The sequence below is a fragment of the Lathamus discolor genome, chromosome 9, assembly GCF_037157495.1.
Source record: "Lathamus discolor isolate bLatDis1 chromosome 9, bLatDis1.hap1, whole genome shotgun sequence".
In the NCBI taxonomy this organism is placed as follows: Eukaryota; Metazoa; Chordata; class Aves; order Psittaciformes; family Psittacidae; genus Lathamus; species Lathamus discolor.
In genome coordinates this window covers 16,760,553-16,904,731 of record NC_088892.1, presented here as the reverse complement: position 1 = coordinate 16,904,731, position 144,179 = coordinate 16,760,553, and the positions used below count along the sequence as shown (strand labels likewise).

Here is a 144,179-nt window from a genome sequence, read left to right as displayed (position 1 = left end):
TGAAAATGGATTAGAGCCATAAAATAATGAAGCACACAAGACACAGGTATGGTCTAGTCGTCTTTTCTAATTTCGGCAAAATGTACTGTAACAAAACAATATAAAACACTTCAGTAATACTCAAAAGTTTTTAATTCAGACAGAGTAATTATCAAAGGGACTTGACATAAATAGTGTCTATTAAATCTCAGTAGTTAATGCCTTTCTGGAGACTTGTGTGAAAACATTGCCAAGATATTGTGTCCATGCACTTAACATTCATAAGCAAGAAAAATGCGTTTGGCAAAAATATGAAATGGAGTACTGCTGAATTAAAATATACTGAATTTCATATAATTACCATAGAGGTGAATCAATGCAAGAATTATGTTAGCTGTAGTTCTCTCCAGTTGGAATTGTGTTCTGGAATTTCAAATAACTTATGGCTTGTTCAGTGACCCATGTTTTGTGGCATAGACTAAGTGTGAACAATGAAGAAAGCTAGTTTTCTATGCAGTATACAAATTCTACTCCAGGTATATTGTTAGTATTTATTATTGGTATTTACCAAACTGATCATTTTTTGGTAATTAAGGGACAGGTATGTAATAATGCAAGTTTATGAATGGGGTAGACTTAAGAATTGTGCCTTGAATAGCAGATCTCTTTTGGATGTTACTTCCCATCTTAACATAAGCTGACTGCTGGTTCATCTCTTTGCAGAATTGGATGAACTTTCTGTTCACCCTTTGAGGGCTAGACAGGGCTATGAAGAGTTCACATTCATGGGCTGAACTGAGACACAGACTCAACATTAGAACTGTCTTGCCTTTGAAGTTAGAAATAGCCGTTAAAATTATTCTAATAAGTTACCAAAAGCTTTAGTTTTTTGGTATTTTAATTCAGAGTAGTAGTAGTATTTAGTATTTTAGTTCAGAGAGTAAGACTGGCCTTTCGTAGCAATCATTTAGAGTGTTGCCATATACCATGCATTGACATCCATCAATGAGTAGTCTCAGGAAAAAAGATATTTAAATTCTCTTGTCTGAAACTAGACTGGGAAAAAATATCTAAGGATCTTGTAATGTACTGCAGCTGCTAGTGAGAGCCAGACTGGAGTGAGTCCAAAGTAAATAGAAATCCACATATTAAAATCCACAGGTCATTTTCTCCATTTCCTTATTTCCTTCCATACCTACATCCACATTTATTGCTCCACATTACTTATTAACAGTTACAGTCCCTATATGTGCACTTCAGTCTGGATTAGAAATGTATTTTGGCAGTGAATATCTCAGTCGTCCCTACATCCTGTGCTTAACTGCATTCTTTACGATGAAACTAAAGATACAATCCAGAGACATACCTGATATACTCCAACATTCAGTAAACAGGATGAATTGAATATTGCAATAAAATGTCTGTCTAAACTAGGACATCACAGAAGTATTCCAGAGTAAAAGCCACGAGTTATGTGCACTGTGGACATCGAGTCCTTAGCACCAACAGACTTGCTCTTCTGTATCTAGTCTGATGAAACATAGGCACAGCCAAGTAAAGCTGAGAAAGACCTTTGTAAACTTTGTGCATCATCTTGGCAATCCAGAACATTTGCTTACAGATTTTAAATTTGAATCTGACATTTTATTTCCTCAGTAAAATGTATAAAATAAAGCAGGAACAATATGCTCATCTTCATACTCATAAGGAAATGAGAGAGCACAGACACTGAGTTATTTTCTTCTTGAAGAGCTTGCTTGTAGCAAGCATATGGACAATATCCTGCATGTGTAAGCAAGACCTAGCAATTGTAGGATTGTCTGTTTGATCTTTTCCCTTCTCTTTTGATCTTCTCTGATTTGTTAATTTGAACATTTTGACATTTGACATAATTTTGACATTTGAAAACGTCTCTTTTTTTCTCTCATGTTTATAGTTTAAATATTAAGTGGTGTGGGTGGAGAGGTGAGGCAGTGGCACAATGACCATGGCAGGAAACACCAGTCATGTGTTATCTGATTCCAAAAGCTTTTATTTTAAAGAAGAAATTAATGTAAAAATGGTACTTGAAAAGAACTGAACCAAAAAAAAACCACGCAATTCTGTGCTCCAGTGTTTACTTAAGTATTATGATTAGTGAGCTACTTGGTGGTTTCCCCCTTCATAACTGCAGCTTGTGGTAAATATAATAAATGATTTCCAATTAAGGACTAGCAGAACTCATGACAAGAGAAATTTCTATCAATTTATTACAATTAAGTCTCTTTACACTGGAATAAACAATGTAGAACATAAAAATATTGTGTCAAGAGTATATGCTTAATTAAACTTTCATTAGCTAGGTAATTTAATAGGTATGATTTTTCTTGGTTTTGACAGTTTTTAACTCTGTATTTGTAGAAAAAACAAACTTTCAGCAAATCCCAGTATTCCAGTTCTGGTTCATTTTAACAGCTGAATGAGTTGGAGATCTTAATATGCTACTCATTCTTATTAGTCTGTAAGGAGGAGATTGGTCTACAACAAATCTTGGTTGCCTGATGTAATATGTAATAGGCAACAACTTTACTACACTGAACAGGAATGATTGGGATTTAAGCCGTTGTAAGACTAAAGAGTAAGACTAAGCATCTGGATTCAAAAATCCAGTCTGTGATTTATATTTGCTGATGAGCAATAATAAATGTTGTACGCATGATGATCATAATCTTGAGTACTTTGTAGAACAAAGCATTGTTGCAAGAATCTGTCCTCTGAGAAGTAATGACTTCAGTCTAAACCAGAAAGAAATAGAAAAACTGCTGTGTTGAGTCATGATGCTTTAAAATACAGTATTTTCATTAGATTAAAAATAACTGCATTTAAACTCAGATTTCTGGCTTACTGCTCATGTTGGGTTAATAAAAATAGACTGCAGCGATAACAAGCACTGATTATGATTTATCTCTTCACCTGATCAAATTCTAAAAGAAGTCCAATGTAATTTCTGTGGTATAATCTAGGAAGCTTATTTCTGGAGGTCCAGCTTTTCTTGATGAAATGATGTTAAATACTGTATGTGATAGTACAAATTTTTTTACTTGCAGTCTTTTCTTCAGAAGAATATTGAATCAAAAAATGTGGCAGTACATAATTTGTTTAATGTATACATATCTATATGTAAAGGAGTGTTTGCTAAAGTGATACTTTGGAAGTTTGCAAAAATTATTCCATGGATTTATTTATTTTTTCTTTTTTTTTTTTTAATCAACTGTGGCTGTTTAGTGAATGTGAAACCTGTAGTACATCTAACAGGTTGGCAGTAGGGGTTTTTTTGTTTCTTTCCTTTTCTTGAACTACAGATTCTAGTAGAGCTGCACTTATCGCCTGCACCTTTCTATACCCAGGCAAAGGTAAGAAGAGCAAAGGGGACTCAACTTTTCTGTGGTTTCTTGCTGAGTAAATGACATAGGTAAGAAAACTGGGGTGCAGAAGTCACCATATCTATGCAGACAACATATTAAGGTGAAACAGATATTTTTTTCTGAGTATACATTTCTAAATATGTAAATTCAAATGTAATTTTTAATTAGATCAGCAGTGCGGCAACATTTGATGTGTTAGGAAAATCAGGCACTGAAGATAAGTGTTTTTTTCCAGTATGTTCATTTTGATGTTTTTTTTCAGCAAGTTCAAATCCATGGTTGCTGACAAAGTATTAGCTATCTGAATTAATTCAGGTACCTATGATCAGCTTTTCTATTGTAACATGCATGCTCTTCTGTTTTTAAGATCATGGGTATGTGTTGGAGAAGCAATGAGTGGATTTATATCTAGTGAAGTGCTCTGTAACGAATAAATATGAACATAGGGAAAAACCAAAGGTGAATGACAAGGGAAGGAGAGAAATCAAACACGACAGTAAGGGAACCATATGAAATGAAGGAAAAATACCCACTCATCAACCTATCATGTTAGCTTTAAATTGCCAGACCAAAACATGGGTAATCACAGAAATGATAGCAATGGGACCTTTCTGACTCAAAATTCAAGTGGAAATAGTGTGCCTCTAGCTTTTAGCTCACTATTATTATGGCTTCATTCTTGACCTTCAGATTTTGCTTATTCATGGCCTTCTGTGTCAGACACCCCTATAGAAAGCAATGTGACTTCCAAATTTCAGCTTCATTGCTAGAGAGGTTTTAAAGCCTGTGTGTCTGAACTCTTTGTTAAAGCAAAATTTAAATGAAATAGCAAGGAACTGTACCTTAGTGCTTCTATAAAGTTTTACCAGCTCTAAAATATGGGTGAGGACTTCTTGATTTTTACAAGCTATCTAGTAGTTCCCAAACGAATCAGTATTGACTACATTCTTACTAATAAGCAAATAATGAATATAAATTTGTTTAGGGGTACTTGTGTTAAAATGTGTCTATGCATAAGAGTACAGAGCTTCTCTCAATGGCAAGAGCATACTCAGTCAGAAAATCTCTTCCTTGATCTTATATTTGAGCTTTCCAATCCCCAGGTTCCTCAGCATGTTGAGAAATACTTCTAGAATTTGCAGTACTCCTGGATTCTTCTCCAATACAGTTTTTTTTACAGTTCAGGTGTGAGCAAGGACATATTGTCTGAAATTTTCATAGACTAGGCTGCTCCATTAAGCATTACATGCATGTTTGTTGCCTTTCCATTTTGAGCATTTTAAATCCATTATAATGTTTTTCCTTTCCCATTAGTGAGTATTTCTGTGAGTGGATACAGAAGGAGCCCCTTAGGAGACCATGTATGCTTCTCATCTTGTACTTCAGCAGAAACTGGCTTCTTATAAACATACAAATAGGATTAAAGCAGAATGCTCCAAGAAAAATGTCAGTGTTTTCACTGAATTTAAATTATTTTCTCCTAATTCTAAAATGAATGTGTACAGCTGTAGGAATAAGTGCTCTGCCATGGCTAGGAACCCATTTGGTGAAAAATCGTTGTTCCTAAAACACAATACAAAGTGGTAGAGATAGGGAACAAAAAGCAAAATGTGAAAAACTATTCTGACAAAAAATCATCCCCTCCTATTATCTATCATAATACAATGAAGATAATTAGTAAAAATGGAGGAAAGAGATTTATGAAGTATAAATGTTAGCTTAAAAACAATTAGCAGTAAACGGGCCATTAATAAATGTGGTTTGTCTGACTGAGAAGCATAATCTTTTCTAAAATAGAGGGGGAATAATGCTACCTTAATTGATAATTGAACTTTATGAAAGGGATTCTACAGCATCTTCAACTACTATATTAGCTATATATATCAGATTGAACATTTTTGTCAGGAGCAGATCTGCAGAGAAAAACGGGTAGTGTGAATCTCCTAATATGTGGTTCATGATTATTTTACTGTGGTCTGTGTCTAGTCCAGTCTGAATACTATAGATAGTAATAGAAGGGTGTCTTCCTGTTTAGTTTCCTTTAAGAAAAGTTTACAGCATGGGAGGCATGCAAACAGACAGGGTTTTTTTTTTTTGTCCTGGGATGTTCTTTTAAGGATAAATTTAGTAAATAGGTAATTTTCTTATCTGTAAAATTTTGAAGAGATATTTACAGTATTATGTATGTAGGAATATAGTTTACATGAAAAGGGAAAAAAAAAGTTAATATTTTGGTTAAACTGTAAAATCTGTTAGTTTGCTTTTACCATAGAGAAGATAAAGAAGAAATGAAAAACTGTAAAGGTTACAAATTTAAACACATAATGACCCTCCTTATAGATGTTTTTGCCTATGTTGATCAAGATACTGTCTTGTTTTGATTAGAAGATAAATTGGTGACATGTCAGTGTAAGGATTGATTAAATACCGGAATTACTGTTTGAAAGTCTTTCAAAATGCTCACTTTTTCTAATTTGAAGATTATTATTGCATGTAGAGCTTTAAAATAATTTTAAAAACTGAGTTGATAAAGCTAATATAACAGAATTTTTGTGTCACTTTCATTTATAAGTGACTGAACGAAGGTAACAGAAACCTTAGAAGGTTATATGCTGTATTGTGAACTTTTATTTATTTTTTTTTTTTTTTAAATGTTAAGGGGGTTTTCTGGTGCCTTCATTAAGCAGCCATTTTGATCTCAAGTGTCTCCCACTGATTTTTGTTTTAATTATGTCTTTTGACATAAATATATATTAGAAATAAGTAAGATTCAAAGAATGGTCATGAAAATTGAAAGAAAATTCTTCTGTGGGAGAAATCCAGGAAGGATTACCAAGAAACAAGCTAAAGAAAATGAAAAACATTGGGTGTATTTGTGTTGCTCTTTATAAATATGAGGAAGAGAGCAGTTAAGTAACCTAAAAATCAAAATTCTAAACTGTGTGTGAGTAGAATAAAAATATTGGGAAGGTCTCTATAACTCTAGAAAGGGGGCTAAGGAAGGACAGCTAAATTGCATAATCCTTGTGCTGGTAATCACTACCACAGAAAATCTCCCTGGAGTAAAATCCTGGTTCTCTGCATATATTGCCTAATATGTTCAGAGATTTTTATTTTTTTTTTCTAAAGACATGTTTGTTTATAAGCAATATTTACACTATCCTGATTTAGAAAGCAGTTTCCTTCTCCAAAACGGTGACTCAGTGCAGTATCTCATCTAAGATAGATTTGGGAGCAGAAGCAGGGTCTCTACTGTGAAAATCCAAACCTTGGGGTTTTTTTTAAACTGCAATCAATACCCCTTGAAAAGGAGTGTGAAAACTAAATAAATAGAATTTCAAAGTCTGTCTGCTCTGTACAGTCATTCTGTTACTAGTCTGTAATTTCAATGAAGCCTTTCTGCTAGCCATAAAACTGTAAATAAAGTGCTTGCATTCATGATCATACCATTATTCCTTCTTCTCTTTAGTAGCACATAAGGGAGGATTGATGCCTTGGAATGCATGATACCTGGATGTTTTAGTTGATTTTCCTTTATTTGCTTTCATTTCTCTCTATTTGAGACAACTCTTGCTTAGAACACAGCCTGGGATTAAGGTCTGTGCTTTGCTTGCAGAAGTTGTGCTTTTGAAATGTAGCATATGAAAGACTGCTGTAATTTCACACTGTAAAACTATAAAATGCTGGTGCTTCTTTAGGGATATCTTTCCAGATTAATTAGAAATTTATGGTAGGATAAGAAATGCAGGCAATTTTTGTGTGATGCTCAGAATGAAGGTGGGTACTAGCCTAAAATTAGTTTTCCTTGAAGGTATTTTCAGCATTAGTCCTGAATAGGTATTGTTAATTCCTATTAAACAGTTCACCTCAGTGAAGGTATTCCAAATAGCAGTTGTCACTTCTGGAAGCAATTCAGCATATATGTTGAAGTAGGTGAGAGCTAGTTTAATTTATTGTAAGTCTCTTGTTTACTCTGTGCAATTGTCACCTGCAGTTCTGGTCTCTCATGTGGCATGTTATTGCTGAAAAGAGAAGGAACACTCAAAAAAAGCCTTGCGCTTTTCCTTTTTATTCACCTTGGGAATCTCGGCCCAGGGTAAATGAGGGTCTTAAATTCTTCCGAAGGAAAACATGGGTTTGAGCAATATAATCCACAGAGCTATAAATGTAAATTTTCTGTTCTGAACAGGAATGAGAAAGGTGTATCCAGTGTCTGGTTATCTAAGACCTGACAAAAGGAAGTATACAAATTATCAAGAGAGGCTGCAATATTTAACTTTATGGTTCCAAGACTGTTTGTATTCATTTATGCTTATTTCAGATCTTACTGTCATATCCTTTTTCACATATGGTACCATATAATATTTTTTTATAGTGGCATTGTTAACACAACTGCTGTCTGTTCAGTTAGCAAATAGTTGGGTAGGAGGACACGTGTGTGATGAACCTCCATTTCCTCATTTACTTTTCTTGTTACAGGGTACTTCTCCTTATTCAAGCTGAGTTAATAGAAAAGTGGGAGAATGACTGCTTACTATGTGCAAATTTGCACATAATCTCTCCTTGATGTTTACTCTGTCTACACAGTAAACATCTGTCATGTTACAGGCTAAATAAAATGTATTCTGATTTTTCTTTTTTTTTAATCTTTTATTATGTTTTGTCTCTATACGTTCACATATTATGCACCATGATGTTCTCTAAAGCTGTTATGGGAGAACGACCGACTGTGGTCAACTATCACATAATAACATCAAAGAGAGGAAGATGTACGAGTGTATGGTGTAGCTTACTTGTAATTAATACCAGCATTGAATAGTCATTCTTAGTACATATTACTGATAGGGCTGTTCTTTACAAAAGCCTTTGTTTTCAGGGAAGGAGCATCTGATAATTGTATATTGATCTCTCACAGAAACAGTCTGTTTATCTATTTTGGGGTTTGGATTTTTTTTCCCAGGCAATAAGAAAGCTTAAAGAACTTACTTAAAGGCATTGTACCATTTTTGGAATTCAGAAGAGATGGCACATGTACTTAACAGCAGCTGAACACCTGCAAAGTTACATTCCTTCAATATCTAATGAGCTTATTGCTGCATGACTTTGAAGTAGAAAACTTTGTTTGAAGTCACTTCATTTACTTTTAAGTAGTCTTTCATGGCTGAAAATATTATAGCATTGAACACAGGGCTTTTGAGAGTCAACAGTTGTAGAAAGCTAGTATTTTGTATGTACAGTAGTATATGCTGACTCACAAGATTTTCAGCTTATATATTCTAAGGTGGTTTGGTCTCACATGGACCTGTAATTTTCAGAGGAGAATATTTTTATTTCAGTGGGAAAAAATAAATTGTGTCTAGTCATATTTCTTGGGCTGCTAGAACATGCTGCAAAACAAATCGGTGTAAGGAACTAAAGGTGGATGGTTAGAAGGAATGTTCTTGCAGCTATGCAGTCTAACATCACGTGAGCTTTATAACATGGATATCTTTACTTGGGTATTAAAAGAAACTGATAGTTAACTGCTATGGATGATGCTGCCATGTATAGCAGAACCTGGAGGCCGTATTCTGAACATGATTGTTACATGTGACTCCAGCTATTGAGGAAGAGGACTGCACAGGATAGTAGTGTTTAGTATAATTGTAAAGAGCGAATGCTACAAAGTTCTCTCTGTAGCTTCATCCCAAGCTCTGCAGAGCTGATGAGATAATGCAGGTACTATAGCAAGTGACAGAATTTTAATTACTTGTACTTAGCAGAAAAATTTAAGACCTAACCCTTGCTGTGATGTCATCTGAACCAGCAGACACTCACTGTGGTTTGGACAGGCAGCAAGCAGGAACACATTGCAAATTTTAATATGTTAGGGATCATTAAGTTGATTGTGTCAATTTGTTAAAGTGCCAGGTAATGATTTTACAGGTAATTAGACTTTAACAGGCAGAAACAAATTTATGTCCTTCTTGGTTTTATGATGTATGTAATGATAGATACACTATCATACAAGCTGTTGTTTTTAGGTACACAACATTTCTTAATGTCCTAAAGCAAATGAAATATTGCATGTCAGGAACTGATCAGTGACTGTATAAAACACATTAGTAGCTTTTCTTCTTTTAGCTACTTTTAATCAAAGCTCATTCATCATGTCATAGAAAGATGGAATGTCTCAGGTTATTCTTGCTGCATGGAGAAATGGCAGTGAACCTTTAAGGTCAAGAGGAAAAGACAGTAGTTACAGGTTATTACAATTGTTTTTCTATAGCTGATCCTCACACTGGTGTAGTAGATTTTGTTTGGTTTACTTCTCAGTGTGTAAATACAGAGTAGATAGGGAAAAACTTGAAAAGGATTTTGTGGTTTCATTTACCTGTGTTTCCGTAGCAGTTTGTCTGTTCGCTGTTTTCTAGCCTTTGTGTACCAGAATCACAATAAACCACAAGTATTTTTTTAAAGGATAGCATTTATGGGAGGTAGTAACAATTAGTTCCTGCTACTGTTCTCACAGTTTCACATCCTAGGTGATGATTACAGCCAGCTTCTTAACTCTAGAAATCAGACTAATAGTAATTATTAGCCAGTATTAACCAAGAAGTCTGTATGTGGAGATTCCTTTGCAGTTTCTCCTGGCCCCATGAATATTACCTCACAAAAAATGTGGTACAGAAATCGGGCAGTGATTACTTTTCTTCGTGCAACAGTTCAGATTTGGAGGTTAATTAAAGATGGTGCAATAAACCTGCTTCAGCTTTCAGCTGTGTTCCATTTTTTGCTGCAGGAAGACTACATGAGTAGAGACTGTAGATGGTCCAAACATTTTTCATTGATTAGACAAAAATCTGGGGTTTGTTATGTTTGGCTTTTAATAGCACTGAGCTTCCTGTCAATCAGCTCTATTGTTAGTTGAATTGATTACTACTAAAATGTGGAGCTGTAGTCTGCATGATGCTGCCTGTTGTCTGACACTTCAGAAATTAGTTATTTACTTCAGTGAATTCTTATATGTAATTACAGTGTTTCTATTCATGACAATATGGCTAAAAATGTGTCACATCATTGGAAGAGCTATTTTAAGAGGCGAATAACTGAATGGTAGTTTATTTTGGGCCAAAACTGAGTAAAAGTATAATCTTAGTGTCCTCCCTGTGACAGCTACAAGACAACTACTCCTGTTCCTTTGTAAAATTCGGAGGACACAGTAGCTGTTTACTTGAGCCTGGAAATAATACAGTTCTGTAAGTCTACCTACAAAAGGGCTAGAAATAAACCAGAGGTTTTGTGTTTCAGCCCTGAATGGATCTGCTTCTTTGCTGGAATACTGTCATCTTTTTGCAGGGGCCTAATTTAGTTTTTTCTGGTGCTCTACCATTAAAGTGGAATAAAGTGGTAAGCGGTCACAGAATCAGAGAAGTGTTAGGGTTGGAAGGGACCTCTGGAAACCGTATAAACCCCTGGCACTTTTTTAGTATATGCAGTTTTAGAAAACATCTTTTAATGTCTGATCTAAGCATAGCACTGCTCATTTTAGAGTAAAATTGGTTTTAACAGATTTTTATAAATATATATAATAAAAATATAAAATAAATGTGATTTAGGTCGATTTAAACTTCAGCTTATGTGTATCCAGTCACAAAACAGTGTGAGCTGAGCTGTGGTTTTAGTCAAGGGAGTTGGTTGTTCTCAGTGAAACATCTAGGAATGGAGCCTATTCTATATTAGATATCAAATAAACATGTACAAAATACCAGCTTACTGTTAATTACCAGCTTTACAAAATTTCAGCAACTTCTGTTTTTTCAATTGAAAAAATTCTCTTTGAAGCAACCCTATCATACAACTTTTTCAGCAAATAAGAACTGAATTCAGATCTTCATTTTAATATGAAGATACATTGAAAATTATAGAAATAACTGAGGTTTTCTATAAACTTTTACTGCAACAGATGATGGAAGCATTCCTGTCATTCATAATTCTGAGATAGAAACAAATTTATGATTAGTTATTTGTCAATAGTAGCTGGGGAGCTGTTTGTCTTTATTACCCTAAATCTGGCCACTACTTTTGTCCACAAGAAAGGACTTACATTACACAGTAGGAATAATATATGCAATTTTTACCATTTGTGCTTAAATGTACTAATTCATTTGCAGTGCATTTTAAATTACACCAAAAGAACAGAACTACACATAATTTCTATTAGTTCCATGATGAGTAATTATCTCTGAGATCATAGCCTACAGCTAAACTCTGCAACCCAATATTATTCAAATATTTTAAACATGGGATTATTATGATTTTGAGGCTACACACGTGAGCCTGTGTCCCAGTTAAACTAATGTTTCTCTGTGTTTGATCATTCCTTATCTGGATGCCACCTGATTTTATGATGAAACCAAAATGAATGGCATTATTAGCTGTGATCACAGCAGAAGATTAAGCTTTTATGTAGTGGGGTGAAGACTTTGTAAATATGGTAGTTTGATCCCTGCATGGATTCACATCTAACCAGTGGGAATGCATATAGCTATGTTCTTCATTTAGCTGTCAAGTGATATTACTTGAAGTTTGCTGTCCTGGTTTCAGCTGATAGAGTTAATGTTCTTCTTAGTAGCTGGTGCAGTACTGTGTAATCTGAGGACAGTGCTGATAACACACTGATGTGATCAAGGACTTTTCAGTCTCTCATGCTCTGCCAGTGAGGAGGGGCACGGAAGCCAGGAGAGAGCAGAGACAGGACACTTCACCCAAACTAGCCAAAGGGGTATTCCATACCAGAGCATGTCATGCCCAGTTTATAAACAAGAGGGAGTTAGCGTGGAAGGGACCAATCGCTGCTCAGGTCGGGCTGGGTATCAGTCGGCAGGTGGTGAGCAATTGTGTTGTGCATCACTTGTGTTTGTTGGTTATGGGGTTTTTTTATTCCTTTCCCCTTGTTCTATATTCTCTTCCCTTGTTGTTCCCCTCATTATTATTATTATTATTGGTAGTAATAGTATTATACTTCAGTTATTAGGCTGTTCTTATCTCAACCCATTTACATTGTTTCGATTCTCCTCCCCATACTGCCTGGATGAGTCTACATCCCTGGATATTTTCAAACCTCATCTGGTTTTGCTCCTGAAAAACATGGCCTAACCTTGAGTCTAACTGAGTCCCTGAGTACAGGACCTCTTCCAACCTGAAGTATTCTCTCAGGGTAAGAAATAAAACCAAAAGAATTCCCATCAAGTTAGTGGTCAGGTGCTAACATCCACTAGGAATGTTGTTTACTTAAATGCAAAATTATTTTTGACTACTGGTTTCCACACTTCCCAGCCACTGAACATCACTAATGGCCTGAATTACTTCTGGAGTTATTTAAAAGGGTTTTTAGATTGCTAGGTACCCTTAACATTAAAATGCTTAATGTCCGGACTGTTAGGTAGCAGAGAACTGAACTACCTCGTACAAGTCATCATGTATTTTTCTTCATAAACATTGAGAAGTAAGCTTTGTTGTGTTGTCATCTGGTTAGTTCTCTTTTTCCGTCTTTTATTCAATCACAATAATATAATTCATAGTTCTATAACTTCACATTATTCAGCTATATAGAATGTGCATCTACTTAAGATTACGAAAGAGAAACTGCTTTGAGTAATTACATTGACTTAATTTATCATTTTGTAGTCACAAATTCTTATGTTTAAATGAGTATATGCTTGACCAATTACTTTTATAACTTAGAATTTCCTATGTCCAGAGGCACCAGATAACTGCTGTAGTTTGTGTCTCAATTCATTTATAAACACTACAATATCTGTAAGGTAATATCTATGTACGTATGTGCCACAGGGCCAAATGCTATCTTCTGCCTGTAGTAGTCATAAGGCTGTCACCAACCAGCTGGAAATTCACTGTAACCCTTTCACTCACTAACAAACAGGGTAATCTGGTGTGCATCAGAATGACAAACTACAATGTTAATAAAGTTACCAAGTCAAATGCAAGGATCTCACCTTTTTTAATGGTATGATTACGAGATGGCATAAAGTGGTATTGGCTATTAGGTTCTTACCAAGGTGATTTCTTCTGCAAATTACGGTTTGAGAAGCAGTCCCTTAACCTTTCATAATTCAGAAATAATTTCAAAATCCTAAGAGAAAATTATGAAGGTATTTTATATTCTTGGTGGTGGGGAGCAGGAAGACTTATCAAATGATGATCATCTCATGCAAAAGTCAAAATGCAGTGAGAAAATCTGTATTTGGACACCAGATGCCTCTGAGAGTTACAGGCTGGTTTTCATAGTCAATGTAGCAAAAAGGGGGGAAAAAAAAGAGAAAGCCTACTGCCTTTGGTCACAGAGCAGTCAGGCAATAAAATATAAGGAGGCTGTGATATCTTGCTTTAATTTATGGCTTTTAAGTTTAATGTGTGTTTAGCATTTTGCTAGAATATAAAGTGTTCCAATATCTTTTCTTGCATATTTGACCTTTGGGCTAACAGTGAAGCATTGATGAATCATGAACTCACTGACTTTATCTGACAGGTCTGACTTATTTTCTCCTTCAATATTCTTTTCTTCTAGTTGTTACAAATTATTGCATGTCCTGGGAATGTCTGGATTTCTGGCATTTAGATTTTAATCAGTCCCTTCTCCCTTTCTTCTGACAGCACCATTAAGGGTAGACATTCTTCTACCTCTGTGTTAATGCTGCCCTTTGTAAGTGTTCTTTGTTTACTGAATGGGAGAAAAAATGATCTGTGTTTTTATTTGAGCTGACACTTTGCTATGTGTTACTGCTTATACACTCATCCCATTGTATCTGCATTGTCACTGATAGCTGCCTGCTCTGTGGCATGAAGTTTCATTTGTAAATTGGAACACACAAGGACTTGCAATTTCCTCCTGTTTTCAGAAGAACATAGAATAAAGAGATATATTTTTATGATTTATAATAGAATTTTGATGAGTTATTACTTGAAGTATTTTAAGAGATTTAACTTGCTAACAATCTTATTCTGTATCATATCCATGGAACAAGGCCTTTCTTTAAGCACAATACAGTCAAAACATCCTGTGCTGAAGAGCTTATGATGTGAATAATATGAAACTATTTACCAAGGATATTGGCTATTTATTTAAGCTATCAAATTTAAGAAATCTACAGTTCATAGAAATCTAAATTTGTGAGAAGTCATTTTTAAGAAATCCTCTGATGTACTCATCTTTGCATAATATGCTACTCAAGTTCAGCCTTTGCTTGCTATTTTTGATAGTAAAAATATTTTGTGAAATAAATTGTAAGCATGTACATTTCCTGCAGTTAATTTCAGATTCTATAATAATTAAGACGTTGAGGAAGGAGGATGACACAGTCTTCATTACAAAAGCCATCACAGCATATTTCTTGGTGGGGAATGTTTTAATGTGCTGAGGGATATACAGTTGTAAAAACTACTATTATTTGAGTTGCTGTTATACATGCATAATGCAGTCATGTTCTATTTTATGTGATATAAAATTCAAATGTTAACTTGAGACTGTGGAGTGTGGGGGAGGCTCGTGTCAATTATACCATAATCAGCAAGTATTGTGGTGTCCTCCCACATGCACAGAGCACAGCACAATGTATTCTGCTGCGTGAATAGACTCCAAGTAGCTGCGGTTATTTGCAGAGTGCTATAGCTGCATCAACTTTCACTCCACAATTAGGGTTTTATTTTTCTAATTTCATCACATAATTGACAGTAAAAAGTACTAGGAATGAATAGGGTATTATAGGAAATATAGAGAAAGAAGCACAAGCCAGTATTTCTATAGCAATTTTAAAAGGTCACATGAACATTTAACATGGGTTTTACTCTCAGGCAGAAGCCCTGTGCGTATAATGCAAATGTTATAAAATGTGTAGGAAAGGCATGTTTTAGTCAGGAAGTAAATTGTTTGATAATTGGAAGATCCACTGAGTAAACATCAGGGAAAATACGTTCTCAGAAAAAAAGGTTTTGCCTATTTATAGCCATTTTTCAAAGGCATCACACAAAAGATGCCTATAGGTACAAGAAACTTTCACATCCAGCAGAAATAGCTGTTCTTATCTCTAGCAAATCTGAGGTTCAGAATGGGCTTTTACATCTACTTCAGAAAGATTATTTCTTTACCTAAGCTTATGGTTTCCAAGTAGCATTGGTTTGCTATGGTTACACAGGCAGTATTGAAAACATGATCAGGGACTAATCTGATCTGGTGCTTTGCTATCTGGGATTCCTGACTTTCCCCTTTCACTTCATTCAGGGCTTCCAACAGCCTTGAAGTTTGTCTTAGATTTGTAGTCGAGGCTGAGTTTTTTGCTTCCTCCAGCCTCAGCGTAACAGTCTCCAGCCGTCTGTCTTTGCTAAATCTCCCAGAAGGGGTTGTTAAAAGGATTCTGCAGCATAGTCCCTGTGTTGTGCTTTAGGGATTTATCACTGGCTCCCAAGAAAAGGAAGAGAAGGATAGGCAAGGGAATCATTTGAAAAGGGTTGTGTGATTTACTGTTGTGTGATTTACTGCTGAAAGAGTAGGAAGAAAATGTACTGCTAGAGCCGAAGAATAATGTCAAGGATTCCTAGAGATTTTCTATGTTTTGGTTTTAATCTGTGAATTCTTTTTTATGTTTAGTTGTTATGCAATTACCAGACGTACTTCAAAAGTTCAACAGTTTTAAATTTTCTGTAGTTTTCACTGTCTGTATAGAGAATCACTGTGTACTCAGAGAGAAACCATAATAGCTCAGAAAGCTGTATAGTGATTTCTTCATAGTACTTGCTAAAGGTAACTAGTTTAAGATCTAAGCAAATTAGAAATTATATTCGGGATTGCCTAGTGAATGTGAAATAGGCTGATCTTAAGCATTTCATGGTTAGAGCTCTTATTAACTGCATTTGGTTAAGTCAGTTATTTGATAAATTTTACTGAAATTAACATCAAGCTCTGACACATTCGGTGTAAAGAGGTAAGTGGGCTCCCAGGAAGGTGCTCACATGCCAGCTACATCTCATATGCAAGTTCTGCCTACAAAGTTTAAACTCATTTATTCACCGTGATGAGTTGATCTGAATTGATTAGGAGTAAATGTGAACAATCAGGTTATCTTCTTACTGAGTACCTAGTTCTGCGGCCCTGTGGATAGATACCAAAGATCTACTGTTGTAATGATGCCAACAGCCCTGATACCATAGCAGTTATTATACAATTGCGCAAAACAAGGTTTAAGCTATTTTAAAGAATTTTTATCTGGGTTTTTGCCTCAGAATGCTAAAAGAGATGTCAGGAAAATCCTGTCCTTTATACAGATTTGAAAGATAATTGGAAATGATAAAAGAAAATGGAGAAGCACTCATTTACAAGAACATGGAGGAAGAAACTGGTGCAGAGGCATGATGAATGGAATAGGAACAGTAGTGTGTGTAGGCATTTAAGACTCTGACTGTTCCAGATTATTGAAAACTGTAATAACAATTTCCTGGTATTTAAGGTAGCTAGGATTGCTGCTACACAGCATTCTAGCAGAAATTGTCTGGAATAAACCAATCTCTGTTTATCACTTGCTAATAAAATACACATTAAAAAAAAATTAGAGAACACTCCATCTCAAGGAAAAATCTAAATAGACATCAGATATCAGTTTATTTTCTTGAGGGAAAGGGATGATAACATTCAGAGACTATTGTAAACGTTTCATTTTGTAGCTATTCCTATTGCTAGACTTTCAGAAAGCTTAGAGCTTTGTTATCAGAAAAAGATGTAGTGAACTGAGGAGTTTGTGTGCATGGTAAATGTGTACATCAGAGAAGTTACTACATTGAAATAAAGCTTCATTCCGCTGATTAATTGCCACTTGAGGCATGTGTAAATCTGCACGTGAGAGCAAGATGCATACTGACCAGGAAACACAAAGTTTCCTCTGTTAAATACGGTTATCTCCCAGCGAGAGTGAGTTATGGTATCACCAGGGGATTTCAACTGAAAACATGAAGATACTGCATAAATCTAAAGCACAATCAGGTTCTTCACAGAGTAAGGGCAAGCAATAATCCCCATAATGGCTCTTCCAAAGATCTGCAACATACATTACTTCATAAGTCTCACTTCCATAAAAACAGATTCATAAAGTGAAATGTCATTTCCTTATGTAATTATTTTTTAATGTAATTTTAAAGCAGCCATGTCCTAACAAGTCACGCTTTCAGTGTAATTAACAAGTGACCATATTTTGCATCTAACTATTGTGGACCTGCTGTATTAAATTCAGTTTATGATAGGTGTTTCTCTGAAAATGAAAGTGGAAACATATGGGTTGTATAACTATAGAAATATAGGGCTGAGAGAAACCTCAAGAATCATTTATGCCTGAGAGTACTATGTAGACCTCAAGATTTGGTCACCCTCTGTTTAAATCCTGTTGCAGGCTTTGCTGCAGCTGATCTTTAGTTAGGTCTTTTAGAAAAACAGAGAGCTGCTTTTGAAAAGCATCTCAAAATGATTGGGTGGATACATTTCTGGAGGGAGCCTTTGTTATAATGTTTAAAAACAAGTGCTCTTTTTATCCAAGTCATATATTGACCAAAGCATGTTAAAACTATTAAATAAGGCACTTACTAAAAAGCCCTCAGAATTAGTTTAAAAACTGATTAATTAGACCCATGCTGTGATGGCATTACTGTTATGATATTAGTTCCAACTGAAGCCCTGTTACACTGCAGTACTTTCATTAGTTGCTCTGTGTAAATTAACTGGGAAAGAATGCCGTATGTTTTCAATGATTGAATAAATTTAATGGGAAAGAAGGAGTTCTTTTCTTTTAGACTCTAAGAGTTAGTGGTAGAATATGTAGCATGCATAAAATTGGCTTTGTAATCATTTTCATTTGCAGAAGATTGGTTTACAATAATTTATCTTTGTGAAGGGCTTATAATCAACTAGAACTTAGATTTACATAAGGTTAGAGTTATTTTGTAAAATACCTGTAATACAATGTACAGCATAGTACGTTTTGATGGGCACTATTAGCTAGATTCTGTGACTTGAATCTGAGTTGGAAAAAGCTTCTATTGAGAAAGGTGCTATAAAAATGAATTAACTGGTGCCAGTGACTGACAGCAGCTAAAAGAGCTTCCATCTTAAATCTGTCTGCTTTGGTAGCCTGAGATGTACTGAAAGATAGAACTGTAAAATTGTGCAAATGTTCAACTTAAAACAAATCTCAGCTCTTCAAGTATGCTAATGAAAAATAACTAAATATCAGAAATACATATGACTAGCTGTAGAAAGAGGTTTCAATAAGTAAATTATAATGCAGATCAGAAATAGTGATTAGTTTTTCTTAATTTTACTTATTTCTAGGCATTAAACACCTGTCTGTGTATTTTCTTGATTAGATTGTAGAGTTTTCCATGTTAAATGTGACTTACTCTTGTGTGAATAATATAAAACTTCAAATCATTCATTCTGGAGCTTTTCATGTGATATATAGAAATTTACATATATTCTTTGTGAAAACTGCAACTTTATGTCCAGCTCATGTAGACCTCCATGATACCTTCTGTACTTTTTGGATACAAGAAATTAGCACTAAAGCATGTTACTTTGAAATTCAGTATTTTTAATTTAGTTTTCACATATCTTCCTGGTCAAACTAAAGGGTAAGTAAGTTAATATTCATCATCATTTAAATTCCCTCTCTATTTATACGTAATTAGGTGATGAGAGAAACTAATCTAACAAGGCTGAATGCAGAATAATATACTTAATTATAAAAATGGAAAAATACTGGAAATTCAAAACAGCTCTATCCTCTGGCCCCTTCCAGTCTTCTACTGGGCTCAAGTACAGTGGCTGCTGAATCAATGTAGTGTAATCATTGCTCTATTTCTTTTCTGTATCTGTAGATTGTCTGCGATATAGGAGCTACATGAGATTTGGAGTTAGACAACCACTGATAACAATTCATACCCAGCCTATATCTAAGTTAATTTTCATAGGTCTCTAACATGTTGTGAAGCTGTCATGAAAAATACTGGCACCACTGGAATGTATGAGATTCCTACAGGTAGAAGGCTGGCTGGTGAGATTGTAAAATTTGACAGCATTGCATGAGATGCCTATTTCCACCCTGCAGCTGCAGGTTGCATTACTGCAGACATGTTCTAACTTGCTGGCACAGTAAACACAAGGATCAGTGAAGCAGACTGGCTCGTACTATAGAGGGATGGCTCACTTGCTGCTTGGCCTAAATGCAGTGTTCTGATCTTGTTTTCCCACTCATGTTTTATCATGGAATCCCATGTGACCAAGTGCATCATGGCACTGACTCTGGACTTGCATTTTTATTGTGGCTGCTAGTTCTGATCAGTACCCTACAGCTGGTACTCTGGGCAGTGATTCCAAAGTCCAAGGCCAGTACCTAAACTCCTGCTGATTATGTTTAGGCTTGTTAAAAGCATGCTACTTTGTCTCAGAAACTCTGTATCTTCTTTCAAAAAAAACCAAACAAGCATAAACTATCCAGTAAGTGGGTTTTAATCATTTTGAAGCTTTTATACCATCCTGAATTACATTTTCATTCTGATCAAGACTATTGTAGTACAAGCAGAAACAGATGGAGTTTTGGTAGTGATCCAGGCTGCAGATGTAGTCAAAGGCCATCTCTGACTTGCATCACGGAGGCATTTAGCCTAACCAGATTGCATGATGAATTATTTTACCTAAAATGCAGTGGCTTGATTCTCACATGGCGATGATCCCCCTTCTGTCCCAAGAGTTATCTGTCTAGTTCCAAGGATTAGTCATCTTTCTACCCTCATGGTCTGTTCCAATGAGTCAAAAATCCACAAAGGAGGCTGGTGCCTCTTCCTTTCTGAGATCATACACCACTTACCTCCTGGGTCTTCTTAAGAATTATCCTTATTGAAGATAATTTTTGCTTTCTTTGCAGTCTTTGGTGTTGAGGATTCAGTAAAATACCCTTAAAAAAAAAAAAAACACCCAAAAAACCAACAACATTTAATGAACATAAGGCATATTCAAGATCGAAAGGGAAACTCAAGTGAAAACTCAAATACCATTTTAATAATCAATTTTATTCTGGTTAAGAAGAGGTATGACTGACTATCTAATCCATTTAGAAAACCAAGTTCTCCTACTTGCCTTTTGGAGGAGTTCTTTTTTCTGTCGTTTCAAATTTAAATGCTGCATTTAACACAACATTATATATTCACTGTATTATTTTACATATTATTTATATATGCAGTATAAAATTCAGTTGTGTATTAAAAACAGTTCACTGGATGTCTGAGGGGCACTATCTTCATGCTACCTCATTTCAAATGGTTATCACCACTGTTTTCTGTATTCCTCTATGTTAGCAATTTTTGTAATCCTTTCCAGTAGGTAGCTTCTAAAGATTAGAAGTGTTTTTTTCAGTCTAAAGTAGTCAAATGAAAATATTGCATTTAAAATGAATTGTGCATTCTCTGTCCAGAAACTGTATTGTACCACTTGAATTAATGGTGAAAAGTGGTTGCTGTGATTATTGTATAACTAACAAAAGAAGAGAGAAAGAAAATTGCAGCAGTTACTCAGGAGGATTGCTGGAATATTACAAGGAGCTGTAACCACCTTTTACTTCACTGTAGCCCTTGCATAAAAACATCAAGGGATAATAAACTATCAGCATTTAAGTAAAGTTGACAGATGATGCACTTCTGTTGGCACTCATATAGATGCAGCAGGGCATGCAGCTTGACCTGGGCAAAGAGCATCATCCAGTGGGGGTGGAGGGAAAGAAACTCCCTGTAAAATGAAATGGGAATGGCAGAGCTTAACAGCTGCAGTGTTAGAAAAGACAAAGATTATATTTTTTTTCAACTGAGAGAAATATTAGATTGGTCATTTACTGAAGATAGGAATCTGGTTGTTTTAACAGTAAAATAATGTGGCTTACTTGCTCAAAATACAGCTAGGCACAAACTTTTGATTTCAGGTCAGGAAGAAGTTAAACTGAGTACTACAGAGCTTTAAAACTGAAGAAGAGACTGACAAATAGCATTACATATTGGAAATCTTTTTGATAACTTCAGTGGTTTGGGACTTCCTGGGAAGGTTTTACAGGTAACAGATATTCCCACTGTTTCATTTTGGGAGACATGCTTCTGTGATGAAGAGCTACCCTGGATGAAAAAAAAAAGGGGGGGGGGAGGGGGAAGGGGGGAACGCAAAAGAAAAACCCCAAACAGAACAAAACACAGCTATCTTTTCTAGTGGCAAAGCAGCAAAATGAAGTATAGACGTGTGTGTGTGTGCATACATTAACACAGACACACGCATCCTAACTATTCTGTGATTCTATGATTATATGATGTCAATTAAAAATACTTTTTTAGTATTCTGTTATGCGGCAGCTGTTGCTACTGGGTAAATTATTCCATTACTTTATTTGTTACAAGGACTTGCATTTCAGAAGAGTACATGCATTTAGTAGTAATGTGCTAGTTTCAGTTAGCCTCTGTAGCATAGCTTTATCAGAGAAACAAAGGCAGATTTGGGATTCTCGCTACTACTTCACTATCTTTCACTCATGTGGTTTTGGCCTTTTGTGTGTCCACCACCACCCAAGGTGGGCTGTAGTTCACGCAGCTCTACATGTCAAATACTGCTTTTTGCAGCACCCTGCTACCACCCCGCCTTTCCCCTGCCAACATTCCCACCCAAATGGCTGTCTCTGTGGCACATGATATAGTGGGATGGTACCTTTTCACTTCTGACATGGAAGATGCATGAAGCCAGATAAAGACGGGTTTCTTTCTGGATCTTAGCAAGATGGCTTCTGTCCTATGGCACTTGCAGTATTTCTTTTTATTAAGTAACAAAATGTTGCTGTTGTTGAAACTGTATAGAAATGTGTTAATGTTGAAATGCGTTAACAGTCTAAATATCCAAATAAATGCTGAGGAAGCTCCTGGAAGGTGAATCTCTTTGCAAACCTAATTTGGGCACAAAACTTGCAACATTGAACTTTTGTAAGAATGGCTTAGACTAACCTATTCCATCTCTATTTTAAAAATAATTTTAAAATAGGTTAAATAATTTAATTATGTTATTATTCAATAATTTGTTCTGAGGATATCTCACTCCTAATAGTTATAGAGTGAATATCTGTGATTTTTATTAGAGTCAAAGAAGTATGGAGTCAACCTTCAGGGATGGAAGAAGATGATTACTGATAATAACCTTGTCTAGTTCCCTGTCAACACTCAAGTATTTCATCAGAAATTTGTAGGGTTTTGTTAACTTTAAATATTCAATGGATCATTTTCCCTCATGGCCTTCAGAGAAAGAATTCCACACTGTAGGAAGTCTAACATACCTGTTTTGTCTTATGTAACTGAACATATGAACTAAGGCTGTAAATATTTCCCAGCTTGAAAATCCTTTAAAACCCTTCGACTTTGTTATTCCACTCTTTATTCATTGTTAGCTGAGCATTTTTAATGAATTCAGTGTTTTCTTTGGTGACGATCTTTCTTTCTCCCTCACTACATTTTTTACAGTGTCTCCCATTCCATGGTTTGTTGGGGCATTGTGGCAGTGGTGGTGGGGTTGTAGCGTTTTTTGTCGGTTTGTTTGGTTGTTTTGGGTTTTTTTTGTTTGTATGATAGTTATTAAAATTCATCATACAAATTTCCCTTAAAGCTATGGCAAAAAAATCCACCATAATTCTTCTTTATGAGCATCAACATCATAATTATTTCTTTCACGGCTGTTAATAGAAAGGCAGACTTACATTCTTTTGCATGTATATACTGGTAAATAAGGGTGTTTGGAAAAACTAAGTAAATATCACTGATTTGGTCTCTTCCAAATGGAGACACCTTTCCTGTCATGTTTTTGTTGTGTGTTTCTATAGTAGTAATGCTTAGAGCTCAGCCCTAAAGATGAGGCAATTTGGGAAAAATGTTCCCATTGTTAGTTTTCCAATTAAAAACTGACAGTCATACTTCTGGTTAGCTGTCAGTTGTCTGTTGGTTTACCTTGGTGGTATCTGTGGTTTGATGTTATATCAGTAGGGTTGGTGTTCTGCATAGTACTGTTGAGACCAATCTGTGGATTTTGATACTTCATCTAGCTCATATCCTGATAACTTGCCTATACCTTCTATATGGTTTGCTGCCTATTCTATCCAGATGACAGAGACTGTGAAACTGAACTTCTTAATGAAGACCACGATGTTCAAACTCATATTTTCTAATTGTGCAAATATCTGTTTAGAGACAATTAAAATGGGACTGCATCCCAAGGGCAACCTTGAAACATGTGTGTGCATCAGCTTCCTAGCATGAACCATCTGAGAACAATCCCAGTGATGGTTCGTGTTCAAATTTTACATCCTGAAAATCATTATAAATGCTCCTGTGAGAGTATTATGTGGAACAGGCTCACCTTTAGGGATGCTTATTTGTGTGTCATATTTAGACATAATCAAGTAAAGACTTTGAATCAGAATTTGAATAATTCTGTAGTCATTGCATTTCTCATAGAAGCGAATGTGCACTGTAAGTCTGATTCTGAAACTTCCATTGTTGTAACTAATTTTTGTAGGTAATTCTGTGGAAAGAGGAAGTAGAGCTGCTTGAAACTTTGTAGATCTTGGGTGTTAAGAAATCTTGAACTAAATATTGTTGGAGTGGTCACTTATGTAGCTGCACAGTGTCTTGCCCTGATGAAAGGGCCAAGGTTTTTAGTGCTTGTTCATATTACCTTTTTGCTGCAATACGCTGTATGGTTAAGCTTTAGTACAATCTTCACTTAGAGAAAATGGATGGGTTTTGTTACTGTTCCTATTCTGCCACCAAGTAATAGGAGAGTGCAGAGGTGCCCCCCAGATATTAGACCATTCTGTTGCTTTCTGATAGATACTCTGAGTAATGGTGGTAGGTTCTGAAAGCTCATTTTATCTCTACTTGCATCTCACCTTGATCCACCTAGGCAGCAGTTATTTAATTCAAGAGCCAATTTTACCTTAATACTGGGAAAAACTTAAGGGATTATTTTATGCCCTTTACCTAGTAGGGAGCTGGCTGGGCTGGGTGTTGACTGAGCGTTGTTGTTGCTCCAGTCTCACCCAATCTATCAGTTGCTTCCCAATTGCTAAAAGTCTGAAATGAAGAACTATAAATTACTTTTGTTTCTTTCACCATTTCCTAGTGTTGAATCAGGAGTGATTTATGAACTGCAGCATGTAACACTATGGAGCAAATACCCATAGAAAAGTCCTTCTGTTATTGGTTTTTTTGGCATAGGCTAAGGCAATGGCAATGCTGCTGTAGTCTGAGTGTCCTGCTAATGCATAACTGGGTGAATCAAGCTAACAGTGGTATTGCTACTTTTCTGTTATTATCTCTGCATTCATTTTTGTAAGGAACAAGAGGAAGGATCAAAAGTGGTTAAAAAAAAAAGAAAGGCCTTTGATTCACTAAAATTGCAACATAGAACATGCTATCAAAGGATATGAAAATCTAGTTTTGAATGAAGATAATAAAATTCACCTTTCTCTTCAACTTTAAAAAAAAGGTAAAAAAAGTAAACAAAGACAGCAGTTGGAATAAGCAGAAGAAAGTAGAAAGAATCCCAGTACCAGATAAAAAATCTAAAGTCTTATTAAAAGCAAAAGCTCTCATTTAATCACTGTTGCCATCTTTTTACCAAATATTCTAGTAGTTTGGCTTATACCACCATCTACTGGACACCAGATGGAAGTGTTCGGCTCATTCTGCATATTCACGGCTAAAACATAAAAAACCTTTTAAGAAATGCTGCGGTGTCCATAAGGCTTTCATATACATCTCTGATTCTGACCTGACAGTAGATTTAGGAATAGATTTTTAAAATCTCATTTACATTGGCATAAAAGTGAAAATTGGATATATAAAAGTTGTTCCTTGTTCAGGCAGATGCTTTTGGAAACCAGCCACTCATATTTCCATGTGCACTTTGGAAGCTGGTAATCATCACCCATCCCTGGAAATTTGGATGGAAGCATTAAAAGTTAGTGTGTATTGCAGGTTCTCTGTGGCACTTGCTCAGTTGATAACTCATAGAAATATTCCTTAGCATTCACATCCTGCATGTGCCACATCTAAAGAATGGTGTTCTAGTGTTAACAACCTATTTTACCCTTTTGTGTTTTCAATAAACTGAAATAGAGACATGTATAAATTAAAATGCCAAGCCTTTAGACAAATTTGTGCAGAATTTACAATCAGTTACTACGAATTTGTGGGTTTGGCAACCATTTTCACTCACTGCACATGAGAAATTGAATGATGCAGTACTGAGTTCTGTATGACTAGGAAGGGAATTAGGTAATTCTGCTGATGTATGGATGTATTTGCCGTGAGCTGTGAAGCTTATATAAGCACATTCCAACCCTCCAAGCAAATATAAGTCCCTGTGATGTCACTTCATCCTTTGGACTGGTAACATAGAGAGAATTCCCAGCTCTGGCTGTTACTGCCTGTCCTTTTCCTCCCCCTTCCCAAGACAGACCTTTCATTCCAGAAGGAGAAGCAGAATGAAACCAGTAATCAGCCTTCTGAAAAATCTCTACCAGCAAAGTAGTTTGTCACTTTAAAATGTTGGCCAGAATAAGGTAGGAATTGTGGCAGTAATTTCTCTGTAAATACAGCCTTTCTGTTGTACCTTTTCATGGGTTCGGCATGATCAGGGGATAATTTTTCCCCAGGCAGCAGTCCTGGGTGTTACTTCTCTCTGTTTGCAGCCTGGGACATTTGTCATCTTGGCTCTGATATTCCTGAAGACTCAGGGTTTGAGCACTATGCCTCCTTTTGAATGGGAGGATGTAAGCCATATTACAGTGCTCATCAGAGTTCAAGAGTGGATTAAACTGTCACCACAGATAGAACCACTATGACTTCAGAAGATCCCCTTGAATTAAAGTCAGTAATTCATTAAAGGAAATGGAAGCCTTTGTTATGGACTTTAATTTCCATGTTGCTAAACCCACAAATGAGTCTGTGAGAGTTCATTCACTACTGTGCATGAGTAGCTTATTCGCATCTCTCAGCTCCATCCCCTGGCCTGTGCCTTGGAAATTTATAAAATGACGGCAGTGCACAAGCCTCTTATTGCTGTGGCTGATTCCCCATAATAGTTTCTATAGTGATAACTTCAGGGTTCCATGGTAATGGACACAGCCAATTAATTTCCTGACTATCTTCTTCCTTGAATAGCTTTACTAATGCCAAAACTAAATGTCAAATAGGAAAATCTTCTAGTTTGTCCCTCTAGCCTAGTACCAGTAGATAAGCATAAAATCTAAGCCAAACATTCCATCTCTGGAGATTTCACATATGACTAATTACAGTTTGGAAGCATATATGCTTTTAATTAATCTCTATTTTTTAACAGACAGGAAATACTAAGGACCACAGTGGTGAGTACCCTTAGGATATCAAGCTGTGAATTGGACTCTAGAAGTTGATCTGATAAGCGAGGAGGGAGTACTTGAGTACTTCCTCCATGCTTTACTTTGAGAACGTAATCTGGTGTCAGGTGTTGAAAGAACTGGAGGGTATTCCTGCAGTCACACACCTCCCTAGCAATTTGTCCTGTGGCGGATCATGAAGATTTGGCATGATAATGTCCTATCCAGTAGCAGTTTTGACATTTTGCAGTGGGAAATCATACCAGCCGGACACTGTACCAGATTTGTAGCTAAATTGTTATTCCGTGTGATAACTGCTATTGCTTCCTATTTGTCATTGCACCGGGCTTGTACATGCATCACTCTGACAGGTGCTCTTTATGGCAGTGTTTCTGGAACTAGGTCAAGGAGGTTGATGGGTAATTTGTGCTTGGGAGACCAGAAAGCATGGTAATGGGAAAGGAGGTGATTTTGAGTGGTTCTGTCCAACAGTTCATTGATCTGCTGGTGCAGATTACGATACAGCATTTTTACAGGCACAAAGCTTCCATCCCCGCATACAGCGTTTTTTTGTGAAATGAAAAAAAAAAAGCCAAAAGAACTGTTCACTGATTCATAACTTGAATGTTTGGGGTTTTTAAAAAAATTCTTTCTAAATAAAATGAAATACATAATAAAGAAGGTTGTGGGGTTTTTAATCTCTAGGTTGAGTGCAAGGATTTCTTCTAAAAGAGTCGTCAAAATATACTAAAAAACCCCTCTTGTTTCACTACTAAAATTTTAGGCATTCATTATGGCTACAATAAAAATAGAGATATCACAGAGTACATGGAAATTGAGTTAATGACCCTTAATGTGAAGCTACATTGTAAAGTTGGTCAGGATGTGTGGGTGATTTGCATATAAGTGACAGTCAATAAGAAGATAATTGTTCACTAGTAATTTCAGACTTACATTAGTAGTATTCACACATTCTAAGTTTTAAATGTGCAGTTGATTAAGTAGGATCAGTCTGCAAAGCCCTTCTGTTTAAAAGGATCAAGTTTGAAGAATTAAGTCTTTCATCAAATGATTAGTTGGATCATTTGTAATGGCAGCAAAGTTGATTGACATTTGCAGTTCCAAGCAGTGAAAGGTATGAGAGGTTTAAAAGCTGATAAATACTCTTCAGACATTGCCTTCCTATAAGACTGGCCAGTGGACAGCTATGCTGGCTTAGTTTCCGTAATACCTACCTTTACCTTAATCCCAGTGAAGCCATGTGTAAATATATATGGCTCTCATCAAACTTCAGTAATTGAGCTTTAGCCCTTACAGAAGACAGTAAGGGCATCCTGCAGTATAATAATATGGACCTAAAGAAGCAATTATTTACATCCTGTGCAGAAGCATCAGCTGATTGTGCTTGTCTGTGGGAAAGTCAATACAGCAGAAATTCCCTGGCCTGCCACTTTTCACAGGGCTGGGCATCATCACAAACAGTGAGTTTTACTGCTGGCAAAAAACCTCCTTTCCTTTCCTATTTCCTTTTCCCTTTTCAGATCATCGTATAGGCTGTGAACTGAAAATGTTACAGGTTGGAAGATGGGTAAGATGGTCTTACCATGTGGACCAGTATCTTGTACTGAGTGTGATTAAAATTCAGAATGATTCTTGAAGATAAAAGTAGCAAATACTAACTTTTTGGTGTCCACAGCTGGTGCTTCTGTTTTCTTTCATTGGTTGTTACTGACTTGAAGTGATTTACCAAGCAAGTTAGGCAAACAACCTTGAAATGTTACTAATGAATTTCTGAGTACATGAAGAATATCATCAAAACTGCACTACAAATATAAATAAACATTCCATGAAGACTTTGTTTTGTCTTTCATACTGCATTTTTGCTCCTGGGGAAACTCTTAGAAGAAAAGCACAGAATCCTCAGAGAGGCTCACAGCATGTAGGAACAGATTGCTTAGTGGAGCAGAACCAGTATTTGTTCACTTGTTGTCATGTGTCATCCCTCTTTTGGGAGCCTCAGAGTTCAGATGTGCTCCCCAGCTCCACTGCAACATGCCAGAAGGTGGCAGGGTGTTTGCTGAAAATGCTTATGCCTCTTTGGAGTCCTTTGATACATGTTTCCCAAATGACCTTTGCAAATCTTCTGAAGGCATGTATTGTTTTAAACAGTATGTGAGGTTTTAAAATCTAAAGCCCAGAAACCTTTTAGGCAGTCCTTTAGCCAGGATTTAAGGGTACCCCTCTCTGTAAGAAGTGAGTGCCTTGTTGCGCTGCTAGAATAATTCATGCTCACCTCTATCATATGACAAGTTTTAAGATTGAAAGTATAGATTTATGTAAAACAGGGGTCTACAGTAATGAAACAACTTTAGAGAAGATAAAATGCATTAACGGGCTAGACTTAAAGACTCTTTGTGGCTGCTTTCACATCTCGGAGTTTATTTGCACTCATCTTACTGCAGGTTAAACTTAAATCTCCTCTGAGATTTCTAGTGTTCAAAGTAGCTGCTGCTTTGACAGAAAATCAGAGAATGGTTTATGGAGCAAAAGTAATGAGCCCTCTTTTAAGCTGCCTGACCTGGAATGCACCAGTCTCTCTTACTTCCCAGCTACAAAAGCTTCCTCCCTCTTTCCTCCAGATCAGACTCAGGAAGGAGTCATGTCCTTCCCTGTCTTCTAGGAAGTCTTTGATTCCCATATCCATTGCATGGTTTGCTTAATGTATCCAGATTCTAGGAAGGTGGGTTTGATTTGTTTGGGTTTTCTTTTTAATCTTACTGACAAGTTTACAGAAACACATTGATAGAACTGTTGTACCGACTCCTCAATAGCATACAAAGAAAAGATTGCAAATGTTGGAATTTTTATTTTGAGACATACCCTTTCTTTCCTCTACATGATTTAAAGATATTGGATACCTTGAAAGGACCCTTGCCTACCATGCTAACAAGGCTGTCATAAACATGGAAGTGCAAATGTAGGTGGTTTGAGCTGTCACTAAAACTGAATCTCATTTTGTTTTGGTTAAAAAACTTGTGTTCTTTTAAGAGCTAATAAAAGTAACTTGATAATTATCTGTCTTGGGAAAAGAGAAACCAATTCATAACTTGATCAGGGGGTTTTGTGGGGTTTTGTTTGTGTGGGGTTTTTTTGTGTTCTGTTTTGTTTTTATTTGCTTAATGAAACCTTATTTTTTTTTATGAAAGAGAAATAGGAAACTTATAAATACTAAGAATATCCTGGTCTACTAATTTATGCTGTTTAAACACTTGGAATTAAACTGTTGTTATTGAAAGTACTGCAGTAAGCTATCTGTGACAGAAATAGCCTATCCTTTTAAATGTAAAGGAGAACCAAAACAAATTACCCAGGATAAATATATATTTTACCTGTTGAGACCTTGGTTTTATTAAGCATGTCTGAAAGTACAGAGAGTATTGATCACATGTAAATGAACCACAGGTACTGAGTATATGTTAGACACTTAACTGCCTTGAAAAGGTAACACAAAATAGTTTACATCCTTCTACATGGGCAATGTGATACTTTAATAATCTATTAATTTCCAGAACTGTACTTACACCAAAATGTATATGACAGAAGCCTGTGTCATCTTGATATATATCTTGCTGCCAGAAGAAATAGGCAGTTGCATCCTTCCCCAGATACCCAAAGGGAAGTTTGGAAGGGGTTTCTAAAATGGGCTGGTTCTATTACTTTTAAAATATATTATTCAAATTGGAATGGAATTTTTGATATTCAACATTTTAAAAATTACATTGTTGTAGTGATAGCATGGCCTTGAAAGTATTTTATACTTTGTCATATAAACAGCATCGGTAAATAGGTCATTAAATAAAGCTTTATAAAGTATGGTCCAGCAGAAGATAATACAGGTGCAAAACTGACTGGCGCTGTTACCTAGTCTGTTTTTCACCATCAAAATAAGACATAGAATAACAGCATCTGGCTCATGCCCCTTCTGTTCATTGTGTTTCATAATTAATGATGTGTACAACAGAATAAAACAATATTAAATATAGTATCTCATACATATGTGCTATTTCTCCCAGAAATCTGTTTTGCCAGCATTGGAGAGGGCACACCAGCCTAGACACCCTTGACATGGACTTAGGTTGGACCTAGTTCAGCTGTTCCTATATGCCAAATGTGTGAAGTGCACAGCACCGCACTTCAACAGAATCAATCAGTGAAAGACAGATAGTTGAGGAACAGTTGGCCAAATAGTATCTCACACACACAAGAATGATGTAGAGATTATTTTATTTTGCAAAACATGAGTCTCAAATTTATCTGTACTGCAGAAAGTCATATTTTGTGACTGCACTTATAACCGGCCTGCAAGGTTTAGCATTTCTGAACCAGATTATACAGCCTTGCCTATCTTTCAAGAAAGGTGTCTAGCAATTGGAGAGAATCCAGGAGAGAGCAGGAGTCATTAAATGCCAAGAAAATATGATCTACGCTATAAAATTGGTGTAATTTAGCAATTAAAATGGAGAAGCCCGAAAAGGAGATACAACAGATTCAGACATCTTAATAACAGCTAATTACTCTATAGCCATGGCCTACCCTTTACAATTCCCTATGAACCAGTATCCTCATCTGTTATGGCCATTGCTTTATCAGCTCACCTTGATCTCTGAGGCTGGTTGTTGGTTTTGTCCATAGAAGGTATCTTTACATTTATGTAATTTATGTACATTTGTGTATTTGCATTTATGTACATTTATGTCTTTATATGTATCTATAAAGTGACAGTGCAGCAAAATCATGATTAATTTATATGTATTTTCACTTGAGATATTATAATAAAATAAAACTTTCAGGACTGTTGTAATGAGAAGTAATCAAATCTTTAATTTTCAATATTAATATAAATTTTTGCATTTAATCACCAGGAGTTCAAGATTCATGGCTAACCTACTAGCAGAATCACTGTTCCTCAAAAGAAGAGCTTCAGAAATCATAATGAAGGAATCAAAGGGCATACTCTGAATAAGGTAAGTGGAATGAATGAATCTCTCAAACTTTGGTGATCAGAAACCATTTTATTATATCTAAGACATATAGTATAATGCATGTCAGAACAGAACATAAATTCCTTTGACATAAAATTATACTATTTAATGAAAACGAGCTACAGATGGATGGAAACTTCTACTGAATGCTCTGTCAACCCTTGCCATTCTGAGAAGAGTTGGCAACAATAAATATGGAGGAAAAGTGATGATCTTTCTACTCAATTTTACACATCATTTACTGTACTTGTACTGATTTCCTTTTAAAAAATGGACGTTTTCCAATGTCACATGCAGTGTTTTGGAGAAAAAGCTAGTCTCTAAGTTGTTGGAGCTGTTCAAAGTGAGCACTTTGGCCAATACTGGGCCCACCAAATCAGTAGGTTATCTTCCCTAATACAGTTACATACTTTCTTAATGAGAATTTATATAATTTAGTTTCAACAATGCTACGTATTATAGGTCACATGTGGAAACTGCCTGTTTCATAAAGCAACTCAATAGATTTAATTTTATTTGTTACATAAAGAAAGATTTACCAGTGAGAGAGCTTGTGCTCAGCATGGCTTATTTTGTGCTGGAAAAATGAACCGTTAAGTGCCAGGTAGTTTTTGAATACATAAAGTACATTTTTTGTGTGACCCTTAAATCTCATTTTAATAAGCAAAATCTTGAGATGTTCTCATGCCCTGTTACAGCTACTACTATGGTAGCTATCTGTGAGTTCTCAGAGTGCTTGAGGTATACTCCTAAGTATAATTATTTGTATTTATAGTATTGCTGATTGAATATTATTATGTGGGAAGGAAAGACAAAAGTCTAACTTTACCATGTCTGCATTTTTTTCAAAGCCATAAAAATTGCATATGCAATGAGTATATTTTTCACATAGCCTGGGTAAGGTAAGGGCTCAAAAACAACGTTACAAAGCATTTAAATACATTTAGTTACTTCTAAACCCAGTTATTTTTTTAATATTTCAATATTAAATATTTCAATATTGGAAATAGCTCAGTTTTAAACTGTTTTTATTTCTTAAGGCCAAAATGTCAGGGGAAAAAAAAAAAAAGTGTTTTGGGAAGTCCATTTTAATCTGGATACCTACTGATCACATTTATTATGTGCTTGAGCATGGGTTTTTTTATAGAACTGCTTGAAGCTTTTATGAAATGTTGATGTTAGTACTTCAGCTCACTCAATTTAATTTTATTCTCTCAACAGTTCCAGTAATGTCAACTTTATATGCATGTCAGTGCATCCTTCATGAAATTGTTGAGCAGTCTTGTGATTCTGAACTTGAGATAAATCCTCTGCCATGTGTGTCTTTGTGTAGAGACATGTGGGTCAATAATTAATGAAAACAAAATAAAACTACTACTGACAGGTGGGCTTTGAAAAGCGATCTTTGTGATAAATATAAACTTCAGTAGCTATCTCACCATTGATTCACAGAGTCTTTGTTAGCATCAAAAAATATTTGCTTGAGGCCCTAGAGAATCTTTTACACCTTGGCTTTGTCAAGTTGGAAAATATATTTACATACAACATTTATTTGAAGCTTGAGAAGGCTGAGAAAGATAAAACATTCCTTTGGATTTAGTTTGCTTTCTGTATTTTGATTTGATTTTAATTTCTCTAGTACACTGTTGGGGAGCAAGGGGAGGAAAGTTAAGGGTTTCTTTTATAGTTACTTATTTCTGCACAATGTTTTCCTTTTAAAATGACAGTGCAACTATGATTTAGCCTTACAAAAAATAGAGGGAAAAAAAGAAGTGTTCTGAACTGCCTTACCATTTAATGACCAGTCATTAATGTTAGATGTTAATTTGTTAGTCATTAATAATAGATGTAAATCTATGAAAATGTAGAATTGAAATCACTACAACAAACTTTGGATATTTTAAGAACAGAACTGACTTTAGGTCCTCTCACTCTCTTATCTGTCCAGGTCATCTAATAACCAACATATCTGCTACAGATACAGGTCTGCTCTGGAGGTTATATCTTATCCAGGGTAACATTCAGTTATTTTACCACTCAGCATTTATTAAATTTTCTCAGTTTGATGGGTTGGTTTTTTTTTCTCTTCTTTCTCCTGTATGATTTTGTAAGTACCTTTGGCAGCTGAAAAAACATAATTTTTCTTGCTTCTAAAAGTTTAAATTTGTTTCTTTTTTTTTTTTTTTTTATTTGTTCACATGAATATTTGAAAAATAATGAATGACAGATTTTAATTCACAGATTACATTTATACATCGTATTTACAGCACAAAGCTCTTGGGTAGAAAATATTGCATGTTACCCATGTGGGTTTGTTCATCAATCTGTATGCATAATGCCTGTCAGTATCAAGATTTTTGGTTCATTTATATTCCTGAGAAATGAATGGGGTAACTGACTCATAGTTTTGCCTTTCATAGTAATTTCTACACTGAAATTTAAAGCAGCTTATTCGGTTTTGTTAAAGTAGAATTCTCAATGTGCAGTTCAGCAGAGGACAAAAACAGATTTCAAAGCATGGTCATTTCTGTGACTTTACAAAAATCTACCATGAACTAGGAAAGCATTAGGCAAGCACTCAGATTTTGACTGCATTGTAATTTATGCCAATAGAAGGTCTGCATTAGCATCAGTGAGCTACAGCTAAGTGCTAAGGTCAGTTGTGCATTTTATACTTCAGCTGCAGAGGAAGAATTTTATTGCTTTTCATAGTCATGGTGCAGTGAAAAAGGTGCTTTATGATGCCACAGACAATTAATTGAGGTGCATTACCTAGAAACTAAAAAGGTCACACATGGAACATAATTGACACCTCATAACCCCTATTAATGATTACAGAAATGCAAATTAGTACTTTTCAGTTTCCAATGAGTAGCATAACTTCTCCAGCTTTGAATTATGTTTCCATTTGCTTACAATCTTTACTCTTAAAAATGTTTAATTTACCTTTTTTATAAAAAATAACCTAAGTCTACATTAAAAAATCTGCATTATATAAATTATACTATTAATAAAAAAGTCTATTAAACTGCAATTATATTTCTATGTAATAGACATAGAGTAAGAGCGAACTGATACAAATATAGGATTAACACACTTAATGGTTCAGTAACCTGCCTTTAAGGCTCCATCTGTTAATATTTTTTCTGTCCTGTGGGATTTCAGAGCAATGTTTGCCCTTCCTTGTGAAGACAGACTTGAAAATCTAACAGCATTTCAGGTACTGAATTATAAACTATAGGTTTATTTAAAAGCTGTGATGGTTTTATTGTTGCTGTCTACAAAAAGAGCAATCCTAACACAGGAGGATGGGGGACATTAACTAAGAGTTAGCTACTAAACTTGCTCCAACCTTTCTGTCCAGTTATGGGTGGCCACTTATAAGGTTAGTACACCAGAGATCGGATCCTATTGATTTCACTATTACTAATACTACAGCTTATTGGTACTTTCTGGTGCTTGTACTAAGCCTTTAGAATCACAGCATGACATGATATTTCATCGCCGAACTCTGAGAGTTCCTCTCCTTGTAGGCTGTACATTTTTAACACCAACCAAGACCAAAGAAACATTTGGGGGAGTGTGAAAATTCTTTCAAGTAGGAATTTTTTGTAATTTTTTTTTTAATTTTCTTTAATACCTTGATGTAGTTCCACCTGAAAATTAGATCATTTGCTGTTTTTCTGAAGTAAAGAATCTGAAGGAGTAAGATTAGAGCACTTTGCTTTTACACTTGAGCCAAGAGGTATGCTTCCAGGGAAGTATGTTGGTCTTTAAAGTCCAGAACATTTCCTATACCTTTCAAGTATGCACAGAGGCAGTAAGTTTTGTACCAAGGAGGAACAAAAAAAAGCAAGTTTTGTTCTGAAAATAAAATAGTGCAATAATGGAAATTCATTGAAATTGAACTTCATAGACTCTCAAAGGAGACCTATACTTTGAAATTAGATCAGGTTGCTCATGGACATGGCCATACAACAGAGACATTTTTTCATACAGGTTTCAGAGAGAATGGGTGAGCACTGGCGCAGGTTGCCTACAGTGGCTGTGTCATCTCTATCATTGCAGGTATTCAAAATCTGACTGGACACAGCAACCTGCTCTAGGTGACCCTGCTTTGAGGCAGCAAACTCTAAAGGTTTCTTTCGACTTCAGGGATTCTGTAGTTTCCACCCCAGCCCCCCTATTCCTGGACAGTCTGCATTAAGACACAAATATCACCTTTCTTAATGTTTGTTTCATTGGTGATTCAAACTTGTATCTGCCACTACTTGGTGCCAGCTAACTAACTAAGTTTTCGGCGTCTTTGTCTTTCATAAAGTTTGGCTCCTTTTCTCCTGCATTCCCACTGATGTCATTAGATTGCAGCAGACCTAAATGTAGTCCCCAGGCACCTTCCTTATGAGCCTATGGGCACTGCAGACATAGTAAAACAAATGTAAAGACCAGTGTGGCCTTTCTTGAACTTTCTTAATTTTTCCCAAGAGCCCCTGAGAACTGATCAGCCACATCCAGCTCTCCATCCTGATCTGTGCTATCAGTAATTAAAGGCTATGGAGTCCAGACTTCCCAACTTTATTCTCAGAATTTAAAAAGACAAGTGGGTTTCAAGTACTGCTTGTATCTGTGTATTGAAGAGCACTTCACTCTTTCAGAGCACTTTACTCTTTCAGAGCACTGGTTTGCTGGTCTCACATGTGGTATGTAATCTTTGTTCTGCAAAGAGGATCTTTGCACCAAGTTTTTAAGTGTTGTGAACCGATATAGCTGTATACAGCCTGAATAAGCAATAGTGCTGAGAAACTCCCTAATTGTGGCTATAAAGATAATCTTTAGCAGTTTCTGACCTTTTCAAATTTTTACCTTGCAGAAGCATTTTAAAATGAAACCATTGATTTATTTGCTTTTCCCAGATGACTGGTGTGTTGATTTATAAAGTCATTTGATGGCAGATTTTTTTCTAAGGACATCTAAAATACAGGGCTGTGCTAGAAACTCTTCATTGTTTACAGCTTTAAAAATTGCAATAAAATTAACACTTTAAGGCAGTTAGCCATCTTATAATAAGAGTTTTAATCTTTCCTTTGTAGCTATCTATATTATGATGCAGTGTGAATGTTGAAGATGAGTGATGCAGAACCGTAACCTCAATGACTGGTAAATAGTGCAGAACTGGTGTTCCATGGCTCATTTCCCATTTGATTCATTGTCTTGGTTTTTTCCCTTTATTTAAAAGTCAAGAAAAAAATCTCCTTTCATCCATTCCTTCTGTTTAAGACCATAAATACCGTTTGCTTGTACTGTACAATGTAAGAGCATGGTGGTGATGAAGGCAACTAAGGAGTTTCCCTAACAGAAGTGGAAGTTTTTGGAGACCTAAAGTGCCTACTTTCTTGTGGCACTAAGCTTTACTCTTTTCTTTTTTTCAAAACAAAAGGCTACTGATGTTCCGTGGCCATTCCAGCTCTTAACAGGTATAAAAATAAATAGTAGGCTTAGAATCATGGCCTGGTGTGATAGTAATAGTCTTCCTAATAACAGGTATACTGAAACATAATTTTGTTTAATAAACATGACAGAGATTTCATGATGGTTTGAATTGAGTCAGTTATATCATGATCGTCCAGTTACTGGAAGTCAGTCCAAATAAATATGCGGTACAAAGCTCCGCTTTTTCTGTAAAATGTTACATGTTTCAGTATCCTAATTAGCATTTGAAGTTTCAATATGAGTTATCTTCCCAACCAAGTCCCTTTTCTCATTAGCATTTTGAGTAGATGTTCACCCCTTCCCTCCCCCAAATAGAAGTCCACTGTAAAATTCCCATATGGAAACAGAACTATCCTTTTGTAAGAGCTGTATGCATCTTTTTTTTTTTTTTTCGAGAAATATAATTTCCTGCTGTTAAGTCTGTTACTATTGAGACACATAACAAGCTTTTAAACTTTAAAAAAATATAAAAGTAATGGATATGCAGTAAGGGATATGGTGTATTTTTGTTTCTTCAAAATGCTGCTTCAGACCTACTTCAAATCTATATAATGCAAACCTCATTTCTCTTGCATTTGAATGCAGTTTATTCCCTCCCTCTTCCTTTATGCTATCAGCCATACAGTCTGCTGTTTGTGATATTCTTTTCAAGTGGAAATTAAATTACTGATACCATAATTCAATACCATATTTAAAAATTGATTTGCTTTGTAAAAATAGCTTGGTGTGGCATTACAGATATACTGGCTAGACTGTGTGACTTTCTGAGATATCGCCTGCGGGAGGCTAAAAATAAAACTTTTCTGCACTGAATTACAAGACTGTTGTGCATGCCATTAGACAGAGGTGAAATGCCAGGAGTTTCAAGTTGTAAGGAGTTGTAAAGATGTAACGTTTATTGCAATACAAACTTTTCCTAAGACTGAAATGCAAGCAAATCCCAAAGTCACTCATTTAGAAAGGTTGCAGAGTATATTTAATGTTCTCTTGCTTTTATTGAATGGTTTCAGTCACACGGTTCAGTATCTCAGCTTGAATAATTTATTATTCTCATATTGCTTAACAAAATATTAGAATTCCAAAGGCATATCATAGAATCATAGAATAGTTTGGGTTGGGAAGGACCTTAAGATTATCTAGTTTAAACCCCCCTGCCATGGGCAGGGACATCTCACACTAAACCATCCCACACAAGGCTTCATCCAGCCTGGCCCTGAACACTGCCGGGGATGGAGCACTCACAACCTCCCTGGGCAACCCATTCCAATGCCTCACCACCCTTATAGTAAAGAACTTCTTCCTTATATCCAATCCTTCCTTAAATCCAAGTTTGAACCCATTACCCCTTGTCCTATCACTACAGTCCCTAATGAAGAGTACCTCCCCAGCATCCCTATAGGCCCCCTTCAGATACTGGAAGGCTGCTATTAGGTCCCCACGCAGCCTTCTCTTCTCCAGGCTGAACAGCCCCAACTTTCTCAGCCTGTCTTCATACGGGAGGTGCTCCAGTTCCCTGATCATTCTCGTGGCCTCCTCTGAACTTGTTCCAACAGTTCTATGTCCTTTTTGTGTTGAGGACACCAGAACTGCACACAATACTCCAAGTGAGGTCCCATGAGAGCAGAGGGGAAGGATCCCTTCCTTTGACCTGCTGGTCATGCTGCTTTTGATGCAGCCCAGGATACAGTTGGCTTTCTGGGCTGCGAGCGCACGCTGCCGGCTCATGTTCATTTTCTTATCGACCAGCACCCCCCAAGTCCTTCTCTGCAGGGCTGCTCTGAATCTCTTCTTTGCCCAACCTGTAGCTGTGCCTGGGATTGCTCCGACCCAGGTGTAGGACCTTGCACTTGTCATGGTTGAACTTCATGAGGTTGGCATCAGCCCACCTCACAAGCGTGTCGAGGTCCCTCTGGATGGCATTCCTTCCCTCCAGTGTATCGATTGAACCACACAGCTTGGTGTCATCGGCAAACTTGCTGAGGGCGCACTCAATCCCACTGTCCATGTCACCGACAAAGATGTTGAACAAGACCGGTCCCAACAGCAGTCCCTGAGGGACACCGCTCGTTACTGGTCTTCAGCCTGACACTGAGCCATTGACCACAACTCTTTGTGTGCGGCCATCCAGCCAGTTCTTTATCCACCGAGTGGTCCATCTGTCAAGCTGATGTCTCCAGTTTAGAGACAAGGATGTTGTGTGGGACAGTGTCGAACGCTTTGCACAAGTCCAGGTAGATGACATCAACTGCTCTACCCCTGTCCATCAGTTCCATAGCCCCACCATAGAAGGCCACCAAATTGGTCAGGCAGGATTTCCCCTTAGTGAAGCCATGCTGGCTGTCACCAAGCACCTTGTTGTTTTTCATGTGCCTGAGCATGCCTTCCAGGATAATCTGCTCCAAGATTTTGCCCGGCAGAGAGGTGAGACTGACTGGTCTGTAATTCCCTGGGTACTGTCATATTTTTGTATGTGTTGGTTCTCCTCAAATAATTTGTTTGCTTGTTTGTTCTTGTTTGATTCTTGTTAGTTCTCCATGGTGAGAGACTGGGTTTCATTTTTTTTGTTCCTCTGGCAGTCACAGTTTCAGAGGACTATAAGCTTAATTTAGGACTTTACACCTAAATAATGTTTTGGAGATTCACCACACTGCTTGCCTTTTTTTAATTTTTATTTTTAAACAGCATTGGTAAAAAAGTTGATGACTGTGAAAAGTAATATACTTCTTTCATTCTCTAGTAATGTCCACTTGCTTCCTATGAAAGTTGCAGAAGGGGAGAAATGCATGAAATCAAAGCAAATATCTTAGGCAGAATATAGTATCATAGAATTGTTTGGTCTGGAAGCGATCTCAAAGCTTAGCTAGTTCCAGCTCCCTGCCCCAGGCGGGGACACCTTCCACTAGACCAGGCAGCTCCAAGCCCCATCAAAACTGGCCTTGAACACTGCCAGGGATGGAGCTGCCACAGCCTTCCTGGAAAACTGTTCACTGCCTCACCACCCTCACAGTGTAGAATTTTTCCTAATATCTAATCTAAATGTGTCCTCTTTCATCTTAAATCCATTACACCTTGTCCTGTCACTACCTGCCATTGTAAAAAGTCCCTCTCCATATTTCCTATAGGCTCCCTTCAGATATTGGAAAGCTGCTATAAAGAAGCAAACTTTAAAAAAAAATATATATAAAAAAATTAGGAAACTGAAATATAGCATCTAATGATTAGTTTTTCAAGATTCAAAAATATATTTGTATTTCTCTTCCTTATCCATCTGGAAACTATGATATTGTGTGTTTAGCTCAAAAGAGTGTTTAAAACTCAATAGGAGGAAGTTATAGGAGAGAAATGTTGGTGATATAAAATTTTGGAGTACTAAATAGAACAAGAAACAAAAACGTTCATGATAACGTGTAAAAAGTGCCATGGAATTGCTGTCATATACTGTACTACGTATAGGTATGTATATACACATTATACATACCTATCTATCCAGGTGCATTTCTTTCAGATCATTAATTTTGTTTTATCGATTCCTCCCTTTTTATTCAGCCTCATCTCACATACACATCGCTATTTTCAACAATATCATTACTGTGAGAGAGAGAATTTTTAGAGACCATGATGTGGTCTTTGAGAAATGGAGAAGGTCTTTTAACACTGTGTCGTGGTTTAAACCAATCCACACAGGTCGTCCACTCACCCCCCCCCCGACCCTCCCCACTCCCGGAGGGATGGGGAGGAAAATCAGGAGAATGTAACTCCCACGGGTTGAGATAAGAACAGCCCAGTAACTAAGGTATAACACAAACCACTGCTGCTACCACCAATGATAATATTGATAAGAGAAAATAACAAGAGAATACGATACCACCGCCGAACGAGTTCGACCCCCCCGAAGAGCCAGAGCCTGCCCCTTCCGGGTAACTTCCAGTTCCCCCTCCAGGCATGACGTGCTATGGTATGGAATACCTCCTTGGCTAGTTCGGGTCAGGTGTCCTGTCTCTGCTTCCTCCCGGCCTCCCTCGTCCCCAGCAGAGCATGAGACTCACAGAGTCCTTGGCCAGAATAAACATTACCTAGCAACAATTAAAAACAATCGGTATTATCAGCTCTCTGCCCAGGCTGGAAGTCAAAACACAGAGCTTGCACCAGTTACTAAGAAGGAGCAAAACGGCTCCTGGTAAACCCAGGACACACTGCTATTGGAAAAAAGTGATTTTGTTGACTTAATTCCCTGGTTTTGGGAATTAAGTCCAGCTAGGGGCAGGAAGGCTCATCGTGTTAACATACACTCAATTTCCCCTAGGAAAACTATAGGAAACACTACCAGATATGTGCAGTTTGGGGATGGACTTGCCGTATGAACATTTTAAAGAAAGCTGCTTCTCTTTAGTTTCAGTTCAGTTAGAAACTTCCATGTCGGTTGAGCTTTGCTTGTTTATGGTTCAGAAGCACCAATATGAAACTAGTAAGTAGCTCAAGATTTCCTAAGTTAAAGTGAAATTTCAGCAAGATTTTCATAGTGTAATAACAGAAATTACAAGTCTTAGACTAAAGAATTAGCCTGCATCCACAGAAGGACGACACAAGACCTCAGTCATAATGACCTGCATTCACAACTGCAGAAATAGGACAGCCATCCCCTATTCTTACCAGCTGATCTATACAGTAATAGATAACTATTTTACAGAAATAAAGATGGCACATTTTAATATGGGTTATAATTAATACCTACAGTCTACCCATATCTGAAGCCTGGAAACATGGGCCACATACCTACTTATAGATGAGAGTTTTGGTACTTAATCAGTTCTAGTCATAGTTTATCCTTGTAGCAGGCTAGGTTTTGAAACACTGAGAACTGAATAAATAAAGTCCTTATTTTACTGCTGCAGTATCTAGAAATGGGTCTGGCAGTAGGCTGCAAAGAAAAATAACAGTGTCACCACATTAGAATGCATGTCTGCCAGGCACTTTATTTTAAAGTTAAGTTCTTGTTTTCTGAAGTGCATCTATGCATTCCATAGGTCATGAAACTTAGAAAATAAAACCTATTTACCAAAAGGGTAAGCATGTTATGATGTATATAATGGAGATTTATTTCTCCGTGAACCACAGAGCCTGAACTTATTTTACTTAACAGCAGTGTATAATAGAAAAGCAAAGGAACTCTTTACAGTGGAAAAAAGAAACTTTTAATACACCACCCAGAAAATATGCTTTAATTTTCAAATCACTTTTAGATTCTTGCAGTGACCCTTGAAGTCTTGATCCTAGCAATATGTAAGGTATTAAAAAAGTGCTTTTAACTATTGCTCCTAAAAAGTTGTTTGCTATTTCCCTTTGGAGGGATTACATCCATCGCATTGCACTGTTTCTCATTCATTGTGCTGAAGTGCAGTACTTGATGTATCTGATGTTGCATGTCCAAAATGGGCACTTGGGAAATAACTGAGAAAGATTTTGAATGCAGTGTTTTATTACAGACTGGTTTGGAAAGTCATTGGGTATTTTTTGCTTTGGTTTTTATTTTGATTCTGATGTACTCAATAGCTTCCTCTGGAAGCCTACAACTCTAGAATCTGACAAACAAGAAGTTAGTTGCAACATCAGATCAACATCTTGTTACTTGTATTTATCAGTCAGTATCCAAGGACAATTCTACAAAATCCTGTTTACACTCTTACAAGTATCTGTTCTCCAATGAGAATCTGAGGATGAACCATTTAACTCTCCAGTACATTTAGAAACAAATAGGCAATAGTTTGAGTTGTAGTTAACTTTTTATCTTTCTTTAAAACATGTCCCATTGGTTGAGGTTGGATGTGAGATACCGTGGGGCCCATAACAAATTCCTCCCTTGTTTGTCTGCTTACTTTAATGACATTTTGCCAACCATTTTGAGGTGATACATGCATACATATACTATGTGAGAAAAAGAAGGGGGTTGCCTCTGTAGTTACTATGAGGGAAAAAAAGTGATCAGACTGAAGATATTTCAAAGTTGTTTCCCTGGGAAGACTTTGTTTTAAATAGTAATAGAGTTATATAGGTAAACCATGGGACTATAAAGCTTTCAAGGTAGTGACAATTTTTGAAGTTTCCCAAAATTATTCCTGAAATAACTGTAGGGTTTTTTGTAAAAAAAAAAAAGAGAAAGGCTTGACTAAATGAAGTGAATGTAAAGTGAATTCACAGAGGCTGGTGTTTAAAATTGAAGAAAATTCTTTTGCTTTTGAGTTTTCCTGGTTTTAAACCAAGAATCAGTTAAGGCCCTTAAATCCTCTGTGGCTACATGAAATAAAAACGCCTTGGTGATTAATCATCACGAATTTTATCTTCACTGCTATGTCTGCATGCCAGGTAATTGAAATATGAATATATATACAATGTTTATCCATAAAATAATAAGTACAGAGTGAAGCACATTCCAAACACCGCATTGCTTTCTGATCTGGCAAAATTATTCAGTTGGCAGGAAGAAAATGGGAAACAAGGCTGTAACAAATACTCTTGAATAGTCTTAGGGCTTCATTGCTTCTGCTTTGCTTCGTAGTCCTCTTACTTCAGTGTAGGAAATCATCAGATGAGATTTTGCATTGTTTTTTGTTGTATTTAAAGGATGAAATGAAGTTTGAGAGGCTCCTCAGAGTTCTAATCTATTTCCTCTAGTTTTCTTTTTCAGTTTTTTTTTCCTGCTCTTTAGTGTCTGTTTTGGCTCCTGACCTATTCTTGCCAATCTTTCTCTTTTTTGTAGAATATTGTTAATGAAGTGTGTACAATGTTGCTTGGGAAGAAAAAGCCACAGTAATTTTTCTTTATTTATAAAATGTGTTTGATTCCATCTAGCAGCTGCAGGCCCCTTTTTTCACAAATGTATCTGATTGCTTAGTGTGATTAAAATGAATTTTTCTTTATATGGCAAAACCAGTTTTTCCCAACTGTGAATCTGACAAGCACATGTTTTTGAGTACCAGTTTAATACTTAAAGTTGTAAAGACACAATCATCACAAGACTTTTTATTTACTATTGTTCAATACCAACAGAGTAGAGTGAAAGAAACTAATGAGGTCTTTGATAATCAATTCTTATCAGAAATTTCTTGGGCAGAGTGTCTTTTTTCAATTATCATCAGTTGTTCAGTAGCTGTACACACAGGCACTTTTTTCATCTAGAAGTGCTGATTTTATCTTTATTTTAAGAAAGATTAACTTATATTTGAATGCTTGAAATTAAAACTGTTCCTACTTGGACTGCTTTCTTGACAACTGGCGTTATTTTATCTCGCATGGTTCTACATGTAAGCGCTGTCATATAACTACTGAGCTCCATCTTTAGAAGGAAAAACTCAAAGGTAGGAAAACCAGGAAACTGGCATATAAAGGTTTGGGGAATTTGAGGCCAGGATATTTATTATTAAGGAGTGTGTGAGAATCGAATAGCAGGTAATGGTAGAAGAGCCTAGCTGTTCTCTAGGGAAATGGTTCTTCCAAATTTTGGAAGAAATGGGAAGAAAGCTCCTGGTTGATGATGAGAAGGAGGAGGGGACAGGGAGGGAGGGAAAGACAGACACTGAGATGCAGATGTAAACGGGTGCATCCAAATACTAGCACAGTTGTAATTATTGAGGCAATGTTGAGGAGGGAAGGGGGGGACTGGTAGTAGTGTCCAAAAAAAACAAAAGCAAACTTTGACATATAATACTGGTGGTTCATATCAGATTATTAACACATTTTAATTTCCCTAGGTAGGGTGTAGGCAAAAAATTCTGAGCTCAAACTTACCTTGAATTGACAGAACAAGTCAGTAATAAATAGTTACCTTTTGATTAAGTATGGCAGAGAAAAGGGTAGTTTTCAAGTAGTGTTATACTTCACTGTTGTTTGTTTTTTTTAATATATATTTAGAGCTGTCTTATAAACTGTATAAAGCTGATTATAAACTGGTCTCTCTAGAAAGGAAAGAGAGAAAATGTTCATAATGTGAATTATGAAGAAATAATTCAAACTATTTTTTTAATGTAGCTCAGAATTTCCTTCTGAATTCAAGAAGTAATATCACAGAATTGTGTATTAATACTAGGTGATAGGGAGAAATAATTTGCATGTATAAAAGCAAATTGCAGCCCAGTAGTTTTTCAGAGAGGTGAGATAAGACTGTTGGAGAATCCTAGGAAATTTGCATCCAATATCCGGGAACAGTGTTTCTGTTCACTGCTTGCAGAAGATGGATGATACCCTGCTTTACACCTTATAGACAGAAATGTTAGGATTATGTGGAGTTTCCTTATCTTTCTTTCAGAGCACATTGTATTTACCTCTGTCCCCTTTATGACTCTCCTAATATGGAAAACTGGGAAATAAAAATACCCCAAAACCACATGTTATATTTATGGTTACATTTATGATTGGCCTTGCTTAGAAAATATGTCCCTTCTCTAAAAGGCAGAGATATAGAGTTTATACCCACCCCCCACCCCCCCACCCCCTCACCCCCCCCCCCCCCCCCCCCAGGGGACTGCATCTCAGATGTGTCTGGGTTAAATCAGGGAAAGGTATGTGGGTTAGCTGGCTACTTGATGTGAGCTGATCAGCTGACTGGAAAATACAGACTTCATCAATCTGTCCACGTGACACTGGTTTTCACGTTGAGCTTTTGCAACTGAAGAAATGGTTCTCATGATTTGTGTTTAGCAAACTTAAAGCCAAGTAACTCTTTCAATGTGCCAAAACCACAGAACAGGCACAGGGCGAGCGGTACAACTGTTGCATTGAAAATACTTACAAAAAGTTGCTTTGCTGTAACTTTGATGCCAAAATTGCTCTTAAGAGGTCAGTAGCATGTGTGTTTGTGCTATGTGTGTGGTGAAAGTGTAGGAATGGTAGACATTTTCACTGCAAGATGTGGCAGGCTCTTGAGATAATGAAATAGAGAAGAGTTTATTTGTATTTAAAGGATAAATATTACTGCAGGGTAGCCTCATATTCTTTTAGTGAGAGCTGGGATTCTCTAAAAATTGTCGCATATCACCATCTTCTGAGCAAACCCTGTACTGCAATCTGTTAACAATTCATGAGCTGCAGTGGTCTCACTATACACTTAAGCAACATGAGAAAACTTCTGTAGTCAGTACCTGACATTTCAAGTACTAAATTATGATGAAACTTGCATCAATTTTTCTGAAAAAAAGGGCTTGTGTTGTTAAGAAATGGGTCTGTGTTCAAAAGTTTGGTGTCTTCTCTGACTGTGAAAAATTCACTGACAAGCAAAAGTAATTCCAAGGAAATCCACAATGAGAAAATCCAATGCAGAAAATGTAGCATGTGTGACCCTGTTGATAGAAAAAAATCTCATGTTTACTGCATAGATTAAAAAAATGCTGGCAAAGTTCATATAAGCTTTGAACATAGGCTGTTCAATCCCTGGCTTCTGCAGTTCTAAGACATCAGTTGCGATTGTGGTTTAGCAAAATTGTTCTATGCAAGAAGTGAAAAATCATACTTTTTGCCTAGGTTTACTTTGTATTTTCATTTAATATTATAAAATATTTTCAGGGTTATATATTTGGTAATAAATTGCAGGGATATTGCAGTATTTTTGTAATAATCTTTTTGCAGTAGAATTAGAGAGATACCTATGATGCTTTAAAGGTTGAAAATTATGTGGCCAGAGGGGTTGCAGTTTTATAATTGCACACAAATTGAAGGGGGTATGGAAAACCAAGAGTAAAATAACCCAGAAAACACATTCAAGGAAATTACATCAGATGGCATTGTATACATATAAACCTGAAAGCAATATGCATACAAAATTGTAAAGCTCAAAAGAAAGGTATCTTTTCAGAAGAAAAGGGAGGGCCTAGTTAAAAATATATATTCCGTTGTGAAATTTACTCAGGGAAAGGGACAGCTTCCTTTTATCAACTTTATCTATGGAACATGAGACAGAGCAATAATCTGCTAAAAGAGCATCAATCTGTCACCTGACAATTCAAAGACGTTCTGATTTATTATTTGGTCTATGTGTCAAGGTTGGATTGTTGTGTTTTGGTTTGTTTTCTATATGTTTTTCTGCCTACATTTAAAGAACAAAAGAATGTGAGAAGCTGCCTCTCCAACTGATCAGGGAATGCCACCTACATTACATATACAAGAAGGGAAAACAAAGAGTAAATATAAGATGAAGAAATCCTGCCCTGAAAAGCCCAAATTCTTACATCCACCTAGATGATACTTTGGTTTTGTGTCCCATTTCGTACAGACTTGCCCTCAATTATCCTGGTCTTTATACCCAGTCCTTATTCCTCAACACTTCATGTATCTTACTGTCTTAGGTTCTTTTGATTCTCCTCCCCATCCCTCCGGGAGCAGGGGGAGGAAGAAGGAGAGGGAGTGAGTGAGCGGCTGCATGGTTCTGAGTTACTGACTGGGCTTAAACCAGGACACTTTCAAAATGCAGAAATTATTTAGTCTAAACCCTAGAGTATTTTATTAATAATTCTGTCAATTTAGACTTTTTTTTGCCATTGAATTTGACTAAACCGGATTCATTCTCTCCAAAACAGAACTGAAGTTGGCTTGTATTAAGCTTCCTGCCAGAGTAACATGCAAGCACACTTTCAGATATAGTTTTTCTGTTGTTAAATATGAAATATTAATCTATACTTAAATACCATGTTTGAAAGATCATTCCTGGACAGTCTTTCCCAAAGGAGTTGTTCAAGAAGTAAGTGGTGATGTATTATTTTCTTAGTCACATGTGATTGGCTTGTGAAAATCTTGATAACATTACATTAGTGCCACCCTCTTCTGTACACTCCAGAAACAACATTGTTCATATACAGAACAGAGTTTTAAATTCTTTTCATGAATGTAGAATTGCGATGGGGAATAAAAGTCCTCAGATGCGGGCATGAAAATGTGTGTAGCCATTAATGACTGTGTGCCAGTGATGTAGTGGAGCTCTATTGAAAAGTAGGAATAGTTGAATGTAGCATTTTGTTGTCAGGTTTCTTTGGCAAGAGGTGAAGTCAGCAGAGATAAAAACAATATAATTTTACTGTGAAGAAAGCAGATCTTCATCTTTCTGTGGGGAAGTGGCAGTGAAAGGATTTCTGTTCTGATGAAATTCCCCCCATTCTTTGTAATAGGAAATAGGGAATAAAAGGTGAGACTGGGATTTCAACTGTAGGTACTCAGCATACAACCTCTTAAAAGTAACGGTGGTGACTGTTAGAGAAATTTAGTTTAATCTCTCCAGGAGTAAGCTCTAATCAACAAAATGAAATTTTCTCATGGGAAGGACCCATGCTGAAATGTGCAAATGGATTCAGTGTAGTTTATTTTTGTGTTGTCTGGGGTCAGAGAAAATGAGCCGATTTTAGATACTGAAGCCCAGGTATTTAGCATGACGCTAACATCCTGCACCCCACCTCTGAATGAGTCTAGGGTCAGGTGGGAAGCAAAAGGTACATCATGTACAGAAATATACATGTCAAAAGAGGTAGGATTAGCCTCACATGACACTTCATTGATTCCCTTTGAGTAGATTACCCTGAACATTCTTTTCTGACACATGCAGCCAACTGTCTCCTTTCATGTTAAAAGATTCATTTTCACTATTCAACCAAACTGGTTAAGCTGAACCTTCAGTCTTTCCCAGAATTGATTTTGTGGGGTGTTATTCCTGGTTCCCATTCATTATGTTATATAACATGCCTTTACTGGTCAAGTTCATGTAGAAAGTATCACCCAGTACAAAAGGAAAAAGGGTTTAAGGGCCAGCGATTAAAAAGAAAGAAAACACAATAATTTGGACAGGAAAGAAACATCACAAATAATAATCTTTCTGACAGCCAGAGTCATGGTAGAAGCACAGAGCAGTGGAAGGTGAGAGGTAAGAGAGGATGACTGCTTCCCACACTTGGCAAGCCAGCTGTGTGTGCAGCTGTCAGGGTACCTAACAGCCAAAGATGCTACATAACTGCTGCACCTACTCATGTTTGGAGAAACAGAGGAAATGTGAAGGGATGACACCTAATCAGAGAATCTAGTGTTTCCTCTCACCTAATAATGTCTAAACATCTCCAAATTCTGTCCAGTTTTCTTTTCTTCTATTTTCCTGTTAGGTGTCCAGTTTCCTCTTGCAGATTGCTAATTTCCTTTCACATGATTTTTCACTGCTGTACAAATATTATGGAAGAAAAAAACCTAAAACTTTAGTACTAAAAACACTGAGGAACTGCTTTCTCTCAAATTCAGTTGTGCCGTATTATTGGTTGAATTGAAGTATCTACTCAAATTTTAGTTGGATGTTTTCTGGAGCTTAAGATTTCTATCTCAAGATAATTCTTGTCATCATTTCATCTGAAAATATATTATTTTGAAATTAATTCAGGATGTGTGTAATAGTCCTCTTATGCTTTACAAGTTGAAATGAACTTTATACCAACAGCTCCAAACAGGCTTACCAGCCTGTGTACAACCTACTTCCCAGCTGGACATTTGCACATAAAGCTAACATGTAAAGAAACATCATCTCTTTTGCTTTCCATGGCACCTTAATAGCAGATCTCTCAGTATCACCTCTTCAGACAGAGATTGAAGCTTGAATCTTCACTCAAGCAGAGGGACATGCAGAATTAGTTGTCTACAAGTGGCTTCCAAATCTATTTTTTCCCATGCTGACTGCATTATGAAGTCGCGTTCAGATTGCACTGCCTTTTCTCTGCTTCATACCCTTCCCATCTTTTCCCATTTCCTTTTATCCCTACTTATCTTTCTGTTTTCTCTAAGATACAGTCCTAAACTTAAAATTTAGAAGGTGTACTGGTTACCACAACCTTGCCATAGAATTTAGTAGACCATCTCATCCCATCACACATGCCAGTATTCACCTATTCTGCCTCAGGGGCTGTGGTTCTTGGTAGGAAGAGCTACCGAATTTATCAAATTGATAAATGTTGCTTCATGCTGCAAGCTAAGAGGATGCTACAATTTTTCTTAAACTATTTTTTAAATAAAACCTCATAACTTGATTTCTTTAGAGAGCAGTAAAGAAATACAAAAAGGGTAATTTTCTTCTAATACTGTTTTTGAGACTTATGGAAATGGTAGTATATTCGAAGATATGTTTAAGGGGATTATTTACGTCTAGGTGTTTTTCCGAAGTGTCTGATGCCTTGTTTACTGAGAAAGCATTTAAGAAGATCTGCAAGTTGAAAAAGGAGAGAAAAGGAGAGGAAATCCATGTCATCTCTGTAGCTGTAACATTTGCAAGCCATGTGGCTCTCAGGCTGGTCCTGTGCATTTGTGTTAAGGTACTCACCCAGTTTCTGTTCTTCAAAACTGACTTCTGTGCTTGAGTCTTCATTTTCTTTCCTTACTGCGGACTTGATTAGGTTTTAAGATATGGCTTTATATGTTGTAAACCACTCTACTAGTTAAAAACCCATGCCTGCTTTCTCTCACTTGAGGCTGTGTGCCTACTATAACCCCAAGCAAAATTCAAATTCCATGCAAAGGCTCTATTAGAAAGATGGTGTTGGGAGTTTAGCAGTGTTTATTCTGACTTAGATATTAGAAAGAAGTTCTTCCCTGTGAGGGTGCTGAGGCTCTGGCACAGGTTGCCCAGAGAAGCTGTGGCTGCCCCATCCCGGCCAGTGTTCAAGGCCAGGTTGAGCAGGGCTTGGAGCAACCTCATCTAGTGAAAGGTGTTTGTGACTGTGGCAGGGGGTTGAAAATTGCTGAATGTTAAGGTCCCTTCCAAACGAAACTATTCTATGATTCTGTGGTTCTATTTGCTTCTTGCAAGTATCTTGAAATTAGTTGTACATTAGTTGTATAATTTGTATTTTAGAGTTTTAAAACTGGGCATCTTAATATCAGTGCTTTCCAAGCAAGAGTAGAATAAAGTAAGTTATACTGGTTACTGGAAACAGTGATGTGCTGTTACAGGAGAACATCCGATAAGCTTTATTTAGAACCTGATTGATAAGCAATAGTGACCCCCCCCACACTCTGATCCACACAAGACTTCTTCTAAATATATACACACAAGTGTTTATATGAAAGAGTATACAAGGCTGTTGAGTGACCAAAGCAGGGATAGCAATGAATAGATCAGAAATGTTAGGATTTTTATTACTAATGCTTAAAAGTTAATATTTGCTGCAAAAAGGGGTTCTAGGTGGGTGGTCAGACAGGTTCCTTATAGAGCAAGGGGGAAGAAAGAGAAAATTAACATCCACCATACATTCACAAATGTCTTATGCAGATTCACTGTGAAGTTTGGTGGCCAGCAACCTTGCATTTGCTTCAGAATGTTGATTTGGTGGGAAGTAAAAATACCTTCTTCTGATGTGAATTCTCTAAGCTATGCTTCACTAGCTGGTTTAGGGTTTGTTCCCCATTTGCTTGGCTGTTTGTGTTGGTTTAAGGTAGGGAAGGGGTTTTTGTGTTGGTTTCATTTATTTGTTTTATTTTGGGTTTTGATTGTTTTTTCCCCTCCACAAAAACAAATACAGAATGAAAATAGTCATTAAAGCAAGTTTGTTTCCTGGACTGCCAAGCTAGCAAGAGATTGTTTCGGTCTAAACATTCACAAGTACATGAAGGTAGTTCTAAGCTGATACACTGATAAGTTTCTTTGTAGGACAATTTCATGTAATAGCCCCAAAGGAAATAATCTTCAGATGTCATGTACTTTCAGCCCTCTGCAGGCAATCAGTTCAGGTTGCCAAAGGCAGGGATGAGGGTGAGCCCCTTTCATAGAAAAGGGCCTCCTGATGTGTGCTAGAAGGAAGGTAAATTTTGTTTTATGTGGACCAGATGCAGTTAGGAAGTAAGGACAGTAAGACAGGATCTTTTCTTCTTTTAGAGTACAGAAATGAGATTTATACTTCTGTGTTTTCAGTTCTTAATAAATGTAAAATAAACCCCACCAAACTATTAAAACATAGTCTAACTTTTCTTAGCAGAGAAAGTAGTTTATTTGACCATAGCATGCTATATATAAACAATTGATTTTTCAAGTTAAAAATGTTTTTTCCTTTTATAAATATGCTTATGAGATTTCATCTTTAGAAGCATTTAATAGGATTAATAGTATATTTTCTTTTTAATATTATATTGCTGAATTCAGAAAACACAGTATTCTATCTGAAAAGTTGGTCTACATGTTCAGAGAATTTTCATCTGTCCTGAATTTTCTAACAAAACAACAACATAACACTGAAGTCGGTAGTGTCCAAATATTGTGCTTCACAGCATAGAATATCTTACATACATTCTTTTTCCTAAAATACACTTTCAGCATTTGATATTATAAAAAAATGAAATTAATGAGAAACAAATCAACCTTCATTAGAAATTGGCACACAAAAAGAAAACATCATGCATGTGGAATATTAACTGCTGTTTTGAGGTGATTCTTTCCCTGTTTACTCTTGATTCTTAACATTCCCTTAATTTCAAATAAAACATTAACATGCTCATATAAATGGTATAGAACATTACACAGTGGATATGTTGGGGGGGGTTTCTTACCATATTTCAACTGTACATGAGAGAAAGCTGGTAATCTTCAGCTGAGGTCAAAGATTGTCATATCAATATGATATAAAAATTTAATTTTGTAAGTCATATTCAAGGAATGTAATTATGTGATTGTTTTTAAAATTTAGTGCATGGTGATTATCTCAATTAGTTTAACACATACTGACAGATGGTTAGTGGGCAAAGACAAATCCATGAATAACCTGATACCCTAATCAGCATTAAAATATCACATATCTATGCACTGTGAAAATGATTGCAAATTATGTTAGCATTGTGTTGACAAAAGAGATCTCTTTCTGTTGGCACACTTAATAACATAAAGATACCTTAGGCCTACTACTTCTTACACCATTCAATTTAATATAATGCTAAAAATGGATATTCTGTTACAGTACTAACAATGCCGGGAGGTTGAATAGCAACCAGATTCTATGTTTCTCTGATATGTTTTTAAAGTTAATTTAGTAATTTAATTTCTTAAAATAGAAATGAAGTTACTTCTGCAGAGAATATACTGCTGCCAGTGATACTGATGGGCAAATATTTCCTTCTGTGCTGTTCTTGGTTGAAGGTTTTTCTCTCTTATTCATTTTCATTTACATAAAGTATAAAAGCTCTTTTTATCAACATTATCATAACTGCCACCATAGAAAAAAGTTTATGAAATCTTATGCACCCGTTTATCACTTTACTATCACAGTTTATAAATAATAGATACGCTTTTGTAACAAACCTGAACCATTTAAACATACTATTGATTTTTTTTTTAATGTATTAGGCATAATAAAATAATTCAGTTATGCAAAATTCTCTGATTTCTGTAATGTGGGAAGACACTTTTGTGCTCTAATAGTGTAATGGCTCAGAGATAAGTTTTCTCTGTCATGGAGGGCTGCTAAGATTAAGATTTATATAGTCTGTACTGCGTTTTGGAATGTTTCTTATCTTCCGGACTTCACAAAACTCCACTCAGTCTAGTTTCACAATATTTATAGTCTTCAAGGCAACTTCACAACAACAACACATGCTCCAGCCCTTCCAATATTGACAGGAACTTCCTAAAAAACAAAAAACAAAAACAAAAAAAAACAAACAAAAACAAACAAAAACAAACAAACATTTTTAGTAACTCCTATGGACAGGACTAGAAGGAATTATTTGCAGATTAAAGTAAATCAGTTTGTTTATTCAAATTACTGTACTGAAAAAGAACCCTATATAAGATTGAACCAGGGCTCTAAAAACGCAGTTTGGGCTTTTGGGGAAAGGCTTTAGCAGCCTCTCAGAGTTAGAGGAGTGTAGGATGGTGGTGTTGCTCTTAACTTCTGTAAAAGTCCCTTGTATCCTGTGTTCTGAAACCACAAACTGTGTAGCCACGAAAGCATCACGACAGTTGGAGATATTTCCTCTTGGTCTCAATGGTGGTGGCCATAAACATAAAAATTTGGAAGTGTCTCCAGCAGAGGGCATTGCCCACAAACACATGACAGCTCCAACAGCTGTACATTTAAGCACTTCAAGCGCAAAATCATTTGTGCAGCCTGGATCACAAGCCCATGTACTGCTTCCACCCTTTAATCTGAAAACTCTCACACAGTTATTTCACAGGAGAGGCAACCAATGTTTTATGAAGCCCAACTACATTATTACTGCATCCTAATATAACATTTGTCACAAAGCCAGTGATAATTTTGCAATTTTTTTTTTTTTTTTGTCCATTATTTGGACAGAATTCTTCCCATCTGTGGGAAAAATTATTATTATTTCTTAGACAATTCTTTGCATTACCTCTGTCCACTCATTATTTTGGGCATCATAGGACTCCACTGTATCCAGGTACGTATGTCCGTCATAGCCACCAACAGCATATAATCTGTCCCCCAGAGGACAAATTCCAACAGCATCCCGAGGTACACTCAAGGGGGCCACTGTTGTCCAAGCATCTGTTTTAGGATCATACCTAGGATGTTTTATAATAAAATTTAGAAAAATAAGTTGTAGAAACATATTTCAAATTTGAATGACTGATATTTGCTTACTTTCTGCTACACTGTAGTTCAGTTTACACCATGAGCTAATATAGATAATTGAGTGATGTGATTACATATTTTGCCACCAGAGGGGTCTTCAAGCACATGAAAAATGCCCATATGTTCACTTTCTGATTACAGTCTCTTCATTTCTATCAAAGAATCAGAACATTTTTAACATAAATGAGGGCTGAAAGGATGATAACATGGCCGTCAGTTGACTCAGTGAAGCTAATTTTAATATATTCTGTTTTCTTACTCCTTAAAGATTTCTGTTTTTTCTTTGCATCAATATTGATTTTATTTCTGATTTGTATCCAGTCAACTTCCACTGTAAGTTCAAGTGAATTCCAGAGTAGGTCCAGGTTTACACTATGTAATTGGGAACAGAACTGAGCTATTGTTGTCACAACAGGGAGTACCTACTTCTTGTTTGCCTTTCTTGCCCCCAAATGACAGTAGTGTCAATAGATGATCTTTTGAGGTCCCTTCCAACCCTTGGGATTCTGTGATACCCATTGACCTTTTGGTCATTATCACCTGAGTACTTGGAGGAAGAAAGAGCTGAAAAGTACTTAGTTCTTACAATATATGACACAAGTAGCCCAAGCCTGGGTTTTGGCACTTGAGAAACAGAAAGGTCAGGTGTTGTATTTGTCTTACTTGTTGAGTTGTCTTTACCTGGCTCCTGGGCAGCTCAAATAGAAGGAGGAGCTGGGGAAAATTTGTTTTTGAGGGGTTTTTAATACCACAAGTACATTGAAAGTGAGTTACTCTTTTCAAAATATTATTTTAGAAAGCATAATATGTTTTGCAAACATAACATTCCACTTATGAAAAGATTTCCTTTGCTGCTATAAGTTATTTAATATTTCCTTCCTGGAATATATTTAAAAAAAAAAGGGGGGGGGGATAAAAAAAAAATAAATTCCTTACCTTTCTACACAGTCAGAAAGTCGAGAGCAGTGGTTGGAAGCAGGTGCATCATGACCTCCCACAGCGTATAAAAACCCATTGTATGTTGCAACACCAACACCGCCTCTTCTCTTAGACATGGAAGCACATATGCTCCACTTATTTGTGTGTGGATCAAAACATTCCATTGATTTCAAGCAGGAGCTCCCATCTCGTCCACCGACAGCATATAGTCTGGGATCATTACCCACAAGAAGACAAACAATTTCAGTCTTTAGGCTCTTATTTTAATAGAAATTTTATGTGGTTAACTTCATTCAAATCATTTTAAAATGATCTTTAGGCCCATTATTTGCTATATGACAGCTAGGCTCTGGAACTTTCTTTGCACAAAGTGTTTTGCATGTTAGTTGAAGGAAGGTTCATTCTTCATTTGCAGTGTAAATTTTCGAGCAGTCTTATTTGAAAATTAAGCTTTAAAATGCGTATCAGCTTCTTTAAATGTGAGCTATATATGGAATTTGATAGATGCTACATATGTTAAATATATGGGTAGTATTTCGTATAACAGGCTTATGGAGTACTTGACATTTTGGTATTGCATTAAGCATTTTTCCTGTATCTTATATGTAAAAGAACTTCAATAATACCATTATATAACAAAACCATATATAAAAAATATATTAAATGTAGTTTCCTTGTGGTTTGTATTTAAGATCTGCTAGACAGATGTTACCATACAGGTAACTTGTCTGCTCATCCTAAAGGTACTCATCAAATGACCAAAAATGGAGATTTAAACCAGCAGATGTTGGGACAACATGTAAGAATAAGTGCTGAAAATCCTCATTAAGAAGCATGAGAGTTCTGTGGCTTTTTTGTCATGGCATTTTTAAAAGCCTGAATTGCTTTTGTGTTTCAAGCTAACTTGTACATTGCTAGCCTAATGATAGTACGCATACGGGATTTAAAAATAGCAGAGATGTTTAGATGTTGAGTGTGCCAGTTGTTCTGGTCTGTTTAAAACTTGGCTAATACTTACTGCCATGAAATTGAATTTACTTAGTGCATGTAATTAGAGACCTAGAGAACATGTGGACTTGTCCAGAATCGCCTAAAACAAATCAGTTGAATTTGTTTCAGAAGTGCCTGGTTTTCTCCAGTGTCTGGAGAAACTTTCAGACTGCTCTGGTATATAATTTAAGTAGAAGAGTCTTGACCGCTCTTAGAATAATACAAAGTTTCTAGCACTCTCTTCTAATGTTTGTGAATGGAAGACAGACTTGAGTTCAGTTGTGCAGTTTGTTGCCCGACCCATAAAAAAAATGAGGATTTGAATGTTTTCTTTTCACATCATGCCATTAGATACAGACTACTTGTTTACACAGCTTTCACAGGGAGAGGAAGTCACTGTATATACAAACAGATTGGTTGGGATCTTTTGTTCTCTCTAACATGTCTAGAAACATGGTTGTGTGTCTCATTCTCTAAGGAAAAGAATTAAGAAAGTGGTCAGAAAGTGGTGTTCCATGGAAACTTTTTTTAAGTCTTTTCTGGTTGGGTTTAAATATTCAGTGTGGCTTAAGGAAACAGGAAAAGGAGAAGCATTCTGATTGGTTAGACCATATCAGTAGCACTGAAGGATGGACATTTTGATCTTGGCTCCCCCTGGTATGCCAGAAATTACATCACTAGACTAACAGACATGATTTAAGCCAGGCTGGAGACAGCTTGTATCAGGAGTGATTGAGAGCAGAGTCAGGATCAGGCTGGATTTCCTCTTCGACAAAGTGGTTTCCTGCATACTGCTATGGAAGGTACCAGCAGGAGTTTCTGGTGAAGTTTATGCTGAGAACATTTCCTCTGAGATACAAAGGGACTTGAACATGCACTTCTTTCTTTCTTGGACTTTTGAGTTAATCATTAAAATTGTGTTGTGTTGGAATGCAAAACCCTGACTTGTGTGTGAAGTTTTTGCATTTCCAAATACTGGTTTCCTGACATCGTTTCTGCTCCATATTCTTCTCTTTCTCTGGAATTTAAGAAGTAAACAGGGAAGCCAGTGATAAAATTTCAATATAAATGTAGTGGTCTGCCTGCAACTGTAATATTCCAGGCCCCTACAAACTGTCATTGCTAAGGGCTTTCAGCAGATTTAAATAAGAAGGAAGGTTGGCTGAAGCCATGCTCTTCAACAGAACCTAGGGCCTGTTACAAGGGTGTGTTGTATTTCTAGTGCCAGACTCTGGTGCTGAAGAAGGAAAACAGAATTCTCTTTGGCATGACTTTATGAATTATTCCTCCTACTTTCTAATAGGAATATAAAAGGTGTAGCACACTGTTAACTGCAGGTTACCCAGTAGATTCATACATGTGTCTGTTCCCATGTAAAAGTGTTTGAGTGACTTCAGTGTCTTAGGAGGGTGTTTAAATATGTTTTGAAAATCTTTGTGGGAAAACCAGTGTACAGTGAGCACGTGATCTCAGTGTATTTAAGCAATAGATGAAGTGAAGAATAAATCTGGATATGGTAAGACTTATGGGAGGCTGTTTATTCCATACCTATTTATGAAACTTGCGTTCCTTTCAGTAAACACAACATACACTTTTAAACATTGAAAAATTATTCGTGATTGTGAACTTTGGTGAAGATGTGTAGCTGTGCGCAGGAGGTGTAAAATAACAGAGGAATGACTTTGTTTCTGTATGTATTCTTTCAAATGGTGTGCCCTTAGAAGCTGTGATTTTAAAGTATAAATATAAACTTGGAATATTTTTTAAAGTAGCCGATCTTTTATCCCATAAGTTATATTCTAGGTAAAAATCTGTTACACATATAATAACACTTTCAAATTGCTGTAACTTAAAAGGGCTGAAATATGTTTAAAACATGACTGTAAGCTTGAAAATATTTTACCACACAACAGAGGAAAAGCTTTCCTTTCTTGTTTTTGTGCATCATATTTTCTCTTTGTTTTCTCGAGGTGATTAATTACTATAAGATTGGAAAGAAAATTTAAGAAACTGTATTTGCAAGGAAGGAAGCAAATGAAAAACCAAAGAGCAGTTTTCCTGTTGACATACTTGCTATTTAATGCTGCAACCCCTACGGTGCTTCTAGGGGTTGACATGCTTGCAACATAATTCCATTGCCGTGCTTGTGGGTCCCATCTTTCTACAGTATTAAGGTAACTCCATCCATCATGGCCACCAACAGCATACATTGGTCCTTCAAGCATTGCTACTCCTTAAAAGATAGAATTAGGCACAAATTGCAGTATCTAATAATTCCAGTGACCAGTAGTGTATTAACTTCATACATTAATTCTGCATATGTAGACAAGCAATTTCAGCTGGTATTAAACTATCTAAAGGCTACCTTGTCATTTAGCAGAATAAACAAAGATAAACAAAATACTTCACATACGGTGTTGTTCTGAATAAGCATTATCATTTGCCAAAAGATTAGAGGAAAGCTGCTTAATTCTGTTGCTCTCTTCTTGGACTTTTATCTCTTCTACTTTTGTTGACCTTGTTCTGAAATGAATTTGAGCTCCTGAATGAGAAACATTAGTATTCTTTTAAAGAAAGGCAAAGGTTGAGCCATGCAAGGAAAAATATGCCGAAATCAATGACCTGTCCTTACTCTGAGCCAGCTGAAGCTCTGTAGTCTGGCCAGCATGAAGCCTGATTGGGGGGGTAGCTGGCTGTCCTTACCAGCTAAGTACCATAGCATTTTAATGCCTGTAAGGGGAACACACTTTTGGATGAGAGCTGGCTTGCATCTGTTGTTGTCCTTGAGGCCCAGGAGAGTGAACTTGGCTGTCTCTGCAAAGCTCTGTGTGGACATATCCTTCTCTGGAGAGAAGGGCTTAGGTGCCTCCCCTTTGGGAAGCTGCTGCTGCTGTTTGCTTCCTTGTGGGTAAGGCAAAATATTTGAATCTGTCTGCTTAGAAGTTTTCTAAATCTGTCTTTTCAGGCCTAAATACACATGGCCTGATTTTTTACAAAGTGCCAAGTCTCCACAAAATCACACTGTCATTAAATCATGGCAATAGCCAACTCTGTCTTTGAAAAATATCTTTTACAAATATGTCCATGTTACTAAATGCTAAAAAAAAAAAAAAAATGTTAGCAGTGTTTGCATCAACCAAAATTGATTTGTATGCGGTGCAAAGTAGTTACAAGGAAAGAGCACCTCTTACCTAGGCCATGTCTGTGTGTTGACATAGGAGGCATTATAGTCCAGACTTTGGTGATAGGGTTGAAACATTCCACAATGTTGGATGTTTTCAGACCATCTCTTCCCCCCACAATGTACAGCTTGTTGTCAATTACTGCAACTCCAAACTGTAATCGTCTACCATTCATAGTACCAATTTGTATCCAGCTGTTAGTCCTAAGGTCATATTTTTCAATTGTAGTGGTACCTGTAAAAAACGTAAGCATTATGAGACAGCCATGAATTGGTCACTACCCAGCAGTCAGCGGTCAGCACACTGCAAAACATTGTTAAATTATAACATGTTGAAATTCTGTGTGTGGACTTTTACAGCGGCTTCCCTAAGAACTTCAGTTGTGAAATGTGAACCCTAGTGAGCAAGCTGTATTAATTGTGTGCATATGTGGTTGTCAAATCTATGAGAATTAACTGGAGGCAAGAAGATGCAGAATTACATGCCAGCAGATTTTTTAATACTGAAAGTTTCAGAGACAGGTTAAACCTGTTACTTAAACACCATATAGGTAGTTGTGGCTTTTTAAATATTCCTTATGAATACAATACCTCGCAACTATGTACTCTTTAAACGCATTTGTGCTCAAACCATTAGTGATACCAGAAATGGAAAATATATCCACGTGTCTGTATGTCTTATGACTTGGGCACACATCTTTGTGAATAGCTTGGATATTTCCTTTTTATGGTAGGGACAAGCAGTAGACTGTTGTGTGTACACATTTGGTTCCCACAGGTAGCTTCACTGAGGTTCACCTTTGCAGCAGCCTTGCAGTAACTGCTTGTCTAATGTAACATATAATTGTATTTTCAATTTTTTTCAGGTCACTGAAATTATAGTAATGTTTTTGTTGCAATTATTCAGAAGGGCCTAGCTCTCTGCCATTCAAAACAAACAGTTTTCTATGCACTGGCTCCTAACAGTCACTCTGCACATGTAATTGCTCCTTTGAGAGCTGATTTAGCGCAGTGGAGAGATGGCTAAGTAGCAACCAACCTAGAAGAGGCAATTGCAAGTTGTACATACAGTGCACCCTAGAGTTCAGGTGAAGATGAGAAAAACAGAGCTTATTTCCTGCCTGTTCCTTGTCTGGGATTTGACACTGGAGAAGTTGTATTTTGAGAATTACAATAGGTAGGTAGTGGCTGAGGAATTATTTACAACAGCAAAACAACCATGCAATAAAGGAGAAAAGAAAGGTGTCCTTTGGTTTAGAGATCTCCTAGAGATCATCTGATATACACAAGTAATTTAGTGAAATGAGAGCCTATTTTAGGATGTATTTTCTCTCATCTGTATGCTTTTCCAGATGCATAGACTAGGAAAGAAACTGCCAGATCCATCTGCAATGAAAGAAAGTCTACTTTTTTCCCCTTTCCTGTCCTCTTTTAGTTTGAGTAACTGGATTTGTTTGACCGTTCTGCCCATTTTGTTAGTCTCTTTGCTTCTTGCTTTGATTCCTTCTCATTTATTCTATGCTCATATGGGAGTACCCCAAACTTCTTTGCTTCAAAAGAAGTTACTTGCGCACTAACTAAAAGACAGGAAAAATACATTAAGGTGTACAGTGTGTTCATGCATAGCCTGTAGGCTGCAATTTTGACAGAGGCTGGAAGGTAGCTTTTGAAAGTTAAGTGTGGTTTAGGCACAATCACGTTTTTCAAAATACCAGCCGAAAGTAGCTCTTTGATCTTCTTTTGATCATTTGAAGTTGAGATTTGACTTCATACACCACCTGAGATATGCACAAAGCCAAACCTGGCATTCACTGAGAGTTTTCTTTATCACAGAATGCATATTATTGCCAGGGGAGGTTGTTGCTCCCTTCTCGGAACTGTTCTTTCAGTGAATCGTATTCTTTTAGGTGCAGTTTCCTTTATCTTACAATCCAGCACAAGCTCAAAGTATGAGTCAGAGCTGTAGAGGACAGCAGGGAGGAGAGGAAGTGCTGTTCTTCTTAACCATCAAAAGGCAAAAGTTCAAACAATTGGCTTTGTTCCAAGGTAATAAGTAAAAAAGACACCAACAGGAAGTGCAGATGTTGACTGAAATATCTCTTTCTTTGCATAACCTTTACTGAGAAAAACCTATTAGAAAGATTTATTTTTATTTTGGTAGAAGTTAGTTTAAAGATTACCTTCAATCCTAGGTTGTTTGCTATAATTCATAAATAATCAGTATCTTAAATGAAACTATACTAATTGTTATGGTTTAGCTTCATTTTGCCAAATTATTTTAGGAATGAATGTTTTCGTGTTGTGATGATGATGAATGCGTATTGTGCACCTGACTTGATTGCACAGAGACAGTAAGGTAGCACTGCAAGACCTCTCATACAGGAAAAATCAGTCATCAGCAACTTTTTGCCAGGTATGAAATGCATTAGCTTCCTTGTGTTTCTATTAAAAGTGAACTCACACAGCTAAAAGTAATACTGTTCAGCAAGTTGCCAGACTTTAAACTAATTATAGTTCTTTGGCTCCAATCTGTGGGTTTGAAGTTAAGAAAATGATCTAATATACAGCTTACTAAATAGAATGGTGTAATATGTAAAGCTGTGAGCTGATTGCAGTTGTGAGAATCTAATAATAAAAGCTGGAATACCTTTATAACATTGAACTTTCAACCACAAACCCGAATAAAACCTGTGTATGAAGTCCTGAAAAAAGCTGCACATACTGTTGCACTCACGGTAAAGTACAAATCTTTCCAGCTAAAATTTTTCAGTAAGGATTGATAAGTAAAGATTGGTAAGTGTTCTGTATAGGTCACTAATGCTTTCTGGGTTTATTTTTATTTCTGTCAGAATTTTTCCAGCTTTCTAACTTTGTCAAAAAATGGAGCATAGGGTTCTATGCCAATGTTAAATTAATCTGAAAATATTCTTAATATTATTTTTTATTATGAAATGTAAAGTCAAACTATACACACAAATTCTTATAAAACTTGGTTTTAAAATCACTATCTGAATCAAAATTCTTTAGTCCGCATTTCAAGATGCGTGTACGTCATATAGAAACACATGATTCTTGCCAGATGAAAAAAACATCTAGTACATAGTATTGTGTTCTTTGTTTATCTTTCTCTTCTTTTTCAACCCTAAATTGCTGTTTTCCTAACAAGTCTTTAAATAATTGTCATATATTGTCTGGGTATCTGTAATACAATTCATTAATACAGTTAAATTAACACAGTGCAGTTAATTTCTGAACTTACCTTTAGTGGCATCCATACCTCCTACAGCGTAAAGTGCACCCACTGTAGATTTTCTAGGCTTAGTTCGAGGACTTTGCATCATGGACCGTCTCTCTGGTAGAAGGTGGTACTTCATAGCCTCCATAAGGAGTTTCTGACACTCTAGGTCGTCTGCAAACATTGGACTGTTTTCTAGATCAGCTAGTAACTGAGAAATGAAAAGTGATGATCTTCATATAGATACCTAAATCATTAAAATTGTATGTACAATAGTCATTAAAGTATTTGGAGCTACAAAACTCATTTTTGGTTCCCCTCTCACTCAAGTTTTGCTGGAAACTCTGTTTTAATGTAAGCAAAATAATATAAAGGTAGGCAAAAGACTTTATATATGGGCTTTTCTTTTCATAACAAAAACTTTCTTTTAGCATTTAGGGAAGATTAAAATTGTAAATGTAGTAGTGCACCCTCTGAATGCAAAACTCCTTTTGATATGAGTGTGAGTAAGTCTAACAAAAATACTGTACATCTCTGTGAATATCACAGTATGATAAATATATTTCAAATGTACATAGTATTTTGATATTTAATCCGTAGCTGAGTATTTGTAGCTTCAGTCATGGTGATCCATAAAATAGCTGTAGCATCCTGAAAGTCTTGATGCTCCTATAAGCTTTTCTGATGTGATACATAGATTCTCTACAACACAGATACAGCAGTGTCAGCTGACTATAAAATAGTTATGTCTATCTCTGGAACTTATTTAATGAAGCATCTCTTTCAGTCTTATAGGACAAGTAATGTCAATGCTTAAAATAGTCAGCAGTAATCTAGACCCTCTTCTTTTTGTCTGGGTTTTCTGTCAATAAAGAAATAAGTATTGTGCCTTATATGTCCTGCGGTTTGGTAAACGTGAATGAATATTTTTGCATAGCATCTATGTTGCTGTGTTATTAGAGGAAAAATAAATACTGCAGTTCCTACCCAAAAAAAGAAACCTATACTTTTGTAATACTATTAGACTGACATTTTAGAGACAATTCTGAATCTAGTATTTATGCTTGAATGGTGGGATATTTTTCATCAATACAAACAATACATATCTACTATGCAGTTAAAAAAAACTGGGGACACACCAAAAAAAACCCACCAAAACACTGCAGCCAAACCCACAGCCTTTTGCATAACTCTTTCTAAATGATGCTTGAGGCAAGCATTTCTGCTGGTAGTTAAGCTCCTGTTAGCCCTTCACATTCATACCTGGGGGGAAAGTAGAGGCAGTCTAATGTAAGAAAGAAGCATTCCTAGGTCTCGTTGCCGGTTTTGCAAATCATGCCTCACCCACATCATTAATGCCTGGAATATGGCTTCTTCATCTGGAACATTGATGTCATCACTAGACAGCAGCTTTGCAATTTCATTAGCAGGGAGTAACAGAAATTCCTGGTTTTTTATTACTTCTGTGAAGTGGTCCTAAACAGTAAAAAAATTGATTTCAATACACTGATAATTTTCACACCTTGGAATAACCTTTTCTTGGGTAATGTAGACTTTGCATATATTTTGTTCCTGTTCTCTTACACAGATACTGAAATTCAATATATACTCTAAAGACCACTGCATCTCATTTGACTAGTTAAAGGAAATGTTGGTTGCTCTCTGCCGCCTTACTCTTGTTGAACTGAATGGTAATGCTCATCTTCACCCTGCCACACTTAGAGATGTGATTGTCAGGCTTCCTGTCAGTATGTCCTGTCTTAGGGGTTTGCCACTGGCAGTTTTGTCCATCAGTGTGATCCTAACACTGCAGCTTAACAAAACCACAATTAGATTTTATGTGTATCCTAAGAACGCCAAGGGCGGGGGGGGGGGGGGGGGGGGGGGGGCATTCAAATAAAATGTCTACCTTCTCTTACAATCAGATTCAAACGTTTTAAGCAAATTACATTGAAACCTTCCAATCCTTTTGCAATGAGCAGTGCCAGGTGTTGACTGCATGTCTCCACTCTTAGGAGAAGAAAGGAAAATTAAAATCACTTTTCTGAAAGTACTTTTTAAGCAATAGAAAATTGGACCTGTCCCACCAAAGAACTCGCAGTCTTTAATTACTGTTGTAAAACTCGCCAGCTCCAGAAATGGCAACAAGTATTAAATCCCTAGAATGTTTCAAAGAATTATTTTTCATATAAATAATAGGTTGCACACTCAAGTTACAACTGTATTAGAATTGATATTAAATACATTAAGTATCCTTGCTTGTGCTAACTCCAAAGGAAGAGAGAAATTTTGTTAAGAGAGTTGGGGGTTTTATGTTACATGCAAATAAATGCATGTGTAGGTATTAATGTCTGCATTTGAGATGTTAATTTTTATGTACATGGAAAAAATATATCATATTTGGGAACCAGATTGGACACATGGAGAGATTTTACTGTAGCTGATGTTTTTATTATTTATTTTCAGTAGTTTCTTAGTTTTGTGTTACTCTTTTCAAGAGTACCGAGGATATAGAAGTAAATATAGAAGTATCAGTGATTAAAGGAGATGTTAACTTTGCTCTGTTATGCATATCCTGCTTTAATATTTTGTGACAATCAGAGGATAGGAACAGGAAGGCCAGTCCACATGTAGTTACAAATATAGCACAAGATGTGTATCAGAACAAGCTCTATCTGCACGAAAAGATACCAGGCAGGAAACTTCATACTTAGCATCAATGGCTAAAGCAATTGAAGGGGAAGGTCTCCATTGTCTCTGCTTTTATTGAATGGATGTGATGTTTACAGCTGATTATCTTCTCAAAATGTTCAAATACTACTAGTTCATTTGAATGGTCTATGTTTACAGCACAACACTACGGTCTTTCCCTAACATACACATTTCAAGTGGGTGAGCTTGGCATGAAACAAAGCAGAATGTTTTATTTTAATGCTTCCACAACACTTGGGTGTTTATGCATTGTTACGATGCCTTATTCCTCCAAGTGTTCTTTAAAATCATTTTGAGGGCTTAAAATAAAATCTTCTTTAAGGTTATTTGATGGAGCTGCAGATTTCCTTTTCTGGCTCTAAATTGTCAGTAGCTGCAAACCCGGTAGGTGGTTTTATGACATGCCTGGTCTTCTTTTGTGGCAGCATTCTCAGTCTGTGTTACACATAAGATATGGGAGGTAGTTCTAGAGGTGGAAATGCTCCTGGCTGTTTTCAGAAAGATATAGGGTAAAGCTTGTATGCACAGTACTGCTGAGTCTCATTGATTCATCGTGATCCTTCACATAGAGTGTATTCTCTACATGACCCAACTGCCATTTCTGTGGCACAGTTTTAAACATAGAAAAAGTCTTAAGTCCTGGGGAAGTCTGAAGGATTCGGAAGGTTAAAAACAAATCTAAACAAGGCTCTCTTATTGTCTGACATCATAACACTGTATGTGTAACCACATGGTTTTAGTTGAGTTTTTCAGAAATCTGGGCTGTGAATTTTAAATGCTTGAAGTTGATGCCTGTGTACTAGGGCTGGTGGGAGAAAAGAGGCTGCAGAGGGGAGGGGGGCTTTCCTGATTTTAGCTGAGTATGGTATAGTGTATACTGTTCTATGGTGGCTGAGTGAACCTCTATCTTAAACATCCTTTTTCAGACTTTAAAATACAAAAGGAATCTAGATTGCTGCTAAACAAATCATTCATTAGTATAACAGGAGGGAACATAACCAGTGCCCTCCATCTGCAAAGGCCACTGTCATTTGTTTGAGCATGTGAAAGTGTACAAGTGTACTCTTGCTGGAATGCTGTCAGCATATGAAGCCTCCAAACTGGTTTTGACACACTACACTAATATTTCAAGCATAAAGCTGTCATGTGTATCCTAACAAGTAGTTCTTTTTATATTTATTTAGCTGTAGCAGTTGCTCTTCTTTTTGTGTTTAAAGTTGCTATATAGCACATCTTGTTGCCCTGAATATTTATCCCTTGATTTCATTTCACAGCAAGCTATCTTGCTTCTCTGTTTCCCACGCTCTGAATATTCATTTCTTGCTGTAAGCCAGAGGATTATGCTCCAGTCAGGGATATGCTTCTTTTTAGCATTCCAAATCTTTCTTCATTCTTTATTTTGGCTCTTTTTGCATGTGTTTCACCTTAAAATCAGCTTTTGAATTTTGTGTGTTGAATCAAAAGCATAAGAATGGGTCATTGCTGTCTGCCTCTTGACATCAGCCAAGTTAAGGCTGTGGTTTTTTTGAGGAAACACATACATCAAGCTTATCATACTGCATATTTAAGTTCAGTAAGTACATCCTTCTACAAGGCAACACTCTGAAGTGAGAAAAACAGAGGTGAATATCTGTTTTTCTCAGCATGCTTTTCTCTTTTTGCAATGCTTCCGTAACAGTCACAGCTCTTAAATTTCCCTTTGGAGGTTGAGCTGGGTAGAGATGTCTATGCATCAGGGACTTTACAGAACTAACCGTGACAGCATAGAAAGAGCAGAGCCACTGCATTGGTCTTGGAGAGAGCAGCAGCCCCAAGCATGGCTCAACTGGCTCTGCTTTGCCAAAGCCCATATGTTTTCCAGGAGAGTGTTTACACTTGCTGTTAACATGAAAATTGCAGAGCAGTTAGATTGTTCATCTTACCATAGTGTATGTGTGTGCCACCTTCAGGAGCTCTGTGCAGCCCTGAGCATCTCCAAAGGAGCGAATCCCCAAGCAATTAGAAGGATGGAGCTGCTTCATGAGGAAGTTGCAGCATACCTCGATAACCTGGGATAGCTGGAGAAGACAAGCTGCAGCTAGCAAACTTTCTATAGTGTCTTCCTTTAACTCTAGAATACCTGTGTAGTTCGCATATGGGGGGAAAAAAATAGTTGTCAGTCATTTTATTTGTATTTTTATTACTTGAAAGCTTCCCACTCCCCAATTTTTCTCTTTCTTTGAAAAATTGGAAGTGTCCTGTGATTCACAGATTCACTTTTCTTTCTTGCTGAAGGATTCTATAAATATATGTTTTAACAGACTTAAAGAATTTGGTGAGTTTTGAATAGAGTGATTGGAACATTTTAATTGGATCTTTAACAGTATTAGATCTGACTTTGCCTGAAAAAAAAATAAAAGGTGTAATGAGAGAAAAACCTTTCCTAAAATTAATATGTTAATGCATAAAAATATCAGAAGCTTAGATTACACACAAGAATTTCAATTTTAAAAGCTAGGAAATGCCAGCAGTGTGTGCAGGAAACCTAATTTCTTCCATCGTGTACTTCTCTATTTAAATTTTCAATGAAATTAGTACATGGCATGCGTTTCATAATGTTCATAGATAGATTGGAAGGTGTTAATTTAATAAGATCTCCCATCCTTGCTGCTCGGTGGATGGCTCATTTCCCTGGTTGATACACAGCACTAAAGTCCTATTCTGAAAAAAGATCTGTGAGGGGTTAATACACATCTCAGTTTAACACGATAAGGGTGGTATTGGGAGACTGTAGTTAAAATTATCATCGGAGTAGAACTGTAGAAGTTTTCTTGTTCTGAGTTCACTTCTGATTTATTTCAGCAGAGTATGTAAACAGTTCTGAAAGTTATAGCTCTCATCTCTGAAAGTCATATTTGTATTTCATTATCTAGGAAAAAAGTAGTGCTCAGCTTAGAGGTTTGGTTATCATCACATGAAAACCTCTGACAGAAGCAGTAGGAAATCTTAATTTTTCATAGCAGTCTTTACCTTAGCAGTCTTTACCTTAGCACAATCCCATCTCTTCCTGATGCTCTTTGCTCTGTAACTTAAACAGTACCTTCCAAATTTTGCAAGAAATGAGAAAGGGATGGCAGGGTGCAGAGTAGGGAGTTTGCAGAGTTTGGGGTTTGGTTTTCACCATGCAAATCAGAGCATTTACTGAATGCATACAGCAAAATTGGTGCATGTTCTTGCAAATAAACATTACAATGTAATCCCTCAAAGCAAAGAGGGAATCCTGATTTCACAAGGAAATTTACACTGTTTTATAGTCTGGTGTTTGGTTTTGTAGTCATATATGTTTTTTCATATGGTTTTGCATTAAGTAACCTGAAAGAGATGAAATTTTATGGAGTGGGATTGTTTTGAGATACATGTGGGTAATAAGCAGCCCACCGTCCTGCTTCTTTGTGCTCGTACTAATCTATTTCCTCAGGTAATGTATGCTAATTCAGTGGCACAGTATCACTGCATTATAGATGTTCAGCATTCCCTCTTGCCCCTGTATTTATCCCCTTGCTTTGTACGCACAAACAAGGTCTATTTTGTGTACAGAAACATGTTTTTGATCTGGGTTGCAGATTGCTTAACCTTCTCAAGATAATAGCTCTTTATGCAAGTCTAGTGAAGTATCTGACCTAGCAGATAAAGTCTCTGATTTGTAACAGTTATGCTAATTCCAGTATGGTGAATATAATGGGGTCTTTGTTTACTTGGATTATAGAGTCATAGAAACATAGAATAGTTAGGGTTGGAAAGGACCTCAAGATCATCTAGTTCCAACCCCCCTGACATAGGCAGGGACACCTCACACTAAACAGTCCCACCCAAGGCTTCATCCAACCTGGCCTTGAACACCGCCAGGGATGGAGCACTCACAACCTCCCTGGGCAACCGATTCCAGTGCCTCACCACCCTAACAGGAAAGAATTTCCTCCTTATATCCAATCTAAACTTCCCCTGTTTAAGTTTTAACCTGTTACCCCTTGTCCTGTCACTACAGCCTTTGTAAAAAAGGCTATACAAGTACTGATAGATACCTGTGATACATATTCCAACCTCCCTGTATCCATATTGACATTGCGTTCTTTCATTCAAAAGCAAACAAGCAATGTCCTGTGTGGGACACCAGTTGACAAGGACCTAGTGACTGATAGTGATACTAGCAGTTAGCTGGGAGGATGCATCAGTGTATGAGCAAATATTCATAAATCTAGAAAGTTGTTATTCTGGTCAGTGAAGTGTTGTTACTTCCTGGGACAGTAATTTTCTCCTTTTTGAGATACAGGCATTTTTCTGTTACAGAACTGCATAACTTGGTAGGGGGAAAAGGGTTTCACTTTCATCTCTCTGGCTGGAATAGTTGCCATCTGCATTGAGAGGCTTCCCAAATACCGCAATGTGCAGACTTCCAGAATCTTCAAAAGGTCTGACTGATCTGTGTATTTCTAATTGAAATATATACTACCAGAGCAATCATGTTCTGCAGTGTTTTCCCCTTCTTCACTGTAGAGCAGATGGAAGGGATTTCACAGTTCTCTGGCTTGGTATTTTTGGGTCTTTGGTTCAACCATTTCAGATTCAGCAATACAGGGGTAAATGTTGAAAATGGGAGAAAATAGATTAGGGAAAAATACACACAGCATTCTGGTATTAAAATATTTCATTATGGTAAAATATTTTTTCAAGAGAACATAGCTAAGCCTTTTTCAGAATGTGGTGGCACTTTTGCCTGGTAAAAGTTGCTCTACTCATGGGTCATATTGCTGTTTTCCTCTGATTATTTCTACTCAAGAGCTTTGATGGAGCCAAGTAGCTGCCACGCCCGCAGGCCATTTCTCTAGCTACCCATGAGGGGAAGGTTCATGGTACACTCTTCTGTGTCACTACATGAGTCAACAGTCAAAATACATTTTCTCATTAAAATTCCTGAAATAATTTGTGCCTAGCTCGAGACAGATGTCCAGTATGAATTTATATGTCAACTTCTGCATATCTTCTAGAATAAGTTATTATATAAGCCAATAATGTTTATTCATCCTCTCTAGAGAAAGGTTTATATCACATATGCATGATTTATGCACTAGAATTAAATGGAAGAAGTGACAATTATGCATGCACTGAATGGATTTTATCTTCCTTTACAACAGTGATGTGGGTAATGGAGGAAAAATTACCTGTGTAGGCATAGCGCACCAAAGCTTTCAGTGCATCAGGGTCTACTCCCTCCATCTTGATCTCCTCTTGTTTTGCTTCACGCACATCATTAGTAAACATTGCGGCAAAATAATCAGACACTGCACTGAGGACCAACCTTGAAATAAAGGCATTTTAGGAGGACTTCAAACCACTTTGTAAGCTTCAGTATTATTGTATAATAAATTGTGTGTGCATTAGAAACATATTTTGCATAGGATTCAGATTTTATACAGGTCAGCAATAAAGCTAAAGGTAATTAGTAATCTGATTTTCTCCCATAGAAACTACTTGCTGTAGTTTGACAGCAGCAAGAAGGGAAGATGGGCAGTAGCAATGGTTCATATTTGAATTTCTTTCTATTTGGAATAATGATTATGAAACGTTGATCACATAATTTATTCTGTTGTTAGCTGATGTACTAATTATAGTAACTGTTCTTTCATAGCTGAACAGGGTAGGCATAAATTGAAGCAGCATTTGGAAATTTCAGGATTTGAAGCCATGTAAACAATACTGGGAAATGTACCTGTGAGCTGGAATTTTTTGGTCTCCAACTATAAGTAAAACATCACACAGCTGCTTCTGCTGCAAGTAGTTCTCCATCTTGCGGAATGTTTGCTCTGCATGGTTTGTAGACTGGAAATATTCATCTGAGCCGTTGGTGTTCATTCCAAGGAGTGAGCCGGTGGTCGTTGACAGCCTGCAAGAGGAAATGGCAGTGTGATTAGTGGAGCATTACAATTGCTGATTATGTTCTTCATATAATTTTTGTTCAAACATCAGTACAGAAATGTTTAATTTTATGAAGCTCTTATGATCCTGGTCTTACTTTGCCTTCCATTTTTTCCCTGTTTGGTATCTGTATATAAATTGTAGTTTACTACGGTTAACTGTAGTAGGTGTGGGTGCGGAGTTTTCTAAGTATATTGGGTGGTGCTACGGGAGTTTTCTACTTCTCATCAGCTTTGTGTCCATGATGCACTGTTTGCACAGCACTGACGTGACAAATGCAGCTTCCTGATCATTCACAAACAGAATACATGAAAAATAAGCCAATTTTCCTTTGAACCAGTAGCTAAAATATGTTGTGGTATGAAATTTTAGATGTTACAGGTCTTTAGGTATTGTTTCTCTTCATACTTTGTACATTAAATTACTAAGCAGAAATGAATCAGAAGACAATTTGACAAGGGCCATATAATTCTAGACAAATTACTAAACTAAAAGCTGATGAAATGAGCACAGTATCAAGCCTCTAGCATCTGAATGTAAATAATGAAGACGAACTAATTTCTCTGCCTTTTATGGAAATATAAAATTATTCCTCCCACTCCAGAACTGTTAGCTGGCCCACTTACAAATACCCATACTGGTTTTTAAGATATCATTCCTTACTGCCTTTTAATGTGGATTATGTTAGGTTGAAACACCTTTTTGATATTTTCTTAGAAAAAATCTATTTTTATATGCATGTGATTTTAGCAAAATCGTAATGCATTTGTTGATACACGTGTTTATCACTTACCTTGAGAATGCTGCAATCTTCACTGTTTTAGTTAAAGATTTTTTTAGAAAAACATTTTTCAGTTTAAGATCATATATTATTATAATGTAAAGCACCTATTTGTTAAAAGTCCAAGCCGAGCTAGAAAATCATGGCAGCTGGTTGACTAAATTTACTGGTTGTCTTTGATTCTGTTAATGCATCTTCATAAATGATTAGGAGAGATAAAATCTCTTCATGGAATTAATGTATTAAATTTAGCAGAATGTTGGATTACATTCAGAACTGAACATTTAGTTCAGAAAATACAGAAATAAAAATGGGTAAATCAGGTTGAATCGGTAATGCTATCAGAAAATCATACCACATTAAATAGCTAATCAGAATTCCAGGGAAAGAAATAGAGATCAAATTATAATGTAATACTGAATTGAGACACGGTAGAGTTTTCTGTCCCCTTGGCAATACAATCAGTGCTTTTCAGAACAGTCCAGAACAAAATCTCAGTGGGTATGGTTATGATGTGTCTGGGTTTTTCAAGATATATCTCCTTTTCCAATCTGAAAATCTATAAAAATGAAGTTTTCTGGATTTCTGTACTGCATTTATAGCCATCCCACAGCCTGTTTGGAATATGGCATCTTTTGGGCACTGGTATGTGTCAAAAACCTTAAGATTCCCAGTGTATCTGATGACTTTCAAATGCAACAGAGTTCAACATGCTTATTCAGGTCTTACCCTGCTGACTCACTGGATGTGTTACTGTCTTCAAATACAGATGATTTCTGGTATACCAGAGGCATGTCAGCTCTACAGTGTATGGATGTGTCACCTGATGCATCTGAAACCCCAGATGTGCCCCGTGTGTGCACAAGTAGGTACAGGTGTGTTTGTCTGGGCAATCTCATACTAATTGCAAACACACTGAGATACACCAAATCAGGGCAATAAATTCTCTAGCTTTCTTTTGAAGCTCTATAGTACAATTTCGTGTTTTTCCCCTTTTTGTTTTGTTTTCCTAAGGAAAAGGGGCAAATCAAGTTCACCTGTAATGTGTATCCTTTGTACTTCACAGCTTACAAAAATTAATTTGTCTCAGTGAGTTTAATGACTATAGTTTTGTGTTTGTTTTCCTTCAGCGCTTCATTGAAAATTAAGAAGCTGCAAAATTGGATTATATGCTCATTAGTTTCCCACCAGCTACTTGGTGCCAGACTCATACTCTATAACATTCGTGTTTTGCTATTTACCTCTTAACCTTTAGCATTTTTCAGAAGATTATTCTTTCAAAACCACCTTATTCAGATTCATTATATCCATTCTAAGTGTTGTATTTAAGCATGTATTACATTGCACTTATCCTTAATGTTTGGAGAAATCAACTAAAATAGTACTCAGCCCATCCCTATTGCAAATGCACAGTACTAGTTTCTTGAAATAAATAAGTCCCCATAGTGTGTCTATAGTTGTGGGTAGAACAGTCATTTTTAAGCTGCAAATATTTAGAAAGGGACTTAAAGTCTAATAATTTCCTTTAGTCCTGAGTACTTTTTTCACATGTTTTGTAGAGAGGCCTTTAACTACAGCAGAAATACGAATGTCATAATTATTTCAAACACAAAGGTATTCAGAGACTGAAAAATGCTGGAAGCAAAAAGTGGTCCATTACTTTGTTAATATTATAATTGGTGGTTTATCTTCAACAGCTGATTCAAAATGGTACCTATAATGTATAATGGGAGGGCAAAATTAAATTTAAAGATAAATATTTTTTTTCATTAGTGTAAGACTGTCACTACAGAGAACTCAGATATTAACCTCAGAATATAGTACCACAAATCAGTAAACTAAAGAAGATGGAAATTAAAGTATCTTAAAGAAATAAGTCAGTAAAAATATCCTTGAGTCTGATGTCTTTATGTTGAATTATAATAGGGGATGCTATGCACTGTAGTGCAAAGATAGGCAAGTGTGCTAGCATGAATACGTCTACCTGTCATCTCTTGTTCTGTGTGGTATGGGTTAATGTGCTGAGAACAACACATAAAGAGAACTGAACCTTTGTGTGAACTTGCTCAGAAAGAAAGTATGCAGAAGATGAAGAAATATGTGTTTTCTATAAAATGTTTACAAGTTTGGACAAACAAAATTGATATGTTGAGTGATAAAAGTTTCCAAAGGCCCTACGGTAACCGAGGAATTAGTTTCCCACTCAGGTGGGGAAATTACCAATGAACTGCCCTAAAAAATCAGAAACCCCAGTTTCTTAATGTCATTTCTGTGTCAGTGTTCACTAGGATGCTGAGTTGCATTAACACCATTAGCATTAGTAATAGTGGCTTAAGAACGTGGATTAGCCTAGAGAGAGCAGACACAAATCTATATTTAAATGATTTCAAAGTAGCTGAGCTCTACAAATTTCATCTTAGGTAGAGAGCCAAGGGAAATAATTTCAGTTTTCCTATAAGGATTTGCTGTCCTGTAAGGATAGTGAAAATATGGTACCATTTTAAAAAGAAACAGCACAAAATTTTGAGACAGACAATATAACCTGAAAACTTGAAGAAATAATCAAAAAGCATTAAACATCTAGACAACAACCAGGAGATAAATACCAGTCAGCATGGCTGTTCAGAATGAATCATGTCATAACCATTTTAGTTTTTCAGAAGGTGACAAAGCTTACTAGGAGAAAAACACTAGATGTCAGAAATCATCTTGACTTTTGGATGTCTTCTGACACTGCTTCACATGGCATTTTCGAAACAGAGCTAGGATGGCATGTTTTAAGTGTAATAAATATGAGAGATATAAATAACTTGTATAGCTCCAAATATATCAGGGATTCACTTTCAAAGGCAGACAAAGTTCTGAATGCACTGCAGGCAAATTCTGCTTCTGATGCTGCTCCATATTTTTATTATAGACAAGGATGTGATAGAAAGAGGGTTATGTCAATATGTGGTAGTAATTCATAAACTTTTTGAGAACAGAATCTATATTGACAGCCTTCTTTGCCTTTGTCTTTACTGTATCGATGCTTTCATACGAGTACTAACCTAAATGAAACACAGGCTAAGAAATGACAGCTGAGGTAACAGGTAGGTTATACTGGACACCAAGCAAGCCGTGACCCAAAAGTAGTGTTGTGGATTTAAAAGTATCATTTTTCCTTTGGTCAGGAGAACCAGTGTGATGAGTTACGTGATTCATTCCAGGCCTACAAGTCTTTAAATTTCTAAATTATGTTAAAATTATCTTCTGTCTTCATAAAGTACTCTTCATTAATCAGCACAGCACTCTTCATCAATCAGTAGATAAAGGCTAAATTCAATTTCCCTCATTATTTAATTAGAACGTGATAAAACATAAATGCTATTTGTTTGCACTGTCCTTTTTAAAATTCAGTATGTTCTTAAAATGCCTCATTAAGTGTGCCTATGGGCAAAAAAGCAGAAAGTGCTCCTGATGAAAAGGAAGCATAGAAGCGTAATATTTCATGAACACCAGGTGAAGGAATGCAGTATCTGATATTTTTTTGTTATTGTTAAGGTTATTATTTGTATTACGATGACCACGTCACCTTTGAATGTGTGTTTAATGTACCTGTTTAACCTGCTATAACATTTGTGAAATTCAGTAAAAGTTCAGTTATCAGTGTCACTTAGAGATTTTGATTTTGGATAACCTTTCCTCTGCGCTGGAAATCATAGCAGCCATCAGCAGCAAACTGGATTCCAGTTAGAGACGTTAGACATCCCAAGGACTTTATCGTAGCTGAAAGCATCAGTGTGACTTCAGATTTGTGGCACTCTGTATGTGCTTTAGTGGTGACAATGCATGAGGCAAAATTGCAAGTTAATCAGTTCAGTTTGTTTGTGCAGCAACATTTGCAATGCAACTCGTCATTTTTTTTTTTTTTTCCTTCTCATTTGTTTCTGCTTATTCAAGGAAACTGCAGTCAGCCCCCATGCAGGCAGGTTATTTTCTGTGCAGCTGTTTGAGCTCTGACCCTCTGTCTGTTGGGCAGTGTCATGGGGTTGGAAGTGGAGAAGTGCTGTTTTCCTATGTGAAACCATAGGACCGTAGCATCTGCTGGAGATAAACCACATCAGTTGGCTGAGAAGTAAGAAAAATATTTCCGTTAGGAAGCCATTTCTGAACACTGATAAAATAATGGTGAAGTTGATGCACCTGTGTTAATTGCTTGCTGATAGAATTTTGCCACAACAGTAACTGCCCCAACCCTCTGCCTTAACATTTTTACTGCAGTTGTCTCCTTTATTATTTATTCTTCATAAATATGACAGCTGAAGTTTGCATTAAAGTTTTGGGATATGGGTAAAAAACTTTGATCCAAAAGAATATGGAATATTGTACTGTATGTTGATGCCTGCTGAGGTAGTAACATCAACATGAGGTATTAACACTGAGAGCAAATGATGTAGCAAACAAAAAGGCAACTGAAATGTATAACTATTTAAGTTAACAGAGATTACTGACTTCTATCTAAATTGAAAGTTCATACTGACAATTCTGTTAGAACTTGGAGCTCTTGAATATGCCTGTAATAACTTTTTATTGCTAGGATTAACATAAACCTGCCAATTTTCTCAGTTGGCATTTGCTAAAATAACTTTTCCATTTCGGATTACAAGTGTGTGTGTCATTAAACACAGGAGATTCAGCATGCCACTGAAAGTACTGTAACTGTTTTGAGTTGTGCTCTTCCCCCCCACCCAAGACATGGTAGCATACAGCTAAATGCCATTATGATTCATATCAGGATGAATTTGAGTTATGATATTTTGATTTTTCCTATGAATAGAAAGCATGTATTTGGTGGAGTGATTCCAATGGAAAACAGAGGCTGCAACCAAACTGCGGTGCCCCTGAACACTGTGCAGCCCTTTATGCTTTATGTCAGCTGAGGACACACTATGACTTCACATTACAGAGAAAGGCAGATACAAGCACTCTGTCCAGTAACCTGTTTTCCTTTGGAAATAGGTTGGTTTGGGTTTGGTTTTTTCTTTTCACAGAGGAGATTAATTATAAAATTATTTTCCAGGCTCACTGCAGTACAGATTGTTCTTATTTCCATGTGTGCTCCCTCAGTTGTTGATCTTTATCTACTAGGAAGACAGTTTGTTTAAAGCTTCATGCATTCTTTTATTGGCATCTTGTGTCTACAAGTAGTTTTATGCTCACAATTTCCTTAGTACAGATAGTTAAGAAATGGAATATTCCTGTGGATGTGGACAGTATTTCCTGTAATTTATTACTGTGTTAAAGCACAGTAAGATGTGGTCTTGGTGTTCTTTGGTCGCACTGGAGCACTACGTGAATCATTTTCTTAAACTGCTGAATGCAAACATTTAAAATTTTGCTATTACATAAATGCCTCTTCAAGAGTCACCATCTCTGGGATTGCGTTCCTGAGATTCGGGGCTCCATTCTGAAAATTGCTCAGCAATTTATTGCAGCCCCATTCATACATTTTAAGAAACATTAAAATTAGGAGTTAACTGGCCTTCACTTCTAAGTCTGAGTGATTGGCTGGGAAAAGCCATGGAGCAAGTCCTGTTGGCCTCTGGCTTTGTATGCAGAGTCCCACACTGTTGTACCAAAAGGACTCTGGGAAGTAGTGCAGCTCCACTTGGAGTGCAATCCACAGTGCTGAGATAGCTGCTCAAAGTGTGATATTCATATGCTGAACAATGGGGTTTCTAGTGAGCTGGGTGAAATTGCTGAATTCACTAAAAGTACTGGAGGAGCAAAAATCAGTCCATCTATCTTCTAATACATGAGAGCCAGTGGATTACACAGTGTAACTAGGGACTTTATCACAGCGACCTGTCAGTGTCAAAATTTGTAATATGGTAGGAGTCTTCAGCTTAAATAGTTCTCTTCCTGATTCAGACTAATCTGAATATGAAATTTTACTGTAAACATTATAATGGCATGACTTAAGAACACTTATTTCCACAGCATAAAATACTTTCTTAAAAATTGGAGCTCTAGCAATGTCTAATCAGCCTGGAAAGCACACTGTCTGTACGTACATGAGTGTTTTATTATAAGAGAAATATGTCTATATTCAGTGATGAAGTGAGTGTCTCAGAAGTCATTTGAATTAATGCCATCTTAAATCACCATTCAAGAACATTATCCTGCAGGAGAATTAGCGCTGTATTCATTTACATTGTGTAATAATAGAGAATAATAACTGAAACATTCCTGGTAAAAAGCTAGGAGTATGCATACTACCATCTTAAAATTAACCTTTGTTCTGGTAATGCTAAATGTGGAGGGGGCATAGTTGTCTCAAATACCCATGTGCATGTTTCTCAAACCATACACAATTCTTGAGTTCACGTTTTACTCTTTGTGTGCATGTTAAAGGGTATCATCTTACTGTTCACAGACAGAAAGTTTTAAAGTAGGTATTTTGAAATGAGTTGAGAACAAATCAGATGTGAAGTCTGTGTCCCATTCCTTTATATCTAGCTTGATAACTTCACAAGGTTAAGTAGATACCATGTAAGGATGAGGAAATTACAAAAATTGAACTTTGGTGTGTAACCTTGTGTTCATCAGGAACAAAATCCATTTCCATACATTGATATCACTAGATCTTTTGGAACTAACTTTAAAGTTCGATTAGAAAATAGTAGGTTAAATGCTGATGTAGGAAGCAGCAACTTCATAGAAACTGAAGACACTAGCCATGGTGTTGTTTATTCCAGTGAAAATTAGGACATGTATTTATTATTTATTAATAGCAACCCAAATCTTATTCTCTGAACCAGCATGCTTAACTATTAATATGCTGACTCAACTGTTTCCTGCAGAAGAAGGAGATGTTTCTCCCTGCATGGTAATGTGCATGCCATGTCTGGCATGGTGCATATTGTTTTGTAACTAATTTTTAACCAAAATTACATTTAACATTCATTTTTCCTAAGACAAACAAAATCAATACTAAGCCATTCTACATCGACATTTATCATACAAGACATGATATAGACTATGAGGATTTTATTGTCTTGATTAATGCAGATTTCAGCAGTACAAGAAGCATTCTGCAGTTGTCACTGCAATGCATGATTTCTATTCTAACATTTATATGACATGATTATGTTGGAGGGAAATTAAAAGTCATGAAGGAGAAATTCAGTGGGGGTGACTACTCGATCAACTTTCTTGTAGCCAGTGATAATATTGTTAAGTAATTTAGTAGCATCTGTCTAAAGAACAAAAAATGATGTCACCAGAAGGCATGATACAGCACTGTCTGAAGCTGTTAATGTGAACCAAATGAAAACTAATGACTAAATGCTGAACATGAGCTTGTGGCATTTAGAGGACATACAAAACAAAATACCAAAAAAACAATGGCAAAACAAATTGTTTAAATCCAAGCATGACTTTTGCCAGATGAAACTAAGTCCATGTTTCTTACTTTATTAAACACCATTCAGAAAGAGTCCTGATGGGAGAGACTGTGGGGAAGACAACCTGCTTTATGCTGTCCCCTTTCACTGTTGTTGGCAAAAGTGGAACAAGATCTTGATAGATCTGAGGAAAGAATGAATGTGAAGTGGTTTTGTCTTCAGTGAACAGAATTTTGAAAATCCAAAGAATTCTCAGTCTCAGCAGCAGCTGTCCTTGCCCCTGTCTTTTTGAGCCTTGCAGCTATTCAGATATGGATACTGCTGTGAGATTTTTGAAGACAGCTTGATTTACAAAAACTCAAACCACTACCATAATACCTTAATACATGCTTCTCATTTTTTTCCTTCGTCAAAGGGATTCTATTCTTGTTCTTGCCATGACCATTTCACTTTTTGCATCTTTTTCTTTTCTACTTTTATCTTTTTAGACTCTAACTAAGCAATAACAAGATTAGGTTTCACTTAAATTGGAAAATGTGTTAATCACCTTTTCAGCTGAAGGCAGTTTAAATTTCACTTCACTATACATGACAGATCTTCAGTCTTGTAAAATTCTATGGGCTTGTCCCAAAGGATTTCCATACTTGATTCAGCTGATCTGCTGAATACCTCATTCAAAGCAAAACACTACTGCAATGGACAAAAAAAAAGTGTGATTTTTAAGCTATTTAGCCAGTATACCCATCATAATTACAGATTTCTTAGAAAAGAGTGAGGGAGAATGTCTGTAGAAGTACAGTCAGCCTGACAGACAGAAAGCACACTTGAGAGGTAGACTGTAGTTTTCTATTCTGTGAGGTTTTGTTAGCCACATAATTTTATCTGTGGTCAGTTCCTTCCTTTTCTTAATTGTGTAATTATACCTTGAGAGGTTTTCTCTGTTATAGCCAAATATTTATCCGAATTCATAGGTATAGGTATCCTGATATCAAAATATTCTCCTGCCAGTTTTCTTCTGGTTTTCTGTGTCAGAAAGCATAATGCAAACCTAGGTCTAGAGTGGTGTTAAAATAAATTACGCTGCTGTACTCACATCTGGCTCAACTGAGTGAATTTTGTTTCAAGTCAGTAAAATAAAACCAGCAATCATTGAATACCCTTCCATATATACTGGAAGGAAGTGGTAATGTTGTAAATTAAATAGACAGTTGTGCTTTATCTCCTGCTCATATCCTTGGTCACTTTCACTTTTTTAATATCTGAGAAATATCTCAGTATTCGTTATTATATGCATTTTTGGTGCTGTCAGAAATTGATGTCCACTGAACATCTGGCTCAGAAAAGCACCATTTTGAGACAGCAGCTTACAATAATTACTTATGGAGGAAACCTCTGTTCATGAGTCCGTAGCACCTTTATAAGGTAAAGAGCTATCTTTACAACCTTTACAGATAAGCTATTATGTCTAGTTTTATCTGACAGTATGAAGTGTATTTAACACTATATCTGACAACATATCTTAAGAAAACCTGTGCTCTTGATGCTGTTGGCAACTTGGCATTTATCCTGGCAGATAATAGTGATAACTGCTCCAACAAGCCAGGGTCTGTGACAACAATAGCTACCTGTAATTGAATTTGAATGCAAGTGGTATTGAAAGAAAAATGAAAAAAAAAAAGGTGAAAAGTACAAGCTGGAACTGTTACAAACTGTGGAAAATATTGCTTGTGGTGTTATTATGACAGACTTTTTCCTGGAGGACCCATATTACTTGCTGTACTAGGCTGGATAGAAATAAAATCATATTACAATGTGATTTTACAAAAAATAAGAGAGTAATTTTATCAAGTTTATTCAATAAAATATTTACTACAAATTTTGCTGTGGTTGCAATATATCAATATCCAAATGAAGTATGTGATAATTTGCTATCATATCTAACTTGATAGAAAAAAAACAATTTTTTTTCAGCCTCCTGAAGCAGGAAATGATTATTTAGCTTACTTGCAATCTGCGTTGGTTTCAGTGAAAACATGCTACAAGATATACCTTAAGACTATTCACCAGGTCATATAGTCTCCATCCTTAGAGGTTTTCAAGACCCAGCAGGATAAAGCAGAGCAACCTGAGCTGATCTCATAGTTCACCCTGCTTTGAGCAGGGATTGGGTCAGAAATCATCTGAGATCCTTTCTAACCTGAAATTATCCTGTGATGATTTTAGAACTCCTGGTAATTTAAATAACTGGAAAGAGGTAAAAATATACTTAATGAGGATTTCAGTTGGAGGAAAAAAAAAAAACAAACTTTAAGTAAGACTAACGTAAATGCTTACCTGTTACCACCTAAATGTTTTAAGGTTGTTCTGAAAGCATTGATGCTTCCCTCTCTGGAAATGTTTATGATGTAGCTTCTCTTTTGGGCAGTTGCTCAATTTCTCACACAGTTTTCTCTTATGACTGTATAAAACTGCTGTTAGTTCTTAATCTTCATGCAATATCATAGCGTACATCTACTGTGTTCCTACTGACCATATTTCCACCAGCAAGAAGATCAAATGAGAGCTAGCCAAATGTATTAGGGGTAGGTCAGCCTCTCCTACTCACCTTTTGTTAAACACTGACTGATGAATCTCTTTATTGAATACAAACAATGTTCCCCCCAAACACAATGTGAAATTTGATGTATTCAATTGAACAGGCAAAGCTGAAACCATATTTATATTGCTTCTGGGTCAGGACCGTTTTTTGGTTGGGTCTTACCTTTCTTCCTTGCCGTTAGTCTACAGATTGCATTAATATATTACAAGTCTTTCCTCCAAATAATTTACATTAGAAACTGGTCTTGCATTTGAGAGAAAGCATTTGGAGTGGGCATAGGAAAACCAAAATGACCTTAGCAATGGTTTATAGAATAAAAAGTAACAGATGAGAAAGTTAGGAGTCTAGAAATTAGAAATTCTACATTTCAGCTATGTTTTCTCCCAAATTATTTTAAAATATGGTTATGTTGAAAGGTACATATTAGAAAAAGTAAAAATTTCTGTGTTTTACCATCACTTGATTTATGAAATGTCACAGCAGTAACTAGTAAAAGTGAAATAGCATTTTCACTCAATGGCGTGACATATGGGGAGCAACAAAGGATGTTTTAGGAACTCTAGAGACAACATGCGAAAATTCAAAGACAGGGCATCAACCTGATATATTGTTTAAAATATATAAGGAAATAATTCCAGATGAAGAATAAAAGCTTGGTAGCATGCTAGTAGGTGTATCATATTGCTCCACTGAACCACTGAACAGGCCAAACTGTTCTGCCAGTCCTAACTTTGTTCTTTTACTAATCGTGTTAAGTTCAGCTTCAAGTTCACTAAGTAACACTAAGTGGAAGAGTATAAGGAAACTCTAAATAGATGGCTAGTAACTGAGCTGCATATTGAATGAGGAAGTAAGAGGCACATATGAGCTCTACTGTTCTGTGGCATCCCATGGGAGCTTCATGCTGAGCAACTTCTATTGGCATATTGTAACACCAAGCCACTCTTAATTTCTTTTATAGGTGAATTTGGGATCCTTTAAGTGAATGAAAAAAACATACTAAGACAAAAAATTAGTCCTGACTTACAACCTTGCTCCTTTCTGTGCTTTTCTCAATGCTTCACTATGTTCTGATTGAACATTCTGGCTCCTGCAGTATCATGATGCTGTAACTTCCCAGGAAACTGTCTTACACTGTTTGTAAATCCACTATGACAGATATATGTGAAGAGACTGAGTTGGCTGTACTGCTGAATGATTTTACAAGGTCAAGCATCTCAGCCAGGAAAATCAAAAGTCCGTCCTAAGCCACTGTACCAGCACATATAAGGGGAGGTGTGGTGTCTAAGTAGGAAGGGATTTCTGGCTTTGTATGTAGTTTTCTGAATGATCAGCAAGATAGACTGCAGGCAGTCTTATGTGCATGTCGTCTGTGAGACAGTCATGAAAATCATGACTCAGAATAAGCATTTTAATCTTTACATGCTTTTTTACAAAGTATTGTTCTGAAAGATATTTCTGTATGTTTCTCGGTAGTGCCAGGCAGTAGGATGAGAGACAGTAGGCATAAACTTAAACACAGGAATCTCCACCTGAACTTTACAGTGAAGGTGACTGAGCATTGGAATATGTTGCCCAGAGAGGTTGTGAAGTCTCCTTCCCTGGAGATATTAAAGAGTTGTCTGGACATAATCCTGAGTAGGGTGCTCTAGCTGACTGTACTTGAGTACGGGTGTTGGACTAGATGACCTCCAGTAGTCCCTTCCAACCTCAGCCATCCTGTAATTCTGTGGTTGTTAGTCACTGGAATAGGTTGCCAAGGGAAGCTGTTGAGTCACCATCCCTACAGGTATTTAAAAGTATAGAAGTGGTGCTTAGGAACATGGTTTAATGGTGCACTTGGCAGTGCTGCATTAATGGTTGGACTTGATCTTAAAGGCCTTTTCCAACCTAAATTATTCTATGTTTGGTTTAAAACTCTTGATATAATCATAGATCAGTCTTTACATATGTTTGAGTTATGCTTCATGACCTAAAAGAGAAGCACAACATTCTCCAGTGTATTGGACGAACTAGAGAACTTTCTGTAGAAAACTGTAGTTGTGATGTCCAAAATAACTGATGGTTTTCATTACTCCAGTTAAATTGCTTTGTAGCAAGAATCAATTTCTGCTTGTTTCCTACCTAGCCTAAACCTCTTTTGGTAGTGCTGAGAGTCTATTTCTTACATTACCCCCTAATATGTAAATAACAGTATGGTTCACAAATAGGCAGTACTGGCAAGTTTGGGATCTGTAGTTATTGATGTTTGGTTAGATCAGTACGCATCCATTATAAGCATAATTCCAAACTGTAGAATATCTTATGTTTTTGTTCAGAGTATACATTTATTCTCTTCCTTATCAGCAAGTACCTTTTTGCTTCCTTGAATAAATAAAAGATATGTGCCTTTAACAGCACATTGTGGGGCATCTGTAGGTGAACTTAATTTTTAGCTTTCTAAAAAGTGTTTTCTTAAAAACATGTTTTATTCTGTTGTTGTTGTGTTCTGTTCTGTTGGGTTTTTTTATTTTGTTGAGGACACTTCAAACTACAAATTATTGGCAAATTGTAAGGAAAGCTTCAAGGCCTTAGAAGTTTAGTACTAAAAAATCCTGGTTCCTGGCATACCGTATGGTCCAATAATAAAACTTCCAAAAGCTGCTTCCTGAGCTTGCAGGACTACTTACATATCTCTTACATGACTGCGTGTGCACATGGTCGATGAGAAAATGAACATGAGCCGGCAGTGTGCGCTCGCAGCCCAGAAAGCCAAACGTATCCTGGGCTGCATCAAAAGGAGCGTGACCAGAAGGTCGAAGGAGGTGATCCTGCCCCTCTACTCTGCTCTTGTGAGTATTGTGTGCAGTTCTAGTATCCTCAACGTAAAAAAGACATGGAACTGCTGGAACAAGTCCAGAGGAGGGCCATGAGGATGATCAGGGGACTGGAGCACCTCCTGTATGAAGACAGGCTGAGGAAGTTGGGGCTGTTCAGCCTGGAGAAGAGAAGGCTGCGTGGGGACCTAATAGCAGCCTTCAAGTATCTGAAGGGTGCCTATAGGGATGCTGGGGATGGACTCTTCGTCAGGGACTGTAGTGACAGGACAAGGGGTAACGGGTTAAAACTTAAACAGGGGAAGGTTAGATTGGATATAAGGAGGAAATTCTTTCCTGTTAGGGTGGTGAGACACTGGAATGGGTTGCCCAGGGAGGTTGTGAGTGCTCCATCCCTGGCGTTGTTCAAGGCCAGGTTGGATGAAGCCTTGTGTTGGATGGTTTAGTGAGAGGTGTCCCTGCCCATGGCAGGGGGGTTGGAACTAGGTGATCTTGAGGTCCTTTCCAACCCTAACTATTCTATGATTCTATGTCCCCAAAATGTGACTCTGCATATATTTGCAGGTCTGTCCTGCACAAGGGTTACAATTCTCATAGCTGAATTCATGAATTGTTTTAATGCAATTTTGAAGTATCTTTCTTGGCTAGACAGTGAGAGTACGTTCTCTTTGTAGTGGGATCTAAGGATGTACCAAGAGCAGATAACTGTATACAGTAACATATTCTCCAAATTATAAACAAGGTCTTTTAAAACTGAGAGACTGAAATATTGTAAAATATTAAAAATTAATATTTTCAGTAATTAATTTCCTGTATTTTCTATATTTGTGTAGTTGTGGGTCTCTGAAAAAGAACAGAAAATGCAGCACACATTTTTATGCTTAGCGGCATGCTCAGGGTTTGAGCCCTCCTGCCTACTCAACAGAGAGGAAGGTTATTCTCTGATTGCAGCAGACCACAGCTGCCTTCTAGGCTGGCACCGACCTGGGCACTACAGAGGTAAAGGGAGGGTGCAGAACGCTGTGTCAGTCAAGCCAGAGTGGAGCAGGTTATATGACATATTTTAGCAAGTCGCATCTGCCCTAGGGTCAACAGGGTAGGCCAGAAATGAGATCACCAGACCTGGTCTTTCTCCTTGCATTTTCACCATTTGCAAAGACAAATCTTCTGCTCTATGTAGATGAGTATCTGAAACATGAACCAAAATGGGTCAAAACTGAAGGTAATGTTTGAACAAATATTCTGAGTCTGGGAAGAGGTTTTCATTACGTATCTTGAAGATTATCACTGTGGTAGAAATGGTACCACAGAGGTAGAACATGACTAAGACAAAATTAGAGTGATATTTTTGTCTGCATGTGTGTATATGTGCCTCTCTATTTCTTCACATTCTGAAGTGTTCTGAAATGGTATGACATAGAGACACAGAGCTTTCCTGAGCATCTGTGCTAAATGAACACTGTAAAAGAGGTTTCCCTAGCAACCCACCCATATGTAATAGCTTAAAATAGCTTTTCTACAACTCCTAGGATTTCTTAGTGCCTTGCTCACAATTTCCCTTCAAATCAAGATATATTTGCCCAGTTCTTTATTTTCTCAACTTCTGTTAAAATGAGCAGGACTTGAAAATGCTTATTTCTTGCAAGAATGCCTCATTTCCTCTTGACTTCTAATTTATCAGGTAAACTGCAAAAAAGCATAACAAATGGTGACAGTGGCTGTCCACTTTATCAAATGCTTGCTGTTCAAAACATTTTATTGTAAGTATATTAGTGGTCTGTACTGCTTATTGGAATAGGAATAGTAGTAGTAGTAGTTGATTTTTGTGATATTATGACAAGATAAAATGTGCAACTGTATAGTATAATGCATCAATCATAATTTTCATGGATTCCACTTTGCATTTTAGCAGCAGTTTGCAGGCAGATTCTGATATTTGAAAACATGTATCTGTTCTTATTGTGTCCCTAGAAAAACAGCTATCAAATGCTACCTTTAACATGAGTAAACTGCAATACCAAGAGGCTAAGGGATTTCTCCAAGCAACAAATCTGAGACATAACCCATGGTTATATATACTCAGATTCTAATTCAACTGGTTGTAAAATCATACATTTACAAAGTCAGAAGCTGGCTGAGAGTGCTTGAATCTGATTAAATCAAATGTTAATATACAAGTAAGACACCTACATTCTTGTCCAAAGATTTTCAAAGTATGTACAGCAAAACTGAGGAAGTAATTAGGTAACAGATGTTAATCTTTCTTTCAATAAATGTTTGTTTAGCCTAAATGGGTGTTAATTAAGAGAACAACGGAGCAAACTTTTAATCATGTGCTCTTCATGTGCTGTTTTATTTCTAAATAAGGTGGCCTTGTGCAACTCGAGAACACAGCATGAGAATACAGATGCTGTTTCCTGACAAAACATTTTTAAACTGTAGTCATTTAGACACTGTATCATGTATTTCAACCTCAAGTGAAGTACTGGCTACAAGATAGGGTGTTCCTTTAAATACTTCTAGTTATCCTTCTTGTTACCTGTGAGCCGCAGACAGACTTCCAGTGAACTATCCTCTTACCATACAGGGTGGAAGCTAGATTGAAGGGAAGGATGTTTAATAATAGTAATTATTGGATGGCAGAATTGTTGGAAGGAGTCAGGCTCTAAGGTCTTGATCTATCTATTTTAATTATTATCGAACTGAGTTTTGACTATGAAGCACTTGCTTGGAAAAGGAGGGAAGGGGGTGGAAGCGAAGATTTGCTGTCAGAGCTGCGTGGGAAGCTTTCATGTCAGTGTATCTGATGACAGAGTCACTGAGGTGGTGTACAATTCCAGAGAGGAGGAAATTTTGTTATAGCCTTGTTTTTGAGGTTATTTTAAAAATTTATTTCTTATACCTACCATAAACTGTCTCTTTGAATCCTTACAGCTTCATCTTTGTATTTGTTTAGCCTGCCTACCCACAGGTATGCCTTACACAAGCCATGTTCTTTATCTTATCACCTGATACTGTCATTCTCTAAATATAGTATCATTATTTTATTCTAGCAGAATGAAAAGAGCTAAACTGAACTGGTATATACTGGGCTAACTGAGCTGTATAGCTATAACAAATCCATTTATTTTGTTGAATATGAAAATTTTCGGTACTGCTCCTCATTACAGCATTTCAAATAGATCAAAGTAAACAATTCATCAACAAAACAGTGGTGAAAATAAATTGGGCATTTCTTTCAGAATGCTGTCTAGCAATAACTTTCAAATCAAACAAACTCTTCCCCTTTTCCAAGAGTGCTTCAGCAGCCATACGATTTCCTGTGGATCTTACAAGTGCGTATGCTCAGTACATCTTTAAAAACTGCTCTGTGTTGGTCACATGTGTTTAATCATCTCCTTAACTTTTTTTGGAGACATTAAGAAGTGATTTTAAGAAAAGTGATAACTCTTTAAAAAGTAATATACCAGCTGTCTTTGCTGAGAGCAAGCTGTATGGAGTAGAAATGAGAAGATAATTGAATCATAAATAAACTGTTTTGAAATGAATAGAATTGTCCTAGTTCCTTAAATTACTACTAAATGGTACTTTTTTTACCCTTGCCTGTAATAATTAATCTTTGAAGGCAATGCCTTCATATTAAATGTAAGCCTGTAAAATATTGTGTGGTTTTAGTAAGTTCTATAATCTCTCATTATAGACTTCTTGATGAGGGGATGGGTTTACACTTGATGACATTCAGAGGACCACTCCTTCCACAAGCTAAATATATTTAATTTCAAAATACAGATGTACTTCTTCCTTTATTTTTTGATAACTGTTGCAACCCACTTTAATTTTACATACTTTGGCTTTTTCAAGTTCCACATAAATAGAAATTTTTCAAGTTCCTCATAATAGAAGGACAAAGTAGGAATAAAATTTGCTCAGGTGTCTTTGAGACATGTTAATTCCTATTTCTGTACTAAGAGCTTTAATATGAGGCAGCAGCATTTGTTTAGTCAGAATGGCTTCACTGGTCACTGTTCACTGCATTCACAGATTAGCTAGAGGGTCCTATCCTTCTTTGTGAATTACTGACTTCTGGGAAAAAGGTGATTCTTCTCTTAGATTTTATTCCTGCATCAGATGCCACTTGCTATAACTGCACAATTTTGTACACATAGCAAACATTAGATATCAAAGGAAAATTATCTTGGTTACTCTCACCTATTATTTTTCAACCACTTGCAAGGGAATTTCCATAAAATACTATAAAAATTCAGCTTAATGTCACTAATTATCTCATGTGGTACACATGCATTTGTTCAATTCGTAAGTAAAACTAAAGTAAAGCTAGCGGATGCAGCATCTCAACCATACCAACGGGGTGTTCATCAGCCATCATTGCCTAGAATGTCACCCTCTCTCCCCTGCTGCAAACTGCTCCTACATTGTGCTAAAGCATTGAAAGGCTACATGAGCTGTTCAAGCATCACTTCTGAGAGGACCTAAGCAACAGTATCCTAAATAACCCATTTCAAATGCCTCCAGTTTCAAATTCATATTTTGACCTTTAATTAAAGGTCATCTTTAAAAGGCAATTAGGTTTTGCTTGTCCTTGAGGTAGCAGCGAAGTATCTTGGTTATCCATAGCAGACTGGCATAAAATCATCTTTTAGAGATACACTGCTGTAGTATATATTAAGTTGTTATAAGTATTAAAGAAACCTCAAAATGCTCCACAAGTCAGAAACATAATTTCATAGCTCTTACTTCTTGCCGAATTCTGCAATGTAAAAGTAATCTAATTATTATTTCTAAGCACTTTGAATTAAAAGAGAAGTCAGCAAGAATCAAGAATTTAACATGTTAAAATAAATGGAAGTCCTTTATTATATGTTGTAGTAGGCATTATGGAGAACAGAAAAGAAGTAGATGTTACTTATATCTTGGACATGAGAGTATTATTTGATGCCGTCTCATATCAGGTAGTACTAAGTTCAACCTGGAACACTGTTTGGTGTCAACCACTATCAAACAGATGCAGAACTGTTCTGAAATCATACTTTTAAAGTAATTGTCATCAGCTCACAGATAAATAGGAAGCTAAATTAAACTATGTTCTCAAAGAGCTTTCCACTGAAGTTCAACTGTTTTTTTCATCAATTTTCTAAATCACTTGGAGGACGAAATAAAAAGGCAGCTTTGATAGGAGCCTTACAACAATTGAAGATCATGGCAAGCTGAGAATAGCTGCAAGTATATTGGAGAGTAGGAGCAGAAATTAATATTAAAGCAGTAAATTGGAGACATTAAATAGGATCAGATCTGAATATTAACTCAGCACATTGGAGGCATTATCTGATAAACATAAGATGGAATTCATTTGTGCACTATGTGGGAACAAATAACTGCAAAAGTGTGCAGATGGTTAGGGAACAGGCCTTTGATAAAGGGTCGGGACTTTCACATGAATCACACACAAAGCATGAGCAATAGCACCATGTTGTTGACAAAAATCACAGAGCAGGATATTCAAACAGATTTTTAGACAGAATTGCATGTAAGTAATCCTGCCTTCTACACTAGAATTGTCAGTCCTTAACCAGAACATACCCAGATCTGACCACAGGACTGCGGGTACAGACAGACATGCTGGAGAGAGTCAGGAGAGCAATGGAAATAGTTGTCTAGGGACTTCTGAAAAAAGATTGCAAGGATTGTGGCTCTTTAGACTTGCAGTAATTTTCAAACATATAAATGAATGCTGTAGAGAAGAATAGTGTGGAAATAAGAAGAATAAGGGGAACAGTATGCTATTGTATTCATGGGGGAAAGATCAAGGAAATAATGAGCTTAAATTGTACTACAGGTAACCAGGGAAGCACCTAAATATAGCTGATCCAACTTTGTCATAGAAGGATTGACATGCCATCTGACTAGATGTCCTGTATTCTTTATTATGTTGGCAAGCCTTTTATTTGTCAGTTAAGCTTTTTGAAAGCTCTTTTCTCAACATGATGGGAATTCAGTGAAACTAAAATTGGAGCACTTCTGTTTTCATTTAAAAGTAAAGGCTGCTGCTGTTTGAGATCAGGAATAATAATTTCTAAACTTTTAACTTGGGCATCGGATATGATTCACAAAACTGAATTCTTGGTCATGAAGGGAAAACAGTGTTACGATGTACTATTCTGAATGCAGCACTTCATTTCTGGAAAGGATGCATCATAGTTCTCCCATTTGCAAATGCATTGTCATTATCAGTCGTTCTTGTGAATCAGTGGTAGGACTCTGCTTATTTGAATACCCAGAACTCCACTGCTATTGCACAAACCCTCTCAATCTGGTTTGACCAGAATAATTTATATGTTCCATTTTCACCAGGAAAATTATCACCTGTTGTTTTTTTTCAAATGTTCGTTTGTGTTGAAAAATTAAGCAGGCGCAGTTTCAGTGAGCATGTTACAAATTTGAGAGGACATGATGAATGTGTAGCATAATGGCTCATCCCAAAAAAGTTCTTAGTAGACGGAAACATGGCAATGTGTGTCCTTGGCCTCTGCCAGGGTAGCTAACCAAAGAAATGGCATTATGGGTGCAAGAAATTGGGGTCAGGCACAGCATGCTCGTTTATTCATTTCCACCTGTTTGGTGTCTTCTGGGATACCACAATAGTTAAAGGGGTACTTTTTCCATATAGTACCTTTATTTCACATTGGAGTGTGAGCGAAGGCTGTTGTCTTCTACTGGAAATAAAAGTAGAACTTCAGGGAAAACTCTCACGTAGGGGATAATGTCCAAAATAGTCATATATTTGTATGTGTTTATGTATGTGTATGGCAGAGGCAGAGAGGGAAATGGTCTGTGAGTTATGTCCATATGGCTGGCAAAAAAAAAAAAAAAAGAAGAAAAGATAACAATCAAATGAGGTTTTTATGTCTTAAGATGAACTACCAAAATAACTGAATGTCAGTTAAATTGTCACTATTACCTCAATTAAGAGGATACTCCTCCCAAATATGTTTCCATGTACTGACTGCTTGGATTATGACATCAAAAGATTCTATTAAAATTAATTAGAAGTATATTTTGTCTCATATGGGAGAATAGAAAGCATGTATTTTTAGCAAAACTAGGGTTTATCAACCAAGCTAGAGTTTGTCAGCAATTTTTTAGCCATATAATTAGAAAAAATGCATAAATGAAAAATGATGAATGGATGCTACATTCATTATTGAAATCTAACTGCCTTTGGGCAAGTAGGAAAAGACGTACACACACAATTTGCCAGCACACTGGTCTTCAATAGTATACTTATAGAATCCTAATATGTCTCCAGGCAAGCATGCATAAATTAATGTGGAAGTGTAGCATAATGTTAATAAACATTAAGCCTACTGCTCATGTTGAAAGGCCAGTACAGTCATGACTGTGAGTCCAAACATTATCAAGGGAAGTAATCAAGGTAATTCAGTATCATAGATTCTTTCTATGAGGAGGTATCAGTGCTTTTGCTGTTTGTGTATGTTCTTGTGTTGCATACAAGAGCAAAGTTTTGTTGACTGTCAAACAAAATCTAGCAATCAAATCCTCTGAGTTTTTGTGGACATCTCTGGACCACTGCCAGATCCCTTATTCTGAATGAAATGAACTGCTTCAAGCTCTTCCTGATGGAGGAGCCTGAATGTCAAAAGATTCCAGAGAGTTAGAGTAGATCAGAGATTATCACTAACTAGCTGAAGTGCACAAAATCCAGAAGCAACACTGAAGAAGACAGTCCCCAGGCACACAGGGAGGCTGTGCTTCCCCAGATAAGCAGTTTATTTATCTGTTATGCACCTTGTGTTTATTGGTTGGTCACATCTTAACTGGCTGCTGTTACAACAAAACTAATGAGTTGTGGTCACTTAAATTCTCACTCACTTTGTCATTTGTCATGGGGTATCATTCAGGAGAAAGCCTGTTAAGTCAGAAGGGTTTCTTCAGGTTTTATGCTATTTAATTTGGGGACAGGAGTACCAAAAAAAGATTGAAGAAAGCAGAAACAAGTGTACTGATGATAGCATATTCAAAATGGACTTATTGTTTGGAATGTCCTTATTTACCTTTCCTCCTCCTCCTTACCTTTCCACCCTGTTGCATCAAAACCCAGGGTGTAATGTCTCTACCACTGAAAGTGTGAAGTCCTGAGGTTTCTAGAGAGAGGCATCCGAATTTTTTCTGAGGAAAATGAGAATGTTGGTTTCAGTTTGCAAAACTTTTTCGTAGGGAATTTAAGCTGCTAGTAGAAATTGTGTTCATAGTCTGCTGAAGATTGAGGTATTGGCCTGATTTTCTATCTTTTTCTACTATTTTCAACATCCAGGTGTCATGGAGCAGTAGCCTGGTTTAGAGTCCAGCTGAAAATGGGACTTCTGCAGACAGAGGTAAACTCCCTGGATTAGAGAATTCTAAAGGTATGGTTCCTTCTATGAGATAAAAGGCAGTTTTGATTGAGATCGTCTTTGGTGTCCTCAGGTCTGAATGTGAAAGAGCATATGGCTACAATAATTGTAAGGTTCATTGTGCAGTGGCTTTCATGGTGTAAGAAGATGGACTCAGGGGATCCTGCAAATGCCTGATTTTTCAGATGTGTTAATTACTATCAGATCCCATTGATTGCAATCAGTTGTTTGGAACTTATAAAAGAAAAAGAGGTCCAAAAGTATTCAAAAATATGATTTCAAAGGCACAAGAAGAGGCGTACTGAAGAGACGAAAATATATGTGGCAACAAGATATAGATAAATACAGACATAAACCTGCCCAATCAGTTATCATATTAATTCGCATGTGGTCTGTGCTGGATGTTACAGGGCAAGAGAACAGTGATTTATATAATGATTGCTGTTGGTATGTATTTGAGACATTAGAGCTATGTTATCTTTAATGATGCGTATTCTTGAATTAAATTTTAATTATAGAGAAATTTGTAACCATTAATCATTTTCTAAATAATTTCTTACAAGTTCAGCCTTTTAAGGTGTATGTTAAGATGGGTTTTAACCTACAACATGCAGAAAACCTGATAACTTTACAGAAAATAAACTTATTTGAATGTACCAATACTTGGTAAGGTATATACATTCCCAAAACTATTATAAAAGCTTCAAATTTAACCAGCTCAAGAGAAGAACTTAAATTTGAATGAATATGAAGGCACATATGAAAGTTTATATATAGCTGGAGAAAACGTATCTTATTTTAGAAGCTAGTGGCTTAGCACCTTCCAAACTGAACTGATTATGCTTTTTTTACCACCTTCTTCACCTGATATAGAATCTTTATTATTTGGTATTCCTTATTTTTCTTTAAGTTGAATTGACATTCTTTTTTTAAGGAGATGTGTACTGTCATTCAAAACAAACTAGTACACTGGTAAACAAACAAAAGAGAGCGAACACATTCCCACCTCAGTGATTTTATTCTGTAATGATTTTGTGTAGTACATATTGACTACTCATACTGTTTTCAAAATGACATTTTGGAATGCATTTCTTCCTGTTCAGTCTGCAGATGTTCCCTACACCAGATGCACAACTTGAAAAATACTGACTGCTAAAAATACACGAACTGTCAGCTTTGTTTTTACTGAGAGAAACTGTAACTTCAAGTAAGACAGATTTGTATTTAAATGCAATGCAAGAAATCTAAACTATTCATAAAGACTGATGGCAATCTCATCAAAAGGTGCAAATAATCACATGACAGAGCCATAATTTCAGTCCAAGGTGGGGTAACATTGTTGCTGTATAGCTAACAATGCTGACATCAATTTTAGAAAAATAAAATAATAAAAAATAAAAGGCATGCTTTTTAAAATAACTGATTAATATTTTCTTCTCTGTATAAAAATCTTAAAAATAGCTCTTCCTTTGTGCTTACACATGTAAGGTCTCATAGCTGTAATTTTTTTTCACCTGACCTTGCAGAAAGTGTTTGTCTTAGTACACTAAATAAGCCGTGAAAATAAACCTTTAAAAATTGTAAGTAATGAGGCTTCCTTTCCACTTAGTTCAATGTTAATTACACTTGTCAAGAAGGCAGCAAAAATAAGCAGTGAGGAATTTGACAGATCAGTGGCAACCACACAGACTGTGCACCTCCAGCACTTCCCATTTGTCAAAGTTGCACCCATTGATAACGTCAGAATGAGGACAGTATTTCAGAAGGCTCATTTTTTATCACACACATAATAAATCAAGAAGAAAATAATATGCTGTAAACTGTAATAGAGACAGTTTGACAAACTGGCAGATTTTATTTTTCTGGAATAGTTATGAAATGGTGTATCTTAAGCAAAGATCAAAATTTTGTGACAGTGTTCCTGCTCGGTTTTTTAATGTAAATGTGTTCCTATTAATTTGAGTGTGGGTGTGCACATATAGAAAGTGAGACTAATGCAGTAAGGAACTCAGGTTAAAAACAAAGACAGTTTCAGGGAATAACTTGGATAGAAGTACAGCTTTCTAAGTGCAGACTTTAAAACTCCTACCTCTCTGCAGATTCATCTGAATTTTCTTCTGTGATCATCTGTAACTCCTGTGTGGTTTTACTTGAATCTTCTTTGACACAGTTTTCCTCTGTGCTTGTTTTTGGAATATCCTCATATGATCGAAGCTGTTCAATGAGATGTTGCTGATGCCAGGTTTGAATAGATCGGTGGTGCACTGGGGTTGGACCTGGCACGGGTGCTAGTATGTTGTGGTGGACAGGACTGCTGTTTTTCTTCAGCCCATTTCTGTCCCGAGCATGGTTCTTCAACCTGTTCTGAATCGGTGTCCCTCTGTGCTCATATCCTTCCTGCTGATGGCAGCCCCCCGTGCCTGTGGAGCCTTGCGAGGGGTGACTGAACCACCTCCAGCGGAGCCTCAGGATCTGCTTCACATCAAACTCTTTCTTTCCAGATACTGACATTTTTTTCAGGGAAAAGAAAAGGAAAAAAAAAAATAAAAAAGCCTATTCTTTTAGAAAGGAAACGGATTCTTTGTTATCTCTTGTGTTTCAACTCCTCTTCTTAAGAAAAGACAACAAAAGAACAAATACCGGTAGCTCTCTCCCTCTCTCTTCTGATTAATATACTGCAAGCTCTTCAAGCCGATGCTAAGCTGCTGCTAACTGTATAGGTGGGAATCCATACTGACAGGATGATGAGGTCAGACCTTAAACAAGTAAATCAGCTTAGCACAGGAAAGCAGCAACCATAACACTACACAGCTGCTAGGCTTACACTCTCACAGTACTATAGCACAGCTCTCTAATATATAACCTAGCCTCACATGATCCTAAGGGATCCGAAGCTGCAACTTAAGATGCAGGAAAGCACATACAAATAAAGTGACAAGACTTTTTCTATCTCACAGGGTTTTCCATCAAGCTTGCTAATAAGCAGCGCTGCATTTCACAGAAGATATATAAAGAATTCTTTATCGTCGTCTTATGCAGATTTTTGGTAACGATTCACTGTGAAACTATCCTGTTTCCTTAAGGGGCTTGCATTTGTTTATCTTGATGGGTAAAATTCCTACAAATGGCCTCAGTGTGGTAGCACTTACCTAAAGGAAAGAGGCAGCACTTGAATACACTGTGAAAAACTGTATGTATTTTCTCACCTACAGTTAGATTTCTGGATAAAATTAGAGGGGTATGAGAACAGAGGGAGGGAGCTCATGAAAATCAGAGATGTGCTCCCTCAATGACTGTATCTGTGGAAAACACACTGTTTCCTGGCTGAGTGCCTGTGTAAACACCCTTTGCCATCCTGCTCTTAATTTCTCACGGACCCTGAAATGAGTGTAGGGGTTTTGTTTGGTTTGGTTCGGTTTGGGTTTTTTTGAGGGTGTGGGGGGTTGGTTTGGGGGTTTTTTGTTTTGTTTGTTTGTTTGTTTTTTCAGAAAACACCTTTCTTTTGCAAGTGTGCACAGTGACGTGTTCTCAGCAAATTTAATAGGTGATGTGTATTCATTCCCATAAGTTTGTTAATATCAGGGCTGTGAGAAGTACTCCCTGTGTGTTTAGAAATAATGTACACAGAATATTTTCATATACAAACTGAAAAGAATTAAAAAGAATTAATTTTTTCTTATGTTTTATTCTCCAGTTTGCTGCTGATGATCTGTGAAAGATGTTTGCACAGTTTAATGATGACCTTTTATAACAATCTGACATTTTCTGGAGACACAAATGGTTCAGGTACTTTTTTCTTGCATTGCAAATATATAAATTTAATTTAAGGTTTCTTTTCAATTTCAGCCTACACATCTAGGGATGTTATTCTGTTCAATTTCATAAAAGTAATAAGACCTATTGGTATCTATGTCTATTCCTCAGCATTGGCTACATGGCAGTCCAAGATCTACTTTAAGAGAGAGTCTCTATATACCAAGTTAATAAAATTATGTATGATAAAATCTAGTCGAGGTGGACAGAGAGCATGCTTTTTCACCACTGTCTTAATCAGGTCATTAAGCTACCTCAGCAGCTTGGTCAGTTCCTCTTAGCAACAGCTCAAATACATTTAATCCATATTTTTTCACTGTGTCACGAATCTTCTGTGGGTTTCCTTTCCTTAAATCCATTTTGCAGAAGTCATCCTTTTCTCCAAGATATCACCAAAAGCACATTCCTTGAATTTTACTTGAGAAAGTACAAACAGTATTTCTGTTTGTTAATAACTCCATTTCCTATTAACTCAGTACATGTTTTGGCAGATGGAAAATGTGTCTACCCAGATTTAAAACAGTAAAACTGGACATTTGCTGAAGAGACTGTCTTCCTCAAAAAGTCAGCTTGGGCCAGCACAGAGTATGTGTCAAGTAGGCCATAAGTAGATTATTTTTCACACAGCTTGTTACCATTCTGGCTAAAATGTCAATGTGCTGTACTAGGACAGCATAAGAGATTTGATAAACCAAACTGCAGGCCTGAAATTATTAGAAGAAGGCATGTGACATAAAGCTGCACCACATTTATACCTATATATATGCCACATACCTGCTTTCAGTCATTTAAATCTGCCTTCTGGTGAGAGAACTAAATTCCTTTGAAACTGATATGTTACTTGTTGATGATTTCTTGATACATAATGTATTTTTAGGTGTATGTCTGACTGGGTTCAAACTTCAAAATGTGAAAAGACAGAAATTTTCTGTTATTATTATTCCTAATTTGTTTGGACTTATTTAGATAAATAGCCGCATAGCAGCATTATTTTTGCCTCCCATGTTTGGAAATCTCCAAAGAACAGGATTTTCTAGGGCTACAGCAAGTCTAGCCAGGGCCACTAAGAGGGTCAGGCAGCTGTAGCATATGATAGATGGGGAAGGCTGCTAGAATATGATTTGTTCAACCTTATGAAGAAAAGGCTCAGGGGCATCTTATTGCTGACTTCAGGTACCTTGTAAGAGGGGGTACAGAGTAGACAAAGCCAGGCTATTTTAGGGACACTTAGGGACAGGATTAGAGACAACAGACTCATGTTGGTGCATGGAAAAACTCTTCTGCTACAAGGGTGATCAGGCAGGTGGGAAGAGGTTGCCAAGTAAAGTGAGATCCCTGTTGCACTTTGTTGTTTGTAACTGCTCTAGCTGGACTTGCTTTGAGCAAGTGGTCAGACAAGATGAGCTCCAGAGGTCCCTTCCAGCCTGTTCTGTGACAGTGCAACACACTAGGGAGCACTGGAGATGTTCATCTAGTGTTTATTTAGATGTTTATCTAGTAGCTACAGTAGTGAAACTAAACAGAGTAACATTAATGTGGTGGTTAGTTATGAAGAAGAGATACATGTCTAGAAATCTCAAGTCCAGTTTGGGAGCAAAACAGCTGAAGGTTTCTGCCCGCAGTTGTGGAGGATTCCTAATTGTTCACCTCACAGGAGGCTTGCTAGTAGTTTGAAGAAAAAGAAGTCTTTATTCCCTGGAAAAATCTCTATTCAATTCAATGGGTATGAGATTTTGAGGAAGATCTCTGACCAGGTCAGGAAATCGCACTAAATATGATGGTAGACTGACGTCCAGCAGGAAATTGGACATAATGTTAAAAGGTTTCTATAAACATGCTGAGATTCCAGATAATTTGAAAGATATATATTAATAGTAAGTCTAAATAGGTGTTTATACTAATCTTTAAATTACAAGTGTAAATACTTAATACAACTTTTGAATTAGTAAATTGTAACATTTCTTTTGTCAGAAACTACCTATAAGAAGAAATTGAGAATTTTCTTTCTGTCACAAACCGTGTTTTAAGTAGGCTTCAAAAATTACTTCTCGCTTCTGCTGCCTACCATGTTCCTCTCCAGCCAAAACACTTCATAGAAAGGAGTTTTGTAATGCATTTCAATATGTCTGAATTTCCTAGTCAATACCTTAGCACAGAATAATAAAAAGGAATCATCTAACTTTCTTGTAGAGTAATTAAGAAAAGATACTATTTGCATTCTATGAAGCCAGGAGTTGCAAGGACTGTGTTACTAGCAAGAGCTAATGAAGTAGATCTTTGCTGGATGCAAGGCAGACCAGAAAAATTGGATTTTTTCATTAGATAAAAGTTAAGGATAGCTTTGGACCAGAGGTCCTCAATGCCAAGACAAATAGGAAAAATCTGGATATGCTGAATGAGACAATCAAAAAAGCAAGCTAAGCACAGAAAGTTAAGAATGTTTTCGCATTCTTTGGGGGATATTTGACGTCTGTTCTGGCATTACATTTTTCAGAAAATCATTTACAAGCTCCTATCAATACTGTATACTCTGCTGTGCTTGCATTTGGGGGAAACACATGAGATCTATGTATGTACAGACTGTTTCACTAAAGGGCTATGTAAAAATCCTGTGTGCTGTCTACCCAAACACTGTATTCTACAGTGTTGTAGAATTGTGTTGTACAATTCTTCATAGTTGTGTACTCAGCCTGTGTACTTACACTGCATATGAGGCCAGAAAAAGAGAAGGAGTTGAATATTTTTATTACACTATTTTGAAAACAGTGCTTCATGAGAACTCCCATTAGTCTGTTTTTTGTAAAAGAGATATTCCAGGAAACATCTGCATAGCACAGCACCAGCATGAGCAGAAGTCAAAGTTAAATGGAAAGGAACATGACAAAAAACCCCAAATAGCTATATTTAAAATCTGCAGGAAAGTTCAACTTTCTTTTAAAACAAAACTTTGTATCCCAGGAAATGCAAATTAGTTTAGGACAATCAGTTACTTTAGATACTTCCTACTAAAGGAGACAGTGAAATGATCCATTTAAGGGGAAGTGTTAACACATTTAGATGCAATTGCTTCCTCAAATAACTGGAAACTGTACTACAGATTGCAACCCACCTACAAAGCAGTATGCCAAAATTGGAAAAAATCACATCATTTCTACAAGATCCAAGGAAATAGAATGTGAGAGCTAAGCATGGTGTAAGTCTGATTAAGTTCTTGCTAAACAGGAAGAACATTGTCACCCTCAAAATTAAATCAGAGTATCAGAGTGAAATAGCAAATATCCACCCCACAGATAACTGGAAAGGATCTCCCTTGAACAAGGACCTGAAAGTGATGACGTTACTGCAGCAAACGTAAGCTCAAACACATGACTTGAAAAGAAACTGTTACAGGTCAAGAACAAGATATAAGAGAATGGCAAAAATGTGGGTAAATGCAAAGACCTATGAAATATTTCATACTGATTTTTATGATATTTAGTAAATTTTGAGGGTTTTTTTTCTTGATTTTTCAAACTGTTGTGCTCAAAAGCCAATTGTTACATTACTTATTTAATTATCTACTGGTAAAATCAAGGACCACAATACAACATCGTGAAATGGAAGACGCAGAAAAACAATAATAATAATGCATTTATTAAGAGTGTTCTGCTGCTGTAAACAAAAATATTAAATCAGTTGCCCAAGCTAACAAGTCATTTTAACCCACCAAAATATACCTCTTATTTGCTATCAGGGACTGAGGCAGATGAGAGAGAAAAGATAATTGCCAACAGATTTGAATAATGAAGAAAGGTGAAAAAGGGTTAGGATGAGGATTTTCCAAAATTACTACTTATTCTGGATACTTTATTTGAGGGATCTGAGAAACAGAAATATAGCACTTACCAAAGCACAGTTATTAAGTGCTATTGTGTTGAACAGATAAATACACTGTTCAATTTAGAGAATCTTGTCTAACTTTCACCTTTTCCCTTCAGGTTGACTGGGGACCAGATGAGCTCCAGAGGTCCTGCCAACCTCCGCCATTCTGTGTCTGTGATTCTTATCCTGTCCAACACTAACAAAGAATATGGTCCTGTAAACATGCTGCCAGTTTGCAGCATCCATCTTTTCATTCTGCAGGTAGTGGTGCAGCTGTAACACAGCCCTTCTGCAAACACACTTCCCTTCTGCTGAAACAGTGAATGTTCTAAATCTCTGCCAGCTGCTATGAGAGTTGGAACGAGGTATGCTGGGGGCGGTTTTCCTCAGCTTCTTCCTGGGCTACTTATGAAGTCTGCTGACTTTCTTGATGTAGCACATGTATAAACTCATGGAATTTTTATGACAAGAAATTATATATAACTATTCCTCTTATAAAAATCTGCCCTTATGAAGAGTAACACTCCCAACTATCAAGAGGGATTAGCAGAGGCAGGAAAAGGCAATCTGTAATTATGCATGTACAAATGGTGCTTGGCGTACTGTTGTATGTAGAGTAGAAATCTAATAGGTGTGTTTTGACTTTCTAAGAGCCCATTTCTATGAAAGCATTTTTCCAAGTGGGTTAAACAATTAACTTGGGTCTTAAAATAGCTTTAAATATGCTCAAGATGACAAAATCCGTATGAATTTTCCAAAGTGAAATTTCAAACTTAACGTCTATTTTGTCTTGAGAGAAAAAATTACATTTCTAGGGAATAGTTTATTCTGCATGTCTCAGAACCTGGTATTTTACTGTATGACTTAATAAAAATGCCTGTTGCTCTATTTTTTACTTTTACTAATAAGTATGAGCAAAACTATGTAGTCTGCAGAGATACTAGCCTGAATTTAATAATTTAATGGTATTATCTCGCTAGTTAGGTCTTCACTTTTAAGTTCTGCCAGGTATTTAAATAAATTGTATTATTTTACTGACGTTTGTTCGTAGGAAACATGACTTAGACCCAGATATGGCCTAAAACTGGAAAAAGTATTCAAAACATAGAAGAGATATTTATCCAAAATCAAAATAATTGAATACAGAACTAATAATTGTATTTGTAATTAAAAAAAAAAAATCTTAAACTGGATTTCAAAAGAGAAAGAGAAGACAGGAAAATAATATTTTTTTTTACAATTTTCTATTGCCAATAAGCATGGTCATTTACCAACTGAGAAGGCAGTACAAAGAGACATTGACATATAAGCCATTACTAATCAGTGGGAAACTCATATATAAAAATGACATGCCCCGTTTGTGGCTTTAAGATTAACAATGCGCTAATCAATCTGTCACTTCATGGACAACTGATACAAACTATATAGACTAAAGCTAATGTTCATAATGTGACTATACCTAAGCAAGCTCCTAAATTTACAAACAATGGGGTCTTGACAGCCAAGCTTTGTTATTATTAGCATAAAGATGTTGCAAGTCACTGTGTGATATGCTGTGATGTAGTCCTATAGCTACTGCAAATAATAAGGATAATCTTTCAAGGATAAGAGGTAGTAAGAGCCATCATCAGTAATCCAAGTTCAGTTCAGGAGTGATATAATGACATAGTCTCTCTCTTTTTTGGTCAGTGGTTTCAATATATTTATTCTATCTTATTCTAATAGAATCAATCTTATATATGTAGAAGATAATAAATACATAACATGCACTATTCTAAATTCTTTGTCCCAGAAGCTTTCAAACAAATAGCTTTATTCAGTTAATTCTCTCACTAGCTACTACATGTTTCAGCATATCTTCTAGCATTAGTCTACTGGTAATAGGTTTCCTTTTTTGTAAGAACTCAGTATGTTGGAAGTTCAGATCTTTAAGCTACAACACTTCTTTCTCAAACTTAATATTTCTTGTTACAAACATTGCCACATGTTTGACCATCTTAATGTAGTTTGTGTAACGTGTCTTGTTGCCTCTACTGACCCCTAAAATAAATTGAATAAAACAAACCATCCCTCTTACTCTAGTAGTTAATAAGAACACATGAAAGAAATGTGTTGATATCACTAAACTCTCCATATAACATGCCACATATATGCTGTGGTGTGAGAGGACAGCAAGCTTTTGTTTTCAGCGTAACTGATTTAGTATTTTATATATTGTTTTCTGGAAACTGCACAAAGTAGTTGGAAAAACATCTTGTGTTTCAGAAATACAGGAAACAACCCTCTTCCCCCATTAACCCTGAGTAGCACGCAAATGGCACATCTCCTAGAAATAGGTGCAAAGTTGAATCCTAACGTATCTACTGTCAAGCCAGAAAGGCTCTGTTGGTTTGGGTTTTTTGAGTTTGGTTTGGGTGTTTTATAATTATTTTATGTGGAGATGGGTTTTTTTTCCTTATTCTTGAACTATACAACTAGTTCAAGTGTTTGAGAACAAATAATTTTCATTCTTCTCTCACTAATGCTTAATTATCTTCTGCAGGATTTTTCTATAGAGTTTGAGGTAAGTTAAGACTTTCTATAGGAAACCAATCTGAAAAGGTCATTGTCAAGATGTATGTATGAATTAACTTGTCCCATATTGCAGTAACCTTGAACACTAGGTAGGCAACTCTGATCTAAATAGAGTTTGTCTTCATCACTGCTCATGTAAAATGTTGTTTCACAGGAAAAAAAAGTACTAACCAAGCAATTGGAAATTTGGCTATAATTTCAGAAATACAAACTCGTATGTTTTAATTCCATTTTACTGAGAGGTTGCATTCTCCTTTTTTATAGTAGTGTTTCTAATTTACAAAAGCAGTTATTGCAAATAGAAACTGAAGTAAATGAAAGAATTACTAGGATTTATTAGATGCCATCAAATCTACATTGGTTCGTATGTGAATTGGTATAGAACTTTTACTAATCATATGAATCAAAAGGAACTGGGTTTAGCAGTAGCAGTCAATTTTTCTCCTTCTTAGTAGCTGGTGCATCGCTGTGTTTTGTCTTTCAGCCTGGGAACAGAGCTGATAACACCGATGTTTTTAGTTGTTGCTCAGTAATGTTTACTCTGACCAAGGGCTTTATGAGCCTCATGCTCTGCCAGGGAGGAGGGGAGGCCGGGAGGAAGCAGAGACAGGACACCTGACCCAAGCTAGACAAAGAGGTATTCCATACCACAGCACGTCATGCCCAGGGAGGTAACTGGGAGTGACCCAGAAGGGCACTCGCTCTTTTCTGTCAGGTTCGTTTCGTCGAATGGTATCATATTCTCTTCCCTTGTTATTTCCATTATCATTATTGTTACTGGTGGTAGCAGTAGTGATTTGTGTTATATCCTTAATTACTAAACTGTTCTTATCTCAACCCATGGTAGTTACATTCTTTCGATTCTCCTCCCCTCTGGGAGCGGGGGGAGGTGGGGGGGGGGGGGGGAGAGAGAAAGAAAGAAGTGGGGAGGGTAGAAACTGTGTGGCTGACTGGGTTTAAACCATGACACCTACACAATATCATTGTGAAAATGTGGTGTTGAGAGCTATGGAGACACTCAAAAAACAATATTTATAGCTTTTCTGTAAATCTGTAATAGGTTGTATCACAGAAAAGCATAGCCGTACCTTTTTCTGCTATAGTATCATAGAACAATTCTGGTTGGAAGAGACCTTAGAAGCCAGGTACAAGGTCAGAGTAGGTTACTCAAGGTTTTATCTACTTTTGTCTTGAAAACCTCTAGGACAGAGGTGTCGGAACAGTTCCGGGAAACATGTTCCAAAGATTGACTCTCCTAATAGTAAAAAAGTTTTTCTCATAACTGCTGTGAACATCCCATGTTTTGATTTATACCCACTTCCTGTATCTTTCCTACTACTAACAGACTCTGTGAAGAGCCTAGCTCATTCGTCTTAATAACCTTCCTGTTGCCCTTGGGAAGCTACTCAAACTGTCTCTTCTCCAGGCTGAACACACTGCATTCCCTCAGCTGTTACTCTTTGGGCAAGTGCTTTAGCCCCTAACCATCTTGGTGACCCTCTGCTGTTGTTTATCAGTGCAGCTTGACAGTATTCCATATGTGGCCTAATGAGTCCTGAGTAAAACATGACCACTGCTTACCCAGTAAGTAGTAGATGATAGATGCAACTTGCACTCATTACATGTAACTACTATATCAAAACAAGCATTGATTCTTAGCATATGAAGACATGTATTGAGTAACTGTTGAAGGATCATGAATAGTTATGTTCATATAGAAAATACTTGAATTTTTTGCATATTCACTGATAATAACAACCCTTAGTTCTCCACTAATTATTATCATTGTATATTAAAGGGTATGGAAGGATCTGGCATACCCTCAACAAAACCTAGTATTTAGATTTGACACTTGTCAGCATAGGTCTGCATCATATGCCATCTCAAAGCCTTGACAGAATAAGGACTTGTGCCCAAGGTCAGTCTTCTCTGGTAAGTTTTAAAATGTGACTCTTGTTCCTTGTCTCTTAAAAAGTAACAAATGCAGCCTTAAAATTTCAAGAGAGGGAGGCCCTTGAGGCAGTTGTGTTTCTGTATATTGTAGAATGTAATGATTCTTAGATGTATTAAGTTTTTAATCCCAGAAATGTCTTCTGAGGCTCATGAAAGGCACTTTGTCAATGAAAAATCCTTACATGTGGCCATGCATCTCCTCCTAATCATTAACATCAGAGGTTACAGAGCTCTTTGATTTATTCATGGAAAAGGGGCCTGACTTGGGGCAGGTGCTAAGAGATGTTTAAGGCAGTCACTTCAAGTCTTTGTCCTTAATGACTTCTCTAGCTTCCAGTCCATGTATTGATTCAAACATGGAAACACACTCATATTCACACACGCTGGCTTGTTGTATGTGAAAGTGTGGAAACAGGCATTCTGTTTTACCATCTGGCTTACCTTCAGATTAACACAGGGAAACATGCAGTTATTTTTTTTTTTTTTTTTTGTAAGTAAGGCAAGTAAGCTTGAGGCTGTTACTGTTGGGTTTTGTAGCATAATAATCCATCAAACTTTTTCCTAACTTCAGTTTCTTTCACAGTTGTCATGAGTTTTCCTACCATTTTTCACAGACTTTTGATCTCTCTTTTGTGATGCCATAAGAATGCAAGGGACAGAATGCTTTTAAAATCATATTACTATAAACATTGCAGTCAAAGCTCATCTGAAAGAAATGCTGTAAAAACCAATATCCTTGTCAGCAAACTGTCTCCCAGCATCCTAAACCCATCCTCCTGATTATGTCACCTGTAAAAGCACACAGTAACTCAATTTTTGCTTTGACAAAAAGCCATTCACATCCACATCACAATATTATTGTTGCTCAGCCTAGCTCTAGCTGTTGTCAGCTTCCAAAATGGCTTGAGGCTGCATTCCTACTCTGTGGTGCTAGCCCAGAATATAAAATCACAAAACCATGTTTAAGCCATTTAGTCCTATCCTTCTCATGCAAAACACTTTTGTTCTGTCATGTTTGCAGGTTTTATAATAGACATGCTCAGTGTCTGTACTTTAATGTGTAAGAATTTTTGAGTAAATACATTCATATTTTCTGGGAAAAATGCATAGGTGTTGTATACATGAGTACTGCATCATAAAATGGAAACTGGAGAACTCAGTAAAATATAAGGTGTTTTAAATCTTCATATATATTTATTAATAATAGAAAGTTTCTAAACAACATAGTGATCAAATTTGCAGTGAGGGAGGAATAACATGAAACCTCCAGAAAGTACAGGTTACTGAATATAAAATGCAATATTATAGAGCAAACCTGTTAGTGACATATTCCCAAAGGAAGAGAGAAATACAGCCTGCTGAAAGAGAAATGGAGGAACAAACCCAACACATTAAATCTGATTATTTAGCATAAAACGGTTGAAAAATCTAGACTAGGACAGGGGTGTGGTGGAGAACATCATCTCTTGGTTTAGTGTAGATGACATTGTCTTACATGTTTTTGAAACTTCATCAATAGTCTTATTTGACCCAGTCCCATATCTCTCAATCTTGAACATGAATTTTTCTGTGACTTGTGTCATCCCAAACATCTGTGATGTGAAAGGATTTTCTGTAAGGGTAACAGTTTCTGTGTTAAAAGCTGTGGACAAGCAGTTCCCAAGACAAAAACTTCAATTCCATTTTAAGTTTCGAGCTCAGTTTTAGGTGTTTGGGTGACAGGCAGAAAGTCTATCCTGCATGCCTGTAAGACAGCAATTCTATAGCGCTTCATTAGGCAGCAAGAATTTCTGGTACTTCTGTGATAATCTCAGGTAGCACTGTTTCCTGAAAGGTCCATGGATGAACTGTAGAAATAGATGCAGAACAGAAACACCCACCACTGACGGATGGATGTGTACTGATGAGATTTGGCAATGGGATGTAGCCCTTTTCTCTTTGAAATGCAACTGCATACATTAACTATAGAAATTCTATAGCAAAGGGAGCTCTGTTGTAAAATACTAAATCATATTGCAAACACCTCAAATTAAAGTTCTGCTGAAATAAATTGGTAATATTTAACTAATATAGTTTAACATATATCACAAACAGATGCTCTTGGTTGATTATGACAATTTAAAAGACTGCATCAAATCATTTTGAGGTCTCAATTTTAACACTGGGCTCATAAGGTACTTCTGCTTTGCTTTAGAAGACATTTTAAGGTGCTTGATACAGGTGGAGTAACAGTGTTTGGCATTTTGGCTAACTGAGATTCCTATATTAAGTTACTGATATTGCCTCTTGCTAGTGCTCAGCTGATGGCTTTACACTTTCTTGATGTGGTGAACATTTAGGAATACTAGATGCTAGCACCATTTCAATGTAAAATACAATTGACTTTAAAGAACAATGCCTGTAATTGTGGTGGTGTTAATGTGAAATTAATGATCACAGGAAAAACTATACCTACCAAATTCCACTGCTTTAAAATACAAGATTCAGCCAACTATTGGAACATTCAGAAAAGACTTTGACCTGTCATTGCCTCTTAATCACTGTTAGCCATTGATTATTTTTTTTTAATGCTTTATTTCATAATTTTATGCTTTGTGTTAATGAACACGTTATGGGAGAAACCAGTAGGAAAAGAAATACTATTTGCCTCTCCTCACTTAATAACTCCTTGCTGATCCATTAAGGTATTTTTTTCCCCTTTGAAATTGCTTTCTCTATGCTGAAACACATCTCACTGTTTTTCTGCCTGACACAGCCTAATCATTCTGGCTTGAAGACCTCTCACATAGTAGCAAGGCATTGCTGTGTTACTAGAACATATAGTCTCCTTGAAAATAACACACTTTCTTTTAAAGGAAACAATACAGAAATTCTAAAAACTATTGAGTGATTCACATAATTTATATATTAGGATCTTTAATCACGTTCTTTTCACAGGCTTGGTAAAGTCCAAGAAGCTTTAATCAAAAGGTGAAGATTTCTCTGCCTGGGTTTTTATACCAGTATAAGAATTGTTTTCTTTTTGAAACAACCTAAAAAATCTTTTTCCCTAGATCTAAAGCAGAGAATTCTTTAACTATCTTCTTATTATCAATATTTTTATTAACAGTGCACAGATCTTTATATACAACTGTTTTTCAGTTTTGTTATACTTCTTAGGCTTTGCATATAGTTATATCTTTATAATCCATTTGTACTAAGCATTAAATGTTGAAGAAACTTGTTAATTCTACCTCGTTTACTTTTGTTTATTTTAATTCCAGGAGTATCAATTAAGGCCTAGTGAAGGAAACCTTGCTTTAAAAAGCAAAATTAAAGATACTGCTAATGATCCAGTTGATGGGCAGAGTGCATTCTAAATTCTTTGGCACTATTCTTACTGTCAGAACTGAACTGGGGTGAATCTAAGATCTTCAGCATTCCTGGAATAAAGTTCAACTCATGTAAGTCTCACTCTTACAGTAGTTTACATCTGAGAATGGAGAAAAATATATTCACTAGTACAGAGACATTTCCAATGTAGCTTTAAGATTGTAAATGTATACAGTCTATATTGGTTAACTTATGCTAATGTGTCTTTTACACTAAACCCGCATTTTTGTTCAAAAAACCAAGAGATTGTTTTCATGACAAAGACTGTATCTTTCTTAATAACAGCTACTTATGCAGTCTGATGGGTACCTCTTAATGATTTGATAAAATGTGTTGCATATCATCTCTGCATTCTGAACATCCTCCCTTCCTTCAGAAACAAATGAGTTTCCCCCCATCACCATCTTTCTAAGTAGTTTATTTTAGACAGCTATTTTAAATATATTACACTTCTTGGTTTTACGTGTACAAACTATGTTGCATGATGGTAGAGCCTCCGATGTTATTTTCAGCTACATGAAGATTATTAAAGTACTTAAAGATATATAACTAAGGATATATAGCTGAGCTTTGTATAGATGGCAATGATACACTTGCTTATCCAGTGCAATGTTTGATATTTAAAATCCTGATTTGTTCTTTTTGGCACAGATTCTTCGATTTAATGGTTCTACTTGATGACTTTAAGGGTCTTTTCCAAACTAAATGAATCTATGATGAATTGAACATTTGAGAGTACAGAAGAATTACAATACTCTGATAATCTGTAGTTCCTAAATATGGGTTTGTATGTCATGTACATTGCACACATTCTGCACTTAATAACGTGTTGAAAACATCTGGGACAATATTTTTCCTCCTTCTTCAGCAGAGACAGTATAAAGTCAAAGCAACGCCTCTCTGAACCATCCTTCAGGAAGAATTGCAGCTTCCTGATTCTTTCTGGTTCTGTCTTGGTAAGAGTCTTTGATCTGTATCGACTTGCACTCGCTATATACTACTAGCTAGGCCAATTCTTTAGCATGACTCCAGGTTCGCCCTTTCAGGTTTTAGTACATGCCTGAGTTCAACATTAGCCAATTCTTCCGACCCCTCAACACTTTGAGGCGCTGCTGCTGGAGCCTGCCATGCCCCTGCAGCTTGAGGCAGCTGACAGGACAAGGGTGAGGTTAGGAACCACTTGTCTGCACGTTTTCAGTCTGCTTGAGAGAGCCAAAGCCGCTGGGGAACCCCGGCCTGCCCGGCTGGGCGCAAAGCGGCCCTGAGGCAACAGGCCGCACCATGGCACACCAAGCGGAGATCGCCCTGCGAGCCCTGAAGTGCTGGGGAACGTGGGGGCTCTGAGGGAGCCTGGGTGAGGACAAAAGGTCAGACCTGGTGGGGAGGGTGAAAGGGATAACGCAGATTGTGTCATTGCCTGAAATAACTACACTAGTTGGAGCACAAAGCAGGGCTAGACAGAAGGCACTGCTGTGCAGTAACCCCACAAAGAAGTGACTGCAGCGTTTGGGTTAGAGTGGGCTCCTGTCACAGGAGTTGTTCGGAGGCACACAGACAACTGGGAAGGATTTTAGACTCCATAAAGAGCATTCCCTATCAGGAGCCCAAATGTGGTCAGAATGCAGCAGACCCTTTGGGGATTTGCCCTTCATTGCAGCAGGCGTGTAATGGACTCGCTCCCCCACCACAGGGAGCGAGGGAAAGAGACTTCTCCAGTCCTGCAAGAACATGTATCTGTACCAAGCATCAGGCATTGCCAGCATGTAGTTAAGTCATTAAGCTAGATGCACAAATCAGATTGAGAGATAGAGCACAGAAGAGTTGCATCCTTAGCTACACGTTCATAGACATTCTGTGAAGGCTTTGTTGTAGGAGAGTGCCTCCTGACAACCAAGCTGCAAGCTCATTGCCTGTTTGTGTTTGAGCGGGGCAAAGAAGTATACATTTACTATAAATACTGTAGGTGAATTCTCAGCATGTAGGAACAAAATAGTTTTACTTGGTTATACTATGATACTTAAGGATTTTTTATAGATGTCTGCAGAACTGTTTGGAGACATTATTCACATGTGATACTGATACATGGCAGTAAAATATAAAAGAAAAGAGGGAATGTTACAAAACTAATAGGTTTGTCCTAGTCTTTATAAATTTTAATTAGTGTTCATCAACTGCTGCTGATATTTGGCTCAACCCAGGTTTTGGGAATTAGCAGATAACACCCAGTGCAGGACACATCCCAGCTGCGTCTCTCAGGAGAAGGGATGTGGGTTTGGGTGAATGAATTCAGAGACTTCAAACCACCGGGCAAGGTTTGTGTGGCACCTGAAGCTATCACCATGCAAAAGAGCTCTGCCTAGTGGGAACAAGGCAAGTTAGAAATGCTGCAAGGGCCCTGCCAGTGGGGCTGTGAGAGACAGATTTGAAACCATTTCAGCCCAAGGATTAAAAAACCCCATGTTTATAACAAAGAAGAAATATCACATTCTTTGTTGAAGCCTGTTTAAAATATTCCGTCAACAGCGTAAAATGATGTAAAATGGATCAGAGCACCAATATTACTTTTTAATGAGATAATCTGAAATGAAAGGATCTCAGGCATCTAATTCAGGTCAGTGCAAAATTGTCCTTACATTATGTTCTCTTTAGCAAACTTTAAAGGAATTGAAATAGATCATCCATTTCCCTGTAACAGAGACAGTACTGAAGTAATATTTTCTATCAACAGGCTAGCTTTTTCTTTTGTGTATTTGCACAGTTGTTGGTATTCCTGCAAAGAATTCAGTGCTGAAATCCATAGCATGAGTAAAGCCTTTCTTAAATTTTATTTTTTTTAAGCTCAAGGCAGTTGATTCTTTATTTTCTCCATCTTCCTGATTTTCCAGGAAACCAGTTTTGATACTTTTCCTCTATTATTTACCCCTAGGCTGAACGTACATTTCCCACCTCTTCAATTTGGTACAGGAATAGGAACACAGCCATGTGGCAATTCTTGTGTTGTGTTATGTAGTCCACACAGTTCCATTTATAGCCTAACTCATATAAATAGTTCCATTTTGAGCTTGAGACAGCCTCCTGTATTGCTTGTTTTTAAAGCAAATAAAGATAATATAAGAACTTTTAGAAAGCCCTTAGTCAGGAAATTATATGGTCCACTGGTATAGTCATTAAGTTTGGTCCATTCTTTTTCAGTCTTGTCAAAAACCTATTAGGTTTCAGTAGGTTCTCCCAACCCATAAATCTTGCCAGACATCTCTTACTTCTTAATTACATGGCATGAACTGTCAGTTTGCAGATGTTGTAATTTAAAATGTCAGGAGTACACAGTTTTACATGTTTATTTGTGCTTCTGAACCTGTGCTACAAAACTATAAGTCTCCTTCTTGCTCTCTTAGCTAGTTTACGGTACAGTGCTCATTACTTACGGTTCTGAAAACATTTTTGAGCAGAGAGAAACAATATTGCAGCATAGCAACTATAGACTATGTTTTGCTCTGTTTTATCAGCCATGGAAATAAATGTAACAGAATTCTTCCCATATTTCCTGTATTTTTTAAGTATTTGGGGTAGATACCAATTTCTTAATTTTCTTCTTGTATGGGTGCTAAATCAGGTCTGTGAGTTTGTGCAGCTAAAGATAAGAAATAATTTGTAATAAGCAAAAACAATCTGTTAAAAAAAGGATTTTTCTAACAAAAATGTCTCAGGATTAGTCTACAGTGTTGATATGTACTAGGTATTTTTTCAGTATCTTTGGCTAAGGTTTTAAGAACCTCTTCAGGTATCTTTTAATCATTTCTCAGAAAAGTAATATACTATTGTCTTTCCAGTATATAAATTACCTTGATGCTCTCCATGACTCTTCTCTTATTGAAGCAGGGACCGGAGAGCAGATTGCCCCAGTAATTAATCTGGCCTGACCATTTTCCAGGAAGAAAGTACTTTGAGACAGATAACATATTGACTATGCCAAAAAGTGCCTGTGCTCCCAATTCATATTTACTTGCCAAAACTAATCCGTTCTATTTCATGGATAACCAATACCTAGCAAGAATACAACCTGGACAGGTGAAAATCTCAAAAGGAAGTAATGCAATATTTCCATCTTATCAGTATGCTTTGACCATAGCATTGGGGAAGGGTTTTGGGGCAGAGGATGTATAATTTACTGGAAAACTGATTTACTAGTCCAGTGCAATGGACCAGAACAGACCGGTGCAACCGTTGAGCTACTTAAATTTTACTCTGAAAATAACATGCTCAAAGAAATGTACATAGTTTTTCTTTGACTAGTGTGTATTTGCCTAATACACTTTTATATTTCAGAAAAACTTGTTGCAAAGAAATTCATCTGGGTGAATATCTTCCCTTATAAAAAAAAAAACAATCACAAAAACAAAAACCAAACAAACAAACCAAAACCGCATATTCAGCCTTTTTTTTACTCAAATGGAAGAATGTCATGCAAGCTTGTCAGGCTGTACATGTGCTTCCATAGATGGCTCATGCTAATAGGAAACATAATTTTCTGTGAACACCCTGATTTTAAAGTCAGTCTTAGCTGTGAGAGAGCAAAACTTTAAAGTTTTGTGTGTTTTCATCAAATATTCAAATGATTTGGTAGATAATTAAGTACATTAAGGATAGCTGCAGTGGTTCTGAGATGTATTTTCACTGTATTATGATCAGGACCATAAAAGTAAAGTAGGTGTTATTTTGTGCTTTCTTGTTAAACTTATAACAGCATCTCCAAAGTTAGAAGGTATTTTATTTCCTATGGCAAATGTGCCTTTCTGCAGTACTAATATACTGTATGTAATTTATGTGTATATGTAAAAAAAAAAGAGGTTAAATCATAGATATACATTGTCAGTGAGACATTGGCAGCTGGTTGCATCAGTAATGAGAGAATTTTCTAAAATACCACAGTTTTAGTTCTGTTATGGGATAAGATGGAGTTTATTTTGGATTGAACAGCTGTGAATAAAAGTGCTAAAATTTCTACTGATCTCTTTTCTGGAACTGATTTTTAAAATGGCACTACAGGAATTTTTGCTTGAACTTCAGTACATATTCTGGGAGGTTTTAAGTAATTTCTTCTCTGATCTGAATCTATAATGCTCTTACATACTCAAAAACTTGCAGGAACCAGTGAAACTTGTGGATACCACTGTGTCAGAGTTTGCATGTACATTTTTACAGTTTACCTAAGATCTTTGCTCAGGTATTAAAGACAGGATAATTTCTTAAAATTACTGCAGAGGAAATAATGTGAGTCTTAAAAAAGTCTTTTGTATTGCTCATGTGTGTGGAACATTATCCTTGAACTTTCCTCTAAAGATTCGAATGTGTTGCTGTGTTAACAATAAACACATTTGCAGATGTGCAGACGTATAATTGTAGGAAGTGCAAATAAGACCACTGTGTAAAGCATAGCACAACAGAGATTCAGGAAGCTTTATGATTTAAGTAATTTCAAATATTTTTTGTATAGCTGATAAATGATATTCAGTTTGCTTCAGAAAAAATGCATGCAATAATAATGTGTTTGGTGCAGAAAGAGATGAAACAAGGCAGTAATTGTACTTTTAGTCAATGTAATTTGTATAATAAAACACCTGGAATTTTGTCATCATACTTCTTTAAAACTATTCTGAGAGGCAATCTGATTTGTATTTTATGCATGAATCAGCCAGACCTATTGTGCTTTATTGTTTTTTGTCCCCATTACATTGCTTTTGCAGCAAACAGATCCAAGTAATGAAAACATCTGGAGGAAACTTTCTATACCACAACATAAAATTGTTTAAGGCAACATCCTTGTGCTTTGTAGGATCCACCATTCATATTGTGATTAAATTAAATTTATTTGTAGTGCATTAAATGACTTTGGTGTAGTTATGTTATCTGCAGAGAGACACTCTAGTGGTACAGAGCCTTAGAGTTCTGAAAGAGAAAACTAAGCAACAGCAAATTCTGGATTCTGAGTCTGTGTATGTTTGCTTTTGGGAAGCCTTCTGGATGAAGCAGAGTGCATTTTTTGCAGACTGTCATCACATTCATTTTGATTTATACTCCTTTTTTCAGAGAACATAACCTGTCGTTTTTACTTACCACAGCTAAGACATGATACTGGTCTGCCCTACAGGATTCTCCAGCTGCAGAACAGTGCAAAGGTGCTGCACAGACATTTTATTTCTAGCATGAAAGAGCAAGATGTGCAAGGCAGACAGTGTGTATTGAAATTCTGGGCTGCTTATGCCTTGCCAGTCGATATAGGGATTACTGTGTTTGCTTGACAGTGAACAGTTTGAGAAAATCCATAGGCATATACATCATTGAGAGGGATTTTGAAGATGATGAAGATCTTTCTTATCTGAAGTGCCAGTGATCATTAAGCTACATCTCTTTTTTTTAGCTGATTCCAAGTTTGGGCCTTTTTTGAAGGCCAAGAGAAAAGTGATCAACAGTCTTAAGAAAAAAAAGCCAAACCCTAATGTACTGTATCTCTTGTCATCCTTTCTCTGCATTGGGTTTTTGAGTTGTCACAGATTGTTGGAGGTTTTTTTACTGCGATGCTTTTTAAATATATATTATCTGTTTGAGGACTTAGAGCTGGGAGATGCAAACCCCGATTCAAGTGCCTTAACAGTTGGAATATAATGTTAGAGTTGTGCCATCACTACAGTTTGTGAATGCCATTCAGGCCCTAATATAAATTTAGCTCATTACTGCCTTACCTTCTGTATTATTGAAGCCTGTTTGATAGGTCTAGAGTTTTTTCACACACACACCTTCCCCTAAATTCCATAAAATGAAACAAACCATTCCTACCGCTTTTTCAGAACTTCCAGGAAACTGAAAAATCAGTTACTTCAAAATTTCTGTTTTGAGTTCTGCTGCGGTTCACAGGTGAATACACACGGCAGTGGATAAAGGTGCTTTGAAATGTGGCAGTAAAAGAGCTGCCTTTTAAAATCTGCTACTTACCTAAGAAATAGGATTCGTATCTTATACATGCTTGAATAGAAGTGTATAAATATTGCATGCTTGATTTTAAGTCAAGGAAATTTATAGTGAAAAGAAAGTTTTTTAATACAAGAAAGCCAATACTGAAGTCAGAAGAGCTAAAGAAATAGCACTGGAAGTAAATGTCCGAGAAAGGACTGCTGCCTTTTATGTGGGATGGACTTTTTTGAGAGGAATATGGTTGTATGTTTGCTTTTTCTTTAATAAGAGCTTAGAGATTTTTTGGAAAAGACCTTGGTTTGAGATCGGCTTTTAAACTTGAGCTCCAAAATTTGGCAGCAGGCAGAACTGTTTCCACGGCAACCCATTATCTAGCGCTGTGTTACTGAACCTCCTGCCAGTTCATCCACAATTGAATGCTGAAGGCAACCTTAGAGGGTATTATATGTTCTGTCCTGAAACAGTTCAGCAGGCCCTTCCAAAAATAGACTGACTTGAGAATATGAACAGCTCTCTGGAAAAAAAAAAAAATATGGAAAGAAAAGCTTTGCCTTTATAAAGGTGAATGAATACACTCTATCTTGACTGAATTTTCATTGTCTTAGTTATTAGGTGTTTTATACTGAGCAGATGCAGTTCACAGACATTTCAGTTTAGAAGGATGATTATGCATTTTGTTCTAGAGTACCCCTGGAGTTAGGGTGTTGTCATCTTTCTGAGGGTAGTGATCTGGATGAGTCTGGGAAGTGCTGTTCTTAATGAAATACAGTCACAACTAGAACACAGTTACAATACCATGCTCCTCAGACCAGCTACTGCAGTTCTTCAGAGTAAAAGGAGGTCTTTAGGAAGGCTTCAGCCTAGCTTCCCAAATCTTCCTATGGCTAAGACCAACACCATCTTGTTAGTCAGATGGAGGGGATGATTTGCTCAGCATTGAGAAATAATAGCAGAAGATAACAGCAGTAGAGCAGAAGAGAATAACAGCCGTGTAAAACTAGCACAGGCTCCAGCATAATGCTGCTGTACTGGTCTCAGCAGCCTGTTTTAGTTTGATCTCCTCTCATAGAGAGGTGCAGATTGCCTAGCAGAGCAGCCTGAGAGCTGCACCCCTCCCTGAGGGTGCCAAGCTGGGGTGAAGATGCTCAGTGAGGAAGATAACGCACCATAAGGGTTGCCTGTTGGCCACTCCTTTACTATTGCTTCAGAGTTACGTTTATAAAATCTGCTGGGTTCAGTGAAGTATCCTCAGTCCAGACAATTTTTAATATGTACAGTCCTTAGCATCATCTGTTCTTTCTTGCATTTCTTCACAAATAAGCATAGTGCTGGTCACCAAAAAAAAACCCTAAAAAACATATAATTAATTATGAATTGTGGCTGGACACTTAGGTTTCCTAATTGCAAGGACTTTTCTGTATGTAGTTTGTTATTGCTCTGGAAATATTTGTATCATCTATTTTAACATTCCACTTACCTGACTTTTGTGCAAAGTGGTTATTAACACAAATACCTTCCTGCTCTGCCTCTCTCTGTGACTGCTTCCTGAGCTGTTTGTTTTAAAATACTTGTACTGTGATACACTTCTCGAAATGTGCACAGAAAACAAGCACCAGCTAGAAATGCATGTTAAATAATGCAAAACTGACAGTTTCATCCAAATTAGTGATGACTGATACAATTTGCCACAAGCATGGAAGCTTCCAATAATATTTTCCTGCTGGCAGCAAGAAAATACTGTTTATTTATGTGTTTGTTTATTTATCTTGGATGGTGTTTTTTCCACTCAATGGTATGAAATGAACAAGGTTCAATTCATATTTCCACAAATCCTTTTGTTGTTATCTAGTGAGCTAGTTAATATTGACACCATTTAATAAAATACTGCACCTTTCATGGCATTAAGCTTTTTGCAGTGCATCCATAATACAAGATTGAAAGAGAAGTCACTTGGGTTACCAGTAAGATTCTACTTTTTTTTTTTCTCCAATCATTTGACTTTTCTGGCCTACACCTAACAAGCTAAAATATTTATATATATGTATGATCTATATTACATAATGTTATATATATTAATAAATATTATGTAACATACTTTGATATATGTTTATATATATAAAAGTTTAATATTTTTAAGTAACTTTGTGGGTGATCTGTGTGTGGAGGAGTAGTTTTGATAATTTGTCTTTCAGACCTTTTCAAGATTACTGCTCAAGGCTGGAAGAGTGCTACATTATATATTTGAGACTAAAGCAGAAGACATACCAAACGTGGATTACTCACAGAATTTCTGTGTGATTTCACGTGCTGTATTGCAGCAGTGGGAGGCATAGGCAATTTCATTGCATTTCACACTTTTAAACAACTGAAATAAGGATTCCACCTGAATTTTGTTCCCAATGTACTTCTTCTACTTGGAAGCTATAAACCTTAGTGATAAATACTTGCAGTCAAAATTGGAATACTTTTCCTGAGTTATTAAAGACCAGATGTGTTTAATGCAGCCTTAGTTTTGTATGCTTCATTCTCCAGGAAACACAAAATATGAACAAAAAAAGGGGTTGTTTGTTTGCAGGTTTTTTATATTTTGTTTTATTTTCTGAAATTGTGCTCTGGAAGATGTTGTGAAAATAGAATTTTCTGTGCCTCTCAGGTATGGAGCTATGCCTTAGCTCTGCTCAAATAATGCTAAGCAGAGGCACTAAGTTAACTTGGGCACTGCAGGATTTCAAGCCTACTGAAAGCTAAAGCAGCCATAAAGCTGCTCTGGATTTGGAAGCCACTACAGGGTCGCAGCAGTCTGAGAAATGCTGCTACCATGCTGCAGCATTTATACTGAAAGTCAGGGGCTCAATAACAGCTGATTCAGAGCTGCTTACCCAATATCAAGGGAATCTCTGGGTGACCCAGTAAGGCTTCTTTCACTAAGTAAAGCAGCCAAAATAGAAATCTTCCCTTTTAAAAAATAATTTTTAGAATTGGCTGTTTACTACACAAACAGTGGCTCACCCGCCAACTGTAAGCTACCCTATCATCAATTTTGTTTGTGCTTGTCAGGAAGCTGGATATATGGATCTCCATTAGGCAGCTGGGGATCTAAAGGAGAGTGACAATCCTTAGCCTCCCCTAAGAGAGACACCTTTGTTATTAGTGAGAATTATCATATAGGATAGTTCATGGAAAAATAAATGGACTTACTGTCCCATGGGAGCCAATGCAAGCCTGCTAAAGTCAGTGACTTTAATAACAAATTGAATATATATATGGTAAAGTATAATATAAAACACGTCAGCTATTTTATCATTTAAAATTTACTATTTAAGATTCAATAGGAGTTTCAATAGTTCTCGACCTATACTGAGTGCACAGCTTGTGGTGTCTTGTCTGGGAGATTCATAGCTGAAGAGTTTTGTCCTGGGTTTAGCAGTAGCAGTCAATTTTTCTCCTTCTTAGTAGCTGGTGCATCGCTGTGTTTTGACTTTCAGCCTGGGAACAGAGCTGATAACACCGATGTTTTTAGTTACTGCTCAAATGTTTACTCTGACCAAGGCTTTCTGAGCCTCATGCTCTGCCAGGGAAGCAGGGACAGGACACCTGACCCAAACTAGCCAAAGAGGTATTCCATACCACAGCACATCATGCCCAGGATGTAACTGAGAGTTACCCGGAAGGGCTAGTTCACTGTGGAGTTGGACTAGGTATCAGTCGGTGCTCAGTCAGTCGGAGGGGCTGAGTTATCGGTCGGCGGGTGCTGAGGTGTTGTGTTCTCTTCCCTTGTTATTTCCTTTATCATTGTTATTATTCGTGGTAGCAGTAGTGGTTTGTGTTATACCTTAGTTACTAAACTGTTCTTATCTCAACCCGTGGGAGTTTCATTCTTTTAGATTCTCCTCTCCGTCCCTCCGGGAGTAGGGGGAGGGAGGAAGGTGGGGAGTGAGTGAACGAGCTGTGTGACTTTGTTGAAGCCACAAGTTTGACAGTAAAACACATGCTAGTAATGGATAAAGAGCAAAGATCTTTCTCTCTGCTTTGGGGATGAGCAAAACAATTTTCAAATGCTGTCTCCTGTGTTAGGTGGTGTCCTTCACACAATCGCTCCCCATTTCCATGTAATCGTGAAAGCAGTGATGAGTTCTGGTGTTCTGTGGACAAGGGCAGTTTTAGACACAGAAAAAGCGATTAGCTGCACAGAGGCTGAGGTTGGTTGGGGCAGCAGAACAGCCATGTGAAGGATGGCCTGGGAGAGCTACGCAGGGACTGCTGCCTTTGTGTGCAGTTCTGCTGTAGACTCCAGGAGCTGGGAAGCTTACTGAAAGCCAGTAATGGCTTCTTACTTTGCACTGGGATGATCTGAGTCACGTTTTTAGCTTCAAACTCAACTTGTTCTTGTCCCTCACTATACCAGCCCCACCTTTGAAGCAACAAAACTGAGTTTTGGAGTTTCATTGCCAAGGGTCTAAGGCAGCTCTCACACAGCAGAGATTTTCAGGAGCAATAACAACTTTTGGAGGAAAGCAAGGCTGAGAGAAACCTTTCTCTTGCACACTAAGGCAGATGTAATATGTGTTGGTGTAATACTTGCATTTCCTTGTTTGAATAAATGAATATTTTAAGACAAATGCCCAAGAATATTTCAGTTATTTTTGCAATTCTCGCATTTATTCAGAACCTATAAGAAATGTTCCCACTAAAGACAGGAGGTAATCTGCGTTTAATGTAGATTGCTGCTGGGCTGTTAAGTTTATATTTGTTGCATTAGTAATAAATTCTACCACTTAAATACATTTGATAACTTACTTTGCCAGATTTTAAATGATGCTTCTATTAGTTGTTTTTCTGTCTTCAAAAATGAAAACCATTTCAGTATTTAAAACAACTATACTGTTCATTTTAAGGCATATGTTACTGCATACATTTGTAGTTGTGTTTTTCTGAATGCGTAATATTTCTTTGCATATATTGGTATTTCATTCTGAACATGGAGAATTAATGTTTGTAGTCACTCAGTTTAGCTCTGATTGTTCAACCTTCTCCTCTGGGAGCAAGTGAAGGAATCTCAGGAGGCATAAATGGAAACAAAGGCATGAGAAGAAAGAAAGGAAGGTGGTAGCAACAATAGCACACTTTTTTTTAGACCGTTGATTTGGTACAGAAAAGACTGTTACAAATCCTTTCTATACTCTGTACTCATTTGAAGTGATAGAAATGCCGTATTTTCCCATTCATAAAATAAATTTTGAACCATGCAATTTAGCCATTAAACCTCCCTGAATTAACTACTCCAGCTAAAACTCCCTCATGTTGTTACAATCTTAAAGGTTTGAGCATCTCCCAAACTCCATAAATCTTCAAAAGATTGAAAAACTGAAAACTTGTGGTGTCTTTGAGATATCTTACTTTGGGGTTTTTTGGGTTTGTTTTTTTTTTTTTTTTTGTTATTTGTTTTGGGTGGGTTTGGTGGGTTGTTGTTTTGGGTTTTTTTTGAGAGGGGTGGTAGGATCTTCCATTTCTGGAAGATTCTGTTTATGTGTTTGGAAGATACGGAGTTTTTTCTTCCGAAGTGAAGTTAAGAAGCTCAGAAAGAGAAAAAAACGGTAAACTGGTAAGCACAGACTGAACTGTTGGGTTTTTTTTTTTCCCTGGTTACAGTATTTTGGCAGCTGTTTAATTCTGGTCAGCAGTAATAAACCATGTGTTAACTGTGTCGTATTCAACAATGATGATGCCTTACAGCGAAATCAGGAGTACATTTCGCAATTTGTGTACTAAATACTTCCATCATGTTTTGCAGGTAACCTGGCGTGGGATCACTACTCTGAAGAGTAAGTGCTCGCTATTTAAGTCAGTAGGGAATGTTCCCTTCTCATATCCTTCCAGAATGGAATTAAAATTTAGAACATGTACATTTAGCAAAAATATTTTGATGTCAACATGTTACCAACAATTCCTTGCCTGTAAAATATCTTTTTCCAACTTACTCGATAAAAAGGAAAATCTAAGAGATAGCCTTTGGCATTCAAAAAACAGATCTCAGTTTTATTTTTGCAGCCATGTAAAATGAATATGTTCCATTTTCAGCAACTACGTTTATATTCTGACAGGCAGAAAAGCTGTAGGTTTGTGGTTGGTTTGGGGTTTTTTTCCCCAAATGTCCCATCAAAGGAACTCATTACTGAAGTTGATAAAGAGTGGGCATTAATAGTAAGCGTGTCCATTTCATATTAAACATATTATTCTGGCAAAGAATATTTTCATCTCCAGATCATAGCAGAAGTAATTAAAATTCAGGGCATTAATTATACTTTAATTAAACCAAACCATATTTCATATGATTGTTTTGGCAGTTTGAGGAAGAAGTCTGTCTCCTCAACAGTTAGTTATAACAAATTATAAAATCACTGAAGCCAAGTAGAATTGTTCCAGTCAATTAAGTGTGTCTGTGAAGGAATATATGCAGTATTTCAGCAGAGGGGAAAAATACAGCAGTATTTTAAAGTTTTTCAGATATACGCAGCCGTTGTTTAAAATCACAAGGAATGAAATTTGTTCTTTCTTTCTCTCCATGCAGTCTTAAGAAGACCACTGCGTTTGGTTGAACCTGTGATTCTATGTTAACATATTAAGCATTAATGACACATCCACCGATCTGTTAATTTAGATTTCCCTAAATTATGTGACTCAAACCACTGCTTCTCTATATGAGAAATGTACTTAAAAGCAGAGAACATACTAAAACTTACGGCATACAGTGCTTTTGAAATTTAATGGAAATGTATGTTCTTTGTATTCATTGCTTTCTTCTTAAATATTTCTATCTCCAAAAGTAGAAGTGATGTGTAATTTTTGTGGGTTTTGTGATTTAAATTGAAATACTGTTTCTTTATATCCTAAAAAAATATTGGGGGCAGGGGAGATTTATTTTTTATTTTTTCCACAGAATACAAGCAAGTGCTAACTGCAAAGCTTTTGTATTACAGTAGGCTAGGCTACACAGCAGGCAGACACCAATTTCCCAAGTATACTGCCATGACATAGAGGATTGGAACAGAGTGGCATGTGCTGCAGTAGGTGACAGACACTGCAGCTTAGTGCATCCTGCGGCGCTTCTCATCTCCATGTCTTAAATGAGCAAGAGACAAATACATGAAGTTACTATTGGAATTTGTAGCCTCTTTGATTAGTCTGAGTCTTTGTTTTTGGTTTTGTTTTTTTTTTTTTTTTTTAAAGCCTATAAACAAGCAAGCAAACAAACAAACAAAATCCTGGGAAATGAAAGACTTTTTAGTTGTAACTGAAGCTCTTTCCTTTCACAGTGATGGTAGTTGATAAACAAGTAATGGTGGGCAAAGTTAAGCATACATGGATATAGGCTGCCAAGAGCAATTAGCCAGTAGTGCAGCTTTTAGTATCTCTTTCACAGGCTTAATTAATCGTAGACAAGGCTTTGGATCTGGTAGATACCTGACTTCTATCTTTACTGAAATTAGTGAGGTGAATAATTAACACTCATGGGACTACTGAACAGGAATGTCTTTTTCTTGCATAGTAAAGAAATTAGATGGTACCAAGGCAAGTGTTACAATGGACAGGTTATATCAAAATATGTCAAGTGCTAATGTATGCAAAGTAGTGTATGGCAAGGCATTGGTCACATCATGCTTATGTAGTTTGAAAATCAGAGTGGGAATAATGTTTGTATTTAACTTCGTTAGACAGGAGTAAGTCCCTGTTTGAGTTAGCATGGAGCTGTTGTTAGTGGTATATCCAGCATATTGCTTAGCTGTCTATGGTGACAGTGAAGTTACTGAGCTCAGTTTGTTGTAAACAACTTCATTAAGTCACATGAATGGTGCTTCCTACTAGTGAGTTCTCATTGTAAATGGAACTGTGGTGCTGCCAAAGCTATTTCCTAACAGATTAGCATGGATATTTTGGAAACCTATATAAAACGATTGTAAGATGTACCAGCCACATATACAGCCTACTATAACAGTATGCAACAGTTTAAATTGCATCTGAACTTCAGTCTTCATCGTATGAGCAGGCTGGTTCAAATTTGGTCCATATCAGGGATCCTCCTTGTAGCTGCATTTGAACAACTGTTGTCAGTAAGTCATGCTAAAACAAGGACATGTGGCTTAGCAGAGTGTTAGTCAGAGCTCACTAAACACTTCCTGTTCTTACAACTTCCAAGAATTTCTAATTAACATTTGTATACAAGTTCATTATAACATTTGCATAATGCGTGATAATGGCTGCAGAGGGATTTGAACACCGATGCTCTGTAATATGAAATATTCCATACTATTTCTTTGTAGTTTTTCATAACAGTCTCAGTTATTTCCCAAGTTTCTCATACCTGAAGATACTTAATGGGTCTCACTCTGTTCAGTGAAGCTGAACTTTTTAAGTGGAGTTTGCACAAAAGATCCAAATTGAAGTTAGGCTTTGGAATCTGATCTGTTGGGTTTGTTTTTTTTTTTTCCTGTGATATTTGCATGAGCCTACCACATTGTTATAACTTTGATGCAGTCCTTTTCAATTATACATTGATTTTTAATTTTTTTAAAAAGTCTATTTTTCTTTTGAAAAGGAACTGATTAGCTTTGCAAGATCAACATATTTTTTTGCAAATTGATCAGTTATTTAATCTATTACAGGTTTTCTGAAGCTATACGGCATGGAAGCATCGTTCTATTTGAAAAACCCAAACGCATTCTAAGTGCCATTCCATCCTGCTTTGCTAATTTAGAGTACACTTAGTGAACATTTCTTACTGTTGTCTCATTTTTCTATGAAGCAGGCAGTTCCTTGGAAGCTATTATCGGCCTCAGTCCAGAGAAAGTCTATTCTTGTTAAAAAGTATTTGGACTGGAAACTGTAACTTTCATACAGATGGAGGGAATTTTATCAGATGAACTCTTTCCTTTTGCTGATTAACGTTAGACTGTTAGACTGATAAATCACATAAGAGTGCAAGTAGTTAGTCGCAGCCTTGAGTTGGTAATCAGTTGGAATTCTTAACTTTTTAACTCCTACAAAAATACTGTAACTTCATTATTAGATTTGGTCTCAAATACCTTCCAGTTAAAACAGTTCCACTATTGAAAACCAGAAAAAGTGCATAACTGAAAAGTGCAATTCTCTGACTCAGTGCGTAAGAGCTTGTCTTGGAAGTGCTGTGAAGGTTCCTACACACTTTCAAAGAATGTGTATTTTATTAAGTAATCATAAGGCTAATGGGGAAAAGATCAATCTCTCCAAGGTAAACACCATGACTACTGTAAGCCTTGACTCTTTCTTTATCCCCTTAGTGCACTGGATTATGCACTGCTCTAGCTACAGGAAGGTTTGTGACGTTTGCCCCAGAACAGTTTGTAATCTGATGATGATAACATCTGAGAATAATACATAACATCTTCCTAGGAAGATGGCTTTGCATCAGGCTAAGAACAGCATAGATGGGTCATCACACCTGGGGGGAAAGCTTTAACCACTTAGATTTTTATGAAAAATAGGCAAAAAAAAAATGCTGTTTTCCTTTTCTGGTCTGTTTTTTAATGAGAATATTTATGGGCATTGTACCTACAAACATAGCTGTTATGTTTGGTATGTTCTGAGTACTAGATTCCTCCTTCCTGGAGGACAGTCTAAAAAACATACAGTTTGAAAGTCTTGGTCTCTTTAATATATAATGAAAGCTACTCAGGTATCCCTAAATACTAAATTTTCTACAAAATGGTATTTTTAATTTGAAGGGAAGTTCAGTCTTAAAACAGTAAATGGACTACATATATTTTCTCCTTGTTCTTCCTAAATGATCACTGCATAAAATCACAGGGTAATTGAATAACTAGATTTGAAGAGTTTTGAGCAAAGCTGTTTAATTTTGAAGAGTAATTACAGGGCTGAAAATTTCAGTCTAATATTTTGTGTCTTAGTGTACTACTTCTTACTGATACTTTTTCATAAGCTGTGTGTCTGATGGAGATGATAGCTTCATGTTTATCCCCTACTTTTAACAAACATTTTCTTTAATACTGCCTCTTGCACAATAGAAACAGCTTTTTTGGATTAATTTAGCTATGAGGCTAGTTTTTCTGGTCATCAGTTGGGGTTTTTTTCTTCCTTTCTTTCAAAATCTTAAATCTCTCATTAAGACATATACAGGATACAAAACTCTCCATGAAAGAAAATGTTGAAGATTGCTTTTCAAGGCTGTATGAAATGTTGAACTAAGGATTAAAGGGGAATTCTCAAAAAAGAAATGCAGACAGTGATATGGGATGTTTATCCACGTGAGAATAGATAAAAGACTATTTTAGAGTGAAGGCCTTTACAACGTGCGCACGTGAGAGAGTGTATTAGTGAGACTGCAATGCCTCCTTGGATATGACTCAGAAAGCTGTTTCTATTTAATTAGACAGGAAAATTGTGACACAGTCATGGTATGTGCCTTAGAATAACAAGAGTTTTCAGCAAATTGCACTGAGTGTTAGAGCTGTTGCAGAAGGAACAGCGAAGCATAAACTTGAAATGATTTATTTTATTTTAGAAAGTGGTGTTTTTTTCTTTTTTTTTTTTTTATAGTGTATGCATTTTTACTATTTCTTATGTTATTATTTCAGTCATTTTCTTTCCTTCTGGAACTTGTTGACTCCAGTTACATTGCTTTACGGCCAAAGATAAAACTGCCTGTGAAGTTAACAAAGCCTGTTAAATAAGCTGTCAAACATGAACTGATTCCTAGCTTAGAGCTCAGTAAGAAAGACAATTTCATATAACTTAAAATTAAAGTCTTTCAGTGTCACCTTGTTGGACAGCCTGGAGATAGATTGTATGTTGCTACACTTCATTACGATGCATCTGTAGGCCATTCAATTTCAGTGATAAATGGCAAAAGAAACATCACAGTCTTAGCAAAACTGGCATGATAAAAGGGGAGGGTTTTTCTCATCAGGAGCATGTTTTAAATTAAAATGAGAATATTATAAATGTGGTTCAGAGTGTTATAGTAGGATTTGGGTAGATATATATCAGACATCTTTCTGTGTGGTAGAGAATGCAGAGTTTCAGGTCTGTGAGAAAATAGCACTTTGAGTGAGAATCTCATGTACTTCAGAGCAAGTATTGGGCTTGCTGTCTTTGCATTTCTACCAAGGGCTCTCTTCTGAAGTCTGACCAACGGTATTTTTCTATTTGATGAGAATTTCACGTTAATTTGATTACATTTGTCAGCTGTATTTCATTTACCCACATGATAGAGACAGAACTGGCTGAAAGGTACAAATATTGAATACTAGTTTTAGCTAGAAAAAGTAGGTCTTTTTTCAGTGCAAATAGTTTCATCTTAACAAAGCTGGCAGTTCTGGTTATCTTTTTTTTTTTTTTCCATTAAAATTTAGCTAATGGAACTTAACCCTGTTCGCGGGAAATTCAAAGGACAAACTGAGACTACAGTTGTCCTGGGTTCTTATTTACGTGTTTGATTCAAGCAAGTATGCTTTAATGCCCCCTGGCCAGAGAATATTAATGTGAGATTATTTGTAAATATGTTTCTAGATCAGTAGTTCCTATGACCAAAGGAAGCTTTTTTGATAATCAAATACTGGCAAAAGCATTAGCAGCTAGACTGTGATAGTTGCACCAGCCAATATTTGCCGAAGCACTGAGGAGTAGTGACATTTTAGAAATGATCTCATTATAGACGAGTGATTCCTTATAGAAGTTTTGACATTTCTAAATACAATGCTATTACTTGGAGTAAAACTGGAAATGGTACTGACTTCTTCAACACAAATGTCTAAATAGAAATAAACATTAACTGATATTCAGGAAAGATGTGTAACAAAGGGAAAAAATAATCTTTCTGTTGTCTGCTTATACAAATGTCAGTAGAGAGTTAGGGACAAAGCTGGAAAAGAGATGATGGATGTTAACCCTGTAGCTAGGGAGTGGAGGGCAACACAGCTTTCTAAAAGAGCCCAGTTGGATTTTTCTCTTTGGCTACTCTAAGATGCTCCGAGACTCACTTGGTAATGAATTAATACACCATTTTGTCCTGTATATCCCATCACAACACCAAAACCAATTTGTTTTTAATGTAATTCTAAAAAGTATCTAAATGCCAATATTAAGTATCATTAAAACATGCACTCAAATATGGCAGACTTTTTCCAGAATATGCATTACTACCTGGGAGCAAGAGCCTGGGTTATGATTATACTCCCATGAAAATGTAAAAATGACCAAAAAGAGATAAAATCTACAACAATTATTAATAGTAATTTCTACATATTTAGGAATTGTTTGAAAAGAAACAAAGAAAACATTGTGCTAATGAGTGAATTCGTGACTCGCTTGAATACTATGTGCTGCTCTGATTCAGAACTAGGTAAGTGGTTATTTTATAAGGGGAGGAATAAACCCTTGTACTCCTACTAAAGGGTCCTAGGGATCCTAAAAGTTAATATGGCCTTAAAAAACATTGGACAAGTTTACAGAGAGAGCATTAGAATTACTAAGTACAAGTAACCATGCCTAGCTCTGGGGATGTTCAGCTGTATGCTTGCTCTGCACTTTCCCAATACCTACTTTCATTCACTGTGAGAAGAAACATTTGGCCTCACCCCCGGTGACCATCCTTGTGTTCTCACAGTGGCAAACCCTGCTATGGAGTTCCTCACTACTTTGAAGATAGACTGGAATAAAACAAGAATTTTAAAGCAGGCCAGCATAAGACAAACAAAATAAGCATAGAAGTAAATGAGAAAGTCTTATGCCAACTATCTAATTTCAGACTGAAATTTATGGAGTGAAAAGAGAAAATCAAGACAGATTTCACTGTGTAAAGCTATTGGTTGAACTACCAAAAAAAGCCCTCCAAACAAAAAAAAACACATTGAATTCTGGTGTATAAAAAAACAACTTTAGCTCTGAGGTTGTTGGGTGTAAGCCATGTACATTTTATAAATGAAAAACATCACACAATATCGATAATGCACATATATATAGCTATATATATATATATATATCATATTTAGGTTAAAAAGCCCTCAAACAAGCAAATAACAAACCGAACACAAAAAGCCAGCAAAGGAAATATGATGAATTTCTTTAGTTTTTAGATCCTTCCCTTCTTGACTTTAGAAATATTCTTTATAATTCATTTTCTAGTTACATTGAGATTGTTCAAGCCAACAAAACCAAACAAAAGGTAAGACTGGCAAATAAAGTAGCTTGGAGTACTAATATAAGAATTCCTGTTATATTTTTATGACTTTCAGCCAAGTCCAAAGATTAATGCTATACACACTGTTAGAATCAACTAGTACAAATTTAATTGCAAATGTACTTTTAGTGGAGAATATTTCAGCAGGCTTTAATATAGAACAAACAGTATTGAAAATTATTATCACAATGACTGCCAACAAAAAAAAAGATGTTTAAAGGTCCTGAAAAATATTCATAACTGTGAAGTGTCTGTGGGATTGGTTAAGACAGGGAGAGTGGCTTTTGTTGCTTTTGAGGAGTAGAAAGCCATTAATCCTCCACAGAGCCTAAAGCAGATAGAATTGTAGAGGCAGTATATTTACCATGAGAGAGGGTATTTAAATTTTAAGGTAAATTTAGTTTTTCACATTAAACTGTTTTGGTTCTGAGCATCATCTGTAGTTTAGCTGGTGGTCAGCCTTGGTCAAGCCCCTTAGGGTTGACATTCTGTATTGATCTTCCTGAGGGACTTCCTGTTCTATAGGACGAATTGCTGTTTAAACAATAAATACCTTAAAAAATACATTCCCTACCATGAGGGAAGAATGATTAAAACTAAAAAACTCAACAGCTATTGTTGGAATTTGAAAGCATTCGTTGCTATGGCTGTAATTAAAGTCCTGAACAACAATCAAGCTTTTAGGCCAACGCATGCCATCTATAAAAAAAACAACAAGCAATTTATTCCAAAAACATTGTCTTCAGCACATTTTGTTGTTTATCACAACAAATACTGATGTAAATGCTGTGTTGATTTTCTTAATTATATTTCCACCAATATACCAGACAACATTCTTTCAGAATATTAATTGCTTTATGCAAATTAGGGAAGGGGTTTAGAAATAACTTTGTTGCTTCAAACCATTAATTTGTTCTGTGGTGTAATGAGATCCAGTTTCAGCTGATTTGGGGATGATAATCCTAGTTACTATCATCATTAATAGATTCTTCAGAAGGGACTGAAGTTTGTAGTTCGTGGTTCACAAGGTTTTTATTTTCAGATTTTCATATGGACCTTAGTCAAGAAATGCTTAAAGGTTCCAGTCATAACCAATTCTCATTCTTGCTTTCAGGCTTTTAGCAGTTCTGTACCCACAGGACTTGTTCTGTCTTGCTTGTCACTCCGTTTGCCATTCACACCATACACCAAGACAGGTGACAAAAACATAGTCTAGGGAACAGTTCTTTTGCTGTCTGTGAAACAGTTTTTATTCAATCACTGGGGCTTTCTGTAGGCATTCATCTAGTAGGTTTATGGTCTGGGATTCATTTAGCCCATCAAATTCATGATGAGAGGAGATTTTTATGGGTCCACTGCCATGCCTGTTCCCAGACCAAAGTATTCCTAAATGGCTTTAAATTAGACATCAGCAGAAAATTATGGATTTTCTGTCCTTGAGCAGATTCTTTGCTAGGATTATTTTTGGGATACTCCTGGCTGAATAGAGTTACTTTTGCCCTTCGTACTGTTCCTTCAATCTAAGAGTGAAAAAAAAAAAAAAAACCACAATAAAAAAGCAGAAAGAAGCATTTGCTAATCCTGATACTAGCACTAATAGTCCTAGAAATCCTGAAACTGTCTTTCTTTGGGCGTCTTTCTGTCAATAAAGGGCTAATAAAATATACATATATTGCATTTTGAAAACATTTTTCCCCAAAACTATTACAATAATGCTACAAAAATTATATAATTATAAAGATAGAAGTAGCAGTCTATTCTCACACCTCTTAGGTTAATCATTCCCAGTTCAAAGGTGTATAAACCTAGATGGATAATAATTTGTAGAGAAGTTGTTGCCAGTTTTATACTTCAACACGGTAATGATGTTTGTGTATAAGACTTGGTGGAAATTAAGTCTTTCTAATTAAACTTGGTTTGTTTGAATTACCCATATTACATATTAATGTAATCAGTTAAGAAATAAATCTACCAAGATGCTGAGAAAAAATTGGAGGAAGTAGAAAATCCTTCAAACAAGCTGCTGGGCAGCTGTTGTACCGCTTTCTGGAGACAGCGAGTTTGTGCAACGGTGACTAAAAACCAGAAAGGTCTACTGAAGCATGAGACAGAGACTTCTGTTTGGCTTTTAAAAATAGGCAAGGTTGGAGGGAGTACAGAAACCCTGACAGCTTACAGAAAAGCAGGAGCATGTTTTAAGGAAAAAGATCTCCAAGGACCTGGATGAAGTTTAGAAGTTGTTGTTGTATTGATGCTTAACATCCTTTGCCAAAGCAAGGACAAGGGGACAGTTGGGTTGTGTTTACACCGTAAACATTGGAACAGCTGAAAGGGTGGATTTATTAGCTCAGCCGTGAGCTGCTCACAGAGCTTTGTGTTCAGCATATTGTGTTGTGAGTTCAGCAGAACAGAGCACATTAATTGTCTGTGATGATAATGAACTCTTAGAGCAGGGCGAACAAGATGAGGGGAACCATGGGACAGACGGTAATGGTTTCATAAGCATGCTGCCATTTCCTGGGTCTGTATTATGTTTCACAAAGACAGTAAAAAACAAAGGGTTGTTTCCAAACAGTGAGTTTTCTAAACTGAATAAATCAGTTTAAACATAAGCCAGCTCTTTTGCTGTTACAATATAATAATAACAACAACCCTATTGGTCCCTCCTAAAATACAGTTGTAACATTTATAAACCTATTGTGACTCATATTGTGACTAATGCTTCCCACAGCATGAAGAGTACTGACAGTCAATTAAAATGCTGAAGGAGAAATTAACTGTAGAAGCAGATGAACACAACAGATGAAAGACATGTAATTATTATTTCTTATCAAGGAAATACTGCTTTAAACAAAATATATTAGAAGGAGCATCACTGAGATATTTACATGGAAGAAAAAATGTATAGGTTCCTTAAATGACTGACTTTTTATTTCTTAGAATTTCAAATAAGGCCTCCAACTGCTTGATTCCTCTTGGAAGCTAATTCTCTTTCAGCACTTAAGGAACAGATACCAGCAAAGTAATTGTCAGTATTTATTCAAGCAATACAGGGCTTAAATATCTCCCTTCTTCATGAAAATGTTTCCAAACTCTAAATTATAACAAGGAAGTAAATTTCATATAAAGTAGGTTCCTTCTACTTCTATATTTTAGTAAATAAGGAAACAGATGCATTTCAGTCCTTTCTTGGTTGCTATCATTTTCATCTGACGTTGGATGCACAGACCCAGATACCTGAGGCTGTTAAAGGACTATGCACTTCACCTGCCAGAGTAACATACCAAGATAAATTTTCAAAATTCTAAGATGTGGCACTTTACTGGTAAAACTTCTTCAACATAATTAATTATTATTAATTCTAATTAGTATTTAATGGATGGATTAGAAGCTTGTTTCTTTTCTATACCTTAGGCTCAATTTTTTGTTTTGTACAGTACATTACTGAAAGGGAGACACTGTTCTCTAAAATACTGCTTGTAAGACTGGCATTAGTACTAGAGGCCTAGCTAAATACATTTTATACTACAAATAGCCTTAGTCTTGCTAAAGAGCTCTTAGTGGCTTAAAAAAAATTACAATTTTAGGATGAGTATAAGTATCTAAGAATCAAGGATAATTGTTCTTAAAGTATTTGGTGCCTTAAGTGGGTTACATCACAGCATGCCTCATGTATCTTACTTGCGGGAGATTTTATGTTAGTAGGAATAGAAATGGAGATAGATAGTAATTTTAATTCCTGTGTCTTCCCTGTCTACCTTAATGTCTTTATGTATCAGTCTTGAAAATGTTTGTGATTAAATAAATGAGCTCTTACACTATGCACAGTTAAGAGATCTCGGTTTGTGTGCAGCTTTTCCAGTGCACTAAGGTCAGACTTCAAAAATTAATTATTTAAAGTCAGTATATTAAAAAATATCTGTCATCAAACTATCAGCAATTCCGCATTCATTTTCGTGGCCTTTGTTTCTGACTATCTCAAATAATACTCCATAATGCATGAGGGTTTAAAGGAACTCAGTTTTAAGCTTTTAACAGTCACATGCTCTAGGATTTTTAGACAAATACTCAAGTTAGACTTCATAACTTAATTACTGAAATAACTTATTTGAAGCATGACCTGAGCTTACTTCCATATATGAATTTTATATGAAAGGATTAAAACTGGCCTTTGGAAAGCAATCCTAGTTCTCTCATTAAGACACCATTCCTTTTCACTGACTGCTTTGATCTCCTAGTCTTTAAAACCATGCAGCTTTTTCTTTCTTTAATAGAGGTTTTGTACTGGATATGTATTTAAGAAAACAAGTTATATATTCAAATTCATACTTAACATTTAGTGAAAAACTTTAATCCATATAAGAAGACTAAATAACTAAATATGAATAAGGTAAAATAACTCAGAATAACAGTAAAAGATGAATAACAAATGCTGTGCTTCAAACAGTAAAAATGTTATTGTCAGCAAAGAACAAAATTTCTGAAAGAGTACAGAAAACCGTGTCTCAAGAAAAGCCTCTGGACATTTTCTAGGGTTATGTAGAATTACTTCTTAGGTATTTTCTGCCTCTGCTCAACTTTACAGTATTTCTTCTTCCTAACACTGTCGCATAGTTAGACACTCTCATCATCTCCACTTCAGCCATACCAAATGGTTTGCCAGCATCAGGGGTTAGTAAAACTGAGGTGTGCAGAAAACATTGGGTCTCTGTCCCAGGTGTCTACTTTCCCTACTCCCCTGCAAGCTGCTTGTTCCTATTAAGGAGCATCTAGAAAGGAGGAAAGATTCTGCAAGACTGATGAAGATAATGAGCCGGGTAAGTGAGGAAAGACAGTAAACTGCAAGAAGTACTACGTCCAGTCATGCTGAGGGAAGTAATGTCCAAGTGATTTGGAATGACAAAGTTTTGAGCCAGTGGGGTGGAAAAGAATTTCATAAAGTCTGACTGAAAAACAGTTAGTGGAATGCTAAGAAAAAACTAATTAGGGAAAAGGAAATGAATAGATGTGCCATGATTTTAACCTCACAAAGCATTCAAATGGGCTTCACCTGAATTCCCACTGAATAGTTATGTAGAGGAAATGAAAATTACTTTGGTGACTTACTGATGTGTGGAGTAAGTCAATATTCAAAGCAGAATGTGGACAAATTTCTTAATTTCTAAAAAGATACTTTTTCATTATGCTTTCCAAAACAAGAATGGAAATTAAAATAGGATCTAATCATATTTCAAATTACATGAATATGATATTCACAGAAGTGCAAAGGTTCTTAGCCATCATAGATTATTTATCTGCTGCGTGTTACTTTGCAGGCTGTAAGGCAGTATCTTTGACTATCACTAGCTCCCTGTTTTATGAACGACAGCATACCATTTGCTTGCTGTATTACATGAGTAGATTCAATGTTCTCCTCGTACCTCTAGAGACTTTGTGTGTGCAATATCAGCTCTTGCAGGTTGATAGCAGTGTCACATGTTCTTTTCCATTTTGTCATAGTGTCATACAAGCTGTTACGCAAGTTTTCCTGTCTCAGGCTTTTTAATACAGTACGTTTACTTTGTAATTCTAAGGTTGCTGATACACCAAAACGAACCTCAGAAGAGTTGACGGCATGAACAGTAGGCACAGGAAAGAAATTTTAAAAGTAACTGAGATTATTGGATTATAATATATAAATTTTTAGCACCTGAGTTTTTGCAAGACTTTTTTGCAAGACATTTTTGCAAAGTTAAGTTTCTTAAACCCCTTAAACTAAAAGCTGAAATATTATTTGCATTGCAGTTTGCTTTTCTCTTTGGATTTTGATGGGACATGGGATAGGTTGACATTCCTTTGTATCTGACTGTGTCAGACATTAAAGCCACAGTAAATCCTGTTGTACCAGGTTGCCTGTGAGAGTCACAAACTGGTTTGCCCTCCCAAACATGTCTGCACTGAGGTAGTTCAAAGAATAGGGAGAATGTTTCACTCTGGTAGAAACTTTGATCAATCATTTCAACTAAAATGTGATATTGTCTTGTTCTTTTCTAATATTGATAAACCAGACGGCTGATATGTGTCTGAGGTAAGTCATAAAGAGATGTCTCCATACCTCCATACCTCCAACCATGAGATACCACATTGCTTTCCTCTGCAAGACTGCAAACCGGGTAGACTGTTGGTTCTCTTATACAATTCTTGCTCTCATAAAGGTATAAATAAAATAGGAAAAAATTCAATTCAGTTCTTTTAGAGAAAAACGTCCTTGTCCCTAGTTTTGGTGAATGTGTGCCAGTGATGATTAGACATTGCTAATTGAAAATCTAATATGTATCTATTGCAAAGTCATCTTTTTGCTGTTATATTCATATTACAATTTCAATTTACCTATTATTTCGTATCTGACCCTGCTTTGACAGAAAGGTTGGGCTAGATGGACTAGGGCCTCCAGAGGACCCTTCCAAGCTGAATTACTCTGTGATTCTAAATTGTTACACATGTAACTGCAAGGATCCATACAATACACTCAGGGTTGCCCTGGGAAACAGGACCTGCCGGATTGTTGCAGTTGATGGGGTTTATCCCATTCTCACTGACTTTTGAATGAACTCATTTGTGAATATTGTTGTAAGTTTATAAAGACGCTTAAAAATGCTGTAATCATCCTTTATCTGCTTGTTTTATTTGAACTGATCCAGCACTGGCTGTCTTTAAATTGAGTTACAGAGAAAAATTAAACCCTGCTCAGTTCAGAGAATGTCATGTATGCAAGAATTCCTAGAGTTTCATCAAAAGTAAGCAGTCTGATGCCTTAAGATACTGATTTTTTTTTTTTTTTTTTTTTGTGGTGCATATTTTTGCAGGTTATTTATAGCACAGAGTTATTTGTAGTACAGACTCCAGAGTGTTTGAGAGAAGGTGCTATGTTGGATTTGCATGCAGGGAAAACTGACAGTGTCAGCCAGATTATCTACTGCTATAACAGATGCACATATATATTCTTTGGTAAGAGAAAGTGAGAAGGGTGCCAATTCTTCCATTCCACTGACCTTGTTCAGTGAGCCTGGTCTCTAGATTATGTTGTACCAATCATCATTCTCTTGGATCTGGTTGTAAATGTTATATGACGTAAAGACTTTGATGGAGCTTATTTCCCCTTCTGGGTATTTACACTTCAGTCTGTGGGCTAAATTTGGTGGCCTTTCTGTCTAAAAATTCTTTACACTGAATATGCAGTGTAGAGAGAGAGAGGGGAAAAACAAAACTATTCCAAGGGATGGTGTTACTAGATATTATTATTCCTTGGAAATTTTCCATGCAATTTTATAGTATCTTCAGCTAGCTAATGGAACAAAACTGACAATGTCTTATTATTTGACAAGATAATTATCCAGCATGTCGTAAACAAGGTTTTATGTAAAAACTTCGTATTTTCTTAAGAGGAACAGAAATAGACAATCCTGCTGCTTTCCTGAGCAAAGCATTCAAATTCTGTACACTTTAGATTATGCAATTTTCTGTCTTGATACTGAATTTAAATAATTAAATCCTGCCTCTTCTGGTTGTTTTGAAGACTCGTTGTGTCAAACTTTTGAATAGAGCTGCTGAACATATAGTTACCCTAGGGATTATTTTATCTTCATATATTCTGTGGCAAAGTAGGTACCTCTAAACTGTGCAAAATGGGTGTTGTGCAGTTTGATCCAGCATGAAGGCGTAGGATGCTGTTAAAATTTAGCACCACCTAATGCTTTTAAAAATATTTTAGACACATCATTATAGGACAGCTGTAGGATAATGTCTTCTAGGGTGGTTTATTTAGTACCAGTATAGCATAGCACCATATTGTAAAGAGCTTATCTGACAATTTTACAACAGCTATGTATCACATGTGTATTTTTTATAGAGATCACTCTTGTTTTCTATGCTTCAGGGGTAGCTTGTTTTCTGTTGTCTAAACTGGACATTTGTGGATTCAGTTGTTTCACATTTCCTGACATCGCTGCCTTTTTTGAGACTCTTCTGCTACAGAGAGTCTATTTGACTCTATACAGGTTTAAATCAGTTATGTCTCATCAGAATAGATAAGAGTGTTAAGGAACCTTGCTTTGCACAGTTGCAATTGTGGTAACAGGCAGTTTCCAAATGGAAAATGGTTAATTCCCCAAAAGTTACGTAGTTCTTGTATCTTAGTTCTGGAATCCTTCAGAGGATACTCATATGAATACATAAGACTTACTAGATACAGTCTTTGCAGAAATTGATACTTAAAATGTTGCATTATCTTGCACTATGCTGAGTGCTTTCTGAAGGATATTTTTTGTTGGTTTTTTTTATAGTAAAGTTCTAAGTGTGAGTAAAGGCAAAATATTCTTGTTGCAGTCTTAACTATTTTTGTTAAAATCTGAACAATTTCAATCTGCTTCTTAATTGTAGGACTAAAAAGCAGTAAATATTTAAGCTGGTTTTCAATAGGTGGCATGATGTATCTACCAACAATTGATAGTAGAAATAATGACCTGTTTAAAAATAACCAGATTGGTGGCTCTTACAGGTGAACCTAAACTTTCCAGTTATCCATGCAGTGTTTACAGGAAGAGTAAGAGGATTGCAAAATTCCTCAACCCCTTGATAGTCCCAAACTTATTCCCCAAGCCTGATCGCAATGGGGATCAGCTCTACTGTGTATGATAATTAGACAAGATTAGTGCTTTTTATTGACACTGCCAGCAAGGCGGTGGGTTTGGGTTTTTTAAACGAACTCTCCTAAAGAAATTTATCTGAATCTGATCTCCCGCTTTACATAGACATATGAATAGTTAGCTGTCATCACTACCTACATAGCTTTAAGATACCCAGTGTTAAAAAAAATACAGAACTATCTAATTATATATAAATGTCATGAAACTTGGAAGCAGCTGGATGATTTTCTTCATGTATATGCCTTCTCCCTTTTTTAACTCCTTTCTCCCTGCAAAGTCAGACTTTTTATTTGCTAATAAAAATTAAAAGTGCACTATGAAAATTATTTCAGCATCCTTTTAACCTATAGATGTAGCAGAGCCGTGATACATGTTGGAAATACAAGCTGAGTGTGCACTTTAGAGCAGCTCTTGAGCTGCTCACTGTGCTGCTCTCCAGGCACGCTTTGCTGCATCCTGCCTTCTGCATGGGAGGAAATCATGTGGTGCCCTGCTTTATTGTGCATTGGAGTTTACTCTCAAAGAAACAGTTGGAAAATAAGCCAGTACTATAATACTCCAGTCAGTCCCTCAGTGTGTGCAATGGGCAGGTTCAGGGCTGCAGGGCTCTCAGGTCTGCTTTTGAGGTGCCGCCAGGATGTGTGTCGTGAAGCCAAGGCTGCTGAGCTCACTGCAGAGCACCCATGCCCTGCAGAATTGGTGTATACCCAGAGAGCTGGCTGTACAACTCGGGGTCCCCCACAGTCCTCCCAGTGTTGTGAAGTGAAGCATAATGAATTACAGAAATGAACACAAAGCTGCTGAGAACATCTTTAATGCTGTGATTGATGATGCGATCGTATTTCCCAAATAATTTATGTAATTTCTTTGTCCTTTTCTCTTTCAACAAAACCAAGCTTAAAATGCTTCTGTACTTGGGCCCTGCTCTTCAGTTCTGTTGCATTCTCAGTGTTCTACTGTCACGTTCATCTGCATCAGACATGGTCATTTTAGCATTTTTGGTGTTATCAGGTTTTGTGAATGAGATACTTTCAAACTATTTTTTCCTCACTGAGGAGATGCTTTATAAAGATCCACTTCCTGTGTTCATGTACGATAAATTAAAGCCTGCTTCAGAAATGTTGTAAGCATTTAGGCATGTGAGTACTCTACCTAGTTGAATCCTTCTGATGAAGTCATTCATTTATCTATGTTATAAATTAAGGAAATAGCGAGGAACACATGGTACTGTAGTTTACACCAGAAAGTAGAGTGAAGGAAAAGATACAAATGGTGAACAAAGACAGGAGAGCAGGTATACAAAGACAAGCACCCAGTTGAGTGTAAGATTGCAGTCATGCTGATTATTTTCCTAGCATATTGCCTCTTCCTGGCTTGCAATTTTTTATGTACTCTTGATACCAGACATTGTAGGACATAGGCTCATAGGCTTTATGAGCCTTTTGAGTGCAATTCAGAACAATGGGCCTAATTTAGTTGCCCTAAATCACCCTCTAGAGAACCCTCTCTTTTCCGCTGAGGCATCTAGAGAGTTTTGTTTCATATTATTGGTATCGGGAATTAAACAGTGTGAATATTCCATATAATGTACTTCTATTCCTTTCCTGCTGTGTTTTCAGATAAGCCTGTAAAGCATCTGTCAAACTGAGGGCATTAACATTCCAGTAATAATTTGCTGAATAAGAATTCAAGGATACTGAAGTCCAAAAGATAATGCAATTCTAATTGCAGCATCTGTGATTTCTAACATTGATTTTTACCTTTGAAAAAGTCTGGGTTTGTGGATTTTTTTCCAGGTTTTTGTTTTTAGTCAAAGTCGAGAATACAAGATAGGGCTGAAGAAATGGTTTTTAGAATATTCCCACATATAAGGATTTACTGTTCTGTTTGTTTAACCAATAATACTAAGATAGAAAATACCAATAGTTAACTGTTAATAAGCATGCATTTTGTCTTCACTCATACACACAGCTTAATAAGCTGTAAGTAAGGCATTCTTGATATTTAATGCCTGCATTGTAGAGTATTTCAAGGTTAAAAATGCACAGTTCAAAGCCCAGTCTTTTTGTCTACCCACATAGAAGTTCAGTCTTACATATGAGGAATATGTTTCCTCTTCTCTGCATCAGCTACCCAAAGGACTGCTCCACCCCTTGTCCGAACACTGGCAGGCTCAGAGGTGACACCCTTCGCAGAAGTGTACTCTGCCCTTTTATGTAGAAAGACTCACAGAAGATTTTGGATCACTCTTGTTTCTCTGCAGGCTTTAAAAAGCACCTGAAGTCAACTGTTATAACATTTCTAAGATGTATTGTTTCCGTGATAAGCTTGTGTCTTTCCTATGAGTTATTCCAAAGGCTCAAATAATAAACATGCAAATGATATGTCAAGATAGGAACCAAATTAAGCTTTTTTTATCCTACCTTTAAGAAGTTTGAATTGGAAGTAGCCAGCTTTCAGATAATGGCACAATGCTGCAAAAGGATCCTGAGGTGTGGAAGGCTTTAAAATAAAAGAATTGCCAACACACGAGTATGTCTTCTCACATCTCAGTGACAGATTATTTCAGAGAACTCTAGCCCATTTCCTATTTCCTTTGCCCTTGGTCTGCTGAGTAATATTTACATTTTTCCCTAAACCAGCATATCTCCTCTCTAGACGGAAATTTCTGATAAATGTTTTCCGTTGAACTTCCTTCAGCATCTACATTAAACACCGCCTTTGCCAAGGATCATTTCCTGAGGTCTCTACTTTCTGCTTTTTGAACAACATGTAGCCTCAAGATTGCATTCTGCCTGCCTGCTACCACTGTGTGTTACCTAGGATTACAGGAAATTTTCCAGTCTCTAGATCTAATTATTTCAGAAATTGCTCCAGAAATCATTACCTTCCTGTTCTGTCAGGGCTAACTAATTTTAATTCTATTTTAATTTAACTTTTAACTAATCCTCCAGCACTGAATGAAAAATCAGTGACAGTTTTGGAATTAACAATGGAGATACTTAAATTGGAAAATGCTGAAACAGGATGTTGTCAGAAAATTCCACCTAATTTTTATTGCATGCTTCCAGTTTGCTTTGAAGCATGTTCTGTTGGGATACCATTACATCAAAATTTATCCAGATCCAATTTGATCCCTTAAATACTGTATCAGCTGTGTAGATTTTAGTATTAGCATTCATGACTGAATTTCTCTAGGAGAATAGGGTGGCACCTTTTCCTTGCTTCCTGTGTGATGCCTGTAATGGTGGAATGCTGTGTAGAGTACAGTGGAAGGGGTGGGAAGGTGATTTTAATAGAAATGTGACAGAACACTCTGTGTGCCTCTGACTTTTTTTATCTGTTTCCTTAGATTTGTTTGGGATTAACATAGCCAGGTGGGACAGGTAAATACAGCCTTGCATTGGATTCCTGCAGTCCGCAAAGTATATATCATTAAAGAAAAGCAGCTAACCGTTGGTCATGCTCAGTGAGAGATACCTCAGTTTAAGTTAAGGTTTCCAGACACAAAAATGAACTATGAAAGCTTGCTGGAACTTAAAATTGGTTTGGTTTTGGTTTTTTCTCAAATTGCATCCAAAAGCCTAGAGAAATGAGGAATATCTCTGCTCATCCTTCAGTGTATAAACTGAATTTTACAGCAGAAAAATGCTGGAAATCCACATGGCTGGCTCTGTGGTCTGTCCATTCCATATTCATTTCTTTAAATGTGGAGATTATTTAAATGTTTGTTTTAAGTCAGGAGCAAATAGTGATAATAAAGAATGAAAACTTCTGTAAATACGTTAAAAAATAAAGCTCTTAACCACATGGAATAGAATGAAGAATCCAGCAGATACCTAGATTCCTTACTTTCTGTTGCTTGAGCATCAAAAAATCAATAACATAAATCCTTTCTTATTTTTCTCTTAGATTCCATAAATAACTGAGTTTTGGAATTGTGATTTAGATGTCTATATTCAGCTGATTTTTATTCAAACTTTTGTTTTCAAAACTATATGGAAATTTAGATTCTGCTTTCCATCATTTGATTTCACTATTGTCTCCAAGCAGAATAGACTCACCTTTTAGAAGGTATATTTTTTGGCTTTATTTTTGTCTTTATGTTTGCTAGGAAAGAGTGAGATTTTGAATTTTGACATAAGGGATCCTTATCTGGATTAAACCCACATTCATTGTTGTGAGAAAATCTTGTGGAAAAGTTAAAATCTTGGTAGAACATGAAGCTTTCTGTCAGAGAAGCATTTGCACATTACAGTGCAGTTCAGAATATTATGATGACATATGTGTCTGGGGGAGTACTAACTCCAGTTTAGCAGTTAGCTAAAGTGGAAAATTTCATTGCATCCCTACTTACTCCTTTTACGAACACTCGTGTGCAGTGGTGAGCTTTATAAAAAGTCACACAACCCCCTTGAAAGTCGAAAGATTCCTCATAGTTGGTGTGTCATAGCTGGGAGAAGGAATCAGTATGGTCAGAACTGTGGTGCTAAGGTTTGTGGCTTCCTACAGATCAGTGTGGAGCTCTGCACCTTGCTGAGAGAGTCTGACTTCCTGAGCCTGATGTGTGTCAGAGGCTAGATGCTCAGGTTATGAGCATGCCAACCTTGGTGCCGTCTAGCATGGTATCTCTCTGACTGCTATGGTATCAGCCCTGAGCTGGCAGCACTAATCCCAGAGAAATTAACAAATTACCTGACACCCCCCCCCCCAAAAAAAAAAAAAAAATCCAAAATTTTATAAATAGTACTTGACTGGGCTGTAATATTCACCAAAAAGGCCTATCTTGAAAAGTTGGTTTTTTTTTTCTAAAAAAGAAGTAATGCCTTCAGAATAAATGATTTTCTTCTCCTAGATTTCTCTTCAGCTCATAACCATGATTTGACTGCAGATGAATGCTACTCTGTGCTGTTAGATATGGTTCTCCATATGTTGCACATGTATTGGACTGTCATCGATAAATTTTATCACGAAATTTGCATCGTGTTCCCCTACAGAAAAAATATGAAACATACTCACTTTTAAATGTGGTCTATGAGTACATTTTTTATTGAAGTTTTACAAAGAATTACACCTAGTGTAATATACTTTAGCTCATGTTCTGATGCATGTATTCCCCAAAACTGTTGTGGCAACTGTTAAAAAATCCTGTAGTCCTGGCTTACCAAGAATAATTTTTAAGTCATTGTAATTTATCTTGAAAGACTCTGTAATCAATATTATATAGTGCTGTGAGCCTGGTGCTTTATTACCCTTTTTTATTCAAGTGTGGAAAGATAAAATATTGATTTTTGCTTGGTTTGTGTGCTGTAAAAACAAAGGAGAAATGTCATTCTTGAAATACCAGGGGTATATGCCCATTGTTTTATTGATTTCAAATTAAATAAAAGTTATGTAAGGCAATAGTTGAAATTGCTTTGGGGAAAAATAAATGCCATTGAAATGAAAAAAGTCAAGCAATACCATTGAAAATAATTTATAGCAAGTTCATCTCTCCAGCTGAGCTTTCAAAAACTCTTTTGCCATGTGATTCAAAGTCATATAGTATAGGTAAGACTGCAAAAACTTTAGCATCAATACAGATTGATGCTACATAAAGGAATGGTGCAGTTCTCTGTTTTGGTGGTTCACCATCTTTTGGGGTTTTTGTAATGGTTTTAATGACATTACTTCTGGATGTTGAGTTTGGAGAAAGCCACCAGCTTTACCTATAAAACCAGCCGAGATTTTCC

At 36.6% G+C, this 144,179-nt stretch overlaps 1 protein-coding gene and 1 long non-coding RNA gene across 6 annotated transcripts; both read right to left on the bottom strand.

The window, feature by feature from the left end:
- Positions 1 to 38,358: 38,358 nt before the first annotated feature.
- Positions 38,359 to 41,458, bottom strand: LOC136019366 (uncharacterized). Of its 2 annotated transcripts, none has more exons than XR_010614852.1 (2): positions 41,249 to 41,458; positions 38,359 to 40,137 (listed from the first exon to the last, which is right to left on the bottom strand). It is a non-coding gene; the product is annotated as an uncharacterized LOC136019366 (long non-coding RNA). The 2 variants fall into 2 exon arrangements; XR_010614851.1 differs by lacking the exon at positions 41,249 to 41,458 and adding an exon at positions 40,862 to 41,177.
- Positions 41,459 to 52,380: 10,922 nt separating this feature from the next.
- On the bottom strand, positions 52,381 to 140,944 carry KLHL4 (kelch like family member 4). 4 transcript variants are annotated; one of them, XM_065689263.1, is made up of 12 exons: positions 96,080 to 96,165; positions 93,671 to 93,766; positions 71,772 to 71,945; positions 71,224 to 71,360; positions 67,948 to 68,144; positions 64,577 to 64,789; positions 63,338 to 63,524; positions 60,089 to 60,313; positions 58,968 to 59,130; positions 55,905 to 56,117; positions 54,727 to 54,898; positions 52,381 to 53,996 (listed from the first exon to the last, which is right to left on the bottom strand). In XM_065689263.1, the coding sequence occupies exons 3-12, from the start codon at positions 71,912 to 71,914 to the stop codon at positions 53,937 to 53,939; spliced, it is 1,710 nt and encodes a 569-aa protein (XP_065545335.1). In that variant the 5' UTR covers positions 71,915 to 71,945; positions 93,671 to 93,766; positions 96,080 to 96,165; the 3' UTR covers positions 52,381 to 53,936. The 4 variants fall into 4 exon arrangements, with proteins under 4 accessions (XP_065545335.1, XP_065545334.1, XP_065545333.1 ...); XM_065689262.1 differs by lacking the exons at positions 93,671 to 93,766; positions 96,080 to 96,165 and adding an exon at positions 140,871 to 140,944; XM_065689261.1 differs by lacking the exon at positions 93,671 to 93,766 and having other exon boundaries at positions 96,080 to 96,603.
- Between the last annotated feature and the right edge of the window lie 3,235 nt (positions 140,945 to 144,179).

Excerpts from the sequence above, each read along its gene's own strand:
- KLHL4 (XM_065689261.1), bottom strand. The coding sequence starts at position 96,501 with ATGTCAGTATCTGGAAAGAAAGAGTTTGATGTGAAGCAGATCCTGAGG. Across the intron at positions 64,790-67,947 it reads TGGCACACACATACACTATG|GACCACTTCACAGAAGTAAT; the intron begins GTAAGATGAACA and ends TTTACTGTTTAG. Across the intron at positions 54,899-55,904 it reads CTTTCTGACTGTGTAGAAAG|GTATGATCCTAAAACAGATG; the intron begins GTAAGGAATTTA and ends AAAACATCCTAG.